Source organism: Saccoglossus kowalevskii, chromosome 17 (assembly GCF_978046115.1).
Source record: "Saccoglossus kowalevskii chromosome 17, keSacKowa6.1, whole genome shotgun sequence".
NCBI classification, from domain to species: domain Eukaryota; kingdom Metazoa; phylum Hemichordata; class Enteropneusta; family Harrimaniidae; genus Saccoglossus; species Saccoglossus kowalevskii.
In genome coordinates, this window is record NC_140657.1 from 25,434,738 (window position 1) to 25,578,916 (window position 144,179).

The 144,179-nt window shown below is 35.8% G+C and overlaps 5 protein-coding genes and 1 non-coding gene across 6 annotated transcripts in view; 3 read left to right on the top strand and 3 right to left on the bottom strand.

Moving 5' to 3' along the window:
* Positions 1-761, top strand: part of LOC100374360 (adenosine receptor A2a-like) — a 963-nt gene extending 202 nt beyond the window's left edge. The window contains exon 1 of the mRNA XM_002731744.3: positions 1-761. This exon is cut by the window's left edge and continues 202 nt beyond it. Within this exon, the coding sequence (XP_002731790.3) occupies positions 1-761 (761 nt within the window).
* Positions 762-10,099: 9,338 nt separating this feature from the next.
* On the bottom strand, positions 10,100-26,404 carry LOC100374214 (uncharacterized). Its single transcript, XM_002731743.3, has 9 exons — positions 26,360-26,404; positions 25,842-26,034; positions 23,499-23,681; positions 22,711-22,823; positions 20,120-20,323; positions 18,000-18,102; positions 17,286-17,369; positions 15,503-15,536; positions 10,100-15,312 (listed from the first exon to the last, which is right to left on the bottom strand). The coding sequence occupies exons 1-9, from the start codon at positions 26,390-26,392 to the stop codon at positions 13,959-13,961; spliced, it is 2,301 nt and encodes a 766-aa protein (XP_002731789.1). The 5' UTR covers positions 26,393-26,404; the 3' UTR covers positions 10,100-13,958.
* Positions 26,405-26,605: 201 nt separating this feature from the next.
* On the top strand, positions 26,606-58,671 carry LOC102807894 (uncharacterized). The gene is made up of 19 exons (XM_085491948.1): positions 26,606-26,735; positions 28,264-28,424; positions 28,962-30,569; positions 35,973-36,041; positions 36,348-36,432; positions 37,601-37,662; positions 38,681-38,707; positions 38,869-38,967; positions 40,076-40,157; positions 45,303-45,388; positions 45,889-46,053; positions 47,277-47,371; positions 48,372-48,434; positions 48,865-48,953; positions 51,604-51,685; positions 51,891-52,103; positions 52,952-53,095; positions 53,994-54,090; positions 55,028-58,671. Exons 2-19 carry the CDS (start codon positions 28,272-28,274, stop codon positions 55,169-55,171), a joined length of 3,363 nt encoding a protein of 1,120 aa, XP_085348074.1. The 5' UTR covers positions 26,606-26,735; positions 28,264-28,271; the 3' UTR covers positions 55,172-58,671.
* A 743-nt stretch (positions 58,672-59,414) lies between these two features.
* LOC144344805 (uncharacterized) lies at positions 59,415-64,996 on the bottom strand. The gene is made up of 3 exons (XM_078006608.2): positions 64,610-64,996; positions 62,045-63,165; positions 59,415-61,881 (listed from the first exon to the last, which is right to left on the bottom strand). Exons 2-3 carry the CDS (start codon positions 63,141-63,143, stop codon positions 60,179-60,181), a joined length of 2,802 nt encoding a protein of 933 aa, XP_077862734.1. The 5' UTR covers positions 63,144-63,165; positions 64,610-64,996; the 3' UTR covers positions 59,415-60,178.
* Positions 64,997-68,589: 3,593 nt separating this feature from the next.
* TRNAT-CGU (transfer RNA threonine (anticodon CGU)) lies at positions 68,590-68,661 on the bottom strand. The gene has a single exon. It is a non-coding gene; the product is annotated as a tRNA-Thr (tRNA).
* A 41,254-nt stretch (positions 68,662-109,915) lies between these two features.
* Positions 109,916-118,682, top strand: LOC146732771 (polycystin-1-like protein 2). Its single transcript, XM_085491950.1, has 14 exons — positions 109,916-109,932; positions 110,187-110,365; positions 110,477-110,644; positions 111,197-111,462; positions 113,676-113,807; positions 114,442-114,477; positions 114,826-114,969; positions 115,245-115,338; positions 115,589-115,680; positions 116,042-116,287; positions 116,403-116,847; positions 116,984-117,111; positions 117,547-117,774; positions 118,233-118,682. The coding sequence occupies exons 1-14, from the start codon at positions 109,916-109,918 to the stop codon at positions 118,680-118,682; spliced, it is 2,625 nt and encodes an 874-aa protein (XP_085348076.1).
* Positions 118,683-144,179: the final 25,497 nt, after the last annotated feature.

Genomic DNA, 144,179 nt, shown 5'->3' on the forward strand with positions numbered 1-144,179 from the left:
CAATAACAAATTATTTTATTGTAAGCCTGGCCGTCACTGATGGACTGATTGGTTTTGGTACATTCCCGACTTTACTTATGATTCAACGTCCAGGGGTATTCTACGCGACGGGTACGTGTTTCATGCTAATTGTGCTTTCATTAACTCCATATTGCGTATCGATATACAATCTCTTCGCCATTGCTGTTGACAGATATATTGCCATTATATACCCATTACATCATCTGCGATGGGTAACAGCACCACGAGCCAAAGCTGTTATTGTCTTAACATGGATTGCAAGTTTTCTCATCATGGTCGGCATAGTACTACTATCCAAACATTCAAACTACATTGAGGAAATCGACTGTAGACTATGGAATGAACTCATACCACTGGGGGTTCATATACTTGCGTTTTTCACTTTATTTGGGATACCTTTGGTCATTATGATAGTCATGTATATAAGAATTTTTCTAACTGCCAGAAAACAAATGAGAATTATCCGTGCACAATTACAAGTGTCTGGACAAGAAACTGTCGAGATTCATGGAAAGCTGAAATCCGCCGTCATGCCATGTGTTGTACTAGGAGCCTTTGTGGTATGTTGGATTCCACAGTTGATATTTATGCTTCACACAGAAACAAACTATTGCACTCGATACTCGTTTAATGTTGTAGCTGATATATTTGTTGTCATGAATTCTGCTATAAATCCTTTAATTTATGGTTGGTATAATAAAGAGTTTAGACACGCGTTCAAGAAAATGGTTATTATATAAACCATTATATGTTATTATGTCGGTCAAGTAATGCACAGTTCGAATAAGACAGACTCGTTATCGATGAAGATTATTCTAATGTTATGAACGTATCTATATGTATTTGTTGAATTTATTTGAAGGTGTGCACAAATCAAATATAAATCAAAATGTCTTACATAATTTCAAATTGCTTATTCAATGTGTATACTAGTATTCAGTAAATTGATATTTCGTATGTAAATTAAATGTAGTATATGTCCATATTTACGCTTGATGTACGGACGAACAACAAATAAATAAATAAATTCAAGCTTTAAAATAAATTCTGCATAAAATGGCAAATTAGCAATGGTCCCCATAGGACTACAAGTACATTGTTGAGCATTATTTTTTCACCGATCTCACTTTTGACATATTGAGATATACCCAACCCATAGGACAAAACATGCTATATTCACTTCATTTTGTACCCAATAATTTTATCTCATTTTTTCTCCATCATCGTGACATGAGGTATTACTTATACAAAAATAAAATAAGGTTATATTTTGTAAGTATATAATTGTAAGTATAATAAAATATAAACTTTGTTACCAGCTGCGACATAGCATATAATCAACAAAGAAGCAATCGTCGCAGCAATACAAATGGCGATATGAATGGAATTCATCAATACGGGCAGTGCATGATTACTTTAGTCAATTGGTTATAGACATTACAAATATGCGTGACAGTGTATATTCCATGATACAGAGTTCTTACATGTATTCGGAAAGGTTGAAGTGTAGTTTAAAATTATTTGAATGGATAACACATTGGAGACGGAATTTTGAGTCAGTTTTGATCCCATCAGATGTACATGGAAATCAACCTCCAGTCATGTATTACAGTAGTTTACAAATTATTCACTACTAAAAGACATCACAGTGTGAGGTCTGACCTTTTCAAGTTTCCTTTCAGTAACGTATTTGGCATTTAACCTTCAGAACGTCAACGTCAGAGTTGGTCACATTTCGCATAATAAACTTAATGTTTATTTTGAAAAAAAAATATAGGCAATGGTAAATTATGTTTATCTTGTTCGTATATTCGTGCATTGCATTTCAAACATGATGGTCTTGTTTGAATTGTTCGAAATTACTCAGTTGTCTGTTTTACTAATGCACACGATGTTGAACAGTTATTATTGAATAATAGTAATAATGTGTGACCCTGCGGTGTCTACGACAATTCTTCAATAATCACTCCGTTGATGTATTAATTCATTCTGTCATAAAATATATCAATAAGATGATTTCAAAGGACATCAATGCCACGTTAATGTACACCATTATATTGCAGTGGTTTACAACATTTATTAAAAGACATTGTCACAGTGTGTTTTGACTGAAATATGCCTCTTTGAAAATCCTCCCAAATACTGGAAACCAGGACCTGTTTTCAGTTATATATTTGGCATTTAACCTTCTGAACAAATTTGGTCACACTTCTTATAGTAAACTTCATGTTCCTTTTGAAAAAGATGATAAAGTCATATAAGCAATGGACTATTATTTCAGTAAAGAAATTATATACAAATACATTGAGATTTTTTCATTTACTAAAAATCATAAGATGAATAAAATTCAAGTATGTATGTATTTGGGAAATATTTTTCACTTGTTTTCTATTTTTTCTTAATATCATTTCTAACACTCACAGAATTTATGGAGAGCCAGACGAATAAGAATTTATTTGAGCTTTCTCTCGGTTGTTTTGCATTTTTTTGTAGAAATTCAATTTTAAATCCACAAATACATGTTAGTTCTATCTGAACACAACTCAAAACACACTAACTTGATATCATAATTCTTCTATAACGAATTGGAATTGTCTAAATGTAATGTTTCATCATGATCCCTTTCCATTGTTATGAATGTCTATTGATATTTCAGTTTTGTTGTCCTTTACTTCGTTTAGTAATTCGGACTTCCCAGGTTGCGTTAAAACAGATATTTTGACACAGAAAATTCCTGGCCTAAATCATTTGCTGAGGGACGGTTGCTTGGGTATGTGCACTCTAACTTGCAGCATATAGACCTAAATGCGCTGAGCAAACATAAAATTACTTAGTGCAAATGTATGTATGGGGTCTTCAATTTCTGATGACATAAACACGGTTTTCACCATTCGCTTATTATGACAGCCTTAAAAGCGAGTGATTCTAGTTTCCTTCAAGGATAAACAATGGTTAATTCGTGTTTTGTATACATTTGTGTTTTACTATAATTTCTTATCTATATTGAACATTTTTGCTGTGGATTATTAGTTTCCATAAACAATATTCAACTATCCTTCTGGAACATCAATACTTACAGTATGTCACTAAAGCAGTATAACCAGAATGCATGATGCAAAGCCCATTCTATGAATTTGTAAATGTTCCATGGTCGAAGTAAGAAACTAGGTGATAAAATCAGAGCATGGGTTTTATTTAGGAACTCCTGCTAGAGCAACTGCACAAAACATAAGGACAAATTAACAGCTCCTAAGGATGGTATTCCCAGATTAACATCATTCATTAATGACATTAATTCTCAACTCCGACCAGTTACTCACTGCGAAAGCTACTCACTTCGAAGCTACATGTAATATGACTCAAAAGTTCTTGGGGGTCACTGTTCAGATGATGTGAAGGGGGACACACTTGTTTTGTTTTTGTTTGAGGGGGGACAAAACCCTTTCAAACTTTTGCGATTCCCCCGGAACCCCGGCCAAAGAAAATGACCAGTCCCTAAATACGTTTGTTGAAATGACGCATGTATCTAACGCACTAGTTAACTGTGAAGGAATCTTACTGCTATACAAGACGTATGTTACATCCTACACAGGTAAGTGTGCTTAACAGTCCCGTAGCCAGCACTCTTGAAAGGGGGTTCGAAAAACAACAATAGTACATTAGATGTGGAACGTGGGAATTTTTAATTTAAAAAAAAAGAGCGGATTCTTTAGTATTTTAGAGCTCTGTTACAGATATTTTTATATTCTCGGTTTTAAATTTAATTGGCTTACTTTGGGTGACGTTGTTAAGTTATTTCACATAACATCTTTGAACTATTTTTCAATTTTACTACGGCAAATTGTTGTACACAAAAAGACACGATAGTACGTATCTTTTTACGCTTGTACGCATTTTAAGGTAGAATTCTACTCATATTTTTCCCGCTGTTCGCAGATGTTAGCGCACATAGCAGTGAAACGATTTCATGTCGAAATTTGTCTACATTTATTCATTTCATATTAGTCAATTTATTATTTATTGAAATAAACACAGCATAATGGCAGGAGCCTTCCACATTCATCCAACGCCGCTACATTGTTTGTACAACTATTAACGCTAAGTATATATCTGCAAAAATTTGTCTGTACCCTCTCGATGATCTCCGAATATTCGTACTCCCATATCTCGCTACCATAACAACCATCTGACCAATGATTGTATCAAATAAATTGAATGCACTAAACAATGGCATACCACCAAGTTTCTTATAGTATGTATATTTTTTGGTTCGCTGTAAATCTGTAAATACAAAACTAATGAACCAAACTTGGAAAGTACAATGTAGTGTTGTGCTGGAAAAATTACGGGACCGATCAACTCCGTTCGATTGTACTAACTGAGCGAACACTAGCACAAGACAAACGGCCTTTTTTCAGGGCCACCACATCCTTCAGGGAGTGAATATCATTACATTATTGTTTAATTGTTGTATAAATATGCTTATCTGTTTTAATATTTGACATCAGCTGCTTGAACGCGATCTTCATTACACCATCGCGGAATCACCGAATAAAAGCTTGCCCATTTATAACAACCTGTTTTGATTGGCTGCTGTTGAGCGGAGATGGCCCAACTTCACGATTAACATTTAAAGCTCGTTGCCACCAAAATGCTCATTACTATGCAATTTCGACTGAGTCTGATAGTTACCTCACTGAGTCAAGTGATTTAAACGATGGTAATTATTTTAATTAATACTGTTTGTTTTAATATGTTCCAATCTACGATCGTAATTGTATTCACTACCAAAATTTAGGGGGTTCGACTAAACCCCCGAACACCCCCCCCCCAAACTACAGAGGTTGGTCTTTCATTTATAATGACAGGATGGCGATAACGCAGAGGTTTAAAATGAATATTGAACACTTGGCTTTTTTCAGCTTCCGGGTCTGAGATGACTGAATTTGCATCGTCTCAAAGAGTCACATTAAGGTAATGACATTTGATTAGTCATGTTTGTTTTGCAAATGCGACGGATTCAGTTCATTGCAGTGAACTGCAGTCATCATGAAAACCACGTGTTGGAGTTGCGCATTTCTTATCCTGACCATTTGTAGCGTCAGATGTGACGTAATAGAAAGTGTTATTTGGATTGACCTTGGAACGACATATTCATGGTGAGTAACCCGTGTAACTGCGTCTACATTCGTCTTGGCTGTCGACAGATATATGTACTAGTGTGAGCCTATGGCTCACAGAAACCGTCATTTTATATAAATTCAAGTCTCCTACTGAGAGAATCAATGCTATCAATGTTAGAATATACTTAACAAAAAAGAAGTTATTCCTTCTTACTTACGTTGCAGTTGTTTTTAATAGGCTTAAAGGACGGAAATCGCCGTGCGGCGCTCATTCAAAGTCTATGCAAGCAGACAATGTGTTATGTATACGTCTCATTTTATTTATGTATTATTCCAGTGGTGTATACCGGTATGGTCGTGTCAATGTCATAGCTAATAACCAAGGTAATCATATCACGCCCTCCTACGTTGCTTTCACATCGCGAGCGCCTCGTCGGTGATGGCGCCCTCAATCAACTGACGCTGAACCATGAAAACACTGTATTCAATGTAAAACGACTGATAGGACGAAACTGGGATGCAAAAAACATTGCAGGAAGATGTACAAGGTTTTCCATTCAAAGTAAGACAGTCACGCACGGACACTTGCCTTGCACTGAGCTTTGATAATTCATATTAATTGATATTGTGTATGTTTGTCGATTATTCCTAAATTCGGAATAATGATTGTGCACATTCGTATTTGAATTGAGTTCATAGAATATTGTTTTAATAAGTCATTTTTACAACCGTTGTATACGTTGCATGAAGATATACACATATTCAATATATATTTTATGACTGATATATAACGTGTGTCACGTGTAGTCCAAGACGCAGTCACTCGTTTCGAAACACCGGACTTCACTACTTATTCATACTTAACTTGTTCTAGTTTTGCTATCATGCTGAACACAGATAACCTACAGATAACTACCTATTTGCTAATCACTAACACAAAACCACTCCACTACAATTGAGAAAATTGTTATTCTTTACTTGATTTATGCCGAATGAAACCAAAATGATCTCCAGAAATAGTTAATAATATCCGTCACCGTTATTGACAGCGTGCCGTAATTTTGCGGTATTGCACTGAGTATTTTCATCCTACCATATTTGGAATTGCGAATTCTAAATATGAAGCGATTACGCACACAAGCCTCCTCTAATAATAATAATAATAATAATAATAATAATAATAATAATAATAATAATAATAATAATAATACATGGCAGCCCCCAGGGTTTGACCGGACTTCATATAAAGAAGTTCATACTTTTTGGTGTCCTCGTAATAACGTCATATTATTAAATATAGTTTACAAGATAACTCTTATTACAATACCGGCTTACAAGTTATGTACTGTTATACCACTCTTTGGTTTGTCGGTCAGTTTCTTTGGTGGAATCGGTCCGGGTTTACTCGAAACTCGTGTGTGAGAGTGCAACTCCCCCTTCCCTCAATCTTTGACAAGAACATTTTCTGTCCAGTGGCAAGATCCCCTCTACCAACAGAGCTAAGCAGTTGATCGATGAGGCAATTCAACGAGTGACCCCTGTTTACGGATGTGTCGTGTACATATCAGGGTCGTTTTTTTCTGATCATCGGCCTATTAGTCAGGGGATTTACGTAACATACGCACGCTGCGGTTAGTGGAAAATTCACCAAAAACGACTACAACACCGGTACAACATTCCCGGTACAACATAGTTAAAGGGGAACTAAATAGAGCCTATTTTGGTGTTTGTATTTATCAAGTTATGTATATTGATTATAAATTTGCAAAAAAAAATTAAAAAAAATGATTATCTTCAGAGTTATGATGATTTAAATATGAGAAACCATAAACCTGCGAAGGACTTCCGTTTGCGCCATCTTGCCATAAAAAAACGCCCTCATGAGGTATAAACAGGTAAGGCAATAAAGCATGATAACGAAATAGTATCTGATTAAATATAAGCAACTTAGGGAGCCATAGCTGGCTGGACTGGTGAATTGACTTCTAGTCTAGGTTGTTTCGACTTTTACGTTAATGTTATTTACAAGCATATCAACATACAAACATTATGGATGTGCGATTGATCGAGACAGGCATTTTGTTTTGTTTTTTGTCTGTCTAATAAATGCTGTTTCCAGTACTGCACTGTGCGGCGTGCAAATTATTCAAAGTATGGATGCTGGAGTATGCAATCTTGAGTTCGTAGGGTGGTGGTGGAAACATTTTCGTCCATGTATTCACGGGGCTGCACTGGCAAATCATGGGACAAGTGTCACAGGAACACCAAGCAGATTGTTCACAGACTTCCGTGTAATTTGAAATAAAACTTTCATCCGAACAAGGGGCATCGTCGACGTAATACTCTCATCACTCACACTGGACTGAATTGAATCTTCACAGTATACCGTACTTCCTTGATCATAAGCCCGGAGGCACGAACACGTAAAGGAAAAGTAAGGGATGAGCTTATACTCGAGGACCAACTCAGAAAAAATGATTTTGTTTTAGGGTTAAACACTGTAACCATCTTGCAAACAACAAAAAATTATCCAAAAAAAATATTCGTTCACCACGCCGGGCTCGGGAAAATAATACTTATTTTTGAAAAAAAAATGCGTCATTGATTTGAACGATACTTACAATGAAGAAACAAACATGTTCATAAAAAACACACACATTTTATTACAATACGATTTACATACCGTCTGAATTTACGGTGAAATAATGGGTAGGGTCTGTGAGGAAACAGTGGACGAAAGCATTTATCATTATCTTCGTTTTGGTATGTTTTCGATCGTACGCAAACTCTCGACGCAAAACAATTTTCCACCACGAGTTTTTTCAGCACGATTTGACCTGGAACAACTTCCTTTGACATAACAGGTCATGTCTTTCATTAACCAATCAAAATGATGTGTCGTAATGATGAAATTTTCCGATTATTGACGATGATTTTTTAGCGCAATGCGGAAGTGAATTACCGCAATGTTAAAATGCGATCTGTAGCACTGATTGCAACGAAATAACGATGATTTTTTTCCCTAAAAACTGGTTATTCGCAATTTCCGAAATATAAACGACGGTTAATAGTAACCGTGGGTAAACTGAGTATGGAGGAAGAATTTAAACACCTTTCTCGGTCACCAACATGTCTCATCGTTCAAACCCTAGGCCTTTCATGATAGTCTCAAAGTAAACCATGCCCAATAACCAGGTACACGCCTTGACAATCACATATTTGGCTTTTCGAAGGCTACTACTCAAAGAAATATGGATTACTCCAGAATTACAACATCGATGTTCATCCTGAGTAAATGACAGAATAGAAACGATGCGAATCACGTTGTGTACGTTCGCCATGCACTCTGAACTTAAAATTAATGCGAGTTTTCTCATAAAACTAAAAGCATGAACCAAACTAACATGCCAATCACGATTATTATGAAATGAAACACACCTTTTACACGCATATTTTAAAGAATATCGTCGACGCCCAGTAAAAACACTCTGGGCTTATAATCGTGAATGCCCTCAACTCGATAAATAGTGGTATTATACCAAGTAAAAACATAGGGATGGGCTTCATACTCGGGAGGGGCTTACGATCGGGGAAGTACGGTACTTTAACGCAATTGGGCTTTCACTCTGAGAATACTGTGGTTCAAACGCATAAGGCTCTAACCCAAGTTTTAAAAAGCACATTGTGCATATAAAAGTTGAGTTTATACTAATAGTACACAATGCTAGGCAGCATGAACGGCTATGTACAATGGCGTATACGAATGCGATCAGATACTAAAACGTCATAGCTTTGAAAAGTACCCGGATGTTAAATATGTTCGTTCGTTAATTATTCCCCTCCATGAATGGCCTCCATGGCAAGCACTTCAAATGCCTTATCAAGCTACAGTTATAATTAAAACAAAATTAAACCACTGCAATATTATTTCGAATACAGTTTAGAATATACACAACTATAAATTAAGGCCGCATTTAGGTTCGCTGTAATCAACGGGTAATTCGGGTGCTTACCGATTAAATCAAATTGTTTCTTGTACTAAAAGCAATACGGCTATCCCATATCGATTAACCCGTAGAAATAAGCCGTAGGTTAACTATTAGTTAACTGTAGCAATTGCACTTTGCATATAAATACAACCCCAGTTGAGTATGATCTGCACAAAAAAGATAGATTTTGAAGAAAAGTGACACAGATTTTAGCCGATTGTCAATTTCCGGGAACGATAAATACCCCCTAAAATACTATTTCTTGACATCAACAAGTACCTTGCACAAAACGAGACATTCCGTGTCACAAGAAACAATAGTAAACTGTGCACGGTGGATTCCATACGCCTTATTTCTCATGCTCTAGGAATTGTATACGTGATCACGTGATACCAATGATGTAACACTGACCACGTTGTACTGTGCTAAACTATCAACCTGATAGGAGGTAGCTCACTGATCTAACGAGAACACTGTCGTTGGCTTTTGGGCTATTTTCATTATACGATTTTCGTGTTAGATAATGAATATTCATCATTGATCATTATGCAGATCTTGCGCCTAAAGCGCAACTGCTTTAATTTTGGTATGCAAATTTTATAAGTAGAATGTCCCCAATTCAGAACGATCAACGCTCACTCACATGCGTACAGCAATCCGCACTATAGAACAAGCGTTTGCGGATTTTTATAGCATATTTCATTTGAAAATAGGTGCATGGTCCATTTTCCAAATACGAACTTTATTTCAGCTCTGACTTTATATCCTAGAAGGGTACTCGTAGTCGGCTTTATCCTATACAAAATAAAAAAATACAATATTTTTTTTACTTTTGCGTAGCCTTTTCAAGCTAATTTCCAAGAACTTTGAAATCTGCGAATGTCTAGATTCTAGAAACGTAACACAAATACAAGTGTTTACAATAAATCTAACTTGAAAAAATATACAAACATTCATTGCACGAGCTTGTTTTAATCAATTATTTATTTCATTTTATGGATTCATAATACAAACCCAATAAGACTAGTCAGTGCGAGACTGAATGTTATATACACATAAATATCGACTATTTTATATATTAAGGATCGAAAGAGGGTGTTAAGTACGATTGCCGTTGACCTGTTTTGACATGATGAACTATGGTAATTCTTAACGTGCCACTTTGATACATGCATAAAATTCCAAAACAATCTTTTAGCACTAGTATGTAATACAATAACGAAATTGTATGGCGTGAGATGAAAGGATACTCGAAATTAAGTTATTTTAATGCATTAAAAAAAATTATAGTTTTAAAAAAATACATTGTAAACTAGAGTAGACTGGCTTGCACCATGCATGTGGTAAATGTAATCATAGTCACATAGCCCCAATTTTGCATAAATAAAACCAAACCTGTGTATACCGACAAGACAAGGGTCTTCATTAAAATGTACTTCATAAACAGATTGTCTTCACATGGAGGTTGAATTATTTTTTTCTCAATGAATCGTCAACACATTTGTCCAGAAATTGAGATGGTATTATTACAGGTGTAAAAAAAAAAACATTTATTCGAGTTAATCAAACTCATATAGGTTGTAGACATTAAAACATTGTTTTATAAATAGAATAGAAGGATGGTCACATAAGACAGTTGGTCTTTACACACAGGTTGCTATTACCTTGTGCCTTGGGATTGTCTAAACGTAGCATATGAAAGTGTCTTTTATATGGCGTATGTCACTAATACAAACTTGATCTATAAGGAAATGATTTCTGTTATAAACCCAAATTTAGCAGAATAACTGTAATTGGCATATTTTTTATTCAATTAAACACCCAAAATATTTCACACAAATTCGGAGAAAAAAACATGTAAATTGATACTGAGTATGTGGAAGACGCCAAACATCTCCATTTTCAAAAAGCAAAACATTATTGTTATAGGTAAATACATATATCTTAACTGTAAAGTTATGTACCTTGCTTTGGAAGAATTATCTGCATATAAAATATTAGATTTATTTAACATATTCAGGTATAATAATTGACTTAAAACTTCACAAACGTCAATCAAATGAGATTCACAGAACACCGAATAAGTTTAATGTTTCCGTTTATCTGACGTCAATTCGGCAGTAAAAGAATCTGTTCAATACAACTATCCTCGCTAAGATTACAGAACACAAGATACCATGTCACGGAAATACAAAAAATATATAAACAAATAAGATAAATAGTTATGCTACAAAAATATATGTACGACTGAAGATTATAACTTTTGGCAAATAAACACTCCTTGCCATTGAATTTATAATAAAATACATCTTGAGTGATAAGATTTGTACTCTGTTTAGTTAATAGTTTCAGTCTTTTTTGATGTCATTCACCCATCATGTAAAATTAAATATCTAATAAATAATTTTTCAAATTAATATGTGGTTAATATTAAACAATAGAATGTCACTATTGCGCTTTGCATTGCCATTACCCTTTGAAGCCCGAAACAGATCATCCTCTCAGAACACAAATCAGCATGAATGTCGAGATTGTGGGAGAGCAAGAAGCATTGAAGGTAAGTTACCTTTATATATGTTTTTCTGAGGGATAAGAACCCCCATTAATTTTAAAACAAAATGTTTGGAAAGCAGGATATCTACTTTTATAATAATGTGTATACATTGTTCTGGGAGTGATGTGAGAATGCAACTTTAAGAACGGTCTCCAATTGGAAAATTATATAAATATATTTTCAACAATAATATTTGACCACAGTCAAAATGAGATGAGCATACACCCCACACAGAGTCTGAATACAAATGTAATACAAGTGCATTGCAGGATATGTACTATCAACCACCAATGACCATAATGTGGTAGTGAAATGGCAACGAGATTTCAGTTTACTCTCCATCAAGGACATCTTCATAACTTTCCACAATATCCTACACATTAGTATGTATAGATGTTTAATATGTATGCGTATTCAAGTTATCCTATAACTATCAAATTGATTATCTTGATATATATTGTTAATAGCGACAACAATTACTGTTCATAGTTGCAATCAATAGACTTTTTTCCTTTTAAGTGTACTTCAAGAAATATACTGATAGGAGACAATTAGGTTGGAAATGAGTGGAAATGGTAGAGGGGAAAGCACTGTCCCTGAAAAGCATGATTACACAATTAAAGGAAGAGGGGCGTCACCTGCGCTAGCGCCGGAATTGAGTCCCAAACGACCACACGCTATAAACGCAAAGGCTTATGGGTAAAGGCTTGTTTGTAAACAATGACACGCTATGGCCATCTGACGCATGCGCAGGTGACGACTCTCCCGCTTTAAGTATTTCATCAACGTATGTGTTTTTTTGATTTTCAGAGTCCTTGTCGTGTACAATCTGAATAAATATACTTTTTATTCTGGAATATATTAACTAAAAACAAACTTCCTTTCTTATATGCAAGACATCTGTAAAATGAACCATTTACTTATTCGATTTTAAAAAATAAACTAGCAAATGACAGTGTTTATAATGTGCCAATGATATTTCATTTATATCTCGACTTAAGCACCACCAATATATGTTCTAGTCAATTAGAATTTTGCATTTAGGCAGACATGGCCTTAAACACTTAGCACATTTTGTGACTCACAACAATACTGAGGGTTCACCTCTGTGATGAAATGCATAGGATAGATTTCAAATTCCTCTAAATGTTCTTAGATTAATAAATGCCAGTATAATCCCTGATGAGTAATAATAATTACGTACATACACTACCGGTATATTTAAGTAGTATCTTGAGACATGATCATTGTATATACATAAACAAAATAAACTTGGGATTACTGATTTATGCTAAACTATAATTATTATAATATAAATTCAATATTATATTTCATATGTGCCATATTTTCATTAACGCCATCAAGTACATGAATTTTCGAAATGTGAATCATCGAAATTTGCAAGGAAATAGTCAAAATATGCATTTTCCAATGGTTTCCATGATAAAATTAACTCCATATAAGATATTTCCAAATCCTGTTGTAACATGAGTAGAACAAGTTGTATTATAAATCATATGAATCATAATCTTGTTCAAACACTTTCGAGTTTCCAGTGTCATAATAGTTTTCCAATTAATATTTTTAAAATTTATTTCGGGTCAAAATGCCGTAATATAATAGAAATACATGTACAAGAATGTACTTATAATGGAGTTATAACTTTATAAAAATAACGACTAAGTTATATTATGGTATGGACTACGTGAATACACCTTTTTTTTTTTTAGATCACGCACGTCTCAACTCTGAGATGTTCTATAATATACATTTTACTGGGTGCATTTAAGGCAATATCTAGACAGCAGCATTCAAAAGACCTAAACACTATAAGGTTTTAAATTCATTGGTCTGTGAAGAAAACAAGATTCCATTATTAAATTCTAATATTAAGTAGCTTTCTAAATTAAGTACATGGAGCTATTGGCGGTATAACATGCTCAAAATTTCAAAATGTATTTTTTTTTTTAGATTTGGGGGATGACAAACTACTAAAATCTGGTGTTTATGGTGGTGTTCCGAGTTTATTCAATCGATAAGTTTTTTTTTCCCAGAGCTGTACTTCTTATTTGGTTTAATATACGTATTCTTTAAGAATTATCATTGATATTATTTACCATAACATTTTTTTATATACATGTTGTCGATTGTTTTTTTTACTTTTCCCCGAGTCTGATAATACATTTTTTTTCGTAAATGTTACAGACTCTACTACTACTATTACACGATATGTCCAACAATGTAGTTATTACCTGTCAGCAATTCACACCACTAGATTGACAGTTCCGTTTCTGGAGGTGACTTGGTAAACATCTTAGTCTTACTAGAAGTTTTAAAACCCTTCATGCTTGATGGTGATTTTGACTTCACAAGATTAATTGGAGCTGAGCTAGCTGCAGATTCATCAGCTCCATCAGTAGAAACCTGTTTCACTATATTTTTACTGGATTTTTTTCTGTTAGGAATGTCAATACTTGTGGAATGACTGGCTGGTTTAATTGGGTTCTGTGATGGTGGCCAGTCAGGTAATGGTGGTGGTAGGTCACCAAGAATATTTGAATCTGAGTATGACCTGTTTAACGTTGGGCGTACATGCTCATACGACGATGAATCTCCATCGATATCAACATAGTTATGCCTTCTAAATTTCTTCCTTTTATCTCTATTGACTTGTATACCCTTTATGTCTATATCCAAATAACTGTGCATACACCGAAGATGCACTGTCCCAGGTGGGGGTGCTGGGAGTCTTCTATGTGGAAGCCAATCTGGTAGAGGCCTGTCAGCTATTGAAGAACATTCATGTCCAGGACTTAAGGAGAGTCTCTCAAAAAGATTATCACATGAGGCCGATCTTGCCAGCTTAAATGGAGGGCTAAAGAGTATAGGCGTTTTACTTTCTTCTTCTAACTCAAGGTATGGAGGAACTTTGCCAGTTCTTCTTAAGTTTAAGTTGGAGTATTCTTCAGGAGTATGAGGTGCCATGATTACACTATCATCCTGAGACTGTGCCCGATCTTTGAAATGAAACCTCTTTGGCAAACTCCTTGTGAAGGATGATGGAGAGTTCACAAAAGCTTCATTTTCATATGATTTAAAACTGTTACTGGGTTTTATTAACGGCGAATTCTCGTAGCTACTGAGGATAGAATGTTGTAATGTTGTGTTCTCGTAGGATGCTGCAGGTGAAGTCATATGTTCATACGGACTACCTGATGCCCGTTTCTTTTTAACAGAACCTGGGTTGGAAACCTTGCTGGCATTTTTTTTCACTGCTCCACCTGAGGGTTCAAGTTTAAAAGATGCATCTATTTGCTCCAACTGAATAGGCTTCTTTCCTGTCTCTCCATGGGGTGACATGCTGTCACTTGGAGACCTAAACTCCCCTGACATATTCCACCATGAATCCTCATCCTTAAAACTACTTAAGTTGGTCTGTGACATATCAATATAGGATCCTTTGTCGTCCTTCAGTCTGTGTAGTTCCGATTTTTGCATTGGATGAGCTCTGTGTTGATTCAGCTGAGCAGAATTTTCTAACGGTGACCTCATAATTTTTAAGCCATTTGTTGGTCGCTCAGGAAGAGCAGGAGTCGATTGCTCCACAAGATAGATGGATTCTGGCCTGTGAATGAAAGAAAACTTATAAGTTCTCTGATAAAAAAATAAAAACTACTTCATTGTATAAAAGATCCTGTCTCAGTGTCTTTGATGTCACTACTAAATATTTACTGGCCTCTCATCTTATGAATCCCAAGTTGCTGATTGTAGTGTGCATTATTTCATAGTATATATCACATTATGAGAAATCTCACCTATTGTAGACATGGTACCGAGCTTCTGACGATTCTATATAAAAAACATAATAAGAGATTTTTACAAGAAAACAGTTAAAATGATTGCTTTGTAGGACAACAGCTTGGAATCTCGAAAAAAAATTCACAGGATTCATGCTAGCCTGATAGATATATAAATATAAACAATGTTAAAATTACATCATGGAGTTATTATGCAGGAACAAATACTTTTTGCTGATATTTTGGGATGCTATGTCTTACTGCATTATGAGTACAAGTGGAAAATAATGTATAACAGCAAGAAAGCCTTCAGAAATGACAGATCCCCTGGTACATTTAATATAAGTACTAGTTCATAACAATTTAATGAGGTTCGATGACTATACTGGTAACACTGTGAACATCTATACGTGCAATAGTTGTCCTCATATGACTTTTTACAGACAGGCTCTAGTAACCACTAAACCCCTGCCAGCAACATACTGGGAGATAACAAGTTTTTCACAAAAATACTGCAATATATGCACTCAGAAAAATCGGGATCACACAAGACAGTAGATGTCCCGAACTAGAACATCTAATTTCAATTTCAATCCCTGAAGCAGTTTTAAAAACACCATGTATCCATTTTTATCAACAGATAATATCAAGAACTTCAGATTGACAGTCACAATGACAAAGTAACTTGACACTGCACTATGTGTCAGGTCAAATAGCTGGATAAAGCAATGGTAAGCAGCTCTCATAATTATTTATATACAGAATAGGTTGCCTGTGGCAGACCCATGATCAGTAGACGTAAGTTCTAATCAGAACCCGGGCTTGAACACCAAAAAGGTGTTCACTATGCACAATACCACAACATGGAGTCAAAGCATATTCACAAAGGAGAATTTGACATGTTGAAAAAATCTGCTAACACCAAGTTACCCTTGAATTGGTTTGACTGAGTTGGGTAGAGTAGCCAATTTGGCAAAATCTTAATATCACTTCGCATTGACTCCTAACAGAATGAAGGTTAAACCAACTGGTCAAGATTCCTTCACCTAATGGATGTACATGGTGAGGTCTGGTTGACGATATCACATCAAATTGCCCAAATGCAATTATGATAATGGATAGTCACATGGTCGATCACGTACATGTATATCAGTCTTTAACTTGGAATATTGTTTCTATGTCAAATTGCACATTGTATGGTATGGTATGATATAATAATAATGTGCAGGCATTTTGATAGCACTATATCCAGAAAACTGTTCATGGACACTATACATTATTACCCCTGTTCACTGGGCATAATAAACCAATCTGTAGACTACCCTCAACTTACTAGAAGCATACAGCCTGGGCTACTAAAGGCACATCAGAGCTAAATACATGCATAGCAATCACTACCATACCAGGTAACCATTTATTAACCACTACTGGGTGGAGAGAAGCACATGAATAAAGTGCCTTGCTCAAGGGACACAACATCATGTCCCGGTAATATTCAAACCAACAACCTTCTTAGTGTGAGTTAAAATTCATAGCCATATTGTAGCACGATGTCAAAGCTGGATAAATATGGTTATGTTTCAACATTATAGAGCATATTAAGCACTTTGTGAAGACAACAGAAACAATGTGAAAGCACACATTAACACAGAATTTCACAATATCATAAATCCAGGTAAAACTCCTGAAATACATTTAGCCTACAGTCTCACTAACATAATATAGGAAAATCAAAGAATGCTCAGACTATTAATGCTCCTGAAATTTGTGTTTCTGTCTTTATACTACAAGCATAATTTACCTGAACTGATTTGATGATGCAAAGCAGGTCTTGGTGCTGCTGCTGGTACGTCAATACATGCTGAAACTGACAACTGTTCAGAGACTAAAATGAAAGAACAAGTCAAGACCAATCTAGTGATTGTGCATGCATTTATAGTGTTGACATTTTTCTTATATTCTTCAATATTTCTGGAAATGAACCCTAATTTTGGAGCAAACTGACAAAATTTGAGTCAATTTTCACTCATCAAAAAAATTGTCCCAATCCCTGAACGACTATAAACAGGACTATTATGTGAATTTGTGAAGAAAAGATGGAACTGGTGGTGAACCGGTTTCCAAAATCACTTAATTTGAGGATTAGCCATTTTGCCACTAACAATGTAACATTTTTGGACTATATTTTTTTCTGTTTGTGAGCTCACAGCATAATGTTTTGCACATATCATCCACTGAATAAGCTGATGTGAAACACAACAAGTGAGTTCCTGGATACACACAACAACATTGTTTAAATTCTATGTGTTTTTTTAATATTTATTCCTGATCCCATTTAGTGTCAAATAATTTAGAAACAGAAAAAATTTCACTTTTGATGTATTTTTTACTTTCTTTGTCCTTTGCTTCATCAAAAAATCAATCATTACCTGCAGAATTTCCTTTGAAAAATCTGCAAAATAATTTGGGGGGAAGGGAGAGGGGAAGAGAATATTTTGGCCCAATGGTATTTTACCTGGAGTTGGTAACAAACCAAACGTGGCCAATCTCAAGCAATCGTATTCTTCTGCCACTTCATCAATTTCTTTTTTAGAATTCCTCCTGCTTTCTGTGATTGACTGCAAATAAAAAAAAAAAAAATTGATCTAGAATAACTGCAAGGAAAAGATGTATAATTATAAGGGTATCATGAGAATACTGCAAGGAATGCACATATGCACCATTACATCACCTCATATGATCCAACTATACTGTAAAGTTCAAATGCCATTAACCTTTCCACCACCAGACTATCTCACCAACATTTTTCTGCATTTGTTTTTCTTATATTCTTCAATATTTCTGGAACTGAACCCTAATTTTGGAGCTAACAGACAAAATTTGAGTTCATTTTCAGTTTTTACTCAAAACATTTGGCTATTTTTGTCCAATCTTCTGAAGGAAAGTGCTGACTATAAACTAAACTATTTTGTGAATTTGTGTTGAAAAGGTTAAGGAAATGAACATGCTGGGAATGACGTCATTTTCAACTAATCAATCAAATTTACTGTGACTGCATTCATTGACAATCAATTTTAAGCCTTTATTGTAGAAGTCTTGAAAATCACAATGATTCTAGCCTAACCATGCAGGTCGACGAAACTAGACCAAATTGCCATGATTGTTTGATTATGGGGTATTCATTATAAAACTTGCAAATAGAAGGAAAAAGGGTAAAAAATAAAAATACCCTTAAAAAATTGCAAAACAAATTACAAGAGAATTCATGTTAAACAAGTCATTGAAAATGACACAGTCCCCGTTAAATTTTTAAAAGTTCTTTTTGTGCTCGTCATATTGAAGCGGAGGGGTTGTCGTGAGCATGTCCTTTAAACTTGAGTTCCAAGTGGTGTATACAACAGATTGTGTTCCTTGTAGTAGTAATATGGCCAAAAATAAAAACAGCCGTCTTTGATCTGATTATGAAACACACTGATATGTATGTGCCAAATATGAATGAAAATGGTACATAAATTGTGTAAATATAGCAGTAAGGCCAAAAAGTCAGATGGCTGTCAATAGACCATTCTTGACCAGATTTTGAAACAAATTGTCATGGAAATGCATCTTAACATGTATAAAGTACATGTATGTGCCAAATTTGTATGAAAACTGACAGAGCACGTCCAAGATACCCCATAAAAAAACAAGATGCTAGCCAGTCGACCATCTTTGATCCAATTGCGAAATAAATCATCATGGAAATGTATCCTAACATGTATAATCTATGTACCAAGTTTGAATGACAACTGACAAAGCATGTCCAAAATACAACATTTTCAAAAAACAAGTTGGCTGCCAGTCGGCCATTTTTAATCAAATCACCTACACCACTGCATGTGCACATGTCCCACATAAGGTACTAGGCACATGCAAAGAATGAACGGAATCAATCCACAGGATTTTGAAATATGACTCTGGACAGAGTGACGGACGGACGGACACACGGACAGACTCAGGAACTCACGGATGGTCGGGGACATGTATCCTAACATGTATGATCTATGTACTAAATTTGAATGAAAACTGACAAAGCATGTCCAAAATACAACATTTTCAAAAAACAAGATGGCTGCCAGTCGGCCATCTTTGATCCAATTGTGAAATAAATCGTCATGGACATGTATGCTAACATGTATAATCTATGTACCAAGTTTGAATGAAAACTGACAAAGCATGTCCAAAATACAACATTTTCAAAAAACAAGATGGCTGCCAGTCGGCCATTTTGAATCGAATCGCTAAACCACTGCATGTGCATATGTCCCACATAAAGTACTAGGCACATGCAAAGAATGAACGGAATTGGTCCAAGGGATTCTGAGATATGACTCCGGACGGACACACAGACGCAGACCGAATTATAAGTCCTCGTTTTCGGACTTCATCCGAACGGGGACTAAAAAATCCCACACATACATCCCAGAGAGCAAAAAAAAATTTCAGAATCATACTTGAGTTAAACAATTTCTAGCTCAAAATTAGGTGAAGGAAAAACCCTGGTAGCACAGTAGTTCAACTCTCCTGTTTTTAAAGTTTCTTATGGTCAACACCTTAGATACAATTTTAACTTGTAAATCAAAATGAAATGTTTACCTTCAGATTTTTGTTCGACTGAGCAGTGAACTGATCCAGTAAATCAAACATGAAGTTATCTTCGGAAGGCAGAGTTAGGAATTGATAGTCTCCTTCTCCCATCGGTGATGAACGCCCAGCTTCAAAGTTGAATCTACCATCATCAGAACTTTCAAACGATCTGACACACTTCAGCGGCCACTGACCAACCAGACATCTAGAATTCTGATATTAACAAAACTTACTTGTGGTAATCCAATGTTAAAGTGCGGTGGTCGTCGCTAAGCGCGTGTTCGAATTTCATGTAAATAAACAATGTATTTTACACACGTTGTATACATTGCTACGAGTCCCATATCGAACAGGACGCGGTGGGACACGACGACTGCCGCCCTTTAACACACCTGCAGGAGCCTTTTTAGATATCGGCGATATGCGACTATTAATGGTGAGATGATAAATTGTTCGAGTTACAGACATCGAGTTACGAACATTGAGTTACAAAAACATTGAGTTACAGAAATAACCACACTCATATTTTTAAAACCATGCCTACCATTGTGAAACCACGCCCAAATTGTAACTCAATGATCAATTAACAGTTAAGAGAACTTTGAGTTACGGGCAACATACATTTTGGTTTTTGTTGAACATCCACATTCAGTAACTCGAACATTAAAGCGGGAGGGTAGTCACCTGTGCACGCGCGGGATTTGAGTCCCAAGCAATGATAACAACACATGCTAAAAACGCAAAGGCTCATGGGTAGACGTTTGTTTGTAAACACTGGCATGCTATGGCCATCTGACGCATACACAGGTGACGACACCCCCACTTTAAATAACAGTTACGGGCAACATATATTTTTTGTTTTGTTTAATTTTCAAATTTTCTAACTTGAACTTTAATTAACAGTGAGTTTTAATCATTGGAGACTTTCAGCAGACAATGTGTCAATAAAATCAGATTTTTATCAGAGTTTTATTTGTGATAATAAAATTTCAAAAAGTCAATTGCAAATTTTCACTGCTACAATATTTAGCAATTTTCACTGAATCAAGAAAATTTGTTTCTCTCAAAAGTAAAGTGGTTTACAGAATGTAACTCTACAAGAAAGGATTATAAAGACTGACAATTGTTTTTAGTTGACCTAATAAGCTCTTGCTGAAAAAAAAATAGATTGTAGGCTGCAATTTCATGACAAAACAGTGATTTTATTATTAGTTTAAGTACAATCAATTTTCAATCCAGAGAGAACTCTGATAATAGGAGTAACGTATCTGAGGTTGAATAAACAAAAACAAACAAAACAGATTGAAGTGATCCTTGCCACTAGAATGATGACATAAAAAAACACAGTTTTTTTTGTTTAATATCGTTGACAACTTATGCCACCTTTTATAAAATAAGCCAATTTTTGGTGGATACAAATTCTGCCAATTCATTTAGGACTGTTTTAAGATATTTTAAGGTAGAAGCCCACTCATCATTTTTGAAAAAGTTGGTCATAAATCGCATGACAATGTTATCTGTTTATTATGTAAAATCATGAATCTATTGTCCCATGGCACCATAAAATAGCATTGTTTTCTCTGTGTTACAGTGACGTATTTTGAGAAACTTGTCATAATATTTTTCAAAAATCATGATTTTTAAAACAACTCCATAGAGCATTTTTTGTCACTTTTTAAAACCAAGATTTTTGAAATAATTCAGGAAAACAAAAAGTCATTAACAATTTAATACTAGTAGTATTTTTCAGCCTATGATGTCATCAGCCTACAATGTGAGATGTGGCATAATGTCTCTGCCATAAGAACCTATAGTAAAATCAATATAATACTGCCAAAATGGCCACTATCCACTGAATACAACCATGGTTTTCTTGAAGATTGAGCTGGTGACATTCAACTATTTTTAGGTCAATATTCTTACGGTTTATTCTGGGTATTCATGAGTAGGCTTCTACTTTAATCAAAATATTGATGGATAGATGACACTAATGGCAAAATGAGTAAAAAAAAAAGTACTGTAATCAATGAAATAATATATCTAAACATTTTGCATGAAAAATACTAACTTAAATTTAGATGTGAACAATTATGACCAAAAACAGACAAGAACAAAAATGTCATCATAAATACGTAAAACATAGCATAACTATTACAACTTTGTTCACTGAGAATCTAGATTAACTGTTCAAGTCAATGTAAAAGTACATGGGGCTGGTAGAATAAGGGTTTAAAAACAAATGGATGGATAGAAACTAACAATGCAATATCTTTTCTACCCAGATAAATGCAATTTTCGGTTTATGAGTGCTTCTATTGGAGATGCATTTCCCATACAGTACTACATGTATGATAATATGATGTAAAAATGTGATTCCCCATTGTCTCTATGGCAACCAGCAAGGACAATCAGTGACTGTTAACTTCACTCACTGAAGCACATTACAAGAAAACCAAATGTGATGAGATACAAACTCATTCGTTTGCCAATCAGCCAATGCTTGGTGACTGGGGCTTGGAACGAATACAAATTTCCTTGAATTACTTAAACTCCTAATTCTAAACCCAAATTAATATAATATCTCTGGTATATCGACTGACCTGCAGAGCCAGAGTAACACCCCATGGTGATAGATGCAATAAGCACTTAGCTCCCAATGTACCAATTTTTCTATGATCATCCGTCTCTGTTGCTGTGACAATAAAACATGACCCTGGAGAAGGATAAGAGAATTTAGTCTCTGTGTTTTACTAAAAAGTGTGGTTATACATGAAGTTAACTGTCACTTCAACAATTGTCCGGAGCAGTAGAGAGGACACTGTTCTCTATTTTTGGAGTACAGACATCCTTGAGGGTGAAGGATTGTATTGACCTCTGCTGCTCGATACAATAACTGCCTGTGTGCCCTCTAACTGAAATGATTTTGTGGAGTTCGTGAGTGGAATACCAACTTGGTCAGCTTGGTTACTGTTTGAGAACAAATTTTTCAAGAAACAAAATAAAAATGTTATGTGACGGTATGAATGCACAAACTAAAATGTTGTGGCCTTTCCTTCATTTTTATACTTATAAAATGTGAATTTCTTTTTACCAAATTGCAAATTCTATAACTATTAATAGTAAGTTTTTTCAAAATCAATAGATAAATGTATGATTTTTCTGATGTATCAATGACGTGCCAGGGGGTTAGCATAACTATGGAATAAATTAATTAAAAAAAAAACGGTCTGACAGTAACTCATCATATTACGTGTAACTTAGAAGGCATACTGATTATTTTAGTGAAAGAAATTAGATTTATGGTTCAGAATTAGAATCCATTTACATTTTGAATTTACATTTTATTTACCAGTAACATAATAAAGATGGCGTCATATTTCAAACTTGCCTGGAAGATCTACACGTAGCTTAGTTTGCATCTGTAAATAAAACACCCACAGATCAAGATTGATTTCATTTTCTGCATTGAGGCGCAACTTCTCATCTGGTGTTGTGATAGCAAAGACATAGTGCTTGCCTTTTACACCAAAACACTTTTCTATCTTGTAGTGGGGCCAAAGTTTGGTTTTACCTGAAATGTAAAAGAGAACAACAACTTCCATTTATTGAACACTATGTCTAAAATTATGATGAAAAATCATTTCATTTGGAAGAAAATTAACGAGAAACGTGACTAAATCCAAAAATCCATTGAATATCAAAGCAATCATGTTCATGGCTTTCAACAAAAATACAATTGTTGATGAAAGATGTAGATATTTAGTAATAAAATCCAAGTTGGTACAAAGCTCCAGTCGCTCAATTCTGGTCATTGGTAGCAATGCCTACATCTGACTGACCACTCATATAAAAATTATGGGAATCATGTTTTTACAGGTTATTTAACTAAAAGAAGATAATCCACTTAAGGTACTTTGGGTGAACTATGGGTTAATCTCTAATGAACTATTGTAGAATACATTATTTTTGCTTGGAATTTATTTTTTTATTCATTTCACATGCAACTCATCAAAAATCAGTGAAAATATATTCTGTACAAAACACTCAAATTGAAAATGCCTTTTCAGCGAATATTAATTCCAGCTAAAACAAAGTATTTTACAGTACTTGTACAATGATGTTACATGCGCAGATACTAAATCTGGAAATGATCAAATAACACTTCAGTTACATCCTGTAAGCACGAGGAAATAAGCATGTGTGCTCACCAAGATTGTTTAGGTGGCGTTTAATTTGGAAATTTGTGTTATACTTCAACTGTCAGTTTACAAAATGCGAAAAAACAAAACAATAGAACAGAAATTTCACTTCTCCATTTTGTTTGGCTAATTGGGTAGCTACAGTATTGTCTTTGGTTAATCAAGTGACTAATTTAATGGTTGTAGCCTACTTTGTCTGCAGGGTCTATGGTGTGACTTACTAAAATTTCACGCTTTTTAATTTATATATATATTTATTCATTCATTCATTCATTCATTCATTCATTCATGAATTAATTTATTTACACATACTCACTCTCGGGAGGGAATGGCAATGCTTACAGGTAAAAGTAATAGTACACAGTTATTACACAACAGATAACAAGGATTTACAAGACAAGGGTATGCAACTCTGGTATCTATGTATTGTTGATATGCTTTGAAAACTAATCTCATTATCTGGGGAGTTCCACATATGCATTAATTCAATCCAATGTGTTTTCATTTTGGACAATCAGACTCCCCTTAGTGTCAAGCATTGACATGACTGCTATACGTTTCATACAAGATCTTTATAGCATATCAAACCATTTCCATACCCTTTTAAAATCCTTGACAATACCCAAATGAAAGGGCATGTCTTCTCTGTGACACAAATCAGATAGAAGATGAGCAACATTTTATGATGGTTGCCCGTTTATATGCCAAACACAGAAACATTCTATTTACAAAAGCAAACATAAACAATGACAACAAACTTTACTTATTAACACTTGTTAAAAATCTTGTTACCTTGAGAAATATCTGTTAATTCCTTAAAGCCAATATTTGCCAATGTATTTTGAACATCTAGCAACATCTATATTTTTAACTTCCAATTTCTAGTATTTTCTGTAATTTACACTTTTTCATGTTTTTTCTGAGTTCTTTTCTTTGCTATGTCATGTAACTTTTTTGACTCATCTTTGTGCATTGCACTTGTATCCATTATCATTATGTATCTATTTCAATGGATGTTGAGTGAATAAATAAATAAATAAATACTAGTACATAAATAAATAAATAAATAAATAAATAAATAAATAAATAAATAAATAAATAAATAAATAAATAAATAAATAAATATATTCACACTGCAACAAAGCAAATAAAATAAATACTGTGGAATACTTTATTTTTGCTATTTTCGTTGAAAGAATGATTCAGTGGAAATAAAATCCAGCGAATATCTATTTTCCTATATTTTACTTTCAACTCGTCAAAAATCAGAGAAAATAAATTCCATACAAAACACCTGAAACGTATATTCAGCAAAAATTAATTCCAGCTAAAATAAAGTATTTTACATTAGATTCACTATTCGCACCTCACTGTAAAAATAATAATACTAACAGAAACAGACAGAAAACTGATTCAATATTCGTCGAAGCCTTCATCATTGACTTCCGAAAAAAAATGTCCTTTGTCGTAACTAAAAAAAAAAAAAACCCTACACACACACAAACAATTGTAAAATCAAAGTAAACCCAAACCTTTGAATCTGTTTGCATTTTCTGGTTTCACTGGTTTCTTTTCGTAATGAATGAGAACACTGTACTCTTTATTCTCAGTCTTGTCGCGTTCTTTCTGGAGAACAAAATATAACTTTTTCCAACTTGAACTTGATTTCTTAAGGGAGAGCAAACCTTTTTGTTTGGTGGCATCGGTAGATTTCTCTAGCCACCCCTGCAAAATGTAGAATGTGAAATGTATAATGCGTATACATGCGACGGAATGTTTACAATAGATTCACCTCGACGTGTCCTTCGAGCATAAAGGAAATCCTCCAACCGAGACGCGGCCCGGTCATTGAAATTGTACACAGAAAACAAAATAAATAAAACACAGCTGATAGTCAATTTAAAACGAAAATGCCATCGCACGACGACGAACGACGGAAGACAATCGATTCCGTTGCAGCACATTTGCTTGCCTCTAAGTCCCCACACAATACAACCACATCAAGTTCACAACATACTCACAAACTCCCAAAATTCCCGACCCCTCCTACCTCATAAACATGACTCCCACCTCCATCTGCCATTTTGAAGCCCCCTAACTCGAAGAATATGTGCAAGGGGCTGCTAATGTCGATTTTTTAAAACTTTCATAGTAAAATTAAAACAAGAATATTAACTGCATATTTGTAATTTATAAATAATATTCTAAAATACACTGAAGGTATTTTATGAAATGGTGTATTTACGTAAATATAATATAAACAGGTCATACCAGTACCACCTAAGCTATTATATTTTCAAACAACTGCGTCGGCCAATGTTTTGAAGACCGCTCTTGAATTATGGACCGGAAAACAGTATTTTTTAAACAGAGGGACGGGATGTTGACATTGCTGTTGATTTATAACAAGTTGAGCTGCTAACACTGTATGTATAATGTGTGTATGTTTTTAAAATTACAACTACTATTTGCGAATAAGCGTAATTGGTGGAATGTGTAGAAATTGTCTGTACTAAACGGGAATGCACTGGCATTCCTGGGGTCCCGGGAAACTAACTGAGAACACGACGAATTGGCATCATAATGTCGCAAATGTTGAACACCCTCATCGGCTCTCACCCCAATGCTTTCTTCAAATGTATACTCACACCATGTTTACAGCCAGCGAATATTTGTTAGTGTGGAAATAGTGCTCGACAACGATACAAAGGTGGCGCTGTTTAAATGCTTGATTTTATATTCATTCACTTTCGGCCATTCATCCTGACACATGCATTTTCCAAGAAGTAGTTTTATTACAGAGTAATGGCAATTGTTTTACTAAACTTAAAATAGAATTATGCTTTAAATTAACTTTATAATTACATTAGTGAAACATTTATTTAGTAAGCCTCTCTGACAGTAACTTGTTGATGATTTTAGGTGTCATATTTTCCATAATAATGTGCGTTATGCGCTATAATTTTATTATAAGTCCCCATCGTGTGACCGATTTCAACATTTAGTTTTTCATATTTTATTTTATATGACATTAACCTTGTGTATGGTTGCGGCATTCATACAATTTTGCCTAAAATAGTATTTCGGTAAGATTTGGTCATCTTTATGTTATTTACCGGTATATTCAAATAAAAAATTGTCAAAATCACAGCTATTAATTGTCACTTTAAGATAGCGTATTTATTTTTATGAATTTACTCATAACTTGTGCATTACAAGCACAACATATTTATATTTATCTACTAATAATTTTCACTACTTGTATTGCATGAGTTAAAGCAGGGGAGTTGTCACCTGCGTATGCGTCAGATGTCTATAGCGTGTCATTGTTTACAAACAAGCGTCTACCCATGAGCCTTTACGTTTATAGTGTGTGTTGTTATCGTCACTTGGGACTCATGCGCATGTGACGACCCTCTCGCTTTAACCTTTTAAACACATGTAGTCAACTTGTTTGCTTCCACAAATTAAAACCCTCACATTTGTTTTACAATTTACCTGTTGATAATAAAAAATTACGTCTATTTGGTTCAAAATCAAAGGGCGGTGGTCGTCGCACCATGAATGCGCGAGATATGGACTCGATCATATCAACAAAGATGCAACTTTGACTGTTGCGCAGATCAGTGAGTATAAACTGAGATGTTACTAAGCTTTATCTTTCTTTGGTGATTTGAAGGTATTGAAACAGTCACTGGTGGTAATTAGTGTATGTTGTGCCTTGGTCAAAACACATATTCATGATTTCCATTAAAAAAGTGCATTGGATTGTAGGAAAATCACTGTTTATTACACAAATGTCGCACATGCGTGGCACGAGGACCACCACCCTTGAACAATAAAAAAAAATTTAGAAAGAAGCCTACTTTTAATATATCATACTTTTTATTGAGACATGTTGAAGTTGAAACAGTTAATAAATTTATAATGTATTACAAATATTATTTATTGTAGGAACTACAATGTTGGATGATAATTTGTCAGAGAATTCTTTGAATCTTCCTGAAGGATGGATTGTTTGTAAATCTGTTAAAAAAAATCCTGATCGTGTATACTACTTTAATATAATTAATGGTGAAAAAAGTTGGGAGCCCCCAAACCAGGATGGAACTAAGGTACAGTTCAGATACACTATAGTCAAAGCATAACCTATCACTGAGCTAACATAAAGTTGGCTTTCAGAACTGTCACATATCTAAATCTAATCTGCCTAAATATTACCTAAAATAAATTCATAAATTTCAATTTGGTTAGTTTTAGGATGGACGCGACAAACACACGTGGAAATTTTCCCAAATTAGTTCATGTAGCTATTTGAAAGTTCGCGTTGTCTACCACAGTTTTGGGTGTTTTGACCTATTTTAAAATCAATAAAGGCCACTAGAGTAAAAGAATATTATCTTGTTGCCTGCTGAAATCCCCACAGAAATCACAATCATTTTAAAGTTCAGATATCCCGTCATTTTATTTGCCTTTTTTTTTGTTCATTTTATAGAAGCTCTGCAAAATATTAAAAATTTGTAGTATTTTTCAAATTGTTCTCATTTTCACTTGTTAGATGCATCAATCAAAGTCATCAACTTAATTAATAAGAGTGAACAATTTATCACAATATTTTGTTTCACTTGTGTTATATTTTTCATTTTCAATAGCGCAAAAAGAAGAAGAAAAAAAGCCACTCAGACACATCATCTGAGTTGAAAAAATCATCACAGTTTGACAAGTCTCCTGGATTTGAAGATAAATCATGGGAATCAACAAGTTCCACAACTGTTGGAGAACTTCTTTTCAGTAGAACCCCGCCTGTGAGGAATAAAGCGAGTCAAATAACAGAATGGTTGAGTGGTCTAGGCTCTCCTGAGTTCAAGAAAAAGTCTGACTCCCAAGATTTTAAAATTAATTCTTTGAGTGGTCTAGAATCTGCCAAGTTCAAGGACAAATTTAAAGTGAATAAACAACAATATGATGCAACCAACGCAAAGCGCAAAAGAAAGTCATGTGACAATTCTCAGTTAACTTATGATTTACCTCAGGCAACTTCTCAGGGCTATGTAAGTAACAACCCTCGTAGTTCACAATTTGTCCATCCAGTCAGTCCACCTGTTAAAAGTAAGAAGCTAAGAACTGCCGAGGCTGAATTACAGAAAGATACAATTTCAGTCAAACCTGTTTCAAACGATTCTTACAAAATAAAACGCCTTTCACAAGAAACTGCAGTAATACCTGTCAAACATTATTCGTCTCATTCCACGGTGAGAAATAATGAAGCAGTAAGTAGTCTAGATCCCAGGAGACGTCAGAACAAGCCTGATTCTTCAATCTGCCATAGAGACAACTCAACAGCCAGCCGAAGTAAGCATGAAATAAATCCTACTTTCAGCACCAGTGAATTTTATCCCTCAATTTGCCAATCTCCTCCAGATGCTTGTGCGACCAACATAACTGCAGAAAATAGTCCAAAAAAGAAAAAGAAGCGTGCATGGAAAAGAAAAAAGAAACGATCAGATTCAGCGGACTTCCAGAAGAAAGTGACATTAAGTAGAAACACAAGTATACCGGTATATCGCGCTACAAGTACTGACAAGTGTATGAAAGACAGTCACACAAAACCAGATGCAAAAACTCAGGAAATTATACAAAGCAAAAAACTAAAACATTGTAGCATGAATGAAACCATTGTACAGTTACATACTTCAGAAAGATTTGCAAGTCAGGATAAAAGAAATAAACTGATTACATCCAAAAATTTGAAACCTTCAAGAAGATCAAACACTACAAGTGTAGATAGTTCAATTACTCGTTCAGATCAGATAAATAACAATAAAAGCAGCGATGCTGTAAAGAGTCCAAAGAAGGCTCAAATGCCTAATATAGAGAAACATAGTCATGCATTTGAAAAGAGTGCTATTAAAAAACGTGTGGTTTGTGATGTGAAACCAATCATGATTTCTGAATGCAAAACCCCAAAGTCCAGGGAAAGAAGTAGAACATGTGTATCTCCAGACTCAACATTTCAAGAAAAGAAGCCAAGCAGTGTTGTGGAAAAAAGTGAGTCTACGCCTGTTGTCGTATCATCTACATGTATAAGAAAGGAATCCAATGAAGTGAATAAAAACGATAAAAGAGATTCCGAGTCCGATAGCCAGATGGATGTTTCTACAGAAAGTGCTCCACTTAGTTATTTTGCTGGTCCCAATTTGAATGATTTTAGTGAAGTTGTTGATATGGATGTTGATAATGAAGATCATCTTATGAGTCAGGTAGGTACAAGTTTAATCTGCCGTGCAGTGTAATTTATACTGCAAACATTCAACTCACCAGATACTATGGAATACTTTATTTTCGCTTGGAATTAATTTTCGCTATTTTCGCTGAAGGAATGATTCAGTGAAAATAAAATCCAGCGAATATACCTTTTTTCCTATCTTTTACATTCAACTCGCCAAAAATCAGTGAAAATAAATTCCATATAACAACCTAAAAATCGTTTTCAGCAAAAATAAATTGCAGTGAAAATAAAGTATTTTACAGTATACATGACTTTTGTGACTAAAAAAATCTGGTGAACTCAATTTAAGACATGTAACGCAGTTGCAGGGTTTCTTGTTTTGGCCAAAAACACAAAAAGTATCTTATTTCGGTTGATCTTGCAGAAATTGTTTTACTGTAAAACACTTTATTTTAGCTGGAATTAATTTTCGCTGAAAAGACTTTTTAGGTGCTTTGTATGGAATTTATTTTCACTGATTTCTGACGAGTTGACTGTAAAACATAGGAAAACTGGATTTTATTTTCACTGAATCATTCCTTCAGCCAAAATATTTTACTGAATCTAAATTGCAAATTAAAGTTTTGAAAACATGGCCTGCGGTAAGCTGCCATGGATACCGGTAGCCAAAATGAATGGAGAAAAAAGAGTGTCAGCTGGTAATGTGTTAAGAAACTGACACTTAAATCTCATCAATATCAAGATGAAAATAATAAAAAAAAAATTCAAAATGCATTCTCAAACTATAAATATTTTTGGAATAAAAAAAAAATGTTAAAAAATTCTGAAACTGTTGGACCTTACTTTCTATGAAGGCAAATAAAACCCCAAAAAGCTAAATATCACCCTCCCAATCCGTATCATTTATTATAACCTTTTCATGACCAGTTCCCTCTTTTCATTACAAAATAGCCCTGTTTATAGTCAAGCCAACAATAGACAAATTTTTTTAGTAAAAACTGAAAATTGACTCAAATTTTGTATGTTGGCTCCAAAATTATGGTTAATTTCCAGAAATATTGAAGAATATCTTGTGGTGAAAAGTTTAATCATACTTATAATTATAAGCAGTACTATGTTTAGGAGAGCCATTTTATCTCCCACACCATTATCTAAAGTGAGGCCTGAACAGGTTATATTTTTTGTAAAAAGTTATTACATATCTTTGTATTGAAGCTTCAAGAAATGAGAGAAATTATAAAAATTGATGTGAATAAGGTAAGGTGGTATATGTGTTTTTCACAAGTAGATAGATACCTAAAAACTCCTTGAAATAACAGCATGTAAATGTCACTTATTTAATGCTTTTTGATTTAGCTAACTGCAGATTACTTTTTATGATACTTTAAAATTGGTGAAAGCTGCTAGGACCAATAATAATGAATAGAAAATTGTTGTAGGTAATCGTATCCTTGGTAACCATATCCTTGGTAACCGTATCCTTGGTAACCGTATCCTTGGTAATCGTATCCTTGGTAACCATATCCTTGGTGGTAATTGTATCCTTGGTAACCATATCCTTGGTGGTAATCATATCCTTGGTAACCATATCCTTGGTGGTAATTGTATCCTTGGTAACCATATCCTTGGTAATTGTATCCTTTGTAATCATATTTCCTGGTAAATATTCAATATAAACAAGGACATGATTACCAGTACATACCATTTTCTATGTTAACCTTTCGTAGTAGATTTGTTGCTAATTCTATGGTGCACTAAGAAGGACTGTTGACAAACTTAGTTGTTTCATCTACTTGCATGTACATGTACATTATTAGTGCATTAAAGTGACAAGAGTTCAGTTAGAATGATATTACTAGCATCTATTAGATAAACCTTTGTCATGATACAACACAAATGTGTATTTGTAGTGTTTGTGTACATTAACATTCACTTGATCATGTTTTTATCTAGTAGGTCTGTGCATGGTTCAATGTCTTTGTTTATTTTTTAAGATTAAATTCTAGACCTGTGTATGGCATGAATATTATCAAGGTTAGGAGGTAGAGCCAAAACAATTCTTGAATGCTCATTGCCAATTCAAGACAGCGTTGGTATAAATTTCTTTTCCATACCAGTCAGGTCTCTTGTGGTCTCCAACCCACCTGGCATATACAGTGTACCATACTTTGCCTACCATTCCTGATTTCAGTTCTTACGATTTATTGTTTTTTTTTAATAAAAGTAAAATTTGTAAATTTGTTTGCTTATATGTATGGCAATGATATGCTTTGATCTAGTTCTTCGAGGGCTAGCCATTGAAAGAAAGTCAGGGATTTTTTAAAACAAGGGAACATGGCCATGCGCCCCCTTATTCCGGGGAACAGATCCTCTGGCAACCATAAAAGTCTGATTGACCAGGGATCCGTAGAATGCTTCATTTTAACTCAGAATTATCAAAAACTCCACACCCTGGTAGGGAGAACCCTATTTCTCCCACTTGGTGGCGCCGCTAAATTGCAGTGCTCCGTCTTGCAGTTTTTTCCTAGAAAAAAAACCTGGAGAGTAATCACTCTATTCACCAATCACCCCCCCCCCCTCAAATCAAGACCTGTTGGACCTGTTCTAATACGTACAAGGTGTGTATGGGAATTGAAATCAGTACTTTAGGCAACTGGAATGCACCTGCATATTTCTCAAAATAAGCATTGTGCGCCCCCTAATTGTGTCATTATTCTGCATCATATTGTGGCCATCAAGAAAATTAATACTGCGTCCCTATTCACTACGTTCAATTACCCACCATAGACTCCGGTTAGTCAAAATGACTATTTTGAACTGTAGGCATTAATCAGCCGGTGACGGAGAGATAGAGTTTAGGGCAGGGGAAGCCCCATGACCCCAAGATTCTCTTTCCCTTACGTCACGAATCACTCTTCTTTCATCTCTGCCTCATCGGGAATGATTCTGAGCGGCTCTGCCTGGCTCTTTTGCTTTTTTCTGTCCGGGTTTTTAGCTTGGATTTTTGCCGCTGGGCGGCATTCGACATTCTAACTGGTAGGATAAGTTTTTCTTGTCTTCTTTATTTTTTCACAACAAAGAAAGTAAAACCCTGCGTCACTACGTTAACCATTTGTTGGTTTCGTGGCGGCACCTTTTACTTCTGTATTTCGCTTCCCTCATGAATGTCGTCTTCATTTTTGCTTGATCTACGTATTTACCTGCCTATTTATCTTCGACCTTAAACACAACAAATATGCACATAGCCTCAATAAGTATGTTAATGATTAACCCACATTGCTATCCCACAAGTTCAGTGTCTAGCGGTAACTTGTCGATTCCTGTTGCTCAACTTACAGTTTCACAACATAATTTTAAATTTGCTGCAGTAAAACACTGGAATTTACTTCCAGACTCCCTCAAAAACATCAACAACAGAAACAAATTTAAATATGAAATGAAACATTATTTGCTTTGTTAAATTCCTCGATTACCTCCCATTTCTCTGCAAAAATTTTTTTTTCTTTTTTTCTGCATATAAATTCGTTGTACCAGTAGTTCGTTTATATTATTATTACACATAATATTTTAGTCATATTTACATCTAAATCATATAGATTACCTTTTAATTTTCCATATGTAAATAGTAATTTTCCTTTCCTTTACTAGTAAATTGTAAATTTCAACTTGACAGTCTGGGCCATGGACTGGACTAGTCCATAAAGACTATTTCCATGGTCCACGCCGGAATTACTACTATTGTATTTTGTTTATAAGTTCTGTTATAATGGTCATTCTGGTGAAATAAATAAATAATTAATTAAATAATTAATTTAGAAATGAATAGATGTAATGACAGCTCCATGACTCGCTGCTGTTTTTTGGCCTACTCGTTTTTGAGTAGTGGTTATATTCAGAATTTACCAGCATAGAACCTACATCCGATATGCTTTTTCGCCATGGCTGCGTGCCAGATTTGGGGTCTTTGCCTTGAAGGCCTGCGTTTTTCACTGTTCTGAGGCCTGAGATATTTTTTTTTTCAGAGCCGTCAAAATCGCTGGGACTGACTCAGTCACTCGTTTTTTCACAGCAAGGTTGCATGTTCAGTAAAAATCGGTTAAAGTGAGTTGCATGTTTGGCATGAGTGGAAAGTCCTCACACTCGGCTACCGGTGCTTCGCGTACTGGGACGTCGAGTAGGAGGTACGACAGTGGAGGTAGCAATATTTTTTCGGTCTCCCCTTGCTGATCGGAGGGCATCCTCACAGTCTGTGTTTTCAGGCGGTGGTTTATCCGATTTTACCGGCTACAGCGAGGCTGTGCCCCTGGAGGTTTTTTGTGGATCCTTCCTCACACGGCGCCGGGTTTGCCTCCAAGTTGAGGGCTTTGGTCGAAGGACTGTCGGGGCAAATTGCGTCCCTGGCAGGCCGGGTAAATCAGACGCAGTCGGAGCGAGCTGTCTCCACTGTGGCCTCCGGTGGGCAAACAGGAAGAAACACGAAAGCATGTTTGCATTCAAACACGTCTCTTCCAGGGGAACCCTCGTTCCCAGCCCCGGCTCTCCCACTAACTTGGGTCAGGCCGAGGCTCAGGCTAATTGCACCGAGCCTCCTCTGGAGCCTCGGGCACTGAATGCCAACGGGGTGCTGGCAGCCAAGCCTCCGATCTCGGGCAGGACTTTCAAGGCAGGGCACACGTTGCACCCCCCTACTTTCAGGCAGCCAGGGTTCGTTGCATGGTAATGGTACAACAGTAACGAATTTACTTTTGTGTACGGTCTCCGCTGTGTGTTTTGACTCCCTTCCTACCGACCCACGGGCGTTCCCAGAGGGAACCGGCCATGTTATGAGACGCACAGTCGAACACGCTCTCTCTCACCAATTTAAAGTGAAAAGGAGACACGCTTCGCTCGCTTCGAATACAGTCTGTACCTCGGGCGATTCCTCAGAGTCTTCTATTCGTAACATCTCGGTGAGCCACGCTTTTGGGGTGATACAGAGTTCCATCGATCTTAGTGATATGATGTAAATACCCCCACCTCTGATCCTAGACGACCACTTTCAGTTACTTCGACGCTTATGGGATCAATCTAAGATGCATGTGACGGATTTCTATCCTTATCCAATGCTTATTTCAAGAAATGCATCAATGCATTTCAATCCTTATACTTACCTTAATTTTGAAGAAATTTTAATAGCACAGCCCTTCTAATTACTCACATAAGGAGAGTTTTAAGGAGAGCCATTTTCAAGCTCACCAGCCATTTTCTAAAGATAAGTCATTTTCTTCTGGTGTTTAATATATCGTAATTTAAAATTAACAATAAAAAATAAAAAAATTAGCTGTTTTTTTTTTTTGCCACTAATTATTTGTCATTCTAATTTTAGTTTTGAGTTTTAGCTTTTTTTATTAAATGCCCATTTTTTTGACATGTGGTGCCTTGTTCTATTTCACAGAAATATGGCAAACTCACAGCCTTGAATATGATTGACAGTACAACTACATGTAGCTCTTCCATAGAACAGGTATTACGACTTTAATTATGTAGTATATATCCTACTTAAGCCACCATTCACTGAACACTTTTGTTATTTATTAATTTCAGTTATTTCATAACCTGACCCATATTTTGCATTTGTTGACTGGCAGCCATGTTGATCTTTGACTATTTCTTTAAGATGTGAAATTGATCAATTGTTTTTACTTTTGGTTCAGTACTATGTTGATTTTTTTTTCTTAAATTAAAAGCTTTGATTTATGAATAATCACATAAGTTTAAATTATTGCTGTCCTTACCATCAGAATTATTTCTTTGTCTTTTCATATTACAGAATATGTTGTATGTGGTGCTTGATACAAACGTCTTGATCAATCATTTAAAATTCTTGGAAGAATTCAAGGACCAAGACATCAAAGGTAAAATTTCATATAATAGCTGTGTTTGAAATTATTTCTTCACCTGTATGTGCACCGAATACAGGCAACTTCCGGTTGGCCTGGTAAAAATTAAAACTTGCATACCTGTACCTGTTGGTCTGGTAACATTTTTTTTATGGTCTGCTTCAATGACAATTTTGAAAATGCAAGGTTGAAATTATATTATTGAAAATGTAGAATGCGATTTTTCTCTGCTGGCAGTTTAAAATTATAATAAATTTAAATTATTTGCTTTGTCAGTCTAGAGAATGTTGAAGGTTTGCAGTGCTCACTTGGAATGGAAAAAATATTTTTTAAGCCAGGCCGGTAACTTTCTGGCAGGGCTGGTAGAATTTGAATGTTACCTGCTCTGGTGTCTCATACACAATTTTGAGAAATTTCAAATACTGATTATAGTGAACTATTCAATCTAAGAGAAAATTTATCTCCAGATACTGTGGAAAAAAATATTCACTGACTTTAAATAATACTTTTAAACATATGATACTGCCATCACTTAATCACTGGGTTTTAACTTCTCAAATTTTTGCTAATAAGTGACATCCATGCACATGAGAATGTCATTGTTAAATTAAACAAATATCCATTTGTATGCTACACAAACAATGTTTCAATCAATGATAATTAATGATCCAATGTGCAGTATTAATTAACATGTGGTATTAACATGTGGTTATTAACATGCGGTATTAACATGCGGTATTAACATGCGGTATTAACATGTGGTATTAACATGCGGTATTACGGTATATAACATGCGGTATTAACATGTGGTATTAACATGCGGTATTAACATGCGGTATTAACATGTGGTATTAACATGCGGTATTACGGTATATAACATGCGGTATTAACATGTGGTATTAACATGCGGTATTAACATGCAGCATTAAAGCGAGGGAGTCATCATCTGCGTATGCGTCAGATGGCCATAGCATGTCATTGTTTACAAACAAGCATCTAGCCTTGAGCTTTTGCGTTTTTAGCGTGTGTTATCATCGCTTGGGACTCAATTCCCGCACATGCGCAGGTGACGACCCTCTCTCTTTAACTTAAAGAAAAATATTACAAATTACATGTCTCTCTTTAACTTAAAGAAAAATATTACAAATTACATGTCTTTTTATCTTTATTGTATTCTTCATAGGATGTGGTCGACCAGTGCTTGTCATACCTTGGGTTGTTATGCAGGAACTGGACTCTTTAAAGGTAATATAATTGTATTTATGTACATCACAAACATACTTGTGTAAATAAAACAGTGTGTCTATGGCCAAAATAAGTAATATTTGAAAGATCTAGTACATAATTGCTGCAATTGATGGTTTACATACACTTGTATTGGAGATATGCTTGTAATAGCGTAAATACAATACCTGCATATACCATGGAGAGTCTTTATTGCAACTTTTTACATAATGACTGCAATGGTCGCCATTGAAATTAAACGTCTCAAGAGAGTATTGAAAATGTTTCCCTGGTCATCAAATATGACTGTTTGCAATAACTCACTCTTTATAAAATATCATTTTGAAAATATTGTGTTTTTTTGTTTGGTTTTATTTAATTATTATTAAAATGGAAATTTTGTTAAGGCACACATCTTGTTGAGCATCACTAGTTATAATCATAACTTCATAATCCACTATTTAAATTACGTTATTAAGGATAATCATGAAATATTCTTTGTCAAGCAAAATGGAACCAGCTTGAGGGATGGAAGTTAATAAATTGAAACTTTTACGGGGACATCAATCAATATAACTGACACATGGGAAATGTAAATCATTTACTATTGGTTCTGATGCCACCCTCAAAGTTGAACAAATGAAAGTTTCTTAATGCCAAATTTTGTATAGTACAAACCCCATACATACATGTACCTTTGTGTAAATTTCCAGGCTCTGTATACTGTCAGTTTTTTGTATCCCATATTTTGCATAGTTTTCTAATGCGATTTTGGTGCATATAATACAAAATTAACTTTTATCGCTTCTCACAAATTGAACAACTTGCATTTCCTGTGCATCCTACTTAAAATTCGAAAGGGTAAACAACATAGTGATTCAGTGGCTATGATGTTATGCTTTACCCATAATTCTTTGCTGGTGAATCAATATGGTGGACTACCTAATACTAGTATTGATGTGTAGCTACCTAACATATATGTTGTGGAAGCGTCTCTTATTAACTTCTATGTTCACATTATAATTTGTTGATATTACAGGACAGCAAAAATATAAGGCATGACACGGTAAGTAATATTATGTTGCAAAATATATGAAACACTACAGGCTCTGTGACTGTCAGTACTTGATATTCAAGACTTTCCTCACTTTGGGCCAAATTTAAAAAAATAAATATCATTTTATTTTTCTAAAAACTACATGGAGCATAATTTTCATCTATTGGCAGGATTATAATATAAACCGCAAAGCAAGGGCAGCTGTGAAATTTCTTCATTTGTGTTTTGAAAGCCGACATCCAAGAGTAAAGGGACAATCCATGACTGAGGTAAGATTGTGAGTAAATAGAACAGTCCATGACTGAGGTAAGATTTGTTATGAGTAAAACAGTCTTTATGACTAAGGTATGATTGTGAGTAGAAGGGAAGTCTGTGATTAAGGTGGGATTGTATGCTAGTCTGACTGAGGAAAGATAGCTTGTGACATATTAGGCCAAAAAAAAAAATGAAATATCGACCGAAAAATATGAAATATCGGGTCGCGTTTTTTTTTCCCATATACCTCGGCTATTTACGGTTCCCTTAGTTTTCACGAGTTTAAAAAAAAAAAAAAAATCGGACCAACCAACTCAATTTTTTAATTTTTCGACTTGAGGGCAACATAAGTTGTTGTTTTTTTGGCCTTATGAAAGAGCTGCTGTACCTTTTCTTGTGGTTAAAGGAATGAAATGTTCTAGATATTAGAAGGATGATGACGACAGTGGTAAGATTTTGTGTAAGTGAAAGAACAGCCTGTGAATAAGGTAAGTTTGTAAAAAGGTAACAGGACAGTCTATAACTGTGATACATTTTCTTGTGGTTAAAGGGACAGTTTGTTACTGAAGTTAAATGTTCTAGAGATTAAAATAGACAATTACTTAAAGTAAGGTTGTATGTGAGGAATGGGAAAGTGTATGAGTAAGGTAAGATTGTATGTAAGTACCAGTAAAAGTCCAATTCTGTGTTGTTAAAGAGACAACCTAAATCTGAGGTAAGATTGTTTTTGAGTAGAAAGTGATTTAGATTTGCAGCCTTCACTTCTGATTCCTACATTAGTACATGTACATTGATTCCTACATTAGTACATGTACATTGATTCCTACATTAGTACATGTACATTGATTCCTACATTAGTACATGTACATTGATTCCTACATTAGTACATGTACATTGATTCCTACATTAGTACATGTACATTGATTCCTACATTAGTACATGTACATTGATTCCTACATTAGTACATGTACATTGATTCCTACATTAGTACATGTACATGCTCTGAGAACAGAAATTCTGGAAGAACCATTCAATCTTTTCATGGTTATGTTTATTTTCATTATTTGCTCCTTTCTAAGTAATATATCATCATATAAATATTTACAGCATATTGTATTTCAGGGATCCACTAAGCTACCAACAGTCAATATTGAATCAAATGATGATAGGGTACTACAGTGCTGTATTCTCTATCAACAGAAAGGTAAGGTATCCAATCTTTGACCAAGATATACCACATGCTGTACCACAATTGATTGGTAAAATACACTAATCATTCTTGTTGTTATTTTGGTGGTTTCCATGATCTATGCCATCCCCAAATGTGACTTGGTGATGTCACTGAGCAACTTGGTAATGTCACTGAGCAACTTGGTAATGTCACTGAGCAACTTGGTGATGTCACTGAGCAACTTGGTAATTTCACTGAGCAACTTGGTAATGTCACTGAGCAACTTGGTAATGTCACTGAGCAACTTGGTAATGTCACTGAGCAACTTGGTAATGTCACTGAGCAACTTGGTGTTGTCACAGAGCAACTTGGTGATGTCACTGAGCAACTTGGTGATGTCACTGAGCAACTTGGTGATGTCACTGAGCAACTTGGTGATGTCACTGAGCAACTTGGTAATGTCACTGAGCAACTTGGTAATGTCACTGAGCAACTTGGTAATGTCACTGAGCAACTTGGTGATGTCACTGAGCAACTTGGTGATGTCACTGAGCAACTTGGTAATGTCACTGAGCAACTTGGTAATGTCACTGAGCAACTTGGTAATGTCACTGAGCAACTTGGTAATGTCACTGAGCAACTTGGTAATGTCACTGAGCAACTTGGTGATGTCACTGAGCAACTTGGTGATGTCACTGAGCAACTTGGTAATGTCACTGAGCAACTTGGTAATGTCACTGAGCAACTTGGTAATGTCACTGATCAACTTGGTGATGTCACAGAGCAACTTGGTGATGTCTCTGAACAACTTAGTGATGTCTCTGAACAACTTAGTGATGTTACTGAGCAACTTGGTAATGTCACTGAGCAACTTGGTGATGTCACTGAGCAACTTGGTAATGTCACTGAGCAACTTGGTGATGTCACTGAGCAACTTGGTGATGTCACTGAGCAACTTGGTGATGTCACTGAGCAACTTGGTAATGTCACTGAGCAACTTGGTAATGTCACTGAGCAACTTGGTGATGTCTCTGAACAACTTAGTGATGTCTCTGAACAACTTAGTGATGTTACTGAGCAACTTGGTAATGTCACTGAGCAACTTGGTGATGTCACTGAGCAACTTGGTAATGTCACTGAGCAACTTGGTGATGTCACTGAGCAACTTGGTGATATGTCACTGAGCAACTTGGTGATGTCACAGAGCAACTTGGTGATGTCTCTGAACAACTTAGTGATGTCTCTGAACAACTTAGTGATGTTACTGAGCAACTTGGTAATGTCACTGAGCAACTTGGTGATGTCACTGAGCAACTTGGTAATGTCACTGAGCAACTTGGTAATGTCACTGAGCAACTTGGTGATGTCACTGAGCAACTTGGTGATGTCACTGAGCAACTTGGTGATGTCACTGAGCAACTTGGTAATGTCACTGAGCAACTTGGTAATGTCACTGAGCAACTTGGTAATGTCACTGAGCAACTTGGTAATGTCACTGAGCAACTTGGTAATGTCACTGAGCAACTTGGTGATGTCACAGAGCAACTTGGTGATGTCTCTGAACAACTTGGTAATGTCACTGAGCAACTTGGTAATGTCACTGAACAACTTAGTGATGTCTCTGAACAACTTAGTGATGTTACTGAGCAACTTGGTAATGTCACTGAGCAACTTGGTGATGTCACTGAGCAACTTGGTGATGTCACTGAGCAACTTGGTAATGTCACTGAGCAACTTGGTAATGTCACTGAGCAACTTGGTAATGTCACTGAGCAACTTGGTGATGTCACTGAGCAACTTGGTAATGTCACTGAGCAACTTGGTAATGTCACTGAGCAACTTGGTGATGTCACAGAGCAACTTGGTGATGTCTCTGAACAACTTAGTGATGTCTCTGAACAACTTAGTGATGTTACTGAGCAACTTGGTAATGTCACTGAGCAACTTGGTGATGTCACTGAGCAACTTGGTGATATGTCACTGAGCAACTTGGTGATGTCACTGAGCAACTTGGTAATGTCACTGAGCAACTTGGTAATGTCACTGAGCAACTTGGTGATGTCACAGAGCAACTTGATGATGTCACAGAGCAACTTGGTGATGTCTCTGAACAACTTGGTGATGTCACTGAGCAACTTGGTAATGTCACTGTGCAACTTGGTGATATGTCACTGAACAACTTGGTGATATGTCACTGAGCAACTTGGTAATGTCACTGAGCAACTTGGTGTTGTCACTGAGCAACTTGGTGATGTCACTGAACAACTTGGTGATATGTCACTGAGTAACTTGGTAATGTCACTGTGCAACTTGGTAATGTCACTGAGCAACTTAGTAATGTCACTGTGCAACTTGGTAATGTCACTGTGCAACTTGGTGATGTCACTGAGCAACTTGGTGATATGTCACTGAGCAACTTGGTAATGTCACTGAGCAACTTGGTGATATGTCACTGAGCAACTTGGTGATATGTCACTGAGTAACTTGGTAATGTCACTGAGTAACTTGGTAATGTCACTGAGCAGCTTGGTAATGTCACTGAGCAACTTGGTAATGTCACTGAGCAACTTGGTAATGTCACTGTGCAACTTGGTGTTGTCACTGAGCAACTTGGTGATGTCACTGAGCAACTAGGTGATATGTCACTGAGCAACTAGGTGATATGTCACTGAGCAACTTGGTGATATGTCACTGTGCAACTTGGTGATGTCACTGAACAACTTGGTGATATGTCACTGAACAACTTGGTGATATGTCACTGAGCAACTTGGTGATATGTCACTGAGTAACTTGGTGATATGTCACTGAGCAACTTGGTAATGTCACTGAGCAACTTGGTGATATGTCACTGAGCAACTTGGTGATATGTCACTGAGTAACTTGGTAATGTCACTGAGCAACTTGGTAATGTCACTGAGCAACTTGGTGATGTCACAGAGCAACTTGGTGATGTCTCTGAACAACTTAGTGATGTCTCTGAACAACTTAGTGATGTTACTGAGCAACTTGGTAATGTCACTGAGCAACTTGGTGATGTCACTGAGCAACTTGGTAATGTCACTGAGCAACTTGGTAATGTCACTGAGCAACTTGGTGATGTCACTGAGCAACTTGGTGATGTCACTGAGCAACTTGGTGATGTCACTGAGCAACTTGGTAATGTCACTGAGCAACTTGGTAATGTCACTGAGCAACTTGGTAATGTCACTGAGCAACTTGGTGATGTCACAGAGCAACTTGGTGATGTCTCTGAACAACTTGGTAATGTCACTGAGCAACTTGGTAATGTCACTGAACAACTTAGTGATGTCTCTGAGCAACTTAGTGATGTTACTGAGCAACTTGGTGATGTCACTGAGCAACTTGGTAATGTCACTGAGCAACTTGGTAATGTCACTGAGCAACTTGGTAATGTCACTGAGCAACTTGGTGATGTCACTGAGCAACTTGGTGATGTCACTGAGCAACTTGGTAATGTCACTGAGCAACTTGGTGATGTCACAGAGCAACTTGGTGATGTCTCTGAACAACTTAGTGATGTCTCTGAACAACTTAGTGATGTTACTGAGCAACTTGGTAATGTCACTGAGCAACTTGGTGATGTCACTGAGCAACTTGGTGATATGTCCTGAGCAACTTGGTGATGTCACTGAGCAACTTGGTAATGTCACTGAGCAACTTGGTAATGTCACTGAGCAACTTGGTGATGTCACAGAGCAACTTGATGATGTCACAGAGCAACTTGGTGATGTCTCTGAACAACTTAGAGATGTTACTGAGCAACTTGGTAATGTCACTGAGCAACTTGGTGATGTCACTGAGCAACTTGGTGATATGTCACTGAGCAACTTGGTGATGTCACTGAGCAACTTGGTAATGTCACTGTGCAACTTGGTGATATGTCACTGAACAACTTGGTGATATGTCACTGAGCAACTTGGTAATGTCACTGAGCAACTTGGTGTTGTCACTGAGCAACTTGGTGATGTCACTGAACAACTTGGTGATATGTCACTGAGTAACTTGGTAATGTCACTGTGCAACTTGGTAATGTCACTGAGCAACTTGGTAATGTCACTGTGCAACTTGGTAATGTCACTGTGCAACTTGGTGATGTCACTGAGCAACTTGGTGATATGTCACTGAGCAACTTGGTAATGTCACTGAGCAACTTGGTGATATGTCACTGAGCAACTTGGTGATATGTCACTGAGTAACTTGGTAATATCACTGAGTAACTTGGTAATGTCACTGAGCAGCTTGGTAATGTCACTGAGCAACTTGGTAATGTCACTGAGCAACTTGGTAATGTCACTGTGCAACTTGGTGTTGTCACTGAGCAACTTGGTGATGTCACTGAGCAACTAGGTGATATGTCACTGAGCAACTAGGTGATATGTCACTGAGCAACTTGGTGATATGTCACTGTGCAACTTGGTGATATGTCACTGTGCAACTTGGTGATGTCACTGAACAACTTGGTGATATGTCACTGAACAACTTGGTGATATGTCACTGAGCAACTTGGTGATATGTCACTGAGTAACTTGGTGATATGTCACTGAGCAACTTGGTAATGTCACTGAGCAACTTGGTGATATGTCACTGAGCAACTTGGTGATATGTCACTGTGCAACTTGGTGATGTCACTGAGCAACTTGGTGATATGTCACTGAGCAACTTGGTGATATGTCACTGAGTAACTTGGTAATGTCACTGAGCAACTTGGTGATATGTCACTGAGTAACTTGGTGATATGTCACTGAGCAACTTGGTGATATGTCACTGAGTAACTTGGTGATATGTCACTGAGCAACTTGGTGATATGTCACTGAGCAACTTGGTGATATGTCACTGAGTAACTTGGTAATGTCACTGAGCAACTTGGTGATATGTCACTGAGTAACTTGGTGATATGTCACTGAGCAACTTGGTGATATGTCACTGAGTAACTTGGTAATGTCACTGAGCAACTTGGTGATATGTCACTGAGTAACTTGGTGATATGTCACTGAGCAACTTGGTGATATGTCACTGAGCAACTTGGCAATGTCACTGAGCAACTTGGCCATGTCACTGATCAACTTGGTGATGTCACTGAGCAACTTACTATTGTCACTGAGCAATTTGTTAATGTCGATAAAAAAATGGTAAGAATTATTTCTTTTTTTCAAATAGTTGATGCAGAGGTGATATTATTCACTAATGATAAGAACCTGTGTAATAAAGCAATATCTTCTGATGTGCAAGCATTTACTAAAGAGGTATGGTAAACGGTTTAATTTTCAGTGTCAGGAAACTAACAACAATAGTGCTTTGTCATTCAAGAAGATCTTCAGTTTTAATAAACAAGTGCCGTATGCCAACTTGTTTTTGATGATCTAATATTTTTCTAAGAATTACATTCAAGAATTGCATTTCCCAGTACTTTGCGGTGTCACATGGGCTGAATGAAAACCACACCCAAATAACAGTTAATTTTAAACACTGGGCTTTATTTTTTCTGTGGGTAACTGTCACTGTCTTGTTTCACTCACTGTCAAGCATTAATAAATCACTGTATTTGCTCTAATAGAAGCGCATACAAGCCAATAGTTACATATACAGTATACTGCATTATCAAAATATGATTTATTTTGACCATAGATACATCTTTGTCATTCACAGCGCATTGTGCTTCTAATAGAGTAATATGGTGCATCATTTTATTATTGGTAAAGTGAACACATCATATAAGCAACGCTATTCAAAATTTATTCTGCAGAGTTTGTTGAAAGGAATTAGAGAGCTGTTTGGAGTGGATATTGTGTCTCCTGTCAGGATTAAGAAGAGTAACACTAATGCTAATCAATCAAAGACATCCACGCAGGATACAAAGTCTGCAAAGCTAAATACAGCACAAACAAAGGAACAAAAACTTAAAGAGTTCGTAAGTTTTACATAACATTTTGTAGATATTTGTATAACTGTTTTGGGGAAATTTCTGTAAGTAGTAAAATAAAATAAATTTTGTGTGATACAAAGTATTGTGAATTTTACAAGTTACAGGTTTTTTTCTAGGAAATAAATGCAAGTGGAAGCGCTGCAATTCAGCGGTGCAACCAAGTGGGGAGATAGGGTTCTCCCTACCAGGGTGTGAAGTTTTTGATAATTCTAAGTTAAAATGGAGCATTCTATGGCTTCCGTAGTGCCAAAATTACTATCAGACAGGTCACAGTTGAAGACTGTGGCCACATGTGATCCCTGGTCAATCAAAATTTGATGGTTGCCAGAGGATCTGCTCCCCAGGGTAAGGGGGTGCATAGCCATGGCATGAGGGCGCTGCGCCCCTGTTCCCTTGTTTAAAAAAATCCCTGAGTTAAGAGTACACCTGGAAGTACTGTTATAGCAGTGCTTGAACATTCCAGGGTTATTTAGACTGGGGTTACAGTGATTTTCGTCAAAGCAGTAAATATACAGTATCATTGTATATACAATAGACTTTGAGTGGTTTACTGTAAAATACTTTATTTTCGCTTGGAATTAATATTCACTAATTTTACTTAAAGAATGATTCAGTGAAAATAAAATCCAGTGAATATACCTTTTTTCCTATATTTGACATTCAACTCATCAAAAACCAGTGAAAGTAAAATTCCATACAAAACAGCCAAAATATCTTTTCAGCGAAAATTAATTCCAGCTAAAATAAAGTATTCTACTGTAATCAATTTACCATTACTAGTATGTTACATCTAGAAACAAAATATTTCTTGCCAATAGTTTCTTGTCCTTGCTTTAATTATAAATATATATATCATAGTTTTGTTTTAGGTATTTTGTAAGAATTTTGGAAAAGATGAAAGAAAAATGAAAATGAAAGCAATATTGTAATGACAATATTAAATTAAAAAAAAACTAAAAAACACGCACGCATTCTGAGTTCTCCCAAAAACATTGAGTCTCTACTTTATAATTGTGGATAACAATATTAGCTTAATTAATATAAAAATTAATATAATGACAAAATTTACATATTGTATTGTCATGCAAATTAGCTGATACATGTATGCTATGCTGTTTTCCTGGGAGGATGCTTAAAAACAAAATTAATCAGAAATACTTTGTTTTGCTGGACCTTACTAAGCAATTTTCTGACCCTCCTGTTCACAGGCGGATGATATACTATGCAAATTGAAGGCGAGGCTACGTGAAGCGTTATCTGTTGTCTTGGAAACAGAGATGAAGAATGCTTTTGGTGACATATGGTAAGATGAACCTGTGTAAAATTAACTATTAATTTGAGTGTTTGCATGCATCAACTGTATTTGGTGTTTTTGTAAAAATTACATGTTCACCAGATTCCTGAAACAGCAACCTTATTATTAGTCATTGTTTGACAAAATTTGAAAATGGGGTCACCTCAGTGTTCGTCCACACCTGTGTTTCAAGCATGCCTGTACCTATTATGTTCAAACTTCACAAAAACACACACGCACATCATATCATACATATACACATGCATTTGTTCCTTGATAGCTGAATGGTGGCCACTTTAATTTTAAAAATGTGTCAAAATTAAGCATTTCTGCCATTTCAGAACAAGATTTTGATCGTGCTTGTACAGATATTCAAACTTGGTAAATACATTGAACATAATAGGAACTTGATGCATGTCATTTTGTTTTCGCATCAGATTCAAAATGACCAACTGACTGGTGGGCATTTTGTTTATACATGTTTGGATGCTTTGCTGAATGAGAGGTTAAAACAAATAAATGACAAAGCCAAAAAACATTAGGATACCTTGTTTTTATTTTCCCAATTTTGTTATTTTCATTTTGAATGCAAATTACATATTTTTAAGGTTTATAATTCAAAAATAAATCAGAATTTTTCATTGACTGCAAGATCTCAAATAATGCCTGAAAGATGCAAATCTGTGGCAAAAATCAAATAATTTTATTCTGAGATTAAATTCTCTTTTCAAAGTGTTGTGACATGTCACTGAGATACTAATCAGAATTGAGTATGTGTGCAGCACATTATGAAGTGCGAAAATACCTGAACATTTTTTTTCTGTTTATTCAACCCCATGCAATTTTTTGACACTGCTATTAGCTTTTTCTTGTTTTTACGTTTGATTTCACGCATAACTCAGGATCTGTAGTGAACAGAAAATGGTCGTCATTTAGTTAAATTGTCATGTAGAAAAAGTGTATTTGCCTTTAACATAAAATAACTTTACTGATTTCTTTTTCATTGCAGGCTGTCAATAGTTCTAATAAAACCCCCATGGACAATGAAAGATCTAATAGATTGTTACAATAAGTGAGTTATTTATCAGCCAACACAGTTAATAACACATTGATAAACGCGAGGGAGTCGTCACCTGTGCATGCGTCAGATGGCCATAACATGTCGTTGTTTACAAACACGTGTCTACCCATGAGCCTTTGCGTTTTTAGCGTGTTTTGTTATTGTTGCCTGGGACTCAATTCCTGCCTGTGTGCAGGTGACGATCCTCCCGCTTTAACAGTCCTTGATATATTCTGCAAAATTTTTAAATTTAAAAATAGCAAAAGTCCTGAAAAATGAAAAAAAATGAATGGTTTACTCTATAATTATATATTATCACATTCATTATGAAAATTCATCATGCGATAAAGCCATGTCATATTTGTATATACAAATGTACCAAAAACTTACATGATTTTGACTTGTCATACATGTGTTATGATTCCTCTTTATTTTGTTTCAGACACTGGATAGCAGTTTTTGGTTTAATTGTAAAAAGAAACGTTAAAGAATACTTGGAAGTTTTACTGGAACATTATAAAACTAGAGCAGGTACAGTGATCACTTAAAATTTGACATAATAAATGTTTCTTTTGTACTTTTATAAAAATTGAGTACAATATACCGGTAATAAGATGAAGTAGGTTACATTTATCTATGGTTGAAGTAAAATTAGTATATTAGGAATAGATTAGGTGAAGTTGGTAGATTATCTATGGTTGAAGTAAAATTAGTAGATTAGGAATAGATTAGGTGAAGTTGGTAGATTATCTATGGTTGAAGTAAAATTAGTAGATAGGAATAGATTAGGTGAAGTTGGTAGGTTATCTATGGTTGAAGTAAAATTAGTATATCAGGAATAGATTAGGTGAAGTTGGTAGGTTATCTATGGTTGAAGTAAAATTACTATATCAGGAATTGATTAGGTGAAGTTGGTAGATTATCTATATGGTTGAAGTAAAATTAGTATATTAGGAATAGATTAGGTGAAGTTGGTAGATTATCTATGGTTGAAGTAAAATTAGTATATCAGGAATAGATTAGGTGAAGTTGGTAGATTATCTATGGTTGAAGTAAAATTAGTATATCAGGAATAGATTAGGTGAAGTTGGTAGATTATCTATGGTTGAAGTAAAATTAGTATATTAGGAATAGATTAGGTGAAGTTGGTAGATTATCTATGGTTGAAGTAAAATTAGTATATCAGGAATAGATTAGGTGAAGTTGGTAGATTATCTATGGTTGAAGTAAAATTAGTATATCAGGAATAGATTAGGTGAAGTTGGTAGATTATCTATGGTTGAAGTAAAATTAGTATATTACGAATAGATTAGGTGAAGTTGGTAGATTATCTAAGGTTGAAGTAAAATTAGTATATCAGGAATAGATTAGGTGAAGTTGGTAGATTATCTATGGTTGAAGTAAAATTAGTATATTAGGAATAGATTAGGTGAAGTTGGTAGATTATCTATGGTTGAAGTAAAATTAGTATATCAGGAATAGATTAGGTGAAGTTGGTAGGTTATCTATGGTTGAAGTAAAATTAGTATATTAGGAATAGATTAGGTGAAGTTGGTAGATTATCTATGGTTGAAGTAAAATTAGTATTGGTAGGTTGGTAGGTTATCTATGGTTGAAGTAAAATTAGTATATCAGGAATAGATTAGGTGAAGTTGGTAGGTTATCTATGGTTGAAGTAAAATTAGTATATTAGGAATAGATTAGGTGAAGTTGGTAGATTATCTATGGTTGAAGTAAAATTAGTATATTAGGAATAGATTAGGTGAAGTTGGTAGGTTATCTATGGTTGAAGTAAAATTAGTATATTAGGAATAGATAAGGTGAAGTTGGTAGATTATTTATGGTTGAAGTAAAATTAGTATATCAGGAATAGATTAAGTGAAGTTGGTAGATTATCTATGGTTGAAGTAAAATTAGTAGATTAGGAATAGATTAGGTGAAGTTGGTAGATTATCTATGGTTGAAGTAAAATTAGTAGATTAGGAATAGATTAGGTGAAGTTGGTAGGTTATCTATGGTTGAAGTAAAATTAGTATATTAGGAATAGATTAGGTGAAGTTGGTAGGTTATCTATGGTTGAAGTAAAATTAGTATATCAGGAATAGATTAGGTGAAGTTGGTAGGTTATCTATGGTTGAAGTAAAATTAGTAGATTAGGAATAGATTAAGTGAAGTTGGTAGATTATCTATGGTTGAAGTAAAATTAGTATATTATGAATAGATTAGGTGAAGTTGGTAGGTTATCTATGGTTGAAGTAAAATTAGTAGATTAGGAATAGATTAGGTGAAGTTGGTAGGTTATCTAAGGTTGAAGTAAAATTAGTATATCAGGAATAGATTAGGTGAAGTTGGTAGATTATCTATGGTTGAAGTAAAATTAGTAGATTAGGAATAGATTAGGTGAAGTTGGTAGATTATCTATGGTTGAAGTAAAATTAGTAGATTGGGAATAGATTAGGTGAAGTTGGTAGATTATCTTTGGTTGAAGTAAAATTAGTAGATTAGGAATAGATTAGGTGAAGTTGGTAGGTTATCTATGGTTGAAGTAAAATTAGTAGATTAGGAATAGATTAGTTGAAGTTGGTAGGTTATCTATGGTTGAAGTAAAATTAGTAGATTAGGAATAGATTAGGTGAAGTTGGTAGGTTATCTATGGTTGAAGTAAAATTAGTATATTAGGAATAGATTAGGTGAAGTTGGTAGGTTATCTATATGGTTGAAGTAAAATTAGTATATTAGGAATTGATTAGGTGAAGTTGGTAGATTATCTATATGGTTGAAGTAAAATTAGTATATTAGGAATAGATAAGGTGAAGTTGGTAGATTATCTATGGTTGAAGTAAAATTAGTAGATTAGGAATAGATTAGTTGAAGTTGGTAGGTTATCTATGGTTGAAGTAAAATTAGTAGATTAGGAATAGATTAGTTGAAGTTGGTAGGTTATCTATGGTTGAAGTAAAATTAGTAGATTAGGAATAGATTAGGTGAAGTTGGTAGGTTATCTATGGTTGAAGTAAAATTAGTAGATTAGGAATAGATTAGGTGAAGTTGGTAGGTTATCTATGGTTGAAGTAAAATTAGTATATTAGGAATAGATAAGGTGAAGTTGGTGATAAAGTTTAATTTGAATTGTGGTGTATAGAATTAATACTTTTATAATACATGTATTTGTGTAATTCAGGTTTTGGGTTGAGTGTACGCCAAGCTATACATGTTGTTTATAATGGTTTACAGTTCTTGAAAGCATTTCATAACCATGATAGGTAAGTCAGTGTTAAATTATTTTATCTTGTATTATAAGTTGTTATAATATTTTAGTCTTCATTCAGAAAATGATAACTTATGGTTTGACCTGTCTGTTTGTCTGTATGTTCCCTGTATCTTAGACATGCCTGTACTGACCACATTCAAACTTCACACATTTGAGTTTGGAGCTAACTTAATACTCATTTCTTTTTTGTGTTGTAGTTACGATGGTAAAATAAGTGATGCAGTAGACGTGATACAAAGTTTGCATGATAAATGCACGCAAGTTGTTGATGGTGCTATGACTCTGGAAGAAGCGTGTGGTGAGGTGTCCACTAGCAATCAATGCAGTGCTAATTTTACAAGTGAAAACAGTCCTGCTAAACATGTAATGGAGGTCTTTGAGGTTATATGGAGAGCTGTGAACTACTACACGTAAGTCACCTTGACATTGTATTTTTCTGTATTAATACAGAATACCCTTTATTTGATAGAAAGTGAAAATCGTAATATTTCGTGAACAGTCACAATAATTTTCAAGAATTGTTTTTATCTCACCTATGCAAAATTTCCTAGAATTGAAAAATAAACATTGTGAATACAAAAATTGTGTAGCAGCAATTTCACTGGTGTGTCCTAGGTCAATGACTTTTCATTAAATTTGTTTTTCACAAATACCATAAAAACCTAAATTTCTAACTGTAAAAATTAAACGTTTTGCAGTATTTGTCACTATTTGATTAAGTTCATGAAAAATACATTTATGATAAAAATATACGTCATGAATTGTTGAACATGTGCAGCATTATTTGTGTTAGTAGGCATTCATTTACCTAATATCCAAGCCTTTTTCCCAATGGCTGGCATGAATACACATTTTGACAGAGAGGCACTGTGCATGTTTTGTCAGCTTGTAAAACTGAATGTATAGGGTATATACATTGCTTTAATTGATGAATAGATAAATAAAAAAATAAGTCAACCACTGACTTGGGTTAGATCAATAGACCAGGGTTCTCCACAGAGCATTATAGAGCAGGGGGCCCTCTATGATTTTGAGTACAACAATGATTACAATGGAGATTATTGCCATATCATATTGTTATGTAAATTATCCATGGTGCTCTGCTATTTTCGTTGGGAAAATATTGTGCACATTCCGGCAAATACTGTGGGTACCATTCAGAGAAATCCTAATTTTGTAGCAGTGAACCTCAATCTCCATGATAAATGATCAAGAAAATGCTATTCCTGTTCATAACAGTAATATTTTTTTCTTTCAGTGCCCTCATTTTTGAAGCTTTGGAATACACACATCCTTTGTTCCCATCTGTTCATGCATCTGAGAAACCAACTGGAGCACAGGCTGTTATCTTACTTGCAACTTTATGCCGTCAGGTCCACATGCTATGCAATGTACTGTTAAAGTGAGTAATCAAATGTCATACATTTCTTCATGTGACAACTGTTTTAACCAATCAAGCATCAAAATAAACTTTTATCACCTCTTGCAAACATAATAATTTTAATAATGATTTTAAAACCAAAAATTGCATATTTTTTCACAAATTGTGATCAATTAATGGAAAATTATGTTTTTTTGTTCCAAAAAAAAACCAAAAAGTTAATTTAAAGAAAAATAAATATAATGAAGCTCAGACCAAATTCTGAATGAATTTTAACAAAAAGTATACTTTTATTTTTGTTTGTTTTCATTGGTTTCTATGGAGAAATTAGTTAATCATCTTTAAAAATTATGAAAAAAAAAACACATGTGTTTTCATTTAATATTGAGTTGGTTTTCAAGGTTATTATATTTCTATTATATAATGCATTGCACATCCTCGGTAAGGTACATGTACATGCTTGGGCTAAAATATATTTTCATCTTACAATACATGCTTACTCTTGTATATTCTAATTGCCCTCTGTCTGCAGATATCATCTTCAAATACTTACATGCACTCACATGATAATATTTGTGTTAGTATTATTATAAAGCCAAAAGAAAATTGCTTCTTGTTCTGGAAAAAATTGATAAGTGATGCGGTGATGAATTTTTTTTATTATTTAATATCACAAAAACAAGATATAATTTTAATGTTTAACATTAAATAATATTTTCAAATACATGCATTAATGGTTGATTTGGATTGACAAAGTATCCTTTAAAACATTCCATTTCAAACTAACATTTCCCCATGTTTGGTGCTCTTCATCAGTATGCAAAATTGCATTAAAAAATGTGAGGCTCTGGTTTCAAACTGATACATTTTATTTTCTTGCCTAACATTTTAATATAATTATTATGCAACCTTATTTCAGTAACATTGTGAATATAGAGATCCAGACACTGCTAAAGAGGAAAGACTTACTTGAACAAGTTTGTGAAGCAATATTTACTTTCATTCAGAATGTTCCTGTAAGTTCCACTGAATAACTACATTTTCTTATAACAACTGTTTTTTGCATCAACTGATGATTAATGACAACTTTATGCTTGTGTTGGGAAAAAGTGTGTGATTTTGAAATTCTACAAATGACTAACAGCATGTGTGCAAGCTGTATAGAATGTATCTTATGTGTTGAACAATGAGAATGATGTGACAGGATTGTTCATTCCATTAGCTTAAATACTAGTTTTATGATTGAATAAAAATTTTCCCTGTTACATGCCTAAGTTGATATTTACTGCAAACTGCAACACACCTGACATATCTATATGGGTATAAAATTTACTGATGTTGTGCAAGACAGTAAACTTCACTTTTAATAACACAACTGAATCTTTTTATCATCACAAGACTACTTTCTGAAATATTATAATTATAATACAAAATGACAATGAAAAGGTCAATCCTGTTAACTATTCAATTCACTCTTACTTTAAGGGTTTTGTGTCAATAATATATTGTTTGAAAGTCACTGATCTCATTAACTAATTGCCTGTTGACACCATTATATACAATTCATATTCATTGGCTATCTCTGGAGGTTTTCAGCAGGTGATGTGATAAGAACAACATTAATATATACTGCTGCAAAATTTCACAATTTTTCCAAAATTGAAAAATTTACAAAAATAAGCTTCTTGTGAGATTAAAGCAGTTTACATATTGCAATCAATATGTTTTAATCTTTTCACCACCAGTTAAGTTCCCTCTTTTCTTGACAAATTCACAAAATAGTCCTGTTTATAATGACAAAAATAGCAAAAATTACTAAAATTGTGTCTGTTTGCTCCAAAATTAGAGATCATTTTCAAAAATATTTAAGAATACAAGAAAAAAGTGCTACAAAATTTGAGCGAGAAAGTCTGGGGGTGAATAGGCTAAAAGATCTGTTTGTTTATTTTTCAGATTAATGGCATGAATTGTAAAATAACACCAGAGATGCTACAAGAGTTTATCATGTGCAGCAATAACAGACAGAGCTTGATAGTTGGACAGAAACAACTGAATTCTGTACTAGAACATCTCCAGAACTGCTATGTTAACATTTAATTTGGCAGAACTGCTTTGACAACCTTGCGTCATGTGTCAATCAAATAGTGCTATAGAACCAGTTGTACAGAAGGAGCTCCAGACATTATCTAACTTTATCCAGTAGATGGCAAGTTCCATTTTCTTATTAGTCATTGCCAATTACTTACACTACCCGTCACACCTCCCCAGGCACATTTTACAATCGCTGAGTTTATGTTCTGTTCTGTACAGAGGAGCAAAATGAAATGATTTCATAAGGTGGTTATACACATGATGCTTTATGTTGTTAGGCAACCAAGGGTTTTTTGCAACAAGAAAAATCACAATGAGGACTAGATCAGTGGGTGATAAAACCCACATTTGTCTGTGACAGTATTTGACTTCATCCAAATATTGTAAGTGGTTGGCAGTGACTTTGAAACAATGGAACTGGCTGAAGCAGTTCCTCTAATTCATTTGTGGTAAAAGAGGTAAAACAATCTGATTAATTATCATTGTACATGGCACAAATGAGTCTAGTCTTTATGCCAGATCAATTTTTGTGAGAATTGCTCAATGTTGAAATATAATTTTGTGAACCACTTCAGATCATCGATCAGAGAATCATGGGCAATTCCATGACTTGATGATACTAACACAAATATTGCAACCCTCCTGGATTCTGGCTTCATTCAATAATTGGCTGACCAGTCCGTCACTCAACCACTTGGAGTACGACTCATGTTCGATATGCAACCCATGCAATGTCTGTTTCATTTTTCCAACAGGCTTAAAAAGCCATTCCATTACCATATGGAATTACCATATCAAGCGTGTTTTCAATTTAAAACAAAAGACAAATCAAAAGTGCTCACAGCACAAACAGCAGAGATTAATGAGCACAGTGCCTTGACAATATAATGAGCATTCATACAGGTTTATAGTGTTTAAAATTGCAGTCTAATATCATTCTTGAGGTTTCATTGGGATACAATTATCTGAAATAAGTGATGGTTTGAATTATCCACTAATATCCTATGGTTTTCAGCACCTTCTAATGTTGGCGTGTTCTCAGTTTATCATTTGAGTGTTGGAATTTCATTTGCCAAATTTTTCATTCACAAATATTCACTTCTGTTTTGAATTAATGCAGCAAATCTGGGGATTCTTCAAATATTTCCCGCAATTCAAAAATGTTCATATCATTAAATATTTTGCATAATAGTCCCCAAATCCCAATAAAGTGTTGAGAATGATCTCAGTGATTAAAACTTATAAATGTTTGTGTTTGAATTGCTTTATACATGTACAGTCTCAGGATACAAGTAATTACTTAATTTAGTGAGTATTTACTGTTGGTTTCCGAAATGTTAGCACTTGAAAATATTATTTATATGCAAACTCGGTTTCTTGCACTCATATGAGAAACTCGTATGACTATCATAACCATATAAAACACTGTTGTGGCCAAATGAGTATATTTATATTATTATGACCACCTATATAGTCATGCTAGTTTGGTCTCTATGTACATTCAGGTTATTATGGCCACATATATACATTCAGCTGCAGATTATTGTGGCCAATATATATTAAGCATATGCAGGTTATCATGGCTACAGACATACCAGTTTATTATGTTCAATATATATTTTCACATGCTAGGTTATTATAGCAAATGTTTATGTACATGCAAGTTATTATGACTTCGTGTACTTGCATGTTATTATTGTCAATATATATGTACATGCAAGTTTTTATGATCACACGTACATACATTTCATAACTACAATTGTGCATTTAGCTTATTAAGGCCACATTTACATGCAGATTAATGTTTTAGAGCCAATATATGTATATTCAGGTTAATATTGGTGCATATGTACATTCTGTTTATTGCGAACAATGTACATGCAGGTTATAAATACATACATTCCCACATTTCGTCACATATGAGGACAATATTAGTATAATAACCTCCATATACAAATGTGGTAATAATAACCTGCATGATGTACACTCGTATAAACGATGGTAATAAATGTAATTTGCATGTATAAATGCGGTCATAACTTTCATGCATATGTACGTTTGCCATAATAACCTGTAATTACATAATTTGGTCATAATAATCCGCATATGCGTATTACTACACCCAAGCTGTCCCAAAGTAATCACACTTGCGCCATATATTTATCACACTTGTGTCACATGTTGGATAAAAAAAATTCAACAAAATGTTTCAAAACTGCTGCTAATAATATCAGTATGTATTGGCTTGCAATCATTGGATTTACTCCTATAATGTCTTGTATAATCATAAGTTTAATTCTAGTGTAACTGCTTATTCTAATCATGTAAAGAGTAATTAGAAGTTACATTGAGTTCTTATTTCATCAAATTATGTACAAGGAAAAATTTATTCAACATTGTAGAAAGTTTAATTAATGTAAACTCGCGTTCAATTACAGATTCACACTTCGAGTCAGAAAAATATTCAAAACCAACTACCACTTGCCAAACTATTTCATTCATAGTTGATATAATGTGTTTTAATAGTTTGCTGAGTTAATGTTAAGAGTCATTGACCAATTCCATAAAATTACATTCCAAGTTTGTTGACAAAAGATAACAAGTGTATGACGAGTTTCGTTCAAGAGTTTGTTTTCAAGAGTACTGCTTGCAATACACTTCCAAGTATTAGATACACCCACATTGGATGTCACATTGTATTAGTACTGATACTTGTTGTTGTACAGATAATAAAACACACTTGTGAAAACTAGTCAGTGATACAACCACTATTTGCACATATACTGTAAAATACTTTATTTTCGCTTGGAATTTATTTTCGCTAGAGGGATAATGCATTTTTTTCTATATTTTACATTTAAATAATCAAAAATCCGTGAAAATAAATTCTATACAAAACACCCAAAAAGTCTTTTCATCAAAAATAAAGTATTTTACAGTAGTGCAGTTAATTTTGGCAATATTGTGTTTGGCCACATCATTAAACATTTTCACTGCCATATTTAGCTTTCATATTTTTCATTAGATTGATCATTAGACAGACACAAATATGACTTTACGCATACGTGAGTATATCTATACTGGAAGCATTTATAAACTAGTTTGTAAAATAATATTCTATGTGTTAACTTATTTATTTTACTGTTGGAGCAATAATATTTGCCATTTACCGTTCCATTTTTTGAAATGTGTTCAAATGTTGATGTTCAGTATATAGTGTTACCGGAGGAAAATAAGAAAGCTTTACTTATTAATTTTGTAATCAACAAACCAATAGTTCTATATTTTGTTGGATTAGATTTAAAAAGTTTAAGAGTTCGTTATATAATAAAAGTCGTATGTACTTCATTATAGATGTAATGTTACTCTTTTTACATTATTCCACTTCACTGATTATATGGTATACTAGTATCTGATATGCTGTTTGGCGTTGCTTGTAAAGTCAGCCTCGCTCTGATATGTATTCTATTTGTGATTCATTAAAGGTAACACCTCTTGGCTCTTCATGAATGAATAAATTCATTCGCCCACAATACAATGCAATGCAAGCATTGCACAACTTTAAGGCCTATTTTGTAATGGCAATATTTAGCTGTTGAGAGTTCTTCTCATAGATAATAACTGCAGACTTATTAAGTATGTTTGTTTGACTATTATAACTATTGAAATGATACTCGATTCTCACATAATATGGAACAATTAGTTTTGGGTTCGCATCTATAAATAGGTGGCTAATTTAATTTGCATAATAATTTTAAATTTTCGCAAAACATTCACTACTCAAGGAATTTTATTTGTTATAAATGTTACCCTTGTTATATTGCTATAATTCAAGGTCACCTATTTCATGTCAGACTCCACAATCAGATAACCGAATGGCATTGTAGGTAAAGATTGATACTTTTAAATTTCCCTTAATATATAAAGTTGTTGTTATATCTAGTACATGATTATCTTCATATACATTGGTTCTATACTGTGTAGTATGTGGAGTAATTTTTATCAAATAATTAAGTAAGAATGCTTGATAAATGAAAAGTCAATCCAAGACGATCGTTTTTCTAAGTAGTCACACATCAATATCAATGTTCCAGTAATTCATTGAAATTTCTACCAATATTATTGTTATTGATTTTCAACAATTCGCAAGATTCAGTTAGTTTAAGAATCAAAAACTTATAAAACTATAAGGGCTTAATTCTCGTGTTCTCAAACGTTATACCAAGCAAAGACAAACACAGAGATGGAATCGTGTCAACTTCTCGTCTCAGCGCCACGTGGAGAGCTCACCTCTCAGAGAACACACCAAGACTAGCTTTATTCACTTCTCAAAACCTTAACCTATCACATGGAGGTTCAAGATCTTGAGGCGTGGCCTCCACATATTCCACTCGCATGTAGTCAATCACACGAAATACTTAACACATCATATATACTTGATTACTTGATTAATTGTTGAATCCAGATTAAATTTCTAACACAGGCTTGTTAGTTTCTGTTCAGATCAAGTCAGATAATTTGACGTCTGTGCATGCATATATCTGTTCTTCAGATCGACCGTGCTCACATATATCACACATCTTGGGATACATATGCACATGCATTTGTTTTGTGATCCCTTGAACAAATGGCGGCAGACATTTTAGTGCTGGTAATACAGTGGACATTATTGGACTTTGATTGCACTTTATTTTGCTTTTTGGATTAACAATGACTGAATGGCGGTCATATTGTTTAAAGTGAGAGGGTTGTCACCTGCACACACGCTGGAATTGAGTCCCAAGTTAGGTTCATGGGTAGATGTTTGTTTGTAAACAATGACACGCTATGGCCATCTGACGCATGCGCAGGTGACGTCTCCCCTGCTTTAAATAAACGCAATTTCACAGCCATTTCTCTGTAATATCTTACCCAATCACAAACTTCACCAACTACATAGTATCAGGCTTATGCACATGCATTTGTTTCACAATCCCAATTGAAGATGGACAATCCCATCATCAGTGGCCAAATTCAGTTATTTGAAGAATCACAAAGTGCCAAAAACATGTTGTCCCTAATTTTACACAACATGCCTAATGTCTTATAATCGTCTGATATGTTCAGTTGAAACTCTTTCAAATGAGAACAGTTCACTTGGGGATTACATTTCAGCTCTTCTTCCAGCACCAACTGTTCTTCTGATATGCACAAAATTACTTTACCTTTCTGTCTGCCCTTAATTAAATCGATACTGCTATTTAAAATGAATTGATATTTCTTCAGAAATTGATGTGATAATAATGCAATGACACAGCAACATATCTTAGTGGATTTCCCGCATTCGCTTTCAAAGTTAGCATCCTCATCAAAATCCCTCTTAGGAAAGCAGCAATCAAGTCCCCAGTATTCTTCAATTACAGTGAGTAATGCATGCGCTAGATTATTATCTTCCTCACAGTTCAATAGCAAAATATCGTGTTCATAATCTCCATCTGGCAAGTTGAATGTTTCAGCAAATGTCTCCTGAAAAATATCTCTCGGTAAATCTACAGCGATCACAGTCTGCTCTTCAATAGTGGACAGTCTAATTCGATGTATTGTTTCAGGGGTGATGGCATGCCCATTCTGTTGTAGAAATATCTGCAAAATTCGAGAGCTGCATCCGCCATGCTTGTTTAAATTCTCCACTAACATCTTCTCATTATTTTGGTCACGATTATAAGCTTCATATGACAGATCTAGTACTTCGGAGTAGCTTTCAATTAAGTGGTATAAGTGGATCAGTTCTTTACACATATCAGTGTCTGATTGCCGTCTTTGCTTCTCACCAAGGAGAATTTCCTCCAATGTTGGAAATGCAATCTTTGCATGCTCCTTCACCTTTGCTGCACATTCAATAGCTTTCCGGAGTAAATTCTTCCCATCTTCTTCCTTTCCATGTTGTAATAAACACATGCCCCACTGCTCATATATTTTAGATTTGTCTAACGGTGAACTTATAATAGCTGGTCCAACTGCTAGGCGAAAATAATCCACAGCTTCTTCAAAATCTTCATCCAAAGATAACTTAATTCGAGCTAAATCTTGCAATATAACACTTGCAGTACCTCTAGCCAGTTTATTTGCTTCCAGAAAGTACTTCTTCGCTTCTAGCAACAACTGATTTCCAGGATCAATCGGATTTTCAGCATTTCTCTCTAGATAGTGTTTTCTGTGGGGTTTTGGTGGAAATCTTTTTCTCCTTCCATAATTGTCTTGCCTTGGTTGATATTTCTTGGTTGGTATATCACGTTCATGTATTCTTCTATCAACGTTATCTGTGCCTTGTTTATAGTATTCACCACCTGCACTGTCATGTCCGAATGTGCTATTATCAGATCCCCCACAAGCACCTCTTTGATAAATCTCGGAGCCATTATCAATTGAAAGATTTCCCATTCTATGAATTGTCTGATTCAGAATTAATTCATTGTCATTATGGGACTGGTTATTGTTGTTAACTGGCTGTGAGTGGTAATAAATGTGTCTATCAACTTGGTATGTTCTACTATCAGCTTTAATACCATAATTTCCTTTATATTCTGGGTTTATTCGGTCTCTTCTGTCACCTCCCTTCTCTCTAAATTGTTTTCTGACTCTTCCACGGCCTCTGCGGCTTTGGTGCCATGAGCTTGGATGAAATTGAACTTGAGCTTCATGTGGCCTGTCCTGCTGACATATTGAATGTTGGGGACCTAATGTATGAATATGAAACCAAGTAATAATGAACATCAAGAATCAAATAATCCGTGACTTCCCAAAGCATATCATCACAAAATAAATATTGACAATGTTTCAATTGGACGTTAATAAAAAGAAAAGTATTGCCATGATTGAAATAAAATAAAATAAATTTACCTCTGTATGGTCTACGTTGTCCTCTGGTATTATAACGTGCTCCTTGTCCTCTCCATGAACGCTCTTTATGGAATCTTTCTCTTCGTATTGACTCTTTCCACTTATCTCGATAAGTTAACCCTAAATGATGATATGCTGCAACAGTTGGCAATTTATCAACAGATTTTTTCAAGTATTTTTCAGCTTCATCAAAGTTTTTTTCAACTTGCCTCAGGTAGCGCCCAGTACTGGTCAAAACACAATGATCCTCTGGTGAAGTTCTCAAACCATGCATGTAACAATCAATAACGGATAGCCTATCGGGCAAGTTCACAGGTATTTCACTTTTCTTGTTTTGTGGTATTACTTGGTATTTTGTAGCAGCTTCTCCTAACTTGACCCAACTCTTGCCTGTAAAGTTTTGCGAGCCACCAGAATGAATATTACCATAATAGAGTAGATCTATTATGTTTCTGTAGTATGATGTGGCATCAAACTGCTCGTCCTCACAGTAATTGAAAGGATTGAGACTTCTGACGTAGACCAAGGAAAGACCATATCTCCACATCATAATGTATTCCTCTGGAACATCATGCTTTTCTGCTTCATCGAGAATGGATTTGAAGGACTGTATGGCATACTTGTGATACCTAGGACCAAGACGTGAATATGAATATGGAAGCTCTGCCTGTCCTATGATCTGTCTAATTTTAACCTCTTTATCACCATGTCTCAGAGCATCAAGAAATTCTTCGATTTTGTTCAATACTGCTGTGGCATCTGTTAAACGTTCTTGTTTAACTAAAGAAAACCCCTCATTAGTCATGTTGATCAGGTTATCTGGATCTCTGTTCCTTATCTCCCTTATCAGCCCACGGGCCTTAGAGAATCTTTCCAGCTTAATTGCCAGGAATGTCAACAAATTGTCGCGTCTACTCTCATCATGTACATCAGATGGTTCATTATCCTTCTCTCTCTGTAATTTATCATACACCTTTTTCATATGTCGTGATATGTGTTCAGCTTCCCATTCTTCTTCTAACTTGAGCTTAAAAAGGTTGGGGTACTTCTTGAAATTGTCAATGAGTTTCTGATCATCTGTATATGCAGCAGATGCCATGGTATGTCACTTGAATTGTGCACTGAAAAAAAATATATATAGGTCAAATGTCTCATAAAAATTAAAGCTAGTTAGAACCCTGAATCGACAGCTAAACAACCATGGTAGTTACGATGGGATCAAACTATTTCACGCCGCAACTATATACAAAAAAGAACTTCAGCAAAACAAAGTAAGTTACAGAACTGAAGCTACAGTAACATATTAAAGATAATACAAAAATGAGAAAGGCAATCTCTGAAAAATGTGAGATTGAAGCTTTGAGTTCAGATTTGTCCAATTATTTTAAGGTTTCCCGGCAATAGGATTATGGTAAAGGATCGGATAGGTACATTGTCAACCTAAACCCAATGCCATAACACGTGCCATGATTTTTCTAAATTGATTTTAATAATAATAACTTTATTACAGGACTGAAACATCTGTGGATATCGTGTGGTAAATGAAAAATAAATAAAATTACAAAACAGTCTCTAATATACATTTCCTACTTCCATCCCAGTGAAATACTTTCTTTTCGTTCGGAATTTATTTTTGCTGGGCTGATTATTCAGTGAAAATAAAATCAAGCGAATATACTCTTTTCAAATCACCAACAAACGTTGAAAATAATGTCACATAAAATCACCAAAAAAGTTCTTTTAGCGAAAATTAATTCTAGCTATATATAAATTTAATAAATATTAATTTAGGAATGCCAAATATCAAGACTTAATTGTCACAATATCTCTACAGTTGATGAAAGGCAGCTGTCATTTCCAAATTAAATATCAGGATCAGTCATACACACCTACTAAGTTTAAAGGGCGTTGGTCGTAGCGCCACGCATGCATGAGATGTGGGACTCGTATGGACATTTCTAGGCTTTAACTATGCAATTTCGTTGGTGATTGGAAGGTATCGAAGAGTCACCCGTGGTAATTAGTGCGCCTTGGTCAAATCACATAAAAGCGCATTGGATTGTGAAAAAATAAATATATATATCAACACAAATGTCGCACATGCGTGGCTCGACAATTAGAGGGCGTGTTTTACATGGTTTAAGTACGTTGCTATGAGACCCATATCGAACAGGACGCGGCTCGATGATCACCGCCCTTTAAGGTGACTTTACAGTTAATGAAAAACACACAAAAACTCGATTTTTTAACGTATCTCAAAACTGGGATAGTGATGACTCTTGACCGCTCTGTCAACCTCAGTGGACTAAGATTTGTATTTCTTATATCCCCTGTGACACACCGACAGATCGCGATTGACTGTGAATTTAGTGTCGCAATTGTCGCGCCCAACTGCAATCTCTTTGTTCGTGTAATCGACACTCGTCGATTTGTAGCCATGCCGAGAAATTCAAAGTACATACAAAAGTAAATACAGACAGTTGAATGCCGGATGCAACATTATAATCAGTTGACATAAAACATCGACAATTCAGCGGAACATTGTAGAGACGGGGCTGACCTTACCGCTGTCGGTTTTCAGGATAGAGGTGTTCAGTCACAGTCCCTCGACACCACGCCTCAGTCATTTGAAGAACTGCAGTCAATTCTCAAAAGCATGACACTGACGAAAACACGCAATAATAGCAATAATTGACTTCGATGACCAAACCAATATTTACTTCTGGCACTCGCTGTATTTAGAAAAGCTTTATAGCACTCAACATCTCGTCAAAAATCGGACATTCGCCATTAAATCAAGCTTCGCAATTCTCGGAAATTGTGACACGCACGATTAACCCGAAGAGCAGTGACCTTTTAATAGGAACCCGACTTGTGCCCGACTAGCTGGAATAGCCTCGTCTGCAATATTTAGCTACAGCTATATTAATTGGAATCATGTATACTGTAAAATTGCCACAAAACGATTGACATAGTCATACAAACACCATCACAAACACATAGTAGTTATCCATAATACCTTGAATGGCCTTGTAAATTTCCAGGGACCTGCAAATTGAAGCATTTTGACCGTGAGAGGGCGTTATTAGACAGAACAGGTCCCACTTTGTGTTGAAGCCAGTGAATGATACAATAACAGCGAGTTTATATACAGATTGGAAACGCTTGTTAGAGGGATTACATTTTATATATCACAAAGTTGATAGACACATAATCACGGTTTGGGGTATGTATGCGTTTTTAAATTGACACCGATAAACTGAGGTACAAAAAGGCAAAGTACATCGCAAATCGGCCGCCATTAGGTGGAGACCTTGTACCAGCACAAAATTTAGCAAGCAAAATAATCAACGGAAAACAATCATATTTCAGTAAAATGTCGTTAATAACAACTAATTGGTATTATTTTATAGTTTACTGCTATATCTTTTGACAAAAAACTTTATTCCTTTGAAAAAACGAGTATCGAAAGGAATCTTTCCTGAGTGAGGGCAAAAGTTCAGTGTGAAAAAATGGAAGGTTACGAACAACGTAGTTTTTGATGGCCTGTAGCGGCGGGTAGGAACTTTTTGAAAATTTCAGGTTTTATAGATTGAATCATTTTCAATGCAGCATTTCAAGGAAAACGATGTAACATGAAAACGACAGCCAGGTCCGTATATTTCCCAAGACAATACCACAATCGTAATATCTGTACATTGACTGCTACGTACTTGGGATAGAATTGTCACACGATTCCCTAACTTTCAGCACACTACGACGATAAGTTTCACAGTGAGCGTGGTTTGAAATTCAAGTTTTCATAAGTTGGAGACACGCGTAACAGTCGCGTAATAATCGGTAGAATCTCATTAAAATCTCTTTTGCATACGACATTTTTTCCTTATGCTTACTTGTGTAAATATTTATTTTAACATTCATATTTTAATTTCCTAATATCATTCAAACGAGTTCCCCAGAATATTTGAAATGATGGCTTTTCACATAACTTCAGACTCCGAAAATACTAGTAAGTGTATTAGTGTTACGATAGATTTTTGGCAAAATGTAGAAGATCAGAAGTCAGAGAAGGGGAATTAATGCGAAATAACATTGAGTTTGTATTAGTATATAAGTGGTTTAATTTTCATTAGAATTTACGTAGTTTGCTGTATATGATCACTGAAAAGGGCTTCGTATATTCATTTTCTTTAGAGCACTAACATATTCTTGCATAGTAAATGGCCCTTCACAAACTTGAATATCCTGGTCCGTCTTATCCAGCTTTGGTGTACTGGCACAGTTGGAGGAAGTATCTTCCCCACCAACGTTAACGCTCTTGCTATTATACAGCCCAGAGTAGAAATCGTGAATATTAGTTTGGATATCTTTTATAGATGTCAGTAGTTTCTACCCACGGTCAAACAGTTGGGTGATTTGGGATTTGTTTGCGTTATTTTTTCAAGGCTCATAAACCATTTCGTGTTGTTTTCCAAACTTGTACCTATCACGAACGGGAGCGAATTATTGCGCCTTGTGACATGTAGTCATATTCTAAACTCAGATCCTCCCTAATATTATGACATTCATTTTGACTCAATTCAACAACCAAAGATTAAGTTTCAAGTGTATTAAATAATTATTGCCCTTTCGGGTTTTGTTTACTGAATATGATATGTGATTTGATTTTAATTTTTTGAGAAAATCCTACAGATCTTGGCGGTCACGTATATTGTGATAAGAAGACTATTAATTAATATCAATTACAAGATTCCCCCCTTCGATTTCTCTGAAATAGTGACCGCCAAATCGTCAGATAACATTATTTGAACAATATCACAGTTATAAAGTCGACGTTTGGAGAGAGTCACTGACTAAAAAGTAGTCTAGGCTTTATATTAAAGATGGGCACAATCTTTGCTACGTAGAACGCTTCAACATTGGGTTTCGTAGTCTAAAAATATCTATAGTAGCAAATCGAGACAGAATATTTTCAAAGATAGTTTTTGAATTTACCCAGGTTGTTGGAACACTCTTCGCCAGCTCTATCAATTAAAATTAAAAATGTGGTAACCCGTGAGATAATTTTGTGTTCGTGATTTGTATGGGAATCCCCAATACACTTATTCATCCGCTCTACGAAACGGACTGGGAAGTTTTCTATATAGGAGCGTAAGTACCCATCAAAATATATGGTTTATTCCCACTATTTAGTGAGACAATGATAACCCTGACTTCATTGTCTTTTCAACATGGCAAGTATTTAATATAATATTACTTACCCCACCCCACCTCCTGCTTGCTGTGTTCCCATGAGAGTAAATGTCAGGGCGAGATAACTTCATTTGTCACTGGTAAGTGGGTCCTGTAGTAAAATATAGTTACATTTCCCCAATTCAACCATTGAAAAACCTTCTATTTCTTCCTTAAATCTCCCAAACCGCGAATATTCAAAAATATTAATTTGATATTGCCATTCATTTAAAAACCGAAATAGTGTAATAATAAAAAAAATCACGTTATACGACATATTCACAAACATACTAGCAAATACTGTATACATTCTCAAATGATACACACAGACAACGTAACACAACAACGATTACAACGCCAATCATACAAACATACGAGACAATGAAACAAAATACGCCGCAAATGAGTCGCGCTTGAGACAAGGAGTCATTAGCGACGGAACACCACGATCGCCAGGGAAACAAAAAAAAGAGGATAAGAATAACTGAACGGAACAAAGAGCTAGCCTATCTCAGCTTAACGTCCTCTACATTCTGCCTCCTATGCACACAGACTCAAAGCAATTAAGATTAAATAATTTTTGAAATTACGTAGCAAATCCATAATTTCATTTCTGTCAACAACTATGTGTCATTTATATATGTTCTCGTACATTACAGATTTTGTTATCAATAACAAGTTTTTCATTTCTCCATTCCACACAGCATTGCCGGTTTTCCATACAACATCCATCTTGAGTTTTTAATTTGTTGTTGTTGGCTTCATTTGTAATCTGCTTTGCAAAACGGAAATGTATAAGCCTTATATAGAGTTCGAGCCCAATACAACTACTTACACGTCGAGAAGACAACATTGTTGACAGATGACAACACCGTTACACGAGAAACAGAGTACTGGCGCACAAGATAAGTGCCACAGATAGGGTTCGAACCCACGATCTTCGGTTAACGATGACTTACCACTTGGCCACTGGTAAATTTTCGCTAATATTGTCTGTTCACAGGTGACGAAATCAGTTGACGACGTTTGACATTGGTCTATAAACGGTGTATTTTTTCCCAATCACATGTGACCATAGATTGACCAATAACGATGCAGTCTAAATTTTCAAAAATGTTGACTAAACAGATGCACGTTTGCACACCTTAATTGCTGGGCGTGCTCAATTTGCACATCAACCGGTAATTGGCCATAATTTCGATATCAATTACACAGGATATATCGTCTCTCTCGTAAACTGAATATCATGGATTCCAACCGCTCTGAGTTTTATGTGTTTTTCAGTCTAATTAGTTGCTGAACGAAAATATATAAGCCTCAGATGGGGTTCGAACCCATGATCTTCGGTTTACGAGACCGACGCCTTACCACTTGGCCACTGAGGCTCTGTTATTATTAAAAAATAATATAATTAAATTCTTCTGATACTAGTTATTAAAAACTGTGATGTAATTGTAAATTATTTGTTCGAATATGCACACACACACACTGCGAGTCTCATATACAGATTATAGAAATGTGTAAACATTTTAAATTGTTTTAAATACAATAATGATATAACCGCAAATGGGCTTCACCACTAGGTTACACTAAAAGCCCACAACATAAATAACATGAACAAAGTCTTGTGGTGGAATATTCGTGACGTCACATGCTAAGAGATAATAGTGCAAGTTTTAGTCGGGCGACTATTTACATGCCGAAAAGACCACATTGTTTGCAGATGACAACTTGGTTACACGAGGCCCAGGGTACCGACATACAACATAAACGCGGCAGATTGGGTCGAAGCCATGATCTTCGGTTTACAAGACTGGCGCCTTACCACTTTGCCACTGAGGCACACTTATCAATAACAAAAATTATATAAATAAATTCTGCTGATATTAGTTATTGAAAACTGTGATGTAATTTTAAATTATTTGTTGGAATGCGCACACACACTGCAAGTCTCATATACAGATTATAGAAATTCATGAAAATGTTTAATTAGTTTAAATACAATAATGAAATAAACCTCAAATGGGCCTCACCACTAGATGACAACATCGTTACACGAGGCACAGGGTACTGACATACGACATAAAACATAAACGCCGCAGATTGGGATCGAAACCATGATCTTCGGTTTACAAGATTGGCGCCTTAACATTTGGCCACTGAGGCAAATTTCAATAACATTATTTGTTCGCAGAGTGTCGTCATTGTAAAAACAGTTGAAAATCGAAAAAGTTGACGACGTTTGACATTGGCCTATAAATGGTGTAATATTTCGTAATCACGAGTGACCACAGATTGACCAAACAAAATGCAGTCTAAATTTTCAAAAACGTTGGCTAAACAGATTTATTTTATTTTTTCAAAATGGAATTATTTTGTCCATGTTTATTTCATTTATGCACGAAATGTGTGATAATGTAGTATTGTAATGATAGTATATCAGGAAAACTTATGCATACCCCACGATAATAAAATGTAACTATTTTGAGAGATTATTCCATCTTAAAAAATCAAATAGATTTTAAAATACTAGTATTTATAATACGTGCATAGACACCCTGTATATTCCTGAAGCAATTTCCTTAAGTTTCATGACAGAAAATAAACTACATTTTCAACAGAAATGCTACGAACGACATTCACACAACCAAAAGCCGTTCATTAGTGCATGCAAGAAAAAGTAAAATATCTTTTCAAATCATCTAATACAAACGTTGGCTCAACACGCGAAATGTCAGCACTGTTCCAAAACCTGAACAAAATTATCAATGACACCTGTGTATTTTAACCAATTCATTGTGTGGAATCGGCCAACATTTCGCGACTTCCAACTCTGTGGTGATACTGTTTGATTTCAAAGCAACCAGGTAACCGACTGTTTTAAATGTTTTAAAATGTGCGTGCTTGGCCCATTGACTATATATGTATATAGCCATACTTCCAGTTATTACATTGTCCTCCACGGGGAGTTTGAATGTAATTGAAAAATAATTAGGTGATTAATATTTAAACAGTAACGACAAAAGAACGTTTACAGCAATTAAGGTTTATGTAGTTATAATTGTTAGACTAGTGCAAATAAATTTCTTAAAAGCGATGGCACTTTTGTAAGACCTCGAAGTATTTAAACGGGTGCTGACCTTAGAAAACGAGACTTCTTCGAACACTAAGGGCAATTGCAAACATCGGAACTCATCCGTCTCAAGTGGTGCTCACTATCATATGAATCATGCCGCCATGCACTTGTATGGACGTGTTCATTTTATGCGTAATGACAATTTCCGTATGGTCGGGTAAGTGATTTTTATATCATTCATATTCATATTTCTTGCAAATACGGCTTATATAAAAAACGCAAATTGATGTTTAGGGAAATAAACAACGTTCCCGCATATTTGTTCTCTGTTATATTTCAGTTATTTTTGAATACAATTGCGTAAAAAAATTGATCACGTCCACTACCATCAAATGTCATTTTATCATTATTTATATTATTTTAACTTGTGGTTGTTTTGGATTATCATACCAATGCAACGTAAATTACACTATTGTAGATTTCACTGTGTAATAATGACTTGTTTTGAGATGTCCGATTGTTTGTTACTTCCTCAGCATATTTGGGGCGCCATGAATCATGTTTTAACGCCAACGGCGACACACCTTTGGTGGGGCGGTCAATCAAAGATGATAGTGGATACCTGAATGTCCTAACAGGAAGACAATTTCTGTGCGACGATCTCTATGTCGTTGGATGGGAATACAATGTCTCAAGTTCCGATGAGTTTCATGTGGGCGTGTGGAGACCCATGTCATACAGTGATTCCCAGTTTCAGCTTATAAGTGAGGTGAGTATCGTCGAAGTGGACTATGACCGAGTCCAAACTCGTATGTTGTCAAGTGACCAGTGGATACAGGTTTTAGAGGGTGACGTGATCAGTTACCGGTCAAAAACGCCTGTGTTTGAGTACGATGAAGGTGGATCGACCGTAAGAAGAACGGCTCATACCAACGATCTATTACCGGGCGACATCAAGACATTGAACGAAGTTGTAGATAGAACTGTATCCCTGAATGCCATAGTTGTTGGTAAGTACGCTATATATTGGAATGTAAACATTTGAATCACGGCTCATGGACATTGAAACCCGGCGCCCGTTGATCCGTCGAACATACAGTGGCAGAATTATCCCCCGGCGCATCCGACTCTGAGGTACGCTCGGATAGAAAAGAGTATTGAGTGTCCAAAACTGGGAACATTTTTAAATGCGGTATCAAATCATGGATAACATTTATAAGAACAAGTTTCAATAAGGGTCCAAAATCTACAGAAATTACAGAAAGTGTGTCCAAGCAACCAGCATGCCACCAACATTGTTTCTCTTGCTCCAAGCTTTCAGTTTTAACAGCATTAAATTTCACCCGTTTCTCAAGCGTGCTCTTGTAGTCTACGTCATCGCTACCCATGTAATTTACCATAGCCTTGTAATGTATAGCTAGCTTATTTCAGTAGTCTGTATCAACGTTGTTCTTTCAAATTACAGAAATCATGTAATCTTTAGGAAATTTATCATAAACGTATTTTAGTAGTTTACATCAACGCTAACCTTGTAATTCATAGTATCCATGTATTCCATCTACAGACTGGAAACCTTCGCTGTCTACCACTACAAATGCTGTGTATCCTCAATATCATTACTTGGGAAAACCGATTCTCGTGTTTGTAGACTTTTTTCATATTGAGTTTATCATTAAGGGGATGGACGTAATTTATATATTTCTGATGGAAATCTCTGATGATTTTGATGATGTTTACGAGATTAGAATCAGCTGGTCCGTAGAACACTCGTACATCGGTAAGCGTCAAAATGGTGCCCAACAAATGCTACTTCCGACTCCCGTCCCGTCGTATGAAAACGAATGGAAGCGTTACTCTGTTACGTACGTAGACGACTTCTTATATGTAGCCGATGGGAACGACGATCCGTTTATGTTTTGGTCAGATGTAGATACAAGAACCGTGAATTTTGTGGGATACTCTCCAGGGAAAGACGGCGGGCTCATAGTCTTTTCTGACCCAAACTTTGCGGCTGGTGAGTAAGGTACTTTTTTTTACACGCTCTCTGTGTTAAAACATTCGCCACATAAATTTGCAAGACCGGGAGAAACAAAAGCTGTGAATATAATAAATCTTGTCACTCTAATTGCAATTGAAATAATACTTTAATTTCCGAAATATTAGGGAAATTGGTAATGGAATACAAGACAATTAACAGTTCCTTTGAATATCAGTTTTGAAATTCCGAAAATACTTTAAAGAAAATTATTTAGCCATGAATAAACTGGAAAAATGTGTGCACATCGCACAGGTTGGAGGAAACAACAGATTTGAAAAGAACAACGTAGTAAATGAGAAACATGTCTTCTATATTTCCGGAACTTAGTGCTGAAACTTACAGCATGCAATGACTAATACATAAAGAGAGGTAGTTCTCGAATCAAACTTGGCCCTAATGTTCCGTTTGAACAATGTTTTGGGGGCTCTTGTTAGTAGTGTATGTGTATGACGTGAACATACTTCCACGGCAATGTGAGTTATAATTGGATATACCAGTGAAACATAGCAAATGCACAAACCATTCACAAGCCCACAACACTCTACATCGAATATTTGTCACCTATGTGTCATGAGATTGAAAGCGGGGAGATTGTTCAGTTGTCGGGGGATAATTAGCTTATTAGTTAGTGTATAATACATGTTTGGACGTAATCACCTAGCACAATAAATAAATTCCCCTGGGTAATGTCATGATGACATACGGGGATATTTGGCTTAATTGTTCGTGTATAATGCGTATTATTTTATTTGACAGTATCATTGTTTGGACGTAATCACCTAGCAAAATAAATAGATTCCCCTGGGTAATGTCATGAATGACATACGGGGATATTTGGCTTAATTGTTCGTGTATAATGCATGTTATTTTATTTGGCAGTACCATTGTTTGGACGTAATCGCCTAGCAGAATAAATAGATTCCCCTGGGTAAGGTCATGACGACCTACGGAGGTATTTTTCTTAATTGTTCGTGTATAATGCATGTTATTTTATTTGACAATACCATTGTTCGGACGTAATCACCTAGCAAAATAAATAGATTCCCCTGGGTAAGGTCATGATGAACTACGAGGTATTTGGCTTAATTGTTCGTGTACAATGCATGTTATTTTAGTTGACACTACCATTATTTGGACGTAATCCCCTAACAAAATTACTAGATTTCCCTGGGTAATGCCATGACTGGCATATGTGACATTTACATTTAATTGGTTGGTGACTGTTCTATTCGAGTGTCTGCATTTGTGTTAGTGCCAATAGGCCTGTTGGTTATTTTGTTCAATTAATAATTAGTTTAAATATGCCTTACTTGTACTGGTGTATATGATTGTGTTTAGTGAATGTTAAGCGACATATGTCACAGTAAACATTTCACAAATTTTTCTGTGCAATTTATTTAAGTATGTATGCGTTCGTCCGTGTAATTGTATAGTGAGATTAATAATCATTAAACAGCTACTCAACGTTGACTCGTCTTCACACTCTGCATTAATTTAGTGAATAACCTATTCAAACTTTTGAATTCGTTTTTTTGGAATGATAATTAAGCGCAATCTCCCACACAGAGTTCTATTTCTAGGAATATATCTCCGCTACAACGACTGTCTCACGATTATTGTGAATGTCGACGAAACGATGCATAGTTTTTCTATATATCTGATTACTTCCGTTGTATGATTGATAGGCTATTGTGAAGATCCTGGCATTCCGATTGGTGGTCATAGGACCGAAAATAAACCCTGTGGGTTTGGATTGTGTGAGAGCGGTACCGAATTATATTTCGTGTGCGATGACGGCTTTGTGATGGATGGGGTTGATACAATTATATGCATGAACGGATTCATGAGCGGCGATGTTCCCAAATGCTGGGGTACGTATTCGATGTAAAGCATAGGGATACTTTTGTGATGCGTTGTGTTTGTGATGGGTCCCATGGAACGAATACAACGCGTGTGCAAAATACATTGCTTACGGAAAATCCAAACTCTCGTCGTACAATAAAGATGGCGCTCAAACGGCGTATTTTAGGTGACGCTATTGTATACATATAGCTTACGGGACGTATCAGCGTTTGAGGGTGATTGAACATCGTGTGTTATAGTTACCCATCGCTGATAATTAAACAATAAATATACTGTGATTAATAATTCTGGGATGTATTTGAAATATTGATAAATTGTCAAATGGAATCAGTAGGATAAGTAAAATGACCAGAAATGTTTATTACAAACACTGTTGTTGTTTTGTTTCCGTACAGTTTATGTATGCTTCATCATCTCGCAGAGCTTAGAATGCGAATGTCTGATATCAAATAGTATTTACCGATCAGCATTTAGCTTCGCTGCGACAACATTGCCCACAGGTTGTTATATTATCAGGAACACCTACATGTATATTATAATCAACAACAACGGCGTTATTTGGTCTTTGGGTGGGAACGACCTATTCTTGCCAACCAGTCACTATGCATTCATGCTCGCGCGTGCACAATGAGTACGGCCGTTCACAAGTTCGGTCGGACTATGTCGAACACGACACCGTGCGACATTCGAGTCTTAAAGTTTCAAACGAATAACCGCACTTCCAATAATGAAGTCTGTCTTTTACCCCGGTTTACATATAGGCTTGGAACCATTGTACAATGTAGCCAGGGGACGGAGTGCGATGCAAAGTTCCGATGAGTCAACCGATGTAATCGCACGTAACTCAGTAGACGGTAACGTCCAGTCAAACTATACAATCAATAGTTACCTCTCTGCATGTTCGGGTACCGCAACAGAATACCATGCGTGGTGGGCAGTCGATCTGCAACATGAATTCGAGATCAAATTTATAGTGATATACAATAGGAGAGACTGTTGCTGTAAGTGAACTGTTTGTTTATTTATTTATTTTCGTTAACGATTTTGGTGAATATTATTGAACGTCGATAGTCAAAGTCTTAGGGTAACACTAATAACGTGGAAGCAGAATTTATATTATTGCGGTTGAGTAGTACAGTTTCAAGAATTTTGGTCGGTTCAAAAATGGTCGTGCAAACATTTTCAATCATGTAACAAAGTATAATTTCGAATTATGAAAAATATGTTATATACATATAATGAAAAGCCCAAGAAGTTACAGTTTTTTCTTACACAGCACAAAGAATGCAAGGCGCTGAAATACGTGTAGGCGACATAGCGCCACCAACATTCACGGGTAACCACTTGTGTCACGTCATGTCCCTGGAAGACACTATGGTCAAAACTATCACCGTCAAATGTGGTGGCGCCATCTACGGCCGATACGTTAGTCTCAATCACAATAATACCAACACTAATGTTTATATCTGTGAAGTTGAAGTCTGGGTGGCAGGTAAAGTGACGTTCATCAGTTGTTGCCATTATGCTAATACAATGCTTATGTTAGTATCTTATGTATACTGATTGCGTGCACATCCACTGTATCGATCTACGTGACACGCTATGGCCACCTGACGCATGCGTAGGTGACGACTCCCTGCTTTAAGGTTAACAGCATGTTGCACAATAAAAAACCTGCTCATTATTCTGTATTGATTACAAAACCAGACACCGGACAGATGAATGTCAAGATAGTTAGTTTTTTGGGGCGCTAATCAACAAATACCAAAACCACTAATACACTGTAACAAATAACAAATTCTTTGAAGACATATAATTTGTTTCCTATAATGAAGTGTTCACTACAATGAGACACATAATACATGGAAGGCAATGCAATGCGTTCGTTGTATTGGGAAATTCATTATAAAGGTATTCATTATAACGAGGTAACAGTAATTTGCTATACCATGGAGCTCCATTGCTGTAATAGGTAACCACGCTGTAGTATACTAACCTGTGAATGTGAATAGCTATAAGTGTATGGTTATTTTGAATAGTTACTAAGAAAAATCATTTCAAAGTATATCTGTAATGAGTGTTTCGACTTGAGTTCACCCTTCTTAAACATCCTAAACAGTGCCCCCCCCCCCCCGTTGAAACAAATATTCAATTTGTTTTTTATAATATAAAAAAAATAATTTAGTCTGGCGATTTTAAAGTTTGGACCCCCCCCCCTCCCATAAACAAATCTTGTATCCGGTCCTGCTAAAACAAGGGAATTCCAGATATTGATAAACATGTTATTTTCCTACTTTCAAACGTGAGGTGGGAGAGTCGCTATGAAAGGTATCAGTGGAATTGAAGGCAATGGTTTACTCTACACATGGGAGCATGGAAGTGGTACCATTGCAAGCGGTGTACCTATTCACCTGACCAACAATTCAAACGGACATCATAAGGATTCGATGGTAGATAGCTGGGATGAATATGACATCAATGAGGTAATATTTCCTTTCGTTGTGTTTATGTATCTGAGTAGCCGTATCCCAGTTTTTGTGATACAAGTCAAATCACATAACCAATTTAGTGTATCGAAAAGACATTTCATGCATTAATTTGGAGTTAGCATCGATTTTAGAAGACACAGTGGATATTTTAATATTGTGTGATATTGTTGTTGAATACACGTGGAAAATGTCACACATTTATAATACTAGTGCCTCTCATTCTTTCATTAAAATGAGTTATTTCGTAAGTGATAATGTTTTCCTACACAATTGCCTTGATGTTCAAAACAATGGATTAAACATTCAAATGTATTGTTCATATGTAACTCGAATTTTCCTATACTTGGTTGGCAATGTTACTCGGTTCTGCATTAATTTGTATGTATTGGCCAATTTCATTTTATTTTTTGCATCATGTGATTTTACAGCATAAAATCAAATAGACGTTTTAATGATCACTTTAAATAATAGTTTCTTAGTTAAACTTATAAGCATGTCCAATATGCTATGCCGGGCGGGCAACCAAATATTGTATCAGCCAAAATATTGTATTACATACTGACTGATATTATTCAAAGAACATCCCAAGAGAGATCTACGAGACTTGTGTTTGCCCTCATATAGTGTTCCATTTCCCACCGTCATCGCTTCCACTTTTGCCTTGACCATTAACACCACAATATATGAGACACTGGCAGAGAATGGAACACTATTGGGATAACAAGTCGCGTGGCGTAATACACCAACACGTTAATTAAAACTACTAAATATACTGCTTTGCATATCAATAGTTGAATAGTGAAGTTGCTGCATTGATTTTAAATAGTGGTGAAAATTTCTGTGACCAATGTTTTGACGTTCAGTAAAATGTAGGTGATTTGTTATTTTTAAATTTGAGCTCTGAAATGTTTATAGAATAATTAAATATATACCAATGAATACTCTAAGTATATAAAGTTGTGTAACATGTGGTAAATAACTACATTATTAATGCGAGTAATATATATAACCATAATTATTATGAATAATATTAGGTGTTCGTCGCGCTCTATTCAGACGGATCTCCTGTACTGACCCTAGTGTTTAATGGTACTGGAAGTTCATATATAGACTGGTTTAGTAAGAGTAGACTGACCTCGTCTCCCTACGAAGACATCACCCAGGATGACCCAATGACCTTTTCAGTATTTGGAATGACGTGAGTATGCCAGATTAAAATATTATTATCCCGCATGAAAATTGTATTTTTTACCAGGAAAGTTGATATTGGCTTGCGAATGTGTGAGCGATCTATTGTATGTGGAACACGGAGACGATGGACGGAGACTGTTACAGTAGACTACTTACTAGTGCACTCGAGAATGCTCTTATACACACAGTATTGGAAACACCAAGTTTATGCGAATTGGAATATGTAACACTATTTCAATAAAAACAATGTACATAACGTGTGTTTATTGATCACATTGTTTAGAGAGCGTGTTCCCATTTTTACACAGCTGCTCTTTATAATTTGTCTAAATGTGAATCATTTATGTAATACCACGTTGTATGAATGCCATGTCGAGTACAACACATTCTGAAAACTCGTGTTTGTCTGGATTTACTGTAGGCATGGAAAATGGTCCTGTCGCTGGTGCATTATGCGTGGTTACGCGATAATTCAAGGCTGTGACAATCAGGGCTGGCTAGTTGTTGCAGAAGGAACTCTCAGTTACTGTTCCTGGCTACCAGATAATCAACCGGCATTTATTTATAGCCCCGTGGATTCATCTTCCAATTTCAATACTGGTGGGTAAAAAGTATAATCGTTGATCAATGTAGAATAATCACCGCCTCATTTATGTCATTATTATGCCCATGTAATTGTTTTTATAGGCATAGTTGTGTTCATGATACTAGACATATATATTTGATCGTTCATATTCAGTATACAATATTACAATTGATCATCGATAACCACATTCTCTATTTCAGGGGTTATTGGATTTGCTGACGTGTTTGTAATATCAGTGGTGGCATCTCCTAAAGGTATGCAATAAGGATGTAAACCATCAAATAACGAAAAATGTTGTGTGGGGGTGAGAAAACTGATCAGCGTATGGCGTTTGTGATTAAATTATTATAGATTCCTTTGACTGCAAATTGGGTAAAATAGTAAAATATCATCGGTGTTATTGGTTCCAACTGTCTAATATATATTGTGATTGAGTGGGACAGGGTGTATATATTCGCTTGATGATGTGTATAATACCAGAGATGTATCATGATTATAACAGACAAAGTTGTAAGTGTGATAAACGTCATAATTAACAATACATATTACACATTTAGGCAGCCATACATATAAACACTAATTTTAAAAGAATAACTACGATAATTCAACAAAACATTGTGTTTTTTGTCAAATAATAATTTATTCAGAATTCTGGTGGGTAAGAAACACAGTCACCTTATGAAATATGATCTTGTTTCAGTGATAAAACACCAAACGCGCCAACAACAAATACCACATTTGAAGTATTTCATAGGTGGAAATGCGTCTTGCACACACACACACACACACACACACACACACACACACACACACACACACACACACACACACACACATACGTGGATTGCTATATGTTGTGAGGACTAGGTAACAGCACCCCCCATACGAGGACACCATTTTCCCCTGTACCTACTGCCATAAAATTAAAAAACATATCATCAAATCTATTAAGGATATGCCCTGTTTACGCATTTTTAGAGTATCTCAAAATTTTGCTGACCTGGTTTTTCCTATGCCACAGAGGACAAAATTCCGAGGACTGTGATTTTGTTGCGAGGACAAGGAAATTTCAGGGGGTGTCACTCATAATCTTGTTGCAAGTCCTCGGAAAACATGCAAATAAACAAGATATTTCACTGCTCATCTAAAGCAGAGGTAACTGTTTCAAACATAAACCATTCAAGGCGATGACTTTTGGATTGTTTTTTTTTCTAAAACAGAAATAATTACACTATATTCTTTTTTAATTAGAAATGATTATTGCAAGACAATCCTTTTATATTCCATGTAATGAAGTGAATGTATATATTGTTGCCACTATTCATTGATATTCTATGCAATGAATTGACTGCATTTATTGATGTCAAAATTTTCATTGATACTCCATTCAAAGAAGTGACTTTATTTATTGATGGCAAAATATTCATTGATATTTCATTCAATGAAATGTCTGCATTCACTGATGACCCCAAGAATCTCCCCTCTAGATCTGCCACTGAAAATATTCATTCATATTCTCCATGCAATGAAGTGACTGTATATATTAATTTCACAATATTTATTGATATTCTATGCAATGAAATGACTGTATTATTGTTCGTAAAATATTCATTGACATTCTATGCAATGAAATAACTGCATTTAGTGTTCGCAAAATATTAATTGATATTCCACACAATGAAGTGACTGTATATATTAATGTTAACTATTGATAATCAGTGTATTTAAGTGACTTTATTTTTTCCAAACCAAAATATTCCAAGTAATGAAGGGACTGTATTTATTGTTGCCAACTTTTTTATTGATATTCCATACAAGGAAGTGACTGCATTTATTGCAGCCAACATTTTCATTACAGAGAGGGTAACCTCATACTCACTTTATTAGTACATGCTTCACACAGAAGTCAATACTGTTGTTTTTTAGCATATTACCAAGGCTGAAGTCATTCTCAAATTTCCAAATTATACACATATAAAGTGAATGTTTCAAACATAACTAAAACATAATCTCTACATAATAAATCATTACTGAACATAAAATTTGTTTGAATACCTTTTTTTATTCTTAATGGTACACACTGAATACATGTACATTAAAAAAATCAGCAATAGTTACATAAAGTAAATGATATCATCACAGCAAATGTCAATGGTGGATAGGGGGTGGGGCGACAACAAATTATCAAATATTCAGGTTTTAATATACATGTATGAGGGGCACACAATGAAACCATCCGTACTTAAACACTAAAAATATGGCAATGCTGCGTGATGGGATGGGTTGTTGTGTGCCCAACAAGTGTTGAACAAGGTGTGATACAGGTTTGTGAAACTGATATAACCATCTTTTAGAGCCCAGGCTTCATCATATTGTGAAGCTTTGAAATTATGTTCATAGTTTATCTATTCATATGCAAACAAGTTTGATCTTGCATACTGTTATTACCTATAATTGAAAATTTATCTGCTCTATTTGAAGTGCATCTAGACAAGCACATAAACCAAAATTAATTTATACTGGATCAATATAAATTGACTTGTTTTGACCATAACCATATATGAAAGCACATGCTAACAGAAGCATTCAAGACACATGTAAGAAAGATGAAACTCATTCTTGCATGTATTACATATTTGATAACCCACCCCCAACCAACTAAATGGCATACAGAAGACCTGTAGCCAGAGTTAAGAATAATGCTGTTTTGACTTTGATTGCCTTTTATATGTTGTTATCAGATTGTACACACAATACTTTATGTTTTTCCATGACCTGCTGGCCAGTACTTGATTCTCTTTCAGACAGTTAGTACATTCAATCTTTCCAGGAACTTTTAACATTCTGATATTTCTCATAAAATAGTTTTTAACTATTGTCCGTTCTTCTGTGGTCCACATCTTTTTCTCATCACTCACACCTAAGCACAAGAGAAAATGTAATTAAACCATAAGAGGTCCAAAAGAACTTAGTGCATGGAAATAAAACTGTCTAGTATTCAAGACTTAATGATAGCAAGCAATGTAGAAACCACAAGACAAATTAATTTTTAACTGAGAGCAAAATATATATGACTTCGTGCTTAGGAAGGGAATACAATCAATCAATTATAATACCTTTATCAGGTTCTCTCTGTAAATAAGCTTTCTTAGTTTCTGACTGCATAGGGTTATCTGTGGAAGTTCTCTTGTTATACAGTGATGACATGATTACATCTGGAATAAAAATAACACAAATCAAGGCAGTTAGTAAATGAAGCTGAAATCACAAGTAATGGAGCACTGAAAACAAACCCAAAAGAATGACACCCTCGAAGGTTTCGCACACTATACTTTGTCTACATTCACTAGGAAAGTACTTTTTTGTTGCGAGCAGTTCAAATTTATGAGTTAAGACGTTATTCAGGAAATTTCTCCCAAACAAGCATGGATACTCTACTCCTACAAGCAGGAGATTTGTGATGGAATGCAACAACTAATGATACTTTCTGCAGAAAACCCATTTACCAGACATTATTTAGCAATAAGAGGTCAAGTACTAGTACAGGGATGTGTTCAATGAGCGAGATGCAGAAAAAACACATTATTTAAGAGGCCATTTCCATCCATTATGGCAGCGAGAAATCCATTATTTCAATTATAATGCCCAAAATGTAGTGATGTGCTCAAGAAAAAGGACAACAACTCTGTTGTTATTGCGTCCTGACTTTAACACGTTCACAAACAAATGGCATACAAATCCATGTTTATAGGTAATTTTGCAATTAAAAAGACCAGGATTTTCTAACTTAAACGACTAGTAATGGATTTGTTGTTTAAACAATCTTCACAAGTGCGGACAATTTGGTATATTGCTGATCTTTTTTGTGCATTGTCCTCAAGCACTACCCTGTTATTGTCTGATAATGTTACAGCATCTGGTACTGATCAACCAATGAAACCACACGATAACTAATAAGAGATAAAATAAAAACAATACCTTCCGCTGATTTTTTCTTCTTTTTTGGTGAGGAATCACTGGTAGAATATGTGGAGGTTCTTTTATTAGAAACTTGTGTCTTGTTCACAGCAAGATCTAGATTTGAATTAATAGATAAGAAAATTTAATGCTGTTTAATATTAATTGTCATTTTATCATTTTCCATGATAAATATTGTGGTGGAATACAATTTCTGTAGGTATGGGATGGGAAAATACTGATATAGAGATAACAAGCAAAGCAGTGACCGTAGACTTGAAGAGAACGTACACAAGTGTTATTATGACAAGTGTGTAGTGTAACTTGCTGAAAACTTGGTCAGAATAAGTAATGACTTTGCAAAGACTAAAAATTACGTGACCAACTAGGACTGAGTAGGAGAAATCGCCTGTACAGTTGTGCTGACTAGAGTGATATTTAACACATTTTATAGCAAGTCACTGTCAACATTGTTGGGAGTTTAATAGTTATGGTGTACTCACTTTGAACCAACTTGGAATCCTGACTCCAACAAGTGAGGATTGACTGGGGATTTGTAGATGTGTGTACCAGCCACAGAAAGCCGATACCAGCTTATCTGTCACTTGACTATTGTAGGGGTGCACCCATAGGAAAGCGGATTGAACCAGGCCATTAACGTCAATGAATTCCTACATTGCTTATTAGTTGGAATAATACTGGTGTACTTTGGATTTAACACTGGTACCAGTGGTAATCGCACAGGAGGAATGGTTAGAGGACTCTATTGACCGGGTAATTTAACTAAGATAGCAAACCCCTAACTCAACCACAGACACCCAAATGTGACCCTGGTAATCTGAGAATAAGCTCGTTGTAGACCACTCAGGAGACCCTGTGGGAACCCTATCCACTGAACCAATAAAGTGCTACCAGTGGTGTTAGGAAAGCTGACTCACCGCTGACTTATTTTATAACCAGTGGCCAGTTATTTAATAAAGTGCTAGAAAATATTTCTTGGACGAGTTGTTTCAAGTTAAAATTGCAACTGAGAACACAGATTAGTTACAGTTAAAAATAAGTTTAGTCTTACGGTAAGGGAAATAAAATTACCTTCAACAGATTTCTTCATAGGTAAAAGGAAATCCGTCTTCTTAAGTTCTAGGGATGGAGTATGCACAGAAGCTCTCTTTGACATGTGCGTCTTAGAATCTTCTGAAGCTAAAAATAAAAAAAAATACAATTTTATCAGAACAATCAATATGGCAAATGCAATTAATTTTGAACAAAATTATACCATGCATGTCTGGAAAACAGTTAAACAGATAAATTGATGTTATATTCAGTTGTTATTTCAAGTACTGTCTTTGTCCCAAATACCAATGAATCAAATCACGTTCAAGAATTCAACAAGTCATTGTCAATGACACGTCCCCGTTCCGTTCATATTTGAGTGACATATACATTCAAAGCAGATCATGATCGAAATGCACCTGCATATGTACAACACATTGAACAAAATCCATCCATGCATGACTGAGATCCGGTTCTGGAATTGGGAAAATACATGATTTTGATGCATTTTCGGCCTTAAAATGGCCATCATTCAGCTATTGTTAAGCGGATCATGAAACAAACGCACATATCTATTTGTGACATGATGTATCTTGTGTGTGTGAAGTTTGAACTTGATCAATCCAGACATGTCTTGGATACGGATCCAGAACTGATTTTTTTAAAACAAAATGGCCACCAGTCGGCCATTTTGAACTTGATCTGGAAAAAAAAATGACGTGCATCAAGGTCCTATTATGTTTAATGTATGTACCAAATTTCAACAAAATCCGTCCATGCATAACTGAGATCCGGGTTCGGAATGGTGAAAATGTGCGATTTCAACCTTAAAGCGGCCGCCATTTGGCTATCGTTAATGAAATCATGAAACAAATACACATACATATTTGTGACATGATGTACCTTGTGTGTGTGAAGTTTGAACTTGATCAATCCAGACATGTCTCGGATGCGGATCCAGAACTGAATTCTTTAAAACAAAATGGCCGCCAGTCGGCAATTTCGAACTTGATCCAGAAAAAAAATAACGTGCATCAAGGTCCTATTATGTTTAATGTATGTACCAAATTTGACTGAAATCCGTCCGTGCATAACTGAGATCCGGGTCTGGAATGGTGAAAATGTGCGATATCAATGCATTTTCGGCCTTGAAGCGGCCGCCATTTGGCTATCGTTAATGAGATCATGAAACAAATGCACATACATAATTGTGACATGATGTACCTTGTGTGTGTGAAGTTTGAACTCGATCAATCCAAGCATGTCTCAGATACGGATCCAGAACTGAATTCTTTAAAACAAAATGGCCGCCAGTTGGCCATTTCAAACCCGATCCCCCCCCCCCCCAAAAAAAAGACGTGCATCAAGGTCCTATTATGTTTAATGTATGTACCAAATTTGAACGAAATACGTCCATGCATAACTGAGATCCGGGTCCGGAATGGTGAAAATGTCTGATTTTGATGCATTTTCGGCCTTAAAATGGCCGCTATTCGGCTATCGTTATCGGATCATGAAAAAAATGCATGTGCATATGTCCCATATAATGTGTGATGTATGAGTGAAGTTTGAACTTAATCGGCCCATGCATGTTCGAGATACAGGTGATCACGGACGCACGCACACAGGGCAAAACATAAGTCCCCGTTTTCGGACTACGTTCGAACGGGGACTAATAAGCTCACTTCAGAAATAAAACTGTTGCCAGTCAGACAATGTTAATCACATCATGAAAAAAAAAAACTTTGTGAGATGATCATACAGAATTTGAGTGAAATAAGTACAGCCATGACTGGGAACTGTAAAATGTCTCTCATTATGTCTAAAAATGGCAGCTTACCTGCTTCTACAATACAACGTGATATATCTTCTCTAAATTGCACTATGTTGTCCATGTCATACATTAATTTTGTAGACTGTCCATTAGCAAACTGCTCTGCAAACTGAAAAGTATTATGACATTATCAGCAATAAAATAAACATTGCTGTCGATACAACGGCCTGATATATGATACATACATTGAGAAAGTACTGTAAAACCATTTATTTTCACTGACATTTAATATATCACTATTTTAATTTTAAATGCAGCTGAAAGTCCATAATTACCTTGATGACTAACACACCACATGATACAGCATCATCTTGCATTGTATGATCCACTTTCAATATAGTATAAGTACTGACTTCACCCTTCTTACTTGCATAATTACTAAAAGATAACAGATATTTTAGTTGTTGAAATTGAAAAATCTTGTGCAAGAGTTAGGTGCATTTTTTGTGTTACGGTAAGTAAACTATGGCATGTAGGTGGCACAGGATCCTACTGATAATTTATAGCAAACACTTGTATCAAGAATAATACTTGAAGTAGGAGTGCATATGGATCCAACCTTATCCAATTCTTGGTAATTTGCTCCACAACTACATGTATGTCATATTTTGTTATAGCAACCAAACACTCTTGGGGACATAGTTATGTTCAAACAATAACTACCTATTTCTCATACTACAGTATATCCCAGAACTTTGAGTTAAATTAAAAATCTACAAAATTATGCAAAAACAGAAAAAAATCAATTATAATTGAACTCTTCCTACTTACTTCCAATTCCGCTGAATTGTCACCATTGTCTCTTTACTTTCACCAGTAGAATTCAGATATATTATTTCATGACTTTTTTGCTTAACCACCTGTAAAGCATTACAAAAATCAATTCTCATATTGGACAGAAATAAACTAGTCATTGAAAATGACACAGTTCCCGTTAAATATTTGAAAGTTTTCTTTGTGCTCGTCATATTAAAGCGGAGGGGTTGTCGCGAGCGTGTCCTTGAAACTTGAGTTCCAAGTGGTGTATACAACAGATTGTTTATTTACATCAAAACACATGTTCCGTGTAGTAGTAATATGGCCAAAATAAAAACAGCCGTTATTCTGCCATCTTTGATCTGATTATGAAACACACTTGATATGTACGATGTATGTGCCAATACGAATGAAAATGGTACATAAATTGTGGAAATATAGTAGTAAGGCCAAAAAGTCAAATGGCTGTCACAATTTGTCATGGACATGCATCCTAACATGTATAAAGTAAATGTATGTGCCAAATTTGAATGAAAACTGACAGAGCACATCCAAGATACCACATAAAAAAAAAAAAAAGATGCAAAATTCAATTGATCCAATTGCAAAATAAATCGTCATGGACATGTATCTTAGCATGTACATGTATAATCTATGTACCAAGTTTGAATGACAACTGACAAAGCATGTCCAAAATAAAAAATTTTCAAAAAACAAGATGGCTGCTAGTCGGTCATTTTGAATCGAATCGCTGAACCACTGCATGTGCATATGTCCCACATAAGATACTAGGCACATGCAAAGAATTAACATAATCGGTCCAAAGGGATTCTGAGATATGACTCCGGACGGACGCACGGATCATTCGAACGGGGACTAATAAAATTGTTCAGTACTGATGGATTTATGCAAAGCAAATGGAAAACAATTATACAAGAATTTTAGAGTCAACTGTAAAATTGAAAATGGTGCCTGAATTATTTACAGTATTTTACAACTTACCACAAGTGTCCAATGTCCATTTATTATGCCAGAATTAGTTGTTTCTCCACCTTCAAACATAGCACCTATTACCATCTCATACTTGGAAAGATTTATCTGTAAATACATTGTATGCATTAGTAATAATACACATGACTAGTAACAATTGTTGCTAAATGGAAGAAACAAATTTCCACTAGCTGACTAGTCTGGAAAATATTAAATGATAATTACCTTTTTTGGTTTGGCCATTTCACCCTTCAAACAAATAGATGTCATTAAATTGTGGTCAAAAAAAAGAATGGCCTGAAAACAATATAAAATTACATTGTCAGCAATGAAATAAAGGAGATTATGTTTAATGATAAGCAATGAATAAACTGTGGCAACAAAGCATAACAGCAGACACCAATGGAGGAAATAAGTACTAAAAAACTGTTGAAGTGCACTACACTTTGGATATTATGCACTAATGAAAAAAATACATTTCAATACATATACACTGTATTTTACATAATATTCACGTCAGATAGCATCAGAAAGTGATGAACAGTGCATGAATAACTCAATCTAAATAAATAAAATTCATTTCGTCCGATTGTGAATGCTCAACACAGATCTGACAAACTTTCATAGAGAATGGTCAATCAGAATGCATCTTTAAATAGTAGCACAAATTATAAACAGATTCTAGTAGTTACTCAAGTGACTTATAAATGAATGAGTGTCAAATGTTAAACACTTTTTTAATCTCATTGATGATCATTATATATCTAAGGCATTCCCATTGAGGTCAGGTCAACAAAGAAGTTGTGAATCAGAGACCCCCCTCCCATCCCCTCCATTAATCTGCCATGCTGTTATGTTGACAGAAAAGAGAATCAGAGAGACCCACACTCCACAATCATCATAAACAAACACAGACTAAATAACACAAATACCAATGGTAACCAGTCAAATATCAAATTACAAAAGCAATATTGGGGAAAATACAACCAAATATGTTATCATACCAATTTAAGTTTGATTGAAAATGACATTGATATGTGAACAAAGTCTATCAATGTTGAACAAATTATCACTGTCAGGGTCAGGGATACCCTGAAACAGAATATCTACAAGAAAAACAAGATTTCTTTCCATTGAGCAGCAATAAGTAAAAGTTTACCAAAATCTTTATCATTCAATATGCAATTAAATCTTAAACTCAGCTTCCCAATTCAGCCATCACCATTCCACCTGTTCAGAACCTTTCAACATAAAATAAATACCTTTTTCTCTCTTGTGGCAATATAAATAGCAGAGTTCACAATATCATCTGACAGCTGTTTTTTATGGCCCAGGTCCAATATACTGTTCTTCATTATCGAGTAGGGCCCTACTTTCATTGTATCTACATCACCTGTAAAACAACATAAACCATTCAAAAACCCTATTACAATAAATACTTTTTCTATCAGGTTGATGTGGTTGTATCTTGTAGATCTGTATAAGCATCAGTGGCAGTCTTTTTCAGATACGCATGTTTACCTTCACAACATCTTCAACTAATGGAAGAAATTTTGGCATGTTCCTCTTCCTTTCATTCATAGTATTAAGTGCATGTAAATACTGAACACCAAGTGCCTTAGGAAATGGTGAATTAAACTGAACACTAAATATATGAACAAACCTTTAGAAACATCTTCATCATCAATATGCATACATTTGTCTTGTAGTTTTCCATTTATATCTGTATTATTATTATTATTCATTTCTTGAAATTCCTCATCTTCAATGATATTACCAGTATTCAGTAGGTCTTCATTCTCACATTCATCTATAATTCACACAATTTTGAAAAGTTAGTAAGCCAAATGACAAATATCATACGACTTATTTCAATTCTCGTCCTAAGACAGTGCTCAAAGAGATTACAGCATAACTACTGCAAAGATTGTTCAGTGTCATTGATAAAAACTATTTCCTGAACAAATACTAACCTAATATCAATACACAATAGACTGTTCATTCTATCGGTCATTCTGGTTTTTCTGCTGGCATATACAAGAGGACAATTTTTGTTGTTATCTTTAACAGTGTCAGCAAATACTGATAATCGTTGGCTAGTGTATATTTGATACTAATAACAATTCCCCATAATCATTGATTGAAATTCCATCAACAAATTCAGGCATTTCAATTTAGGGAAAGGTGACCAGCCTATATGCTAGTTCCATATTTGACATACAACTAAAGAAGGTGACGATGATTGAGTAAAAACAATAGTTGGAGTGTCATAGCAGTGAAACGCAGAATTTATCATGGGATAAAACACTACTCACCATCTATGTTGATTTCTATTTCATCAAGTCCTTTGTTCTTGAATTCTCCAATATTTCCTTTCTCAAATGCCATCAGAATTCTGCTGACCTTTGCAATTTGTAATGTATTCTGTGGAAGTCTGTAAAACTCTCGATGGACTCTTATGTCATGTCCCAAAAATCCAGCAAGGATGTCTTGCTCATTGTCCTTCAAATTGAAGATTTGTGACATTGTAGCAATTTGTTTCCTTAAATTTGTAGAGGTGAACCGTTCAGCATGTTCAATGCCACATTTTGTTACAAACTTTCTCAGGCATACTGTTGCACGTACTGGGCGCAGTGAGTTTTGTAAACACGCAAAAATGTATGGATTTGCCACATTGACTTCAACAGCTTTTCTTTTTTCAATAAGTAATTTTATCTGATTACAGTGATCCTTGGTTAATAGAACAGGCACATTTCTTCCTCTTTTGCCTTTTATTTCAACTCTATCAATCAAACGACACAGATTTTGCTCCCAACTTGTCAAAGATGAACCAGCTTCTTGATTGACTCCTCTTACTTCTTTAAAATCTTCTAGAAGCATTCTTTCCATTTCCCCACTCCTCCTCCTATTGAATAAAATCAATTGGGCTAACGTTATCTCGCTCAAATTCTTCCAGGTTGATGTGGTTGTATCTTCTTGTAGATCTTTATAAGCATCAGTGGCAGTCTTTTTCAGATACACGTTTACCTTCACAACATCTTCAACTAATGGAAGAAATTTTGGCATGTTCCTCTTCCTTTCATTCATAGTATTAAGTGCATGTGAACTTATCGACTGTGCCCACTGTATCTCACACAATTTAAGGAATTTCTTAGCTGCTAATTCGTTGGTAGAGTCTTCATTTTTGATTGCCTCAGCCATGCAGATTGTAGTACATTTCTTTAGAGAGTGACCCAACTTTAATGCGAGAGAAGGTTTTCCAAGAACTCTGTCGTCAAGGTTATAGTCTGCCAACTGCTGTGTTGCCTGGATTACGATTTCAAACTTTGAAGGATGAATATATTCTTTTAGGGAGGATGCATTTTTCTTACTGATCTTTCTAAGTTGTATTAGAAGTTTTGCAAGTTCTCTCATTTTCTGCTTCACGTACTGGATCTTTGCAGATTCTGTACCAACTTTCATATATTCCCTGGATCCAAATTCTATGATAAGATCATCATTTCTTGCAATTACTGCCACTTCATCCTGAGTCATTCTAGATAGCACTCTGTCCGCCATACCCTCTGTAACATTATCACTATGTGGTAATAACATTCCTGCTACTTGTTGTATTCTTCGGTGAATTATTTTTGGTGTTGCATTTTCAAACAGTTTGACAGGACATGTCTTGTTGTGTTTATACAGTTCTGCTTTGATGAACCAACCCAAACATTCAGGACAAGGGAGATACTGCGATACAGGAACTGTAAATGATGGTCTTCTGTATGGTATGATATAGCCATATCCATCTTTAAGTATTTCAACATTATGAGCATGGTTGCCTTTATTTGTTAGTTTCTGCCATAAAATTTTCCTTTCGGTACTTCCCTTTCTGAAACTTAATGCATATACAACATCTTTCTCTGTACTGTGTTTATTCTCAAAATGCCTTGGTAACTTTGGATATTTGTTCATGCAGTAAACACAGTAAGCAAATTTGTCCCATTTTCTTTTCCTATTGGAATTATTTGTTGTTTGAACCTGCACCGAGGAAGAATTCACAGAACTGATTTGGATGTCATTCTTAAGATTCTTTGTAGTAGATGATGTACTAGGCAGATTTCTTTTTTCTGAAGACTTTACAAACTCTATGCTCATTTCACCTGCAGAAGTATTTTGATGATTCTTGTTTTCTTTCCCATGAAACTTTGATGACAATGGTGACACAGTATTGAATTCAACAGACTCACAATCCGACAGATCAGGAACAATGATACTATTGGAACAATTATCACTACTTTGACAGATAGCAGCTGATTGGCAAGCCTTATCTTTGGGGCTTATGCTAGATTTCATCCATGGCTTGTCATTTCCTGTAGTTTTCACATCACTGATACTATGCATATCTAATTCACAAGAAAAAGATACATCCGACTCACAATCTGAATTTGGTTCATAAGTAGGGTCAGCATCAGAATCGTCATAGTCTTCTTCAAAGTTTTCACTATCATTTTCATCTTCATTGTCATGAGTAGCTGCAGTTTTTACTTCCATTGAAGGATGAGTTTTAACCTTAGTTTGTACAGGTGTGAGAGGCCTAACTTTAACAACATTTTTACTTCTATCCCATTTAGATTGCAGAAATGGAAAAGAAATTTCAGAATCAGAAATGTCAGATTCACAGTCTGATTCCAAAACAATGTTTGAATCATATTTTTTAAACAAGGTTGATGATTTACGTACATTTTTACAGGAATTAGTATAACCTGGGGTGAGAAATTCTTCTGGTGAGGTTATAAATGGCAAAATGACTCTTCTTTTTAATGATTTTGTCTTGCCTCTATCTGACCCACCATTGACATCATTATGTACCAAACATGATTCTGGTTTCAAGTTGCCACCATCTGGTTCACTTCTGGCAGTTAAAATACTGTTCTGTAAGATGAATGATCCTGAATTCAAATTGCCACTATCTGGTTCATTTCTGATAGGTAGCACACTATTCTGTATTATACACGATTTTGGTCTCACGTAGACACCATCCGAACCATGTGCAATATACGATTCAAGATTCACGATACCACCATCTAGCTCAAACATGCCAGGCAATATACATGCTTCTGGTTCTGAGTTGCAACTATCTAGTTTACTTCTGTCAATCTGCGTGAAATGTGATTCTGGTTCAGTGTTGCAGTCAACAGATTCACTACTGGCATTGTGGGTAACATGTGACTCTGGTTCAGTGTTGAAGTCAACAGGTTCACTACTGGCATTGTGGGTGACATGTGATTCTGGTTCAGTGTTGCAGTCAACAGGTTCACTACTGGCATTGTGGGTAACATGTGATTCTGGTTCAGTGTTGAAGTCAACAGGTTCACAACTGGCTTTGGCATCATTGTGTACCAAACATGATTCTGGTTTCAAGTTGCCACCATCTGGTTCACTTCTGGCAGGTAAAATACTGTTCTGTAAGATGAATGATCCTGAATTCAAATTGCCACCATCTGGTTCAGTTCTGACAGGTAGCACACTATTCTGTATTATACACGATTTTGGTCTCACGTAGCCACCAACCGAACCATGTGCAATATACGATTCAAGATTCACGATACCACCATCTGGCTCGAACCTGGCAGGCAATAGACATGCTACTGGTTCTGAGTTGCAACTATCAAGTTTACTTCTGTCAATCTGCGTGAAATGTGATTCTGGTTCAGTGTTGCAGTCAACAGATTCACTACTGGCATTGTGGGTAACATGTGATACTGGTTCAGTGTTGCAGTCAACAGGTTCACTACTGGCATTGTGGGTAACATGTGATTCTGGTTCAGTGTTGAAGTCAACAGGTTCACAACTGGCTTTGGCATCATTGTGTACCAAACATGATTCTGGTTTCAAGTTGCCACCATCTGGTTCACTTCTGGCAGGTAAAATACTGTTCTGTACAATGAATGATCCTGAATTCAAATTGCCACTATCTGGTTCAGTTCTGACAGGTAGCACACTATTCTGTATTATACACGATTTTGGTCTCAGGTAGCCACCATCCGAACCATGTGCAATATACGATTCAAGATTCACGATATCACCATCTGGCTCAAACCTGGCAGGCAATAGACATGCTTCTGGTTCTGAGTTGCAACTATCTGGTTTACTTCTGTCAATCTGTGTGAAATGTGATTCTGGTTCAGTGTTGCAGTCAACAGGTTCACTACTGGCATTGTGGGTAACATGTGATTCTGGTTCAGTGTTGAAGTCAACAGGCTCACTACTGGCATGGTGGTTAACATGTGATTCTGATTCTGTGTTGCAGTCAATAGGTTTACTACTGGCATTGTGGGTAACATGTGATTCTGGTTCAGTGTTGAAGTCAACAGGCTCACAACTGGCTTTGGCATCATTATGTACCAAACATGATTCTGGTTTCAAGTTGCCACCATCTGGTTCACTTCTGGCAGGTAAAATACTGTTCTGTACAATGAATGATCCTGAATTCAAATTGCCACTATCTGGTTCAGTTCTGACAGGTAGCACACTATTCTGTATTATACACGATTTTGGTCTCACGTAGCCACCATCTGAACCATGTGCAATATACGATTCAAGATTCACGATACCACCATCTGGCTCAAACCTGGCAGGCAATAGACATGCTTCTGGTTCTGAGTTGCAACTATCTGGTTTACTTCTGTCAATCTGTGTGAAATGTGATTCTGGTTCAGTGTTGCAGTCAACAGGTTCACTACTGGCATTGTGGGTAACATGTGATTCTGGTTCAGTGTTGAAGTCAACAGGCTCACTACTGGCAATGTGGGTAACATGTGATTCTGGTTCTATATTGCAACCACCTGGTTCACAACTCGCATTGTAGGTGCCGTGTGATTCTGGTTCAGTGTTGCAGTCAATAGGTTCACAATTGGCATGGTGGTTAACATGTGATTCTGATTCTGTGTTGCAGTCAACAGGTTTACTACTGGCATTGTGGGTGACATGTGATTCTGGTTCAGTGTTGTAGTCAACAGGTTCACTACTGGCATTGTGGGTGACATGTGATTCTGGTTCAGTGTTGTAGTCAACAGGTTCACTACTGGCATTGTGGGTAACATGTGATTCTGGTTCAGTGTTGAAGTCAACAGGTCCACAACTGGCATGGTGGTTAACATGTGATTCCGATTCAGTGTTGCAGTCAACAGGTTTACTACTGGCATTGTGGGTGACATGTGATTCTGGTTCAGTGTTGTAGTCAACAGGTTCACTACTGGCATTGTGGGTGACATGTGATTCTGGTTCAGTGTTGTAGTCAACAGGTTCACTACTGGCATTGTGGGTAATATGTGATTCTGGTTCAGTGCTGCAGTCAACAGGTTCACTACTAGCATTGTGGTTGACATGTGATTCTGGTTCTGTATTGCAACAATCTTGTTCACAACTCGCATTGTAGGTGCCGTGTGATTCTGGTTCAGTGTTGCAGTCAACAGGTGGTTCACTACTGGCATTGCGGGTGACATATGATTCAGGTTCAGTGTTACAGCCATCAAGCTCAACACAAGCAAGTAAGGCATTACTGTTCATGACACATGATTCTGATTGTTTGTTTCCACCACCAGGAACTTTTTTCTATAGATAAAGAAATAATCCAATGCGATTTAGGTTAAGCATACATCTTGCAATAGTGCATTGATAATTATAACTGTACACCAGGAACTAAGTGTATTGCAAATAGTACCTAAAGACTTGTTTTTCCCAACTTATTCAGGGAGATTACAAGATTACAAAAGCATATACTAATTAGATGCATGATATTTATGTTTGTCACTTCTCTCAGGTACAGACACATGTGCCTTCTGTGTTACTGCTGACACTAATCTACACCAGCTGATATGAATACTATTTTGCACATTATTCTCAAAACAAAAAGCTACCCAAAAGCCAAAACATAAAAAAATCCAACTGTGTAGATAAAATACAGATTAAATATTTAATAATATTCAAAAAATAGAAAATATGGGCAGTTTTGGCCAAATATTGAGAATGGTCAATGAAGGCAGAAAATTATGCAAAGAAAGACAAGGAGGAACCAGAACAGAAAATTACCTAAACTTCAAGAAAAAATCACCAATAATGCTCTGAAAACAACAAAACATTTTGATGTTTTGATATGACAAACAAGTCAAAATACCACCACTGTCAAGCAAATAACAAATTTACAAAACAAGTCACTGTCAATGCCCTAGTCCCTGCTCAGTTTTTAGTGACCGCATTAAATATAAACAATGAAAATGTAGAGAAATTACAATAAATGTTAGGAGATTATTCAACATGTTAAAATATGGTGTTACATCAAATGGCATCATATTCATGTTTTGTTCAGTCAAAGTGACACCTCCTATGAAAAAATCCACATAATCCACACATAATACAGTTGGACATTTTGAATCAAATAGCAAAACAAAACATATATGTTTTACATACCAAAATCTGTTAAAGCATAAAGCATATTTATGAAACTATGAAAAAAAAAAAGCATAGCTGCCAGATTGAAGCAAATCACCAAACAGATTCACACGTGATAGTGTCATGTTCTCAAGTTTCAATAAAACTGACCCAGACATGCCTGAGAAACGGTTTACGAGCGTGTGAGGGAACAAAAATATATACTAGTCTCTCAAAAGTCATTGAAACAAAAAAAAATAAATCAACTTGTGTAATGTATTGTCTTTGTACTGATTTTCAACAAAATTGTTGAAATGTTGATTTTTGGTGTGTTATTGGACTAAAAAAATCGCCAGTTGGCCATTCTGAATCAACAAAACAAAATAAAGTGATCATGCAAGGAGTAAATGCAATCAGCAAAAGCATCCTTGAGAAACAATGACAATGGCAGGTGCAAATTTTTGAGATTTTATTGTTTTTGGAAAAGGATGCTAGTCAGTCATAATTTCAAAAAACAACATTCGTCTTGCGTTTGTACTAAATTTGAACAAAAAATATCTTGGAGAAATGGAGACCAGTCAGCCATTTGAATCAAACCATGAAACTATCATAATGTGCATTAGTCACCTGATGTTCATACCAAGTTTGAACAAAATCAACATAGGCATGTCTGGGTAACACTTCTTTTGAGACAGAAATGGCTGCTAGTCAATCAAGATCAACAAAATGACAAACAAATCCTATGCATATGTATTTCATTATGACTTGTCAATGAATGAACATATACACGTATACACAGACGGAACCAAAACACAAGTCCCTATTTTGGAATTTGTTCAACAAGGCCTAATAAAACGCAGCTTAATTAATTAATTTTGAGTTAGTAAAGTGTTTTTTATAGGCCATCATGAGTGAAGCTAATTCATAGAGGTTGACCAAATGTTTTAGGAACAGAATTACATAGTCAAATTTACATGAAGCAAAACATTTTTTTTTTCTACTATACTATTTATAGGAAATGAAGTTCACACACAGATGATCAAAACTGAAAACACAATCTTCCAACCAAGAAAGAATCTCAACAACATTTCCCAGTCAATATATGTACAAATATGTACAAACTATCAAGTAAACAAAACTTTCATTGTAGCCAATATCATCTACAATATATGATTGTGTAACTATATCTCAACAGTAGTTAAGTGTAAGTACCACTGTAAGTACCACTGCAACGCCTTTTACAGCAAAAAAGTGGCTGCCAGTATTTCAGACAACCAGCTAATTCCAGTAAGAGTATAGATATTTACCTTAACTTCCCAAGGTAATCTAGTTGGTCCATAATTATAAAGAATCTCTTCATCAACGTCAATGTCTTTGATTGCAAACAATGCTAGGTATGGGCGACTCCTTAGTTCTATTACTTGCATTCTTGAATTTGGATGCTTTCTTTCATGATTAACCAATCGTCCATATTTAGGACCTTTTGAAGGTTCATCAGTTGCATCGACACTAAAAAACAAGTTTTAACCAAGTTTGAGTTTATATAACCTTTCAAGCCTATATAGTGCTTTACAAACTTATTCTTGTAGTCAGCTTTACATACATGATTATGATTAATAACATTCTAAAACAAAATGGACATGGTCATATGAAAAATAAAACATGGGGTCAGTAGCAAAATTTGAAGAAAAAAATATTTACATTCCCTAGAGTTAATACAAAAGATAATAATAATAATATACATTGTACCTGGTAACAATGGTAATAATAAGGGTAATAATGGTTTTGAGCGGTCATGAATGGTTTTAAAAATATATTGGAACTTTCATCAATTTTACTATTTATAGAAAACAATACTTCTTTTGTCAGGTAGAAACAAACAGTATTGCCCATTGTTAAAAACAAATTACATAGCTCTACAAATGTACATCTTACTCTGAAGTTAATACTAATTCTTTATACTAGTAACCAACAGTATTTATTATGTAAAGGGCTGTCAGATTAAATTACCATTCATAATGTATATTGACTTATAGATATACTCGGAAATCTTCTATCATGCTCAAGCTCCAACCCGAGGAAGCTGCAATTGGTAAATTTTCCAGAAAAATATTTATTTTCCTGAAAATTTTATATGTAACAAATTAAGGTATACCAAAACAAACAAAAATTATCAAATTTTGCATCACTTGTCACTACAAATACCAGTCTAAGATGCAAGGAAACTTGAGACTGATAGACAAAATGATGTGAACAGTTATGGGTCATCTCTATGAATTTTCTATGCATGAATTACAAATGCTATTGCAACGGCGGGGGATAGGCAAAAAGCATTCTGGGTAGTAATTTCAACAAATGGATGGAAACCTTAGTCAAAAAATAAAATGTCAAACGTGCCAAAATATTAATAGAAAATACTAACCAATAGCTTTTTCCTTTATGCTTGAAAAAGTAACGAAATACACTTTCCTTGCTGTCTTCACGTCTTTCACCCTCCCTTCCAGTTAATAGCTCACCATGATATTCTAAAAGGAAATCACCTTTTGTAAAATTCTTTGCAGCAAATACACCTCTACCTGAAAATAAAACAGTCAAAATACATCATCACATTGGATTTCGACAGCTTTTATATTTCCAGTAAGGCAATTGAATTCAATATTATATTATATGAGTGTTCTCAATTAAACGCGAAGTCGGTACAACACCGGAGTATTAGTAAACTTGCTGCCAACTTGCAATGCAACGTGTGGGCGTGGCTACCCAAGATTTCACATGCCACCACTTTTCAGTGGCGTCAATGTTTTATCTGAAAAGTTGATTGCTTTATAAGCATGGATGGCACCGAAATACTTTCACAAAGCTAGATTACTGTTGACCTACAAATGATGATGTCCATGCCCGCAAATCTGAAAATGATCAATTCAAGTAATAAAGCGACACTGCTGAAACCACACTGTACAGTTACCCAGAAAATCAGCGCCACAAATCACACGAGAAGACAATTTGAATATAATCACCTTTCCACAAAACCATGTGTTTGTAAAACCCAGGCTGGTCTATTCCTTTTTGGATATACTCTTCGGCCACATTAAAACGGGTAATTCGGCCTTGATCCGTCTGACAACGACTTCTTAGTCTACCAGCAGCCAGTTTACAACTCGCGCTCGACACCGCCATTTTAAAAGCTTAACAACTATGCGCATGCGCGTCCTCGATTTAAAAAAAAATACAGCGCCACAAAAATGTTAATCAACGTCCAGCAACACTTTACCAAACGCATAATTTTTGTCATGCTTAACATTTTATTTGTAAATACAAAACAGGGGAGGCACTCGAATTGGAGTACCTATGCTCAATAGTGGTTTTTGAAAAAAAAACGCTAAATGCATACAAACATTTGCAATAAATAAGCCATTCCACTGCATGTTCATACTAATCAAAAGTAAAACCTCTATTTGCGAAGGAGGTCGGAACGTATGATTGGATACTAATTCATATCGGGAATTCACCTAGGAGATTCACATAAGAATTAAGACATTGCGATTGAAAACCAAATATACTCTTTTTTTTCTTTTTTTTTGTAGGCAGACATGACTTTCTGTTTGAAAACCACTCATAATACGGATTTTTTCGTATTGCAGCATGCGTATAAGGCGGCGGCACGGAATTTTACATGGAGGGGCGAAATCTGATCACTAGCCTCGCGCCGAAAACGCGACCTTATTAGGGAGTCTGGGGCATGCTTCCCCTTTAAAAGTTTGAGGGGCAAAATTTGCTGACATAAAAGGTTTCAGCTTGATTTTGGAGAGGCGACGAGGGCACCCCCCCCCCGCGCGTGTTGCCGTCACTGGTACAGAGTTAAGGAATATTTAAACATTTTGAAGGGCGGCAAAGCAACATCATTTGCCTCCCGTGATACGCTTCTGTTAATTTCGAACCCTGTGCTCAAATCAGACATCAGGGAAAGACGGGTAAATGTGTAACGTTGTGATAACTGCATTTCTAGTCGGGATCACTCGCATCATAAGCTACTAGCACGTGCATTGCATATTGTGACATTAAACAAAAAATCATGATCCCTTATTCGTGGTTCGGCGACCCTGTTTTTGCCAGGACGAGGGAAATGTATGCTTTTTCAACAAGAATATCTAACAGAACCGGGCATGAGACTAAGATATTTCTGTAGCAACCACACCATGTTCTAGAATAATTTCAGAAAGTTAAATGGACAATACGTACCCTGAAACCAAAGTCTTTTAATCCGCCAACTGAAACGATGATACAGTTTGCAGAGAAAAGCGCCACTATCCAAACGCAAACAGAAAACGCATCTAAGAAACATTCGCGCTGCATTCGGTACAAAATGGTAGTTAGGATAATAAAGTACTTTTAATTGTAGCTTAGAGGCAATGGACCACACGCGTGTACCGGGGTACAGTCTGTACAGGGTCCGGGGGTCACTCGGCAGAGCCGGTACCCTAATTGAGATCTGCCGCATCGATGATCGTCAGTCAGATTTTGTCGTGGACATCATACCCGTTGCAGGCGAGATAGAAGTAGTATCAGCCAAAAGCAGCATAGAAAATTGCAGTGATACAAAACACAACTTTATATCATACTTGGCCAGATTAGGAAAAAACAGCCTCTCCCATGAATACTACCAGTGTAGCAAATAAGCGACAGGTCGATTCAAAACCTCGTCTGAAAGCTGGTTCAAAGTGAGACTCTGTCGACAGTAATCTGTAATTCTTGTGAATGGTATTGCTCAAAGTAGTGCTTCAACGGGGACCCGGGATGTTCACCTCAAATATGAAAATCAACACCTTTACCAGCATTTTACTGCACTGTAAGGCTTGCTCGCAACAAATCCAACTCCTCCGAACCCAGCATTAGCTTGCAACATGATTCGTGTATATGCCGGAATGATGTAACTAGTTGCAGCCGTGGTAAATGTCAGTTCATTGGAATATAAATTTGCTCAGGGCAATTTCTGAATATGTAATAAATAAAAGGTCGAGGGTGTGTTGATGTGGTCGGTAGGTATATAAAGTGCTGGGGCAAATGTGGGTATATCGGTAAGAAATGTATTTATAGGTAATATATAGACCGCCGATTTACAAAAAAAGGAATAGGTATTACAGCTACACACCTTCAACTACTAACAAATAATAAGTCAATAACGCGGGACGTTTTACTGTAAACTGGAGCAATAATAATGTAATAACCACGAGATGACATTCAAATATAACCACAAATCACGTCGAACCCCGATTCCCCAAGCCACAGTCCCCCTGTCATGGGGACTGTGCTTAAGCCCAGAACATTGCTGAGACAGTATTAGCAATGATACGCACAGCCCGGGCACAATACATGCTCTAAGTTGATTACAAATAAAGTGTATGGACTTTACAGTGACACCCCGGCGTTTGCTTAAATTTGTCCAAGACCCATTCTTGCTTTCATCTACATACTGGATTTAACAGAACACTTCATTGTCCAATTTTTTTGGACAAAGTTACGATCTCAAAAAGTTTATTGAGCCGCCACAAAATGCAAATTTGCATTCTCAAGTGTTCAGTATAATGCGATTTCACACTATCCAGATCCAGAACAGAATGATATTTCATTTTCAAAATAAAATGAGAACTAAAGCGGTTATGTGAATGTTGTCAGCCTATAATAATACGACCCATCATGGTGTGATACATAACACATATAACTTCAATTAGTATTCCGTTCAGTAGTGGGAATCTCACCCGTTTCATAGGCAAAGTATAAGTATTCACTAGCTGTGACACACACAATCTTGTTATCAAATGTAAAACGTAACTAAAATTTAGTACGGATTGCTCTGGTCAGAATCAAGTGGGATACTCGCCTTAAAAGTGACTGTTTTATAGTATACCCACTTTATTTCGAAGGTAGTTCTGAGACGCATAAATCATCTGAAATGCTATATTTGCAACCATGAATCAATGTAATGATACCCAGTCCTAGAACTAGCATGCATCGATTGTAAATACATTGAAAACTAGCACCTGTTTTTCGGCGTTATAAGTTCAAATAGTTTCTTGTTAAAAGATAATGTGGATATAAAATCGTCTTTTAAGAAAAATCACGGGCGGCGGCTAGCGCTTTCGCCCGTTTGCGTTTCGGAGATCGCCTAATTCTTCGGGTCCACTAGCGACCACTGCAACGGCAGTCATTTGCTTGTGGCGTCTGCGTAATTCTGGAAGAATATGTTCTCATGCTCCTCTTGTGAGTCCGAAATACCCATGAATGTTCTTCATTACACGCTATGTACTTTGCGAAAAATAGTAGCCTTTTTTCTAATTCCAGTAAAGTGTTAATCAGACGTATTCATTTGAAATGCTGGTATAATATATTAACAAATGATCGCATTACATAGTCCTCGTAGTTAAAAGTTTGAAAGTTCAGAGTATGTCATAGATAAGGAATGGTCCCATAATGTTCAACGTACATACCTATATGTTTTTTGAACGGAATTCAAAATTCGGCTACCACCCGACCGTATACATATCTCATCAAATGAACACATATGCACATGTGTGACATTATGTATATATAAAGTTCAACATAAATGGTCTGGGAAAGTCAAAGATATTACAACATAGCAGCATTCGTTAAAACAAAATGACCACCAGTCTGAAACGAGCCTGAGGTAATGAATAACCTGAATTTATAATGTCTAATATATGTGCTAAATTTGAACTAAATCAAACATGACCAAGATATGGTCACACATGGCAGAAATTCTTGATTTATATGAATTATCAACATACTATGGCCACTATTCTGACATCTTAAATCATATCGCAACTCAATATGATGAATGCCGTATATATGAAGTTCACACATGACTTGTCAGCACAGGTTAAAGATATATCCAACTATTCACAACTGAGAAACGGTACCAGAATGGCAGTGATGGTTAATTTTAATGATTTTTTAATATTAAATTGGCTGCCATTCGACATTCTTGACTTAGATCACCAATGAATAAATGTTCATATGTACGACATGATGTATGTACGAGATTTGTAATGATGTGCTTGAGTTCGGACTGTTGACAAAACCATATGGTGCAAATTCACGCAATAATGAACTCTGGAGAATGCAAATGTGTATATTGTGGTCAGTCGCATCCTGCAGGAAATACTATATTGAAGTTTCATGTTCCCAGATGATCAGATAGTGTGCAATAACGCATCTCAATTCATTCAAAAGTGCAATTTTGTACCTCTCAATTAATATAAAAGTACTAATTTGCACATTCATTGGCACTTTCCAGAAGTAGGTATATCTGCGCATATAAATTTTCATTGTAGCTTATGATATTTTCTTTTACTCTGGGATATTTGGATAAACGCCCGTTTGCTGTTAGTTTTGCATCATGTGTGTGGATTGTAAGTAGGGAATCAGCATGTTCCGGGGACTAACAAGCACACTACCATTGGGGGACAAATAGTCCCAATAGTCCCAATATTTTGACAAAAAAACAGTTTGTTGTAATACATCACGTGTGTCGATTGCAAGTAGAGAATCAGCATGTTCCGGGGACTAACAAACACACTACCATTGTGAGGACAAATAGTCCCAATATTTGGAAAAAAACAGCTTGTTGTAATACATCACGTGTGTGGATTGCAAGTAGAGAATCAGCATGTTCCGGGGACTAACAAACACACTACCATTGCGAGGACAAATAGTCCCAATATTTCGAAAAAGCCAGTCTGTTGTAATACATCATTTGTGTGGATTGCAAGTAGAGAATCAGCATGTTCCGGGGAATAAAAATCACACTACCATTGTGAGGACAAATAGTCCCAATATTTGGAAAAAAGCCAGTTTGTTGTAATACATCATGTTTGTGGATTGCAAGTAGAGAATTAGCATGTTCCGGGGACAAACAAACACACTACCATTGCGAGGACAAATAGTCCCAATATTTGAAAAAAAAGCCAGGTTGTTGTAATACATCATGTGTGTGGATTGCAAGTGGAGAATCAGCATGTTCCGGGGACTAACAAACACACTACCATTGCGAGGACAAATAGTCCCAATATTTGGAAAAAAAGCCAGTTTGTTGTAATACATCATGTGTGTGGATTGCAAGTAGAGACTTAGCATGTTCCGGGGACTAACAAACACACTACCATTGCGAGGAGGACAAATAGTCCCAATATTTGGCAAAAAAAGCCAGTTTGTTGTAACACATCATGTGTGTGGATTGCAAATAGAGAATCAGCATGTTCCGGGGACTAACAAACACACTACCATTTCGAGGACAAATAGTCCCAATATTTGGAAATAATCCAGTTTGTTGTAATACATCATGTGTGTGGATTGCAAGTAGAGAATTAGCATGTTCCGGGGACTACCAAACACACTACCATTGCGAGGACAAATAGTCCCAATATTTGGAAAAAAGCCAGTTTGTTGTGATACATCATGTGTGTGGATTGCAAGTAGAGAATCAGCATGTTCCGGGGACTAACAAACACACTACCATTGCGAGGACAAATAGTCCCAATATTTGGAAAAAAGCCAGTTTGTTGTAATACATCACGTGTGTGGATTGCAAGTAGAGAATTAGCATGTTCCGGGGACTAACAAACACACTACCATTGCGAGGACAAATAGTTCCAATATTTGGAAAAAAAACAGTTTGTTGTAATACATCACGTGTGTGGATTGCAAGTAGAGAATCAGCATGTTCCGGGGACTAACAAACACACTACCATTGCGCGGACAAATAGTCCCAATATTTGGAAAAAAGCAAGGTTGTTGTAATACATCATGTGTGTGGATTGCAAGTAGAGAATTCGCATGTTCCGGGGACTAACAAACACACTACCATTGCGAGGACAAATAGTCCCAATATTTGGAAAAAAGCCAGTTTGTTGTAATACATCATGTGTGTGGATTGCAAGTAGAGAATTAGCATGTTCCGGGGACTAACAAACACACTACCATTGCGAGGACAAATAGTTCCAATTTTTGGAAAAAAAACATTTTGTTGTAATACATCACGTGTGTGGATTGCAAGTAGAGAATTCGCATGTTCCGGGGACTAACAAACACACTACCATTGCGAGGACAAATAGTCCCAATATTTGGAAAAAAGCCAGTTTGTTGTGATACATCATGTGTGTGGATTGCAAGTAGAGAATTAGCATGTTCCGGGGACTAACAAACACACTACCATTGCGAGGACAAATAGTCCCAATATTTGGAAAAAAGCCAGTTTGTTGTGATACATCATGTGTGTGGATTGCAAGTAGAGAATCAGCATGTTCCGGGGACTAACAAACACACTACCATTGCGAGGACAAATAGTCCCAATATTTGGAAAAAAGCCAGTTTGTTGTAATACATCACGTGTGTGGATTGCAAGTAGAGAATTAGCATGTTCCGGGGACTAACAAACACACTACCATTGCGAGGACAAATAGTTCCAATATTTGGAAAAAAAACAGTTTGTTGTAATACATCACGTGTGTGGATTGCAAGTAGAGAATCAGCATGTTACGGGGACTAACAAACACACTACCATTGCACGGACAAATAGTCCCAATATTTGGAAAAAAGCCAGTTTGTTGTAATACATCATGTGTGTGGATTGCAAGTAGAGAATTAGCATGTTCCGGGGACTAACAAACACACTACCATTGCGAGGACAAATAGTCCCAATATTTGGAAAAAAGCCAGTTTGTTGTGATACATCATGTGTGTGGATTGCAAGTAGAGAATCAGCATGTTCCGGGGACTAACAAACACACTACCATTGCGAGGACAAATAGTCCCAATATTTGGAAAAAAGCCAGTTTGTTGTAATACATCACGTGTGTGGATTGCAAGTAGAGAATTAGCATGTTCCGGGGACTAACAAACACACTACCATTGCGAGGACAAATAGTTCCAATATTTGGAAAAAAACAGTTTGTTGTAATACATCACGTGTGTGGATTGCAAGTAGAGAATCAGCATGTTACGGGGACTAACAAACACACTACCATTGCACGGACAAATAGTCCCAATATTTGGAAAAAAGCCAGTTTGTTGTAATACATCATGTGTGTGGATTGCAAGTAGAGAATTAGCATGTTCCGGGGACTAACAAACACACTACCATTGCGAGGACAAATAGTCCCAATAAAAACAGTTTGTTGTAATACATCACGTGTGTGGATTGCAAGTAGAGAATCAGCATGTTCCGGGGACTAACAAACACACTACCATTGCGCGGACAAATAGTCCCAATATTTGGAAAAAAGCCAGTTTGTTGTAATACATCATGTGTGTGGATTGCAAGTAGAGAATTAGCATGTTCCGGGGACTAACAAACACACTACCATTGCGAGGACAAATAGTCCCAATATTTGGAAAAAAGCCAGTTTGTTGTAATACATCATGTGTGTGGATTGCAAGTAGAGAATTAGCATGTTCCGGGGACTAACAAACACACTACCATTGCGAGGACAAATAGTTCCAATTTTTGGAAAAAAAACATTTTGTTGTAATACATCACGTGTGTGGATTGCAAGTAGAGAATTCGCATGTTCCGGGGACTACCAAACACACTACCATTGCGAGGACAAATAGTCCCAATATTTGGAAAAAAGCCAGTTTGTTGTAATACATCATGTGTGTGGATTGCATGTAGAGAATTAGCATGTTCCGGGACTAACAAACACACTACCATTGCGAGGACAAATAGTTCCAATTTTTGGAAAAAAAAAACAGTTTGTTGTAATACATCACGTGTGTGGATTGCAAGTAGAGAATTCGCATGTTCTGGGGACTACCAAACACACTACCATTGCGAGGACAAATAGTCCCAATATTTGGAAAAAAGCCAGTTTGTTGTGATACATCATGTGTGTGGATTGCAAGTAGAGAATCAGCATGTTCTGGGGACTAACAAACACACTACCATTGCGAGGACAAATAGTCCCAATATTTGGAAAAAGCCAGTTTGTTGTAATACATCATGTGTGTGGATTGCAAGTAGAGAATTAGCATGTTCCGGGGACTAACAAACACACTACCATTGCTAGGACAAATAGTCCCAATATTTGGAAAAAAGCCAGTTTGTTGTAATACATCATGTGTGTGGATTGCAAGTAGAGAATCAGCATGTTCCGGGGACTAACAAACACACTACCATTGTGAGGACAAATAGTCCCAATATTTAGACAAAATTATTAATTATTAATATAATACAGAATAAACAGACTGAACACAGTTAATTAATAAGCTGCTAAGCTAATTATCTAAGTTTCAATTTGTTGGAAAAAGCTTTTACTATGATACTGAAATTCGTATGCAAATTAGCTAATTCATTTGCACATATTAATTATTAGATATTAATCTATACAAACACTGTGCATGTACTAAGTTTCAATCCACTGAAGGAAAATGTTACATTACAAACAAAACGTGATAAAAAAGTTAATTATTATATATGGATTAATTACAAAACTATTATCAGGAAATCAACTTACAAATGTTATGGTGAGGAATAAACAAGCTGAAATAATTAATTAGTATAAAATTAACTAATTAATTTACACATACTAAATAGAAGCTGTTATTATATGTTGATCTACACACTCAGCAATCATGAACCAAGTTTCAATGAATGTGTGCAAACAAATGCAAAGATACAAATGCTTAGACAATTATTATGCTAATTATCTAAACCATGCATAGGTTTGTAAATATAATCCAGTATATGCATTGGTTCAAGCAGAATATAGTAACCCTCTGCCAAGTTTAATTTCAATCTAGCCAGTGGTTCTTGAGATCAGTGGAACAAGATTTGAAACACAAACTGAAGGAAAATGGACGGACAGACATATTTGCAGCATTAGCTTCTGTTTGTGCTCTGCAAATAATCTTTATAATGCTGTAATCCTGTGTGTTAACAAATGATTAACATTTGTTCAAATGATTTGCTGATGTCAGAATGAAATGACAATACAAGATACTCTTGAAATAAACCAGTATAGGTATAACTTATCAGGGGCACATTTACCAGATATCTGGTAGGTCACACTCAAATAAACAGTACACAGTCTCACAGTGCACAGCAAGAAAGTCAGACAGTCATATTATTTATTCAGTAAAAATAGACTTATCAGAGCACAACTTACAGTACCCCCAAGGCACACACACTAGAATATCTTGTCCTGGGGCTATATTTTTTTTGGAAATTAGTAGCCCAACCAGACTACCAGAGTTTTTTTAAAATCTTATTTTATAAAACTAGTAATATCTATTGACACAACACTGACTTTGGAAATTACAGAAGTAAGGTTTCAAACAAAACAAAATAAAATAAAAGCAATCATAGAGTAATAGTATCATCGTGATTAAGTAAAATCATGTCTAACACTGTGGAGAAAAACACACAACACTTAATGGCGTGACTATCACAAATGGAAGTTATACCGCTAATATTACTCGCATTAAGTTATCACGTACGTCATGAATCGCCATGGTTATATTAAAAAAAGGTTTCGGCTTAAGTTTATTTTTATATTTAGATTATTTAATATCACAACAACAAATTATATATTCAATGTTTAACTATTAATATAATTTTTTTTCGAATACATGAATTGAAGGTTTATTTGGATCAACAAAACCTAACCGTGTGATAGTCATTAACAAGACAGTGGCTCGCTTGCAGCGTGTGACTCAGTACAAAACCAGTTTAATGTTTATTCGATTTGGTGAACATTTGTGAAGACCTGCAGAAATGTACTCACTCGTTTATTAGCAAATATAAGCCAGGGGATGGTTAATATGTTTAAAATTCCTGAATAACAATGAACGAGACACTAAATGCCACAAATTCAAACTATTCTGTATCACGAAGGCGGCCATGTTAGTTTTTCAATCGCAATGCATTATGGGGCGTTCACTATGACGAATTCTTGAAATCAGGGCATGTCAAATGTAACAACCAGATTTATCATACAAGTTTCATTTTCAAATGATTTGTACTTTTTAGGACTGTTATGTAAATTAACATATGTTCGTTATCTGACTGTATTTGAAGCTGGCATACATCAAATTGCCAAATTAACGTTATGTAGGTCAATCCGGGGGTGTCCAGCTCGATAACCTGCTGTATGCGTTCACAGGCTGTGAGCAGCTTTCAATCCTCGGACGTCACTGAAATACGGTAACACCATAGATTTATTTTTCTGTAATAAGTCTTTTTTCAGCAATGGAGTTGTTTCAGTGTCGAATTTACGAATGATTGGGGGCTTTGGAATTATTAAACATGAATAAACGTAAATTATTCTTACAACAAAGCTAAAAAATCAGTCTAAAAGCCTTTTCAAAATAGTGTGTGTATTCACCAAAAAATTTTGGTTGGTGGCGCTCCCACCTAATTAGCGCAGTTAATTCCGCGTTCACACACGTACAGTGTGTATGCCTAAGGTGTGTGGATATGCTAATTTGGTGGCGCTGTGAGCCACAAAACACCTCCAATGAAAATGTGCGGATTTTAACCACACACATCAATGTTTCTGTACCTACCGAGGACCCCTGTCAGAAGAACGTCAAAGGGTATTTTATCAAATTTCTTTTGTTTTTAAAGGGTGTTTTTCCGAGGACAGTCAAAACGTCCTCGGAAGTCTCCCTAGGTCCTCGCAATAAAGGTCGTTTGACCATGCAAAGTCCTCGCAACATATAGCAATCCAAGTACACACACACACACACACACACATACACACACACACACACACACACACACACACACACACGGTGACGCGACGCGATGCCCCCAGCATTTTTTCGAGGGGTCGACTGCACCCCCGTGCCGCCGCCACTGCGAGTGTGGACAAAAACAAATGAACCTGTAATAATGAGACAATTTCGTTATTGTAATCAACTGACTAAGAGATTGTATTGTGGTCAAATAGACTCACCGGTTTAAGGAAGCATAATTTAGTCCTGCGAAAAATCACTAGTCACATTTCACAAAATTGGTGCGATCAGTTTCATTAAATTGGTGAGATATATTTAAAAATAATATGGTTTATAAACAGTACAGTGACTATTGAAGGTCATTGAGCTTGCAAATATATTAACTAGTAACTATATTAAGTATCACATCTCGGTTATATCGAATGCAATATTCAAATCAATAGCACCAGTGAACGACTTAATAAATTAAAATATTTCTTATGTAACTGGTTTTAATTAATAACTAAAATAGATTAATTTCTGCAAAATAGCCGTTGTACAATTTATTTAGTCCGGTAATATCAATTAGAGTTTAGAACATTATTTTATACATAAGTAATTGTATTTACTTGATTTTGTTATTTTCTTTTTGCAGAAAAGGAAACGATGGAGCTATCTATTGTGTAAGTAATCCCATTGATGTGTTCCATTTAAGATCAAACATTTAGTGAAGTATACAAAGACTCAGGCAATGCAATAAGAATGTGTTTTACTGCAATAAAAAAAAATATCAAATTAGAGTGATATTTAGAGTACACAAATGTAATCAACGTGAATATTAACAAATACAGTTGAGCAATCACGCACTACCGCTACACGACAAAATCATATAACTTATATTGAAGATGGTTTGATGTTAAATATCTTTATTTTATAGCTGCGTCTCAAACTGTGGCGTTAAGATGAACCCATCCTCGTCATTATCGGTTTATTGTACTTGTGTAAACTGTCACTCCAATGAAACGCTACACTATTCATGGGCACTATTCATGAAAAGTAAGACATTAGGATCAAACACAGAAGACATCCTCGATTTGGACCATCTTGCGGAAACTGGTATGTCATTGTTTATTTACCCCTCTTGAATTACACAACTTTTTGAACTCCCAAAATTGAGTAATGATTAATGTATTAAAATTAACTTAAATATTTTTATAATGTATTCAGGAGTACATGAGCAAAGTCTTGTATTGACAAGTTTGCTCAACGAAGGAAGAACATTTCGTCTTCAAGTCACAGTTTTAAGAGGAGATTCTGAATCGATGGAAACCAGTTATTCTTTTACTTCCAATTACCCACCAAGTTGTGGCTGGTGTGACGTACTTCCAAAGCAAGGTAGATTAAGCGTATAGTAATCCAATCTATTTATGTATATAATTATAGATATTGTAAATGATAATATGTACATATATGATTTAGGTTTTTTTTCGTGGTTTCGTTTCGTTTCAAATTGTCTAGGGAGGTATGATTTATGTAGAAGATCTGACAGTCAGCTTGGTTCATTGTTACTCATTGATGAGTAACACAAACGTGACATTTTCTATTCGACATGCATGTTAACTGGCAGCCATTGGATCGTTTTGTAAAGTAATTAAATGTGAGAGGATAACGTTCGCCGAATTGAATAATCATGGCATCCGGCTAATAAATAATTTGGGACACCTGACCATTAATCGAAATAGCCGTACAATATACATAGGTCAAGGTGCATTTACACAAATATGGGTCAACGTGTACAGTAGTATCAGAATTTAGATTTGTTACATGTGTGGAAATGGTCAGTATCGGAACAAAACAATTAAATAAATGCACAAAAAAATGATAAATCCAGCAACAAACAGTACACGAATGTTCAAGTTATCTTACTTATTCATTTTTACTCACTAGGTCACGTTCTTGAAACTGGATTCCGTATAAATTGTAGTGACTATTATGATGTGGATGACTCGCAGCCATTTACGTATGAAGTCTGGACCAAGGAGAATGAAACTAATCCAGATGGAACGTTATTATTTGTGTATAGTAGTATCAATCCAACGTCTCCGCCTCTATACTTCAAAAACGGTCGCCCGGAGAATAATTACACAGTTACAGTAATCGTTCGTGTCAAGGACTATATAGGGGATTACACTGAAGAAGAATTCAGTATTAAGGTATATATCGTAGGATAATGCCATGACGCGATGGCTTTATAGTATATTTATTCAAATACAATACCATCGGCCCAAATATATACACTATACAAACAACTGAATAAAATAATAAACACAGAACATAAGTAAGATAAGATAAGTATATATACACAGGAAAATACATTTAAAGCGCGGTGGTCGTCGCGCAGCGCGTGTTCGAATTTCATGTAAATAAACAATGTATTTTACACGCGTTGTATACGTCGCTAGGAGTCCCATATCGAATAGGACGCGACACGACGACTGCCGCCCTTTAACATTATACTGGACCAATTGAAAAGCTTGATACTATAACATCAGAACCACGTACTATGCAAACTGTTGGTAAGGTGAGAATAATTATTGCCTTTCCCATTGTAGCAGTGCGATGAATTTATTTATTTATCAGGGCATGTTTTATATGTTCGTAATAAACCTGTACTTACATGTTAAATGTTTGATTTTCAACCTCGTCATAGAATAGTGCATATCTTTTCTGTTATTGCGTAACATTCAAATTATACACGCAAACAATGCTCAGAAACTCTGAATTTCCTAAGTGATTAACAATAAGTACAGACTTTGTACAAAGACAACTTTAAATTCACAATAATTATCTCGTTTTGAGGAACGTCTAGGTGGCAATGACATAGTGTGAACGTATGTGCTGAAAATCAACAAAGCTCACCTTTATCAACATGGTTCGGTATAGTGTGTTATAGCCCCGACGTAAGATATCGGGATTTATTTTGAACAATTGTAATATTGTACTGTTTTTTTATTTTTAACATCAAGTCTGTAGCCTTCAAAGAATCAATGTTTCACATAATTCTCCTGAATACCATTATTTTGGATTGAGACAGGGTAATTTTTATTTTCCATTTATTGGAATAAATTGATATTTTATTTAATAAATGTTAATAAATTGTGTGAACAGAATGTCATATAAAAACCGACTCAGAGACAAATGAGTTACTGATGGATATTCAATCATAGCTCTAAAACTGTAATTTACCTCATCATGTTTGGAGAACATGTGAAGGCTGTTCGTTAATGCTATTGTTGTTCTCAAGAATGTCACGTATAGATCATATGGCATGTGGACGACATACCTATAATTAAAACATACCGAAGTTCTTCGCTACCAATCAGAATGCCCCACTGCCCGAATTATATTTTTTTTAATGTATTTTGTGCTAGGCGACAGTTCCGGACATTGAATGTCACTGTTTTCTCTCCTGAATTTGTTTGTGTGCAAATTGCAAGTGCTAGTGCTGACACATTTTTGCCACAGAAGTCATATTCATGTTCGGGACCTCATGACAGGATTATGCGGCCATCTCCCTAATCAAATAGCAATTTGAATACGCTATTCTGGCGTCAACCAGGCTCGGTCGAAAACAAGCACCTTAACCAAGGTTCCCCCAAAGTAGCATTAGTTAGTAAATGAATCTCGGACAGTGGAATTGGCCTTCCCATTTAGTCTATGGCACTCACCAAGGGTAGGGGGGTCGACCCTTTTTTTGATGTTCATCATAAGGTGGGATTTGAACTTGGGTCTACCGACCATGAGTCTGATGCGACAATCACTTTGCTACCAGTGACCGGTTATAATATGCATATTAAAATGTCCTGTCCTGTCCTGTTTATGAAGCCATAACGAGGATCTTGACGTATTTACCATAAACTGTTCAAAAACGTTTATATATGTTACATAACATCACGGACTAAACTCTGACCAGCTTTTCTTATATTAAGAAGAGACCACCAAGTCTATTTTTAAAATCGGAGCTCACGCAACGGGAGATATAATAGACATGTATTCATTGATCAAAATTATGTTTCGAGTTAGGTCGATTTGTATGCAGGTCTTAGGTATTCAGATGTTGTGACTACTCGTGATATGCATTTAAATTTTGTTAAACTTCATTAGTTCAATACTAAGCAAAGCAATTACTTGTCAATTCGTCGTTTTCTTCTTAGTATGAGTCGGTAATCGTTACTCGTTATAGCATTGTTGTAAGCACCACTGTTGTTGTGAGTTTACGAAATACTGGCCACAACTGTGGTTTTTGGAATCATAAGCATACTATAACTTATGCTATTTTCTTATGCGTTTTTCTCGAAGAACATACCTGTCAGACGTCAATATATGCAACTTTACCCTTCTTTCTTCTTTTTTTTTGTAAATATAGGTGTTTGCAAATCATGATGTCAAAGTGGATGACATGTTTATCACCCTTGGTGCAACTAACTTTCGTGAAGATTCCATGATTGTCTTGAACCGCATAATAATCATATCTGACGTACTATCGACGATCATAGAGGTACTGTTGCAATAGTCACATGCTCATCCAAGGCAAAACTTAACTACATTATGCCAGACCTTTCAGCATTAAGCTATAGTTTCATTTTCGCTTTCTGTGCAATTATGTCCGCATTCTCATCCATACATTAGCCTACAACTAACCACTGAAACTCTTTTACATATTTTAATAGTGATCTTGTTTTTAAATGTTCTGACCTCACAATAACATCTCAATAATTGATCCCAATTTATTTTCTATAATATCTTGTACAGCAACAAGAAATGACTTTGTAAAATACTAGCAATATCACGTCAGTATATCGTCTCATATGGTAATTTTACTCATGTGGTCACTATATGAAGTAGAAAGACAAATTCACATTTATTATGAACGATGACAGTATTTAATATAAAAAATACAGAAAATGCTCACTTCACATATTTTGCCTCGACATACAATTGCTTTACATTAAAAGATTACGTTTATCCTGTTTATTCCTGGTCTTGCTTTAGTCTCTCGGTATGGCGCAACATTCCTTGGCAGTAAACATTGCTTAAGAAAATGTTATTATTATTACAGTATATAGTTTCTTATTTGATATATTGAAACATATATCTCATCTAGTTCAAAACTTTCCATTTTTACCTTTCAGACTGACATGAATTCGTTTCTGGAAGAGATGCAGAAGGTGAATTTTACTGACTGACCAGGTTATACATCAAGTATATATATATAAATTATCATGGCGAATAATGCATAAATAAGTGTTAAGTGTATTTATTTTGTTAAATAATGGATATGTAAAAATGTATCAAAATCAAAACCACTGTTTAGGCATTCTCTTATATTCCACCCAAATGGGCATCCTACAATTTCACAAAATCTCTTGCACGAGTATTTCAAAGTATAATTTTAAGACTCAGTTTTATTTATTCTGCAATCGCTCTTGATTGGTTTTCTGACTGATTGATTGATTGATTGATTGATTGATTGATTGATTGATTGATTGATTGATTAGTTGTATATACTATTCCAGATCAGTGAACTACAACTGGATGCTATAGAACGACTAATAATCCAGGAAACAGGACTCAATTCTTCCATGATTATTTTGATTGCTAATGCATTACGTTCAATCACACAATTCAACGATCCTACAATACTGCCCACTGTATCACAGGTGAGGACAATATGTATAAATGTGCCTGAGGAATCCCACAAAACTCAGAACTCAAAAATGTCCCACATGTTATCTTTCTACATGCATATTACAGGGCAATCGGGTATAGTAGCTGTTGCACGCACACTGCGATCAGTTAACGACATCATTGTAAATGAACTGTGAATAAGTTCGAATGCACTCATATATAGTAATATGTAATACTCGCATTCAATGAATGATTTTCTGTTTTATTTATTAACTGTACAATCTATATTCATTCGTTGTTATTTAAGGAAAAGGTCACCTCATTGCTTGAAATCCTTGCCAGCTCACTCCATGTCCAGCAATATGATATGTCAATTGAAATGACGAGGCCAACTGTGCAATGTACGTATAATATTGTTACTAAATAAAAATAAACGATAATAGGAGAGATAACGACCGACTAGTTGGACCTTTTGAAGATATGTATTATATTTAGCGTTTCAGAAGTTTCAGAATCCACACCGTAATCCCAGAACTGCAATATATTTTGTATATGTATATATATATATATATATATTATGTTATGTTATTATAAGTTATTGGCGCTTTTTAACACATTTCCGTATTTCAACATTATTATTCTTTTCTGTAGATATTTTGGACGCATCAAGTAGCGTAATGACTGCATGGGATTCGAGTCTATCTATATATGATAATGTTATACCTGGCGGAGATGAAATTATGGTGACACGTTTTTTCTGGAGCACATTTTTATATAAATTTGATAATAATATATATTGTGTACTGGATTATGCACTGCTGTTCCCTGTACCAATTCCGATTCTTGCTTATGTACTATGTTGAAATCAATAAACTAAATATTGCCTTGACATTGAATTAACGTGAAAACGCATATTAAACATTATTTGAATAAACTACAGCCATGAATTATCATCTACATTATTCGATTAAACTATGACGTCATAGAGGCGGGTGTGTGACATCTTTGATCGACTATATTCAGGAGTTTGCCTATTTTTCACTGATTAGTTTTCGCTATAGAAATCTTCTCATCTCCGTTACAATGAATTGTTTTCCACCCCAGGATAGAGCAATAACAACGAAACAGCGTAACCTTCATCTGGTAGATAGAGTGTTGTTATCTGTAATGTCTAAAATGGTGCCGGGAGGTCACGTGATCTTCAACACAGACTCCATGCATGTAGTACTATATAAGTGTGAAGCACACCTATTGTCTGGTATAAAGCTTCAATCCGATATTGGTGGATTTCAATTACCATCAACACTCGCACAGTTTAAAGATGCACCGCGACATATAGTGGGAACAAAAGTACGTACTGTAAACATTCAATTTATATTCAAAATCATATGGATTTTTGTTTTTATTTGCTAAATAATAATTTATATTTACAATGATGATATACATTTTTAAAATTTGTTTGCAGTTCATTTCATATTCAAAGAATCCCTATTCATGGATCAGTGCAGAATACCTGGCTAAAGCAAACGTCATATCCTTGGAGTTATTTTATCAAAATGGAAGTTTAATCGACACCCATAATAGCAACGTGAACTCATTTTACAACATTCATTTAAATAGGCGACACGATTTCAAAACATTAGATTCTGCCAATGTAACACATCAGCAGAACTTTGTAATTCAAAGTGAGGAAACTGTGTATTTTGTGATGGAAGTTCCGGGAAACGTTACCATAACAGTTGAAGTAAATTCAAATGATACAGATGCGTCATATATAGTAGACATTTCAAATGCCAATTTACCAAATGAGAACAGCAGCTTCTATCAGGAGATGATTGTACGTAGTAATTATCCGTTGTTCATGGAACCACAGACTGAACAGGGTGTTTACTATCTGTCATTATATAAAGGTACGTGTTCGATCTTGACATCACCATGGACAAATTTGTTAATTTCTTTAACTCGTCATTCTGAAATAAATAACATTTAAAGTGATTTAAGTAATATAATCTTCGGTAGAGCTTTAAAATGTCTTTTAATTATTAGATGACACATCGAGAAATGGTTTCACTGATCATGGCAATGTGTCACACAACGTAACCATACAGGTCACAGTAAACTTGTGTAGATACTGGAACACGGAAAGCAATAGCTGGCAGGCAGATGGTTGTGAGGTGAGTGCAGCCATGCTAGATTCCTGAATGTTGGGAATAGAGTAACTAGTACACTGTAGACCGCTTAACAGAACTGTGCAAGTATATAGTATATATATTTCACCTATTGATAATTAAGAACAATTAATTATAATTAATTATAATTGAATAATATGAATTCTCAAAGTACTGGAAATTACCATATTACGCTAAATCTTAATGAATGACACGATTATTGTAGGACATATATCTTATTTACTAAGAATCATGTGTTGAGACCATGCATTTTGTCACTGTCTTATGAAGCTAATGATGATCGCTGTGTAAAAAAGGGCAGTCAGATGTGTTTCTCTGAAACAACGTATTCACAGCATATATCATGTACGTGGCAGCATTTTCACATAAGCTTACGACAATCCCAAAGACTAAATCGTTAATACTATTTTATTGCCATAGGTTGTTACACCAATTGGCACAGACAATATAGAATGCAAGTGCAATCATCTTACTTCCTTCACGGCGACGGATTTTGTTGTTCCAGTAAACAGAATTGACTTTGCTACAGTGTTTGCAGCAGACGTTACAGATAATTCTTTGGTCCTCGTCACCATTTGTTCCGTGTTCTGTCTCTTTCTCCTGATGACGTTATGCTTTAGAAGATTTGATAAAAGAGATTTGATAAAGGTAATATCCATAGTTAACTAAAAGATAATACGCATAGTGTGTTTGTTATTATTGTAGAAATGATAATCTTTCAGCCAGTAATGAGATGATTGTGAATCCATTGACAACAACCTTCACTTCTTTTCAACTTTTTGCTCGTCGAATAGAGCCTTATACATGTCACCCAGTTAGCCGCTTAGACCTTTGTCAGGGTTTTTGACGGTCCAAACTCCAGCATGCTATCTTCTTTTCAAAGCGGTCTCTCACTGCAATGTCGAAAATATAATGTTGTTGTGCAGACGCAGTATGTATATGTAAATGGTAGTCTTCAATAAACGACACAAATTATTCCTACATTTATATATTATGTTCAACCTTGACATTGTTATTATGCAAACGCCATTACGCTGGAGAAAAGTTTTCTTTTGTAATATACAATATATATAATTACTACACGTGTTTCTTTTGTTTTGTTTCAGTGGAGTATGTTTCCTTTGATAGATAACCAGACACATTCAGAATACTATTACCAACTGACAGTATATACTGGACCGATGCCAGACGCTGGCACCAGGTCAAAAATCAGACTTCAACTAGCTAGCAGTTCACATGATTCTGATGTCATACGCCTAGAGGATAGTAAAGGAAAAGTGGTGAGTGGCTTAATGAGTAATAATAATTACAGAAATGGTGTTGTCTCCTTTGCAAGTGTGTACCTGTATGCGCTGGACACTATCTTTGTGGGTGACATCAGTGTTATTTATACAATGTCCACTGGGAGTGTACGGAACTTTCTGCTAGCTGTAGACGAGTGTCTGGGCCCTCTAGAATACATTCATATTTGGCATGACCAATCAGGTAAAGGAGTGAGTGGCTCCTGGTATCTTGAAAGAGTAACTGTATATGATCTGCAAACAAATGACAGGTAATTGTGTAAAGTGTGCATGACTTCTAACTTGTTTTAACCGTATCTTTGACTAATCCATAAACCGATCTTGTTCAAACTTCTCACATGCTTCACACATCATGCATATATTTCACGATAGACAAATTGTAGCCATTGAAGCTGAAAAATCAAAATTCTCAGTCAGAAACTAGACCTCAGTCAATTATGGACAACTGTTTAAACTGTATCATTGATCATACTAGTTCCTTGGTGCATGTCATTTTTTTCATCAAATTCAAAATGGCTGGATTTTGGGCATATAATTTTAGCAAATGATTTTCCAACAATCATATTCAAACTTGTGTTGAAATGTCCTTCAACACAACACAACAATCTATTCAAATGGCTCCTCTTACGTTTTAGGTTTGACTTCACCTGTTATAGATGGCTGGCTGTCGACAAGGACGATGGACGAGTTAGCCGCGTCATATCAGTAGGTGGCGAAAAACAATTCTCATCATTCAAACACGTTTTCCTTAACACAACACGTGAGAACATCTCGGATGGTTATTTGTGGGGATCACTAATACATAGACCAATCCGAAGCAGCTTCACACGGGTTCAAAGGTTATCGTGTTGCGTGACGTGTATATACACGGCTATGTTGTCCAATGCCATGTTCTACAACACAGGGAACTACGTCGACACTACTGAGAGTGTTGAGCTAGGTTCATTACAATTCTCGTTCGGACAGTTATATATTGCAACAATGAGCTGCTTCATCAGTCTACCTATAACGATATTGGTTGCAATGATTTTCAGAAAGCAAAATCCTAGGAAAATATCTTCAAAAATCACTAACACTACGAGGAATACTGTAGACTATTGCCCGGACCGCTCAATGAACAAATGCTCTGAACAAATAAATAGAAAACGCAAACCACCGTCACGCCACTCTAATCAATGGAATAATAGAATGTGACGTCACGATACATAAACGTGGAAACGGTTGCCGTAATGAATATCAGTACAAATATTGTGGTTTCCGAGAAGAATGAACACGTTCTCTCTCCTCTATGTAAGTTATTCCTGATGTTTTGGAGCGTTTTCTGAGAAGGCGGACCATCTTTAACGACGAGTTTCTTGATAGCTTCTTTGAAAAGAACAAAGTGATTATTACAATGATTTTAATTTAAAATTGGTTATTATAATCAATCGTAAGATTTGTTAAAAGCAATTTGTTACATGGAACGTAGTTCTGGGTATCTTCGATCTATCATTTAAATATATATATATATATTTTCTTCAGCTATCTTTCATATGCAGTGTCTATTTTGTATGGGTTATATTAGCTGTGACATTTGTTGTATCTTGACATTGTGCTGTAACCTAATTTATATTGTATCACTTAAAAATTTAAGTCTATTAACTATATTGATTTACATCAAATGAACAATTAAATATGATTGTTGGCCTTGTTGATGTGATTTATTACATCACACTTTAATATACGATTAATTAAAATATGTGCATTGTATTTATTAATCACACTTCAATATACGATTAATTAAAATCTGTGCATTGTATTTATTACATCACACTTTAATATACGATCAATTACAATCTTTGCATTGTATTTATTACATCACACTTTAATATAAAAAAAAAACAAAAAAAAAAAACAATTAAATATTACCGTGTTTGTCTTTTTGTTTAGAGTCACATATGTTCTGAAGTCGCTCTGTATCTTTGCTCTCGTGTACATAAGGTTTCTTCAATCCAGAATATATCAACGCTAATACAATTGCAAATATCATTGCCTGAATATATGATTAGAATAATACATAGAAAATACATGATCGATAACTTCACATGTGTACGTTTATATATTCCGAAATATTGTCGGATATAACAATTTGAAGCTAACAAACCTTGCATGGGTCAACAACAAAAGCTGATAACCCAAACGAAGTCATTTCCGATGCGAGCCACTCTTCTGATAGTTCGGGTCCCCATTCAAGACTATACATTACAACAAAGAACGATGACGTGAAGATGGTGCAAAATACACAACACCATCCCATGTAGGCAATCCATTGATTAGAGTGGCGTGACGGTGGTTTGCGTTTTCTATTTATTTGTTCAGAGCATTTGTTCATTGAGCGGTCCGGGCAATAGTCTACAGTATTCCTCGTAGTGTTAGTGATTTTTGAAGATATTTTCCTAGGATTTTGCTTTCTGAAAATCATTGCAACCAATATCGTTATAGGTAGACTGATGAAGCAGCTCATTGTTGCAATATATAACTGTCCGAACGAGAATTGTAATGAACCTAGCTCAACACTCTCAGTAGTGTCGACGTAGTTCCCTGTGTTGTAGAACATGGCATTGGACAACATAGCCGTGTATATACACGTCACGCAACACGATAACCTTTGAACCCGTGTGAAGCTGCTTCGGATTGGTCTATGTATTAGTGATCCCCACAAATAACCATCCGAGATGTTCTCACGTGTTGTGTTAAGGAAAACGTGTTTGAATGATGAGAATTGTTTTTCGCCACCTACTGATATGACGCGGCTAACTCGTCCATCGTCCTTGTCGACAGCCAGCCATCTATAACAGGTGAAGTCAAACCTAAAACGTAAGAGGAGCCATTTGAATAGATTGTTGTGTTGTGTTGAAGGACATTTCAACACAAGTTTGAATATGATTGTTGGAAAATCATTTGCTAAAATTATATGCCCAAAATCCAGCCATTTTGAATTTGATGAAAAAAATGACATGCACCAAGGAACTAGTATGATCAATGATACAGTTTAAACAGTTGTCCATAATTGACTGAGGTCTAGTTTCTGACTGAGAATTTTGATTTTTCAGCTTCAATGGCTACAATTTGTCTATCGTGAAATATATGCATGATGTGTGAAGCATGTGAGAAGTTTGAACAAGATCGGTTTATGGATTAGTCAAAGATACGGTTAAAACAAGTTAGAAGTCATGCACACTTTACACAATTACCTGTCATTTGTTTGCAGATCATATACAGTTACTCTTTCAAGATACCAGGAGCCACTCACTCCTTTACCTGATTGGTCATGCCAAATATGAATGTATTCTAGAGGGCCCAGACACTCGTCTACAGCTAGCAGAAAGTTCCGTACACTCCCAGTGGACATTGTATAAATAACACTGATGTCACCCACAAAGATAGTGTCCAGCGCATACAGGTACACACTTGCAAAGGAGACAACACCATTTCTGTAATTATTATTACTCATTAAGCCACTCACCACTTTTCCTTTACTATCCTCTAGGCGTATGACATCAGAATCATGTGAACTGCTAGCTAGTTGAAGTCTGATTTTTGACCTGGTGCCAGCGTCTGGCATCGGTCCAGTATATACTGTCAGTTGGTAATAGTATTCTGAATGTGTCTGGTTATCTATCAAAGGAAACATACTCCACTGAAACAAAACAAAAGAAACACGTGTAGTAATTATATATATTGTATATTACAAAAGAAAACTTTTCTCCAGCGTAATGGCGTTTGCATAATAACAATGTCAAGGTTGAACATAATATATAAATGTAGGAATAATTTGTGTCGTTTATTGAAGACTACCATTTACATATACATACTGCGTCTGCACAACAACATTATATTTTCGACATTGCAGTGAGAGACCGCTTTGAAAAGAAGATAGCATGCTGGAGTTTGGACCGTCAAAAACCCTGACAAAGGTCTAAGCGGCTAACTGGGTGACATGTATAAGGCTCTATTCGACGAGCAAAAAGTTGAAAAGAAGTGAAGGTTGTTGTCAATGGATTCACAATCATCTCATTACTGGCTGAAAGATTATCATTTCTACAATAATAACAAACACACTATGCGTATTATCTTTTAGTTAACTATGGATATTACCTTTATCAAATCTCTTTTATCAAATCTTCTAAAGCATAACGTCATCAGGAGAAAGAGACAGAACACGGAACAAATGGTGACGAGGACCAAAGAATTATCTGTAACGTCTGCTGCAAACACTGTAGCAAAGTCAATTCTGTTTACTGGAACAACAAAATCCGTCGCCGTGAAGGAAGTAAGATGATTGCACTTGCATTCTATATTGTCTGTGCCAATTGGTGTAACAACCTATGGCAATAAAATAGTATTAACGATTTAGTCTTTGGGATTGTCGTAAGCTTATGTGAAAATGCTGCCACGTACATGATATATGCTGTGAATACGTTGTTTCAGAGAAACACATCTGACTGCCCTTTTTTACACAGCGATCATCATTAGCTTCATAAGACGCTGTGACTTGAAGACGAAATGTTCTTCCTTCGTTGAGCAAACTTGTCAATACAAGACTTTGCTCATGTACTCCTGAATACATTATAAAAATATTTAAGTTAATTTTAATACATTAATCATTACTCAATTTTGGGAGTTCAAAAAGTTGTGTAATTCAAGAGGGGTAAATAAACAATGACATACCAGTTTCCGCAAGATGGTCCAAATCGAGGATGTCTTCTGTGTTTGATCCTAATGTCTTACTTTTCATGAATAGTGCCCATGAATAGTGTAGCGTTTCATTGGAGTGACAGTTTACACAAGTACAATAAACCGATAATGACGAGGATGGGTTCATCTTAACGCCACAGTTTGAGACGCAGCTATAAAATAAAGATATTTAACATCAAACCATCTTCAATATAAGTTATATGATTTTGTCGTGTAGCGGTAGTGCGTGATTGCTCAACTGTATTTGTTAATATTCACGTTGATTACATTTGTGTACTCTAAATATCACTCTAATTTGATATTTTTTTTTATTGCAGTAAAACACATTCTTATTGCATTGCCTGAGTCTTTGTATACTTCACTAAATGTTTGATCTTAAATGGAACACATCAATGGGATTACTTACACAATAGATAGCTCCATCGTTTCCTTTTCTGCAAAAAGAAAATAACAAAATCAAGTAAATACAATTACTTATGTATAAAATAATGTTCTAAACTCTAATTGATATTACCGGACTAAATAAATTGTACAACGGCTATTTTGCAGAAATTAATCTATTTTAGTTATTAATTAAAACCAGTTACATAAGAAATATTTTAATTTATTAAGTCGTTCACTGGTGCTATTGATTTGAATATTGCATTCGATATAACCGAGATGTGATACTTAATATAGTTACTAGTTAATATATTTGCAAGCTCAATGACCTTCAATAGTCACTGTACTGTTTATAAACCATATTATTTTTAAATATATCTCACCAATTTAATGAAACTGATCGCACCAATTTTGTGAAATGTGACTAGTGATTTTTCGCAGGACTAAATTATGCTTCCTTAAACCGGTGAGTCTATTTGACCACAATACAATCTCTTAGTCAGTTGATTACAATAACGAAATTGTCTCATTATTACAGGTTCATTTGTTTTTGTCCACACTCGCAGTGGCGGCGGCACGGGGGTGCAGTCGACCCCTCGAAAAAATGCTGGGGGCATCGCGTCGCGTCACCGTGTGTGTGTGTGTGTGTGTGTGTGTGTGTGTGTATGTGTGTGTGTGTGTGTGTGTGTGTGTACTTGGATTGCTATATGTTGCGAGGACTTTGCATGGTCAAACGACCTTTATTGCGAGGACCTAGGGAGACTTCCGAGGACGTTTTGACTGTCCTCGGAAAAACACCCTTTAAAAACAAAAGAAATTTGATAAAATACCCTTTGACGTTCTTCTGACAGGGGTCCTCGGTAGGTACAGAAACATTGATGTGTGTGGTTAAAATCCGCACATTTTCATTGGAGGTGTTTTGTGGCTCACAGCGCCACCAAATTAGCATATCCACACACCTTAGGCATACACACTGTACGTGTGTGAACGCGGAATTAACTGCGCTAATTAGGTGGGAGCGCCACCAACCAAAATTTTTTGGTGAATACACACACTATTTTGAAAAGGCTTTTAGACTGATTTTTTAGCTTTGTTGTAAGAATAATTTACGTTTATTCATGTTTAATAATTCCAAAGCCCCCAATCATTCGTAAATTCGACACTGAAACAACTCCATTGCTGAAAAAAGACTTATTACAGAAAAATAAATCTATGGTGTTACCGTATTTCAGTGACGTCCGAGGATTGAAAGCTGCTCACAGCCTGTGAACGCATACAGCAGGTTATCGAGCTGGACACCCCCGGATTGACCTACATAACGTTAATTTGGCAATTTGATGTATGCCAGCTTCAAATACAGTCAGATAACGAACATATGTTAATTTACATAACAGTCCTAAAAAGTACAAATCATTTGAAAATGAAACTTGTATGATAAATCTGGTTGTTACATTTGACATGCCCTGATTTCAAGAATTCGTCATAGTGAACGCCCCATAATGCATTGCGATTGAAAAACTAACATGGCCGCCTTCGTGATACAGAATAGTTTGAATTTGTGGCATTTAGTGTCTCGTTCATTGTTATTCAGGAATTTTAAACATATTAACCATCCCCTGGCTTATATTTGCTAATAAACGAGTGAGTACATTTCTGCAGGTCTTCACAAATGTTCACCAAATCGAATAAACATTAAACTGGTTTTGTACTGAGTCACACGCTGCAAGCGAGCCACTGTCTTGTTAATGACTATCACACGGTTAGGTTTTGTTGATCCAAATAAACCTTCAATTCATGTATTCGAAAAAAAATTATATTAATAGTTAAACATTGAATATATAATTTGTTGTTGTGATATTAAATAATCTAAATATAAAAATAAACTTAAGCCGAAACCTTTTTTTAATATAACCATGGCGATTCATGACGTACGTGATAACTTAATGCGAGTAATATTAGCGGTATAACTTCCATTTGTGATAGTCACGCCATTAAGTGTTGTGTGTTTTTCTCCACAGTGTTAGACATGATTTTACTTAATCACGATGATACTATTACTCTATGATTGCTTTTATTTTATTTTGTTTTGTTTGAAACCTTACTTCTGTAATTTCCAAAGTCAGTGTTGTGTCAATAGATATTACTAGTTTTATAAAATAAGATTTTAAAAAAACTCTGGTAGTCTGGTTGGGCTACTAATTTCCAAAAAAAATATAGCCCCAGGACAAGATATTCTAGTGTGTGTGCCTTGGGGGTACTGTAAGTTGTGCTCTGATAAGTCTATTTTTACTGAATAAATAATATGACTGTCTGACTTTCTTGCTGTGCACTGTGAGACTGTGTACTGTTTATTTGAGTGTGACCTACCAGATATCTGGTAAATGTGCCCCTGATAAGTTATACCTATACTGGTTTATTTCAAGAGTATCTTGTATTGTCATTTCATTCTGACATCAGCAAATCATTTGAACAAATGTTAATCATTTGTTAACACACAGGATTACAGCATTATAAAGATTATTTGCAGAGCACAAACAGAAGCTAATGCTGCAAATATGTCTGTCCGTCCATTTTCCTTCAGTTTGTGTTTCAAATCTTGTTCCACTGATCTCAAGAACCACTGGCTAGATTGAAATTAAACTTGGCAGAGGGTTACTATATTCTGCTTGAACCAATGCATATACTGGATTATATTTACAAACCTATGCATGGTTTAGATAATTAGCATAATAATTGTCTAAGCATTTGTATCTTTGCATTTGTTTGCACACATTCATTGAAACTTGGTTCATGATTGCTGAGTGTGTAGATCAACATATAATAACAGCTTCTATTTAGTATGTGTAAATTAATTAGTTAATTTTATACTAATTAATTATTTCAGCTTGTTTATTCCTCACCATAACATTTGTAAGTTGATTTCCTGATAATAGTTTTGTAATTAATCCATATATAATAATTAACTTTTTTATCACGTTTTGTTTGTAATGTAACATTTTCCTTCAGTGGATTGAAACTTAGTACATGCACAGTGTTTGTATAGATTAATATCTAATAATTAATATGTGCAAATGAATTAGCTAATTTGCATACGAATTTCAGTATCATAGTAAAAGCTTTTTCCAACAAATTGAAACTTAGATAATTAGCTTAGCAGCTTATTAATTAACTGTGTTCAGTCTGTTTATTCTGTATTATATTAATAATTAATAATTTTGTCTAAATATTGGGACTATTTGTCCTCACAATGGTAGTGTGTTTGTTAGTCCCCGGAACATGCTGATTCTCTACTTGCAATCCACACACATGATGTATTACAACAAACTGGCTTTTTTCCAAATATTGGGACTATTTGTCCTAGCAATGGTAGTGTGTTTGTTAGTCCCCGGAACATGCTAATTCTCTACTTGCAATCCACACACATGATGTATTACAACAAACTGGCTTTTTCCAAATATTGGGACTATTTGTCCTCGCAATGGTAGTGTGTTTGTTAGTCCCCAGAACATGCTGATTCTCTACTTGCAATCCACACACATGATGTATCACAACAAACTGGCTTTTTTCCAAATATTGGGACTATTTGTCCTCGCAATGGTAGTGTGTTTGGTAGTCCCCAGAACATGCGAATTCTCTACTTGCAATCCACACACGTGATGTATTACAACAAACTGTTTTTTTTTTCCAAAAATTGGAACTATTTGTCCTCGCAATGGTAGTGTGTTTGTTAGTCCCGGAACATGCTAATTCTCTACATGCAATCCACACACATGATGTATTACAACAAACTGGCTTTTTTCCAAATATTGGGACTATTTGTCCTCGCAATGGTAGTGTGTTTGGTAGTCCCCGGAACATGCGAATTCTCTACTTGCAATCCACACACGTGATGTATTACAACAAAATGTTTTTTTTCCAAAAATTGGAACTATTTGTCCTCGCAATGGTAGTGTGTTTGTTAGTCCCCGGAACATGCTAATTCTCTACTTGCAATCCACACACATGATGTATTACAACAAACTGGCTTTTTTCCAAATATTGGGACTATTTGTCCTCGCAATGGTAGTGTGTTTGTTAGTCCCCGGAACATGCTAATTCTCTACTTGCAATCCACACACATGATGTATTACAACAAACTGGCTTTTTTCCAAATATTGGGACTATTTGTCCGCGCAATGGTAGTGTGTTTGTTAGTCCCCGGAACATGCTGATTCTCTACTTGCAATCCACACACGTGATGTATTACAACAAACTGTTTTTATTGGGACTATTTGTCCTCGCAATGGTAGTGTGTTTGTTAGTCCCCGGAACATGCTAATTCTCTACTTGCAATCCACACACATGATGTATTACAACAAACTGGCTTTTTTCCAAATATTGGGACTATTTGTCCGTGCAATGGTAGTGTGTTTGTTAGTCCCCGTAACATGCTGATTCTCTACTTGCAATCCACACACGTGATGTATTACAACAAACTGTTTTTTTCCAAATATTGGAACTATTTGTCCTCGCAATGGTAGTGTGTTTGTTAGTCCCCGGAACATGCTAATTCTCTACTTGCAATCCACACACGTGATGTATTACAACAAACTGGCTTTTTTCCAAATATTGGGACTATTTGTCCTCGCAATGGTAGTGTGTTTGTTAGTCCCCGGAACATGCTGATTCTCTACTTGCAATCCACACACATGATGTATCACAACAAACTGGCTTTTTTCCAAATATTGGGACTATTTGTCCTCGCAATGGTAGTGTGTTTGTTAGTCCCCGGAACATGCTAATTCTCTACTTGCAATCCACACACATGATGTATTACAACAAACTGGCTTTTTTCCAAATATTGGGACTATTTGTCCGTGCAATGGTAGTGTGTTTGTTAGTCCCCGTAACATGCTGATTCTCTACTTGCAATCCACACACGTGATGTATTACAACAAACTGTTTTTTTTCCAAATATTGGAACTATTTGTCCTCGCAATGGTAGTGTGTTTGTTAGTCCCCGGAACATGCTAATTCTCTACTTGCAATCCACACACGTGATGTATTACAACAAACTGGCTTTTTTCCAAATATTGGGACTATTTGTCCTCGCAATGGTAGTGTGTTTGTTAGTCCCCGGAACATGCTGATTCTCTACTTGCAATCCACACACATGATGTATCACAACAAACTGGCTTTTTTCCAAATATTGGGACTATTTGTCCTCGCAATGGTAGTGTGTTTGTTAGTCCCCGGAACATGCTAATTCTCTACTTGCAATCCACACACATGATGTATCACAACAAACTGGCTTTTTTCCAAATATTGGGACTATTTGTCCTCGCAATGGTAGTGTGTTTGTTAGTCCCCGGAACATGCGAATTCTCTACTTGCAATCCACACACGTGATGTATTACAACAAAATGTTTTTTTTCCAAAAATTGGAACTATTTGTCCTCGCAATGGTAGTGTGTTTGTTAGTCCCCGGAACATGCTAATTCTCTACTTGCAATCCACACACATGATGTATTACAACAAACTGGCTTTTTTCCAAATATTGGGACTATTTGTCCTCGCAATGGTAGTGTGTATGTTAGTCCCCGGAACATGCGAATTCTCTACTTGCAATCCACACACATGATGTATTACAACAACCTTGCTTTTTTCCAAATATTGGGACTATTTGTCCGCGCAATGGTAGTGTGTTTGTTAGTCCCCGGAACATGCTGATTCTCTACTTGCAATCCACACACGTGATGTATTACAACAAACTGTTTTTTTTCCAAATATTGGAACTATTTGTCCTCGCAATGGTAGTGTGTTTGTTAGTCCCCGGAACATGCTAATTCTCTACTTGCAATCCACACACGTGATGTATTACAACAAACTGGCTTTTTTCCAAATATTGGGACTATTTGTCCTCGCAATGGTAGTGTGTTTGTTAGTCCCCGGAACATGCTGATTCTCTACTTGCAATCCACACACATGATGTATCACAACAAACTGGCTTTTTTCCAAATATTGGGACTATTTGTCCTCGCAATGGTAGTGTGTTTGGTAGTCCCCGGAACATGCTAATTCTCTACTTGCAATCCACACACATGATGTATTACAACAAACTGGATTATTTCCAAATATTGGGACTATTTGTCCTCGAAATGGTAGTGTGTTTGTTAGTCCCCGGAACATGCTGATTCTCTATTTGCAATCCACACACATGATGTGTTACAACAAACTGGCTTTTTTTGCCAAATATTGGGACTATTTGTCCTCCTCGCAATGGTAGTGTGTTTGTTAGTCCCCGGAACATGCTAAGTCTCTACTTGCAATCCACACACATGATGTATTACAACAAACTGGCTTTTTTTCCAAATATTGGGACTATTTGTCCTCGCAATGGTAGTGTGTTTGTTAGTCCCCGGAACATGCTGATTCTCCACTTGCAATCCACACACATGATGTATTACAACAACCTGGCTTTTTTTTCAAATATTGGGACTATTTGTCCTCGCAATGGTAGTGTGTTTGTTTGTCCCCGGAACATGCTAATTCTCTACTTGCAATCCACAAACATGATGTATTACAACAAACTGGCTTTTTTCCAAATATTGGGACTATTTGTCCTCACAATGGTAGTGTGATTTTTATTCCCCGGAACATGCTGATTCTCTACTTGCAATCCACACAAATGATGTATTACAACAGACTGGCTTTTTCGAAATATTGGGACTATTTGTCCTCGCAATGGTAGTGTGTTTGTTAGTCCCCGGAACATGCTGATTCTCTACTTGCAATCCACACACGTGATGTATTACAACAAGCTGTTTTTTTCCAAATATTGGGACTATTTGTCCTCACAATGGTAGTGTGTTTGTTAGTCCCCGGAACATGCTGATTCTCTACTTGCAATCGACACACGTGATGTATTACAACAAACTGTTTTTTTGTCAAAATATTGGGACTATTGGGACTATTTGTCCCCCAATGGTAGTGTGTTTGTTAGTCCCCGGAACATGCTGATTCCCTACTTACAATCCACACACATGATGCAAAACTAACAGCAAACGGGCGTTTATCCAAATATCCCAGAGTAAAAGAAAATATCATAAGCTACAATGAAAATTTATATGCGCAGATATACCTACTTCTGGAAAGTGCCAATGAATGTGCAAATTAGTACTTTTATATTAATTGAGAGGTACAAAATTGCACTTTTGAATGAATTGAGATGCGTTATTGCACACTATCTGATCATCTGGGAACATGAAACTTCAATATAGTATTTCCTGCAGGATGCGACTGACCACAATATACACATTTGCATTCTCCAGAGTTCATTATTGCGTGAATTTGCACCATATGGTTTTGTCAACAGTCCGAACTCAAGCACATCATTACAAATCTCGTACATACATCATGTCGTACATATGAACATTTATTCATTGGTGATCTAAGTCAAGAATGTCGAATGGCAGCCAATTTAATATTAAAAAATCATTAAAATTAACCATCACTGCCATTCTGGTACCGTTTCTCAGTTGTGAATAGTTGGATATATCTTTAACCTGTGCTGACAAGTCATGTGTGAACTTCATATATACGGCATTCATCATATTGAGTTGCGATATGATTTAAGATGTCAGAATAGTGGCCATAGTATGTTGATAATTCATATAAATCAAGAATTTCTGCCATGTGTGACCATATCTTGGTCATGTTTGATTTAGTTCAAATTTAGCACATATATTAGACATTATAAATTCAGGTTATTCATTACCTCAGGCTCGTTTCAGACTGGTGGTCATTTTGTTTTAACGAATGCTGCTATGTTGTAATATCTTTGACTTTCCCAGACCATTTATGTTGAACTTTATATATACATAATGTCACACATGTGCATATGTGTTCATTTGATGAGATATGTATACGGTCGGGTGGTAGCCGAATTTTGAATTCCGTTCAAAAAACATATAGGTATGTACGTTGAACATTATGGGACCATTCCTTATCTATGACATACTCTGAACTTTCAAACTTTTAACTACGAGGACTATGTAATGCGATCATTTGTTAATATATTATACCAGCATTTCAAATGAATACGTCTGATTAACACTTTACTGGAATTAGAAAAAAGGCTACTATTTTTCGCAAAGTACATAGCGTGTAATGAAGAACATTCATGGGTATTTCGGACTCACAAGAGGAGCATGAGAACATATTCTTCCAGAATTACGCAGACGCCACAAGCAAATGACTGCCGTTGCAGTGGTCGCTAGTGGACCCGAAGAATTAGGCGATCTCCGAAACGCAAACGGGCGAAAGCGCTAGCCGCCGCCCGTGATTTTTCTTAAAAGACGATTTTATATCCACATTATCTTTTAACAAGAAACTATTTGAACTTATAACGCCGAAAAACAGGTGCTAGTTTTCAATGTATTTACAATCGATGCATGCTAGTTCTAGGACTGGGTATCATTACATTGATTCATGGTTGCAAATATAGCATTTCAGATGATTTATGCGTCTCAGAACTACCTTCGAAATAAAGTGGGTATACTATAAAACAGTCACTTTTAAGGCGAGTATCCCACTTGATTCTGACCAGAGCAATCCGTACTAAATTTTAGTTACGTTTTACATTTGATAACAAGATTGTGTGTGTCACAGCTAGTGAATACTTATACTTTGCCTATGAAACGGGTGAGATTCCCACTACTGAACGGAATACTAATTGAAGTTATATGTGTTATGTATCACACCATGATGGGTCGTATTATTATAGGCTGACAACATTCACATAACCGCTTTAGTTCTCATTTTATTTTGAAAATGAAATATCATTCTGTTCTGGATCTGGATAGTGTGAAATCGCATTATACTGAACACTTGAGAATGCAAATTTGCATTTTGTGGCGGCTCAATAAACTTTTTGAGATCGTAACTTTGTCCAAAAAAATTGGACAATGAAGTGTTCTGTTAAATCCAGTATGTAGATGAAAGCAAGAATGGGTCTTGGACAAATTTAAGCAAACGCCGGGGTGTCACTGTAAAGTCCATACACTTTATTTGTAATCAACTTAGAGCATGTATTGTGCCCGGGCTGTGCGTATCATTGCTAATACTGTCTCAGCAATGTTCTGGGCTTAAGCACAGTCCCCATGACAGGGGGACTGTGGCTTGGGGAATCGGGGTTCGACGTGATTTGTGGTTATATTTGAATGTCATCTCGTGGTTATTACATTATTATTGCTCCAGTTTACAGTAAAACGTCCCGCGTTATTGACTTATTATTTGTTAGTAGTTGAAGGTGTGTAGCTGTAATACCTATTCCTTTTTTTGTAAATCGGCGGTCTATATATTACCTATAAATACATTTCTTACCGATATACCCACATTTGCCCCAGCACTTTATATACCTACCGACCACATCAACACACCCTCGACCTTTTATTTATTACATATTCAGAAATTGCCCTGAGCAAATTTATATTCCAATGAACTGACATTTACCACGGCTGCAACTAGTTACATCATTCCGGCATATACACGAATCATGTTGCAAGCTAATGCTGGGTTCGGAGGAGTTGGATTTGTTGCGAGCAAGCCTTACAGTGCAGTAAAATGCTGGTAAAGGTGTTGATTTTCATATTTGAGGTGAACATCCCGGGTCCCCGTTGAAGCACTACTTTGAGCAATACCATTCACAAGAATTACAGATTACTGTCGACAGAGTCTCACTTTGAACCAGCTTTCAGACGAGGTTTTGAATCGACCTGTCGCTTATTTGCTACACTGGTAGTATTCATGGGAGAGGCTGTTTTTTCCTAATCTGGCCAAGTATGATATAAAGTTGTGTTTTGTATCACTGCAATTTTCTATGCTGCTTTTGGCTGATACTACTTCTATCTCGCCTGCAACGGGTATGATGTCCACGACAAAATCTGACTGACGATCATCGATGCGGCAGATCTCAATTAGGGTACCGGCTCTGCCGAGTGACCCCCGGACCCTGTACAGACTGTACCCCGGTACACGCGTGTGGTCCATTGCCTCTAAGCTACAATTAAAAGTACTTTATTATCCTAACTACCATTTTGTACCGAATGCAGCGCGAATGTTTCTTAGATGCGTTTTCTGTTTGCGTTTGGATAGTGGCGCTTTTCTCTGCAAACTGTATCATCGTTTCAGTTGGCGGATTAAAAGACTTTGGTTTCAGGGTACGTATTGTCCATTTAACTTTCTGAAATTATTCTAGAACATGGTGTGGTTGCTACAGAAATATCTTAGTCTCATGCCCGGTTCTGTTAGATATTCTTGTTGAAAAAGCATACATTTCCCTCGTCCTGGCAAAAACAGGGTCGCCGAACCACGAATAAGGGATCATGATTTTTTGTTTAATGTCACAATATGCAATGCACGTGCTAGTAGCTTATGATGCGAGTGATCCCGACTAGAAATGCAGTTATCACAACGTTACACATTTACCCGTCTTTCCCTGATGTCTGATTTGAGCACAGGGTTCGAAATTAACAGAAGCGTATCACGGGAGGCAAATGATGTTGCTTTGCCGCCCTTCAAAATGTTTAAATATTCCTTAACTCTGTACCAGTGACGGCAACACGCGCGGGGGGGGGGGGGTGCCCTCGTCGCCTCTCCAAAATCAAGCTGAAACCTTTTATGTCAGCAAATTTTGCCCCTCAAACTTTTAAAGGGGAAGCATGCCCCAGACTCCCTAATAAGGTCGCGTTTTCGGCGCGAGGCTAGTGATCAGATTTCGCCCCTCCATGTAAAATTCCGTGCCGCCGCCTTATACGCATGCTGCAATACGAAAAAATCCGTATTATGAGTGGTTTTCAAACAGAAAGTCATGTCTGCCTACAAAAAAAAAGAAAAAAAAGAGTATATTTGGTTTTCAATCGCAATGTCTTAATTCTTATGTGAATCTCCTAGGTGAATTCCCGATATGAATTAGTATCCAATCATACGTTCCGACCTCCTTCGCAAATAGAGGTTTTACTTTTGATTAGTATGAACATGCAGTGGAATGGCTTATTTATTGCAAATGTTTGTATGCATTTAGCGTTTTTTTTTCAAAAACCACTATTGAGCATAGGTACTCCAATTCGAGTGCCTCCCCTGTTTTGTATTTACAAATAAAATGTTAAGCATGACAAAAATTATGCGTTTGGTAAAGTGTTGCTGGACGTTGATTAACATTTTTGTGGCGCTGTATTTTTTTTTAAATCGAGGACGCGCATGCGCATAGTTGTTAAGCTTTTAAAATGGCGGTGTCGAGCGCGAGTTGTAAACTGGCTGCTGGTAGACTAAGAAGTCGTTGTCAGACGGATCAAGGCCGAATTACCCGTTTTAATGTGGCCGAAGAGTATATCCAAAAAGGAATAGACCAGCCTGGGTTTTACAAACACATGGTTTTGTGGAAAGGTGATTATATTCAAATTGTCTTCTCGTGTGATTTGTGGCGCTGATTTTCTGGGTAACTGTACAGTGTGGTTTCAGCAGTGTCGCTTTATTACTTGAATTGATCATTTTCAGATTTGCGGGCATGGACATCATCATTTGTAGGTCAACAGTAATCTAGCTTTGTGAAAGTATTTCGGTGCCATCCATGCTTATAAAGCAATCAACTTTTCAGATAAAACATTGACGCCACTGAAAAGTGGTGGCATGTGAAATCTTGGGTAGCCACGCCCACACGTTGCATTGCAAGTTGGCAGCAAGTTTACTAATACTCCGGTGTTGTACCGACTTCGCGTTTAATTGAGAACACTCATATAATATAATATTGAATTCAATTGCCTTACTGGAAATATAAAAGCTGTCGAAATCCAATGTGATGATGTATTTTGACTGTTTTATTTTCAGGTAGAGGTGTATTTGCTGCAAAGAATTTTACAAAAGGTGATTTCCTTTTAGAATATCATGGTGAGCTATTAACTGGAAGGGAGGGTGAAAGACGTGAAGACAGCAAGGAAAGTGTATTTCGTTACTTTTTCAAGCATAAAGGAAAAAGCTATTGGTTAGTATTTTCTATTAATATTTTGGCACGTTTGACATTTTATTTTTTGACTAAGGTTTCCATCCATTTGTTGAAATTACTACCCAGAATGCTTTTTGCCTATCCCCCGCCGTTGCAATAGCATTTGTAATTCATGCATAGAAAATTCATAGAGATGACCCATAACTGTTCACATCATTTTGTCTATCAGTCTCAAGTTTCCTTGCATCTTAGACTGGTATTTGTAGTGACAAGTGATGCAAAATTTGATAATTTTTGTTTGTTTTGGTATACCTTAATTTGTTACATATAAAATTTTCAGGAAAATAAATATTTTTCTGGAAAATTTACCAATTGCAGCTTCCTCGGGTTGGAGCTTGAGCATGATAGAAGATTTCCGAGTATATCTATAAGTCAATATACATTATGAATGGTAATTTAATCTGACAGCCCTTTACATAATAAATACTGTTGGTTACTAGTATAAAGAATTAGTATTAACTTCAGAGTAAGATGTACATTTGTAGAGCTATGTAATTTGTTTTTAACAATGGGCAATACTGTTTGTTTCTACCTGACAAAAGAAGTATTGTTTTCTATAAATAGTAAAATTGATGAAAGTTCCAATATATTTTTAAAACCATTCATGACCGCTCAAAACCATTATTACCCTTATTATTACCATTGTTACCAGGTACAATGTATATTATTATTATTATCTTTTGTATTAACTCTAGGGAATGTAAATATTTTTTTCTTCAAATTTTGCTACTGACCCCATGTTTTATTTTTCATATGACCATGTCCATTTTGTTTTAGAATGTTATTAATCATAATCATGTATGTAAAGCTGACTACAAGAATAAGTTTGTAAAGCACTATATAGGCTTGAAAGGTTATATAAACTCAAACTTGGTTAAAACTTGTTTTTTAGTGTCGATGCAACTGATGAACCTTCAAAAGGTCCTAAATATGGACGATTGGTTAATCATGAAAGAAAGCATCCAAATTCAAGAATGCAAGTAATAGAACTAAGGAGTCGCCCATACCTAGCATTGTTTGCAATCAAAGACATTGACGTTGATGAAGAGATTCTTTATAATTATGGACCAACTAGATTACCTTGGGAAGTTAAGGTAAATATCTATACTCTTACTGGAATTAGCTGGTTGTCTGAAATACTAGCAGCCACTTTTTTGCTGTAAAAGGCGTTGCAGTGGTACTTACAGTGGTACTTACACTTAACTACTGTTGAGATATAGTTACACAATCATATATTGTAGATGATATTGGCTACAATGAAAGTTTTGTTTACTTGATAGTTTGTACATATTTGTACATATATTGACTGGGAAATGTTGTTGAGATTCTTTCTTGGTTGGAAGATTGTGTTTTCAGTTTTGATCATCTGTGTGTGAACTTCATTTCCTATAAATAGTATAGTAGAAAAAAAAATGTTTTGCTTCATGTAAATTTGACTATGTAATTCTGTTCCTAAAACATTTGGTCAACCTCTATGAATTAGCTTCACTCATGATGGCCTATAAAAAACACTTTACTAACTCAAAATTAATTAATTAAGCTGCGTTTTATTAGGCCTTGTTGAACAAATTCCAAAATAGGGACTTGTGTTTTGGTTCCGTCTGTGTATACGTGTATATGTTCATTCATTGACAAGTCATAATGAAATACATATGCATAGGATTTGTTTGTCATTTTGTTGATCTTGATTGACTAGCAGCCATTTCTGTCTCAAAAGAAGTGTTACCCAGACATGCCTATGTTGATTTTGTTCAAACTTGGTATGAACATCAGGTGACTAATGCACATTATGATAGTTTCATGGTTTGATTCAAATGGCTGACTGGTCTCCATTTCTCCAAGATATTTTTTGTTCAAATTTAGTACAAACGCAAGACGAATGTTGTTTTTTGAAATTATGACTGACTAGCATCCTTTTCCAAAAACAATAAAATCTCAAAAATTTGCACCTGCCATTGTCATTGTTTCTCAAGGATGCTTTTGCTGATTGCATTTACTCCTTGCATGATCACTTTATTTTGTTTTGTTGATTCAGAATGGCCAACTGGCGATTTTTTTAGTCCAATAACACACCAAAAATCAACATTTCAACAATTTTGTTGAAAATCAGTACAAAGACAATACATTACACAAGTTGATTTATTTTTTTTTTGTTTCAATGACTTTTGAGAGACTAGTATATATTTTTGTTCCCTCACACGCTCGTAAACCGTTTCTCAGGCATGTCTGGGTCAGTTTTATTGAAACTTGAGAACATGACACTATCACGTGTGAATCTGTTTGGTGATTTGCTTCAATCTGGCAGCTATGCTTTTTTTTTTTCATAGTTTCATAAATATGCTTTATGCTTTAACAGATTTTGGTATGTAAAACATATATGTTTTGTTTTGCTATTTGATTCAAAATGTCCAACTGTATTATGTGTGGATTATGTGGATTTTTTCATAGGAGGTGTCACTTTGACTGAACAAAACATGAATATGATGCCATTTGATGTAACACCATATTTTAACATGTTGAATAATCTCCTAACATTTATTGTAATTTCTCTACATTTTCATTGTTTATATTTAATGCGGTCACTAAAAACTGAGCAGGGACTAGGGCATTGACAGTGACTTGTTTTGTAAATTTGTTATTTGCTTGACAGTGGTGGTATTTTGACTTGTTTGTCATATCAAAACATCAAAATGTTTTGTTGTTTTCAGAGCATTATTGGTGATTTTTTCTTGAAGTTTAGGTAATTTTCTGTTCTGGTTCCTCCTTGTCTTTCTTTGCATAATTTTCTGCCTTCATTGACCATTCTCAATATTTGGCCAAAACTGCCCATATTTTCTATTTTTTGAATATTATTAAATATTTAATCTGTATTTTATCTACACAGTTGGATTTTTTTATGTTTTGGCTTTTGGGTAGCTTTTTGTTTTGAGAATAATGTGCAAAATAGTATTCATATCAGCTGGTGTAGATTAGTGTCAGCAGTAACACAGAAGGCACATGTGTCTGTACCTGAGAGAAGTGACAAACATAAATATCATGCATCTAATTAGTATATGCTTTTGTAATCTTGTAATCTCCCTGAATAAGTTGGGAAAAACAAGTCTTTAGGTACTATTTGCAATACACTTAGTTCCTGGTGTACAGTTATAATTATCAATGCACTATTGCAAGATGTATGCTTAACCTAAATCGCATTGGATTATTTCTTTATCTATAGAAAAAAGTTCCTGGTGGTGGAAACAAACAATCAGAATCATGTGTCATGAACAGTAATGCCTTACTTGCTTGTGTTGAGCTTGATGGCTGTAACACTGAACCTGAATCATATGTCACCCGCAATGCCAGTAGTGAACCACCTGTTGACTGCAACACTGAACCAGAATCACACGGCACCTACAATGCGAGTTGTGAACAAGATTGTTGCAATACAGAACCAGAATCACATGTCAACCACAATGCTAGTAGTGAACCTGTTGACTGCAGCACTGAACCAGAATCACATATTACCCACAATGCCAGTAGTGAACCTGTTGACTACAACACTGAACCAGAATCACATGTCACCCACAATGCCAGTAGTGAACCTGTTGACTACAACACTGAACCAGAATCACATGTCACCCACAATGCCAGTAGTAAACCTGTTGACTGCAACACTGAATCGGAATCACATGTTAACCACCATGCCAGTTGTGGACCTGTTGACTTCAACACTGAACCAGAATCACATGTTACCCACAATGCCAGTAGTGAACCTGTTGACTACAACACTGAACCAGAATCACATGTCACCCACAATGCCAGTAGTGAACCTGTTGACTACAACACTGAACCAGAATCACATGTCACCCACAATGCCAGTAGTAAACCTGTTGACTGCAACACAGAATCAGAATCACATGTTAACCACCATGCCAATTGTGAACCTATTGACTGCAACACTGAACCAGAATCACACGGCACCTACAATGCGAGTTGTGAACCAGGTGGTTGCAATATAGAACCAGAATCACATGTTACCCACATTGCCAGTAGTGAGCCTGTTGACTTCAACACTGAACCAGAATCACATGTTACCCACAATGCCAGTAGTGAACCTGTTGACTGCAACACTGAACCAGAATCACATTTCACACAGATTGACAGAAGTAAACCAGATAGTTGCAACTCAGAACCAGAAGCATGTCTATTGCCTGCCAGGTTTGAGCCAGATGGTGGTATCGTGAATCTTGAATCGTATATTGCACATGGTTCAGATGGTGGCTACGTGAGACCAAAATCGTGTATAATACAGAATAGTGTGCTACCTGTCAGAACTGAACCAGATAGTGGCAATTTGAATTCAGGATCATTCATTGTACAGAACAGTATTTTACCTGCCAGAAGTGAACCAGATGGTGGCAACTTGAAACCAGAATCATGTTTGGTACATAATGATGCCAAAGCCAGTTGTGAGCCTGTTGACTTCAACACTGAACCAGAATCACATGTTACCCACAATGCCAGTAGTAAACCTATTGACTGCAACACAGAATCAGAATCACATGTTAACCACCATGCCAGTAGTGAGCCTGTTGACTTCAACACTGAACCAGAATCACATGTTACCCACAATGCCAGTAGTGAACCTGTTGACTGCAACACTGAACCAGAATCACATTTCACACAGATTGACAGAAGTAAACCAGATAGTTGCAACTCAGAACCAGAAGCATGTCTATTGCCTGCCAGGTTTGAGCCAGATGGTGATATCGTGAATCTTGAATCGTATATTGCACATGGTTCGGATGGTGGCTACCTGAGACCAAAATCGTGTATAATACAGAATAGTGTGCTACCTGTCAGAACTGAACCAGATAGTGGCAATTTGAATTCAGGATCATTCATTGTACAGAACAGTATTTTACCTGCCAGAAGTGAACCAGATGGTGGCAACTTGAAACCAGAATCATGTTTGGTACACAATGATGCCAAAGCCAGTTGTGAACCTGTTGACTTCAACACTGAACCAGAATCACATGTTACCCACAATGCCAGTAGTGAACCTGTTGACTGCAACACTGAACCAGTATCACATGTTACCCACAATGCCAGTAGTGAATCTGTTGACTGCAACACTGAACCAGAATCACATTTCACGCAGATTGACAGAAGTAAACTTGATAGTTGCAACTCAGAACCAGTAGCATGTCTATTGCCTGCCAGGTTCGAGCCAGATGGTGGTATCGTGAATCTTGAATCGTATATTGCACATGGTTCGGTTGGTGGCTACGTGAGACCAAAATCGTGTATAATACAGAATAGTGTGCTACCTGTCAGAACTGAACCAGATGGTGGCAATTTGAATTCAGGATCATTCATCTTACAGAACAGTATTTTACCTGCCAGAAGTGAACCAGATGGTGGCAACTTGAAACCAGAATCATGTTTGGTACACAATGATGCCAAAGCCAGTTGTGAACCTGTTGACTTCAACACTGAACCAGAATCACATGTTACCCACAATGCCAGTAGTGAACCTGTTGACTGCAACACTGAACCAGAATCACATGTCACCCACAATGCCAGTAGTGAACCTGTTGACTTCAACACTGAACCAGAGTCACATGTTACCTACAATGCCAGTAGTGAATCTGTTGACTGCAACACTGAACCAGAATCACATTTCACGCAGATTGACAGAAGTAAACTAGATAGTTGCAACTCAGAACCAGAAGCATGTATATTGCCTGGCATGTTTGAGCTAGATGGTGGTATCGTGAATCTTGAATCGTATATTGCACATGGTTCGGATGGTGTCTACGTGAGACCAAAATCGTGTATAATACAGAATAGTGTGCTACCTATCAGAAATGAACCAGATAGTGGCAATTTGAATTCAGGATCATTCATCTTACAGAACAGTATTTTAACTGCCAGAAGTGAACCAGATGGTGGCAACTTGAAACCAGAATCATGTTTGGTACATAATGATGTCAATGGTGGGTCAGATAGAGGCAAGACAAAATCATTAAAAAGAAGAGTCATTTTGCCATTTATAACCTCACCAGAAGAATTTCTCACCCCAGGTTATACTAATTCCTGTAAAAATGTACGTAAATCATCAACCTTGTTTAAAAAATATGATTCAAACATTGTTTTGGAATCAGACTGTGAATCTGACATTTCTGATTCTGAAATTTCTTTTCCATTTCTGCAATCTAAATGGGATAGAAGTAAAAATGTTGTTAAAGTTAGGCCTCTCACACCTGTACAAACTAAGGTTAAAACTCATCCTTCAATGGAAGTAAAAACTGCAGCTACTCATGACAATGAAGATGAAAATGATAGTGAAAACTTTGAAGAAGACTATGACGATTCTGATGCTGACCCTACTTATGAACCAAATTCAGATTGTGAGTCGGATGTATCTTTTTCTTGTGAATTAGATATGCATAGTATCAGTGATGTGAAAACTACAGGAAATGACAAGCCATGGATGAAATCTAGCATAAGCCCCAAAGATAAGGCTTGCCAATCAGCTGCTATCTGTCAAAGTAGTGATAATTGTTCCAATAGTATCATTGTTCCTGATCTGTCGGATTGTGAGTCTGTTGAATTCAATACTGTGTCACCATTGTCATCAAAGTTTCATGGGAAAGAAAACAAGAATCATCAAAATACTTCTGCAGGTGAAATGAGCATAGAGTTTGTAAAGTCTTCAGAAAAAAGAAATCTGCCTAGTACATCATCTACTACAAAGAATCTTAAGAATGACATCCAAATCAGTTCTGTGAATTCTTCCTCGGTGCAGGTTCAAACAACAAATAATTCCAATAGGAAAAGAAAATGGGACAAATTTGCTTACTGTGTTTACTGCATGAACAAATATCCAAAGTTACCAAGGCATTTTGAGAATAAACACAGTACAGAGAAAGATGTTGTATATGCATTAAGTTTCAGAAAGGGAAGTACCGAAAGGAAAATTTTATGGCAGAAACTAACAAATAAAGGCAACCATGCTCATAATGTTGAAATACTTAAAGATGGATATGGCTATATCATACCATACAGAAGACCATCATTTACAGTTCCTGTATCGCAGTATCTCCCTTGTCCTGAATGTTTGGGTTGGTTCATCAAAGCAGAACTGTATAAACACAACAAGACATGTCCTGTCAAACTGTTTGAAAATGCAACACCAAAAATAATTCACCGAAGAATACAACAAGTAGCAGGAATGTTATTACCACATAGTGATAATGTTACAGAGGGTATGGCGGACAGAGTGCTATCTAGAATGACTCAGGATGAAGTGGCAGTAATTGCAAGAAATGATGATCTTATCATAGAATTTGGATCCAGGGAATATATGAAAGTTGGTACAGAATCTGCAAAGATCCAGTACGTGAAGCAGAAAATGAGAGAACTTGCAAAACTTCTAATACAACTTAGAAAGATCAGTAAGAAAAATGCATCCTCCCTAAAAGAATATATTCATCCTTCAAAGTTTGAAATCGTAATCCAGGCAACACAGCAGTTGGCAGACTATAACCTTGACGACAGAGTTCTTGGAAAACCTTCTCTCGCATTAAAGTTGGGTCACTCTCTAAAGAAATGTACTACAATCTGCATGGCTGAGGCAATCAAAAATGAAGACTCTACCAACGAATTAGCAGCTAAGAAATTCCTTAAATTGTGTGAGATACAGTGGGCACAGTCGATAAGTTCACATGCACTTAATACTATGAATGAAAGGAAGAGGAACATGCCAAAATTTCTTCCATTAGTTGAAGATGTTGTGAAGGTAAACGTGTATCTGAAAAAGACTGCCACTGATGCTTATAAAGATCTACAAGAAGATACAACCACATCAACCTGGAAGAATTTGAGCGAGATAACGTTAGCCCAATTGATTTTATTCAATAGGAGGAGGAGTGGGGAAATGGAAAGAATGCTTCTAGAAGATTTTAAAGAAGTAAGAGGAGTCAATCAAGAAGCTGGTTCATCTTTGACAAGTTGGGAGCAAAATCTGTGTCGTTTGATTGATAGAGTTGAAATAAAAGGCAAAAGAGGAAGAAATGTGCCTGTTCTATTAACCAAGGATCACTGTAATCAGATAAAATTACTTATTGAAAAAAGAAAAGCTGTTGAAGTCAATGTGGCAAATCCATACATTTTTGCGTGTTTACAAAACTCACTGCGCCCAGTACGTGCAACAGTATGCCTGAGAAAGTTTGTAACAAAATGTGGCATTGAACATGCTGAACGGTTCACCTCTACAAATTTAAGGAAACAAATTGCTACAATGTCACAAATCTTCAATTTGAAGGACAATGAGCAAGACATCCTTGCTGGATTTTTGGGACATGACATAAGAGTCCATCGAGAGTTTTACAGACTTCCACAGAATACATTACAAATTGCAAAGGTCAGCAGAATTCTGATGGCATTTGAGAAAGGAAATATTGGAGAATTCAAGAACAAAGGACTTGATGAAATAGAAATCAACATAGATGGTGAGTAGTGTTTTATCCCATGATAAATTCTGCGTTTCACTGCTATGACACTCCAACTATTGTTTTTACTCAATCATCGTCACCTTCTTTAGTTGT

Coding starts and splice junctions, on each gene's coding strand:
- LOC100374214 (XM_002731743.3), bottom strand. CDS start 26,392: ATGGCAGATGGAGGTGGGAGTCATGTTTATGAG. Junction 23,682..25,841: donor AAATGCAAACAGATTCAAAG/GTTTGGGTTTAC, acceptor TTTACATTTCAG/GTAAAACCAAACTTTGGCCC. Junction 20,324..22,710: donor GTGTTACTCTGGCTCTGCAG/GTCAGTCGATAT, acceptor TGTTAATATCAG/AATTCTAGATGTCTGGTTGG.
- LOC102807894 (XM_085491948.1), top strand. CDS start 28,272: ATGTTGGATGATAATTTGTCAGAGAATTCTTTGAATCTTCCTGAAGGA. Junction 30,570..35,972: donor AAGATCATCTTATGAGTCAG/GTAGGTACAAGT, acceptor TCTATTTCACAG/AAATATGGCAAACTCACAGC. Junction 46,054..47,276: donor AACAAAAACTTAAAGAGTTC/GTAAGTTTTACA, acceptor TCCTGTTCACAG/GCGGATGATATACTATGCAA.
- LOC144344805 (XM_078006608.2), bottom strand. CDS start 63,143: ATGGCATCTGCTGCATATACAGATGATCAGAAACTCATTGACAATTTC. Junction 61,882..62,044: donor ACAACGTAGACCATACAGAG/GTAAATTTATTT, acceptor TTCATACATTAG/GTCCCCAACATTCAATATGT.
- LOC146732771 (XM_085491950.1), top strand. Junction 115,681..116,041: donor CTGGCGGAGATGAAATTATG/GTGACACGTTTT, acceptor TTTCCACCCCAG/GATAGAGCAATAACAACGAA. Junction 116,848..116,983: donor CTATCTGTCATTATATAAAG/GTACGTGTTCGA, acceptor TTTAATTATTAG/ATGACACATCGAGAAATGGT.